Source organism: Mastacembelus armatus, chromosome 12, assembly GCF_900324485.2.
Source record: "Mastacembelus armatus chromosome 12, fMasArm1.2, whole genome shotgun sequence".
Taxonomy (NCBI): domain Eukaryota; kingdom Metazoa; phylum Chordata; class Actinopteri; order Synbranchiformes; family Mastacembelidae; genus Mastacembelus; species Mastacembelus armatus.
Genome location: NC_046644.1, coordinates 7,562,464 through 7,706,642, shown reverse-complemented (window position 1 = coordinate 7,706,642; position 144,179 = coordinate 7,562,464). Strand labels below are relative to the sequence as shown.

Here is a 144,179-nt window from a genome sequence, read left to right as displayed (position 1 = left end):
GTATTAAGTATTTTAGTTCAACAATTTTTCAATTCCACTAGCATGATAGCAAGGCACTCTGGGTCACAGAGGTTAACTTGTAAGTGTCAATGGCTTTACAACTGGAGGCCAACTGGGGATGTTTGCCTTTTAACAGGTTGTTTGGCAAAAGCCAGTGAAAGTTAAAATGTGAAGGAAAAAAAAAAAAAAAAGTAGCCACAAAGAAATAAGACAGTTTTGGTGGGGTTATTTTTTGCTGGGTTTTGTGGGAATACTGACTTGTCTTTACTGTGATAGTATCAAGCTTACGGTTCTGATGAGCAACATGCATATACACGGAGAACATGTGATGCCGACTGCAGGACCTAGACCCACACATGGACTATGATCCAAAGCATAAAGCACAGTTCAGTTTATTCATAGGAAAAAAAAAAACAAAAACCAAAAGCACAAACAAAACCTCATGCTGTTTTTCAGTTTCTCCCATTGTAGACAGTGATTCAGATACTGTACATAAGGGGACAAATTTGATTCAACTACATACTTTGTGTATATACACTGTATAACAGGGTAGTTACCAAAATAAACTCACTTAGGGCTTGGCTGGCAACACCCTGTTTATTCTATGGCAAATTCAATGAAAGACCAGTCTTTTTCTGCTGTCATTCAACTCTTTCAACTCCATCTCTGCCAAAATCTCCTCTTTGTTTCATTCTACTTTATCCCTCGCTTGCTTTGTCACATTCAGTTATCTTTTTTTCTCTCCACCACTAGCCTTTGTACCCATCAATACTTTATAATCTTTTATCTGATGTTCCTTACTAATGTTTTACTCTCACTCTTATCCTTTCTCTCTGTTGTGGTCGTGTATATGTACATGTGTGCATTTCCCTGGCAGTACAGTTAGTGTGATGCAAGCTGTGGATAGACTGCTTACAGCTTTGAAGTCACGCTGTCCACAGGACCTGTGGATTAAACACTCTCAGTTCTTATGCCAAAGTGGGAACAAGAGGGAGTCAAGTCAAGTGAGAGATAGACAGAAAGAAAGAAAGCAAGGGGTGGAAATATATAAAGAAGTACAAAAAAAAAAAAAAGAGAAATAGATGGAAGAAGTGGGAGAGGGAGGAAGAGGGTGAGGGGGGAGAGGAAATGGTCCCTGCCCATAGAGGTAAAAGAACTCCTTGTCTGCTTCAACAAAGTCACATTTCAGCTCTCTGAAGATCAGTCTCTTTAGTTCAGTTTAGCTTGATTCTCATTTCGTGAGACTTCAGTGAGTGCAGCTCCTTAAATATATACTGTATACCTTAAACTAGAGGTTACTATTCTGTTGTGCTAATTCAAGGTCAGCTTTTTAAATAAAAGTGGATGAGATGGGATGATATGTAGGAAAGAGGACTGCAGCACATGACAAAGCAAAACAGAATCTAAATGGAAACACAAGGGGTTTCAGCATTAAATAGGCTTTGCTGAGGAGTGTTGCTTCGTTTCTGCGCAGCCAACTGGACAAACCCAGTTCTTGAATAAACACTTACAGTAAATGGTGAAAATTAAATCAGAGTGATACAATGCTGTTATTTAATTACGGATTTGTCTCAAAGATACAACACAGAGTTTAATATGACAGACGGACGCTGTGACATGAATGTGTGTGCTTGCTGTGGAAGTGGAGTTATGGGGGTTGCCGAAACATATGGTTGACAAGAGAGGGGGCATGTGTCTGACTGTGTGAGCTGTTTTTTGTGGCATGTAAAGAATGTGTTAGAACACACACAGTCATACACGAGCTGTTCTGCATTTACATCAAAGTGGTGACATTTAGCACCCAGCTTCAATAAGAGGTCAACCACTGCAGATCACCCACCGTCAAAGCAGTGATGAGAATGTCAGTCATTCCTGTGTGTGTGTGTGTGTGTGTGAGTGAGAGAGAGAGAGAGAGAAAAGGAGCAAAAGGGACAGTGTGGCAAAGGGAAAGTGAAAGAAATAGGGACAGGATATATCGGTTTGTTTGTCACCAGGTCAAATGTGCCTTTTAGCTTCATCTGCTAGTGAGTTCTCTAAAACTCTGAGGCGTATGAACAATCAAACCTGCTGCCTTATATACAGCCATATTCAGAAGCAACTGCATTCTTGTCATTGGCCATCAAATCATCCAACAGTACCTCATGGGAAAGTTCAAATAGTTTTAACCTTTTGCAAATCTTCACATGCAGAAATAATGAATAGAGCACATTTTCACTGGCTAATACACAAACCATTGCAAACACATCCAAACCAACAGAATGACATGCCAGTCAAGTTTTATCATTATGAGGCATTAATGTACAGTATAACACAGGGTGATTAGAGTCAGAAGAAAGGAGCTAAAGTAAAACACAGAAAAAGACTTTGCAATGAAATTAATAAGAAAAAAAAAAAAGGCACCACTAATACATTGCTTCTGTAGATTTGATGTATGACCCACCATGTTCCTCTAATGGCATATCTTTATCTTAAACATTGTCCAAGGTAGAACTTAAATTAGCAAAATTGTGGAGTTGAAGGCAAAGATGGGCTATAAGGTAAACCCTCTTTTTCTACTTATAGAAATAACTTCGGTTTAGATTACTTGCAGTGTCGTAAAATATTATCTATACTCATCTGTCAGATATCTTGCTCTGAAGAAAAGCTCTGTTTCACATCAGTGCTCCAAAGCCTCAGTGGGAAAAGCTCATACCATAGTTTTGAAATCCCCTTTGAAAAGGGTTAATCTAGCAAATCTAACAGGACTGTCAATTGAAGCAGTCCAGAAATTGAATCCTGTTGTGCAGTTACACTTATATGTCGGGAACAGCTCCAGCTACACAACCGTATTTGTCCCTGAGCTACTCAGTTCCATCAATTAGTTCCGGTTTATTAAATTAGAACAAAAGTGTTTTTAGGTCAGTGAAGCTCAGTGTTTGGGAGCAGTATTTGGCATGAATGTCTGTCTGACCCAAACAATTTCTGATGGCTACAATAATAGATTTATGCATCGCTAATGTAATTATTTACAGAGGGAAATCCTTGTTTACTGCCCTGTTTTAGTTTCTGCTTGGACATTTGTTTAAGTTGTAAATGTTTTTGTCTAGCCTTCTGGCTGTCTTTATGTGTGTGCGCTATATATATTTGTTGCTGAGCATGTGAATAAGTGTTTATAGAACTTTTTCTGAATCCATTCACGAGCTGCCAGAATAGTGAACCAGTTTTGTCTTAAATTTAAAAAAAAAAAAAACCTCTAATCAATAGGAGAATGATATTACCCAAAGACTCTTTATAGTAACTATAATACAATTAAACACTATTCTGTAGTACAAATTTAGATCACACTTTGTGAAAATATAATGCAGGGTATACTATTGATATATTGTGTATTGAAATGTGTTCAGAATGTCAGTAGTGACATGATATGTGAATACTGTACATTACACTTAAAATAAATCTATATTTCAAGGGTCACAGAAAGGAGGAAAACAAAGAACTAAAGGTGATAGGGTCTATTAAAAAAAAAAAAAAAATGTGACAAAGATTAACCGAAAAAATGTGAGAGACGAGTATTCCCAGATTTATCCACACAGGATGATAGCTGAGTCAAGCTAAGAGAGCCTATAAAAATATATATTTTGGCCAAGTCAAACACAGATATTGAACAGGGAGGGTGAGAGTAAGGCAACATTCCCTCTCACTAACAAGACCAGTGCACTGATAACAACCCTCACTGCACACACAGGCCTAGAGCCAGATCCTCTCTATTCCTTGTGTGCATTATTGCTCCACAATATGATACTGGATATTTATCCATCAGCCACCAAACAGAAAAATAGTAAATAAGCTAAAAAACACAACCTGGTAGTCATTATATCAGGTGCGAACATTTACCATGTGACTCATATCGCTCTTGTGTTTAATTACAGACGTGAGCCTCCTGTTCTTATTTTTTTTAATCTTCCAATGTAAAAGCTTGATGTTAGTTACAAAAGTCAAATATTTCATGCTGTGTTGCTTCTTGAATTATTATTTCACTTATAGCACTTTTTTTCTTTTACAATAGATATTGTTAACCATAGTCTACATTAATTACACTCTTCATATATGGGGTCCCTAAAGTAAGTCGCACATCTTGTGTATGTGGACTCTTTGCTCTGGCTCACAGATCTGTGGTTACTAGACATTAAGTTCAATACTGCCAGCCAAAGGTTATAATGAGCTGCTCTTTGCAGCTAGCTAGCACAGCTAATATAATAATCCATACGGTTTGACTGAACCCTAAACAGCCTACCCTAGCTTTAACAGGACTGTGAAAAGTCTTAACAGACACTATAAAAAAAAAAAAAAAAAAAAAACACAAGTCACTTTGATCATTGTGTCACCCTTAAAGGAAGAGCTGTGCTATAGAAAAAAAAAAAAAAATTAACTGCTTTCAGACTACCCTGTAACTATTTGTTTAACACCAGAATCTCGGTTTGTGTTTATATAACTCCTCTAAGGACAAAGCTCAAAAGTTAAGTCAACGGAAAAGATGAGTGTAATCACTAGATCTAGATTATAGGTTACAAGACTGTACTGTATTAAACTTATCAAGCCCTAAGTTACCATTCCAGATCAAGTTTCAAAGAATGGAAACTTACTGAAAGACACTGTTTACTTCGTCTACATCCCTCTCGCACACTCATCACATTTTTAAATGTGAAAGCCAAGTGAGGGGAAAAAGTTAGAATAAAATACTAAACTGCATGTCCACTATAACATCAATCTTGTTGTTTTACAACATGGATATTATTATTTGGATTCATGGAAGGAAAAGATTTTCTAACATATAAACATATTCCAATAGCAACAACAGCCCTGAAAGATCACGTTTGCTAAAATCATTGTTTTGATGCAAAAGACATAGTCATGTTTTGACACTCAGGCCTTCATCACTTTCATCAGTGGTTCAATCCGAGTTCAGAGGGAAAACACACTGTTCCCTTCTGTCAAAGTCATCTCTCACTGCCCCCCCCCCCCCATGTGTAACCTTCTCTCTCCCTCCATGTCCGAGCATTATCTGTATTGAAGATCTCTGTCCTGAAAAGGTCGACTGGATTTTTGCACAGATTTTCATGGAATAAAATCCATCCTTATGTTAGTAATACATGTAGAGGATTAGGGGATGGCTGGAGCCAATCACAGCCTTTACAGGGGAGAAAAGCTGGGCACATTGTAGACAGGCTTCAGGGGTTAATTTCATTGTGTTTGTGACATACACAAAACTAACATTTTCGGCTTGCAGACAAATAGCATGAGGAAGTCATGTGAGATATCGAGGCATTGAAGTTGTACAACAGAAACTACACTGTAATTAGTCACCTTGTCTTATGATTAAAGTGAGAGAAGCTCCAAATCAACTCATACCACCACTCAAAAGGCAAAGCAGGTTAGTTTGGTATTTAACTAAACTTCCACTCTTCCAGGTTGGAACAGAGCTAAGCCTGATTTGCATGTAACCTGGGAAAAGCAATACAGATGCAAAGCAGTCATCCAGCTGGAAAGATGAACTTGCTACTGAGCCAACAGAGAATCATCACCATCTGGTAAAACTATTTTGCAGATATTCCACCAGTATGTCACGTTTGCTCTAAGAGGTGAAAAGACACTGGATCTTTTTAACATCCAAGTAGCTGGGATGTGGGAGTGCTCATTTTTGTTTGAAACAGTTAGAGGGGCTTCAAGGAGCAGGAGGGATGATGTGAGGAAGGATAAGCAGCTGCATAGAAATCAACCTTCTTCCCTGGTTTCCTTTCTTCTCTTTCATGTCCTGCTGCCATCGGCCCCCTCTCACTCACAGCCCTTCTCTCACAGAGAAAGCAACCTTTCTGTTTGAATCAGCTGTATGACACAGTAACCAGATATTACCCAAGTCCTGCCATGATAAACTAGCCACCCATTAAACAGTGCTGCAACTACAAGCCTGGGTAAGCTCTGCCTTGATTTCACGTCAACTTTACACACATCACAGAGATACAGGATTTTTTCCATCTGAAAATGATTGGATCTGTATGTTTGTGCAGTATCTTCTATCACAGCAGAGTGACTGCATGTCTGAGTGCCTGCAGTGTGCATGTGACTCATGAAACAACTACACCACTGCAGTAGGTTTATGCCTTTTTTTTTTTTGTGAGTGTGCCAACAAGACCAGAATTGGCTGAGATGTGTGCTTTTGCCTAGGCAGATTCCCATTCTGTGCCTCAAGCTGCAATCTGTATTAATCATTATCATAATCATATCAGCAAATGATTTTCCATCCGAATCTGAAGCAAGATGACATAATTAAAAGTCATGGAAATATGGAATGAGTGGATGTTTTCGTCCCTGTTGTGGAACACTGGACCAGCTCTATACCCTCTTCAGGGTGCTCAAGGTTTCATGGGAGTTTGCCCGACCAGTTCACATGTGCTTTGTGGATTTGGCAAAGGCATTCGGCCACGTTCCTCATGATACCGTGTGGGAGGTGCTCCAGGAGTATGGGGTCCGGGGCCCTCTGCTAAGGCCTATCCAGTCTCTGTACAGCCAGAACAGGGGTTTGGTTCGCATTGCCGGTAGTAAGTCAGACCTGTTTCCGGTGCATGTTGGACTCCGGCAGGGTTGCCCTTCGTCACCTGTTCAGTTTATTATTTTTATGGACAGAATTTCTTGGAGCAACCAGGGGCCGAAGGGAGTCCAGTTCAGGGACCACAAGATTTCTTCCCTGCTTTTTATCGTCCTGTTGGCTTCATCGAGCCAGGACGTTCGCTGTGCACTGGAGAGGTTTGCAACAGAGTGTGAAGTGGCTGGGTTGAGAATCAGAACCTCCAAATCCGAGGCCATTGTTCTCAGACGGAAGAAGGTGGCTTGCCATCTCCAGGTCAGGGGAGAGACCATGCCACAGGTGGAGGAGTTTAAGTATCTCAGGGTCTTGTTCACAAGTGAGGGAAGGACGGAGTGTGAGATTGACATATGGATTGGTGGAAGCTCTCAATTTACCAGTCAATCCACATTCCTACTCTCACCTATGGTCATGAGCTTTGGGTCAAGATCTCGGATATAAGTGGCCAAAATGAGTTTCCTTCACAGGGTGGCTGGGCGCTCCCTTAGAGATAGGGTGAGGGGTGCGGTCACCCGGGAGGAGCTCGGAGTAGAGCTGCTGCTCCTCCACATTGAGAGGAACCAGCTGAGGTGGCTCGGGCATCTGTTCCGGATGTCTCCTGGACGCCTCCTGGAGGTGTTCCCGGCATGTCCCACTGGGAGGAGGCCCCGGGGAAGACCCAGGACACGCTGGAGGGACTATGTCTCTCAGCTGTCTTGGGAACATCTCAGTGTCCCCCGGATGAGCTAGAGGAAGTGTCCAGGGAAAAGGAAGTCTGGGCATCCCTGCTTAGGCTACTGCCCATGCAACCTGGCCCCAGATAAGCTGAAGAAGATGGATGTTTATTTCATTCCTAACTGATTTGTTTCTATCACTGTTTGAAGTGGAAGTCATATGGTTTGGATATCATGAAATATTTCCATGGAGGTTTTATCACAAACAGTAAATGTTAATAAAGCTGGATAGAAACCCAACCATTTATTCTACATGAAACATTTATCTCTTCCCTTGCCTTCTTTAGTCCCTCACTCTTACTGTCTTCATCTGTTTCTTCACTCCCTGTCCCTTTTTTCCTGAAGAGACCATTAAGCCCTAACAGACTTGTTAGAATTAGATGATTACTTTATGTTTAGCTCTGGTCCTTTCCAAAATAATATAATTTCAGTCAGTTATACACACTGTAATGCAAGTTGTTAAAATTGTTTTCTTTAAATCACCAGACAGACGTGTAAAATGATATGACATCATCATTTTTTGCTGCAGTGAACTATAATGCTGGGAGGGATGTAATCAAATTTACTCAGTTCACTTTTGCCACTACACAGTATCATATGTTGGACAGAGACACAGAAACACTTGGTGAGGGAAATGAGTTGTGTATGGGACTACATAGTGGAAAACCAAGATTTTTGGAAACATGATTTCCTGTGGAAACAGTGATGTCATGATGGTCTGTCACCGTCACGCAGGCATTGTGTGCGTGCGCGCATGTACAAACCAGGTTTTCTCTGCAAATCACTCTGTTAATGTCATTAACATAGCTGCTATAAACTGATGTATACTGCATCATCTTATTCATCATGTTTTTTTACTGACATTACTACATCAGTTGTGCACCAACTCATCTGTGACTGGTAAACCATTGGAGAAAACTCACTGGGTTTCTCATTATTTGCTTATTTCCTTTCCTCTGTTTTGCTGTGTGGTGAGCCAGTTTAATCATTTTAACTAAATGATGTTGGCACTCTTAATTACACAAACCAGGTCATCAGCAGAAAGAGGTGTGTACTGTAATCCTCCATCATCATGCTGGTACAGGTAGAGACAGAAACAGTACTGTAGTGACTACTTACTAAGTTACTGTAGCTGACTGACTCCTGTCTCGTACTGGACAGCAAACAAAAGGTTAATCTCCAAAATTCTCATGATATTCAGTGGTACATCACAACCAACCACCATAGACATAAGTATTATAGAAAACCATCAGGAACATTTGTATTACTTCAAAATGAGGGGAAAAACATTGAGAGACTAAGACATGGGGGTTTAACATGAGAGAAAGAAAGATACTCATGGATTTGGCTCCTATGCCTATTACACAGGCATTCCCGCTGGTCGGTGCAAGTAAAGGAGAGCCAATGTGAAAACAAACAACTTATTCTCTCTGCTGTCTTTAAGCAACCTCTCAATCCAGTGCAGAGGGAGACAAAACAACAATAAACTTTGAATGTTCCCTCTGATATTGACATCAGTAATACCCAAGATTTAGGAAGAATCACTTGGCAGAATTGAAAACAAATTGACATCAGATGGTTAGACCTCCAGGGCAACTGAAAACACTGTGAACCCAAGCTCAGTATTACAAATGCAACCTGGGCATAAGAGCCTCACAGCTACCAAAGCTGTGACAGAACCAGATCCAAGTCAAATACCAGATCCAAAGACAACGTGCAAAACATTGTGAGCACCGCTGAAGTAACTGGACTGGAGCCATAGTCTAGAGGATTTGTGCCTGTTTTCAGCCAGGAAGGCAGTCTCACTCAACCCAGGTATCCTGCCACTAGGAGAGGCTTGGAAACATGTTGACATTTGCCCATGAGAGCCCAACAGCTGTTTATGTAGGAACAATTGTAATTATTATAGAGGAATGCTGCTACGCATTCACGTTTATTACCGTTTTGGTCTTTTTGTGATATTTGCCGAACGATAAATCATAGAAGTCCAGCCTTATCCTTTAAGATGTACTATGTCACTGAACTCTCAGTTTAGGTATAGTATAATAATATCTGCCCCAGCCTTACTAAACTATTCCTGCCTGCCCATGTGTCCTGCATTTGAGTCTTGTTGCCTTGTACACCTAATGTGATAAGTACGCTCTAAAGCAAACCACTCCTTCGGTCAGCCTAGCCCTTTCACATGTTCATTGACAGCTGGGACCATTTGGCATTTTCTAACCGATTAGAATAACAAGGGTCACTCAAATTTTAGAAATTAATATCTCTGCACTTCTGCCAGGCTGTTGAACAAGTCTGGGTCACGTCACCCTTTAACAGCCCCTTATCACAGTATGATATATTTAGGGGCATATTTCTACTGCACTTTCTGTAGCTATAATGTAGACAAAAGGTGATAAACATGATTTACTAATCAGAAGAAGAGTTGTGTATCCTGTACTACAAGCCTGTACAGGACCAGGGGGTATAGATGATGAATTGATGGACTGACTGTTCAGTGAGGCTGTTTTTAGAACTTGAATTTATTTCTGAGTCGTTTGCATTTCAGGGGCATTATCAAGTTTTGGAGAACTTCAAATGCTTACTTGTTAGTGGGTATCTCAACGCCAGTGGGTACATAAAGACCAAGCAACCTGGTTAGTGGATATGGTACTTTACCAAGTCTGAACCATTTCAGCACCTTCACTGAGCGTTCCAACATCTCTCATCTGGGGTTTGGTTCTAGCCGTAGTGAACACACAGGACTGTCAGCTCCATGGTCACCTGGTTTTCCTCAGCATCCTTAAAAACAGAACAAACATTCAGACAAAAAGAATATTTTCCCTCAGGCAGGACTTCTAAGAGAATAGAAACATCAATGTGACTATTTGGAAGATTTTTTTTTTTTTTTTACATGAAAAAGTCTTGTACCAGTTAGACAATATCTTCAGTATTGTAGGAAACAAAAGTCAGTCAAGTAAACAATAAGAGTAAATAAAACAAATACATATTCCTGACAGACATCTGTTAGGAAATATAAAAACCTTGTCTGTTTGCCATAATATCTCATATGCATGCAATAATTTTTAAATACAGTTTTCTTGTGCTTACAAAATAAAATAAGTTCTTTAAAAAGTCAGTTCCAATGAAAGTTTAAACTGACCTGGATGCCTTTGAACTGTGGGGGGAAGCTGGAGTGCCTGGAGAAAATCCATGGAGTCACAGCAAGCACATGCAGACTCCACACAGCAGGGCCCCAGCCAGGTGCAGGTTTGAACCAAGAACCTTTGAATTTACCACCCATTGCTAAAAACTGGTCCATTTTTTAAGGTCCAGGAATGAGCTGGAATGAAATGTAAGATAGTCAGACAGGGTAAAAAATTGCAAACATTAATTGCAGGGAATTTGGGGTGGAAGCAGAGCCAGGTGAGATGAGTCACTGACCAAGAGTCGACAGGAGGTTTGGGCTGAGGTAAGCAGATTAGCTGAGTCACAAGAGCTGGCAGGGAACATGTGGCTGAGACAGACTGATCCAAGTCCAGAAAAGCAGAGTGGTTGGCAGGAGACCCCACAGAGTAAACAATAAACTTGATCCTGAGTAGGCAAACACAGGTGCATGAGTACATACATGTTCTGGTGACTTCAAAACCTCAGAAAAGTGATGACAGACAATCTCACACTGAGAAGGAAGTGATTGGGGTTTATATAGTGGAGAGATAGGAGCTAATAAGGCACAGGTGAATCTGAAGAAGGCCTGATGGTTATAGTGAAGCTGGGGTAGTGGGGAGACACTGAACAGGAAGTCCTGCCAAAATAAAAGTCACTGACATGAAGTCACAATTAGGATCATGACATCCTACTACTTTCACTCCTCTCCAGCCTTCTACTGCTGGAAATATTTTCACTTTTTGTGTGTGAGAAGATTCGCTCATGAGAACAGCTTTTATGAGCTTCGTATAGCTTTCTGACAAAAGATCCCCCCTCTGCTTCAAGACTAAAGAAGATCATTGGCTACAGATGGCCCATGGACAGCTGTCTGTGGCCACATTTTGTTGATACCTTGTATCAAACCCTCAGCTCATTGACTTAAATTTGAAACTGAATTATGTGTTTGAGTTTCCCTCGAACTTCTGCAACTTGAATCTGAATACTTCCACATTTTATTGCAGTCGTAGTAATTGTAGTTTTCCTTTACTATCTTGCCAACCGTTCACCAGTGAAACCACATTACTATTTTTAAATCTCACATCATTTATTTATGCCTGATGGGTAGTTATTCAGATCAGATTTCAAAAAGAGATGGATGAAAGCTCCTACCCTGTAGTATTTACCCAAACTGGCTTCGGTTTTCCATTCTGCCTCACTGGCACAAAGTCAGCTCACAGTCCATGACCTCTTCGTCTGTTTTTTCCCCTGCTTTTCCTCTGAGTTTGGCTGTTTCTGAAATTTTTTTTCCCATACAATTCTGAAACCTCTTTTCTCCCTCAAATTCGTTTATCTTGCTTTGTCTCCGTCTCTTATTCTTAATTTATAATACAGTTTTCTACACATTGTTCTGTCTTTCAGTGTAGTTCTCCAATTTCCTCTCTACTATTTCATATTTTCTCTTTTTCTCTGGCCCATCTCTCTCCTCGGGTTTTGACCTCAGCTATCCTTCTCTGCTTTTATTTTCTTGATGTCTCACTGTTCCCAAAACACACACACACACACACACATTTGGAAAGTTTTGCTGACTGACTTTATCGCATTCATGCAGAGTTCACACTGTTATATTTCAGTTGATCTAACACCTACACACAAATAAAGGAGGATGAATACACTTTCAACCTATAGAAACATATGGAGTCTTTGTGGTGTTTAGGTTTTCCAGCGTGCTACACCATCATTCACAGAGACCTAAGACATTTGCACATACAGTACCCCCTACCATGTGAGGTGAATGTCCTGAGAGTGTAACACTAGTTCGTTCTCACTTCCACATCATCTGATTAAAAAAAAAAAAAAAAAAAACACACACACACACACTGTTTCATAAGAGTGTGTGTTTGGGAGCATATGTTTTTATATGTGTTTATGCCTCGAATTCTGACCTTAAATGTGACTCTGACTGTGTGTTTGTGCACAGCATGTGTGTGTGTGTGTGCATGTGTTAAGGAGGTACAGACTACGATTGTTCTCTCTGGGTGTTAGCTTTCGCAGCAGGAAGTGCACATTTGGGTCAGGGAGGGATATAGGCACGCTCAGTCTGCCCACATCTGTTCAAATACCAGAGACCTTTGGTGTTTCTCAGGAAATGTGTGTGAATATGCGCGCGTGTGTGTGTCTATAGAAATTGTTCTTTGTGAGCACAGTTTATAAAAATTTTAGTAACAGAGGCAAATTTCTTATGTACTTGCTGTGATGTTAATGCATAAGGGCACTGCAGGACGCTGCATAAACACATCAGTTATATATCAAAAATTTATTTGATGATTATTATTTTCTGGCCTGTGCATATAGAGTTTTTGCAGCAAGTGGTCAATATTTGCAACAAATCTTTCAAACCAAGCAGGAAAGGCTGTATGATTATCATTTCCTTCCAGGAAACCCATCTGACGTACTCATGGTAAGGCAAATAATTTGTCAGTGATTCCCAAATGCACAGCGCTGTAAAACAAGTGCTATGTAATCTGCAGCTGCTATGGTTGTGTTTTTAATGGGGAATAGATTGAGGTCAAGTTTAAAAGAAAACAATGTGAACTCTTGGTTGGTGAGTAATTGCAATAATCTCTATCAAAGTCAGGCCCTCTATATGACAAAATAACATTATAACTGATATTATTAAGAAAAACTGCACTGTTGCACCACAAGATTGTAAATACTGAAGAGCTTTATTTCCATTCTACAATATTTGTACTTGGCAGCTGCAATGTGTTTTTTTTTTTGCATCAGCACTGAGCAATAACAATATCCCAGTTTTCCTTTAATATACACCTCATAGTATAGATAGATAATGTATAGATTGGATTTGAGTATACGGAGTATAATGTTACATTAAATGACTCACCATTAAATACAATAGCACAAACTACTATAAACACTGGTACTCACTTCATATTACAATAAGATCTTTACATGGTCTGTAACACATCCAGACTGACCGTTTTATTAGGTGTGATGCTGATTGTCAAATGGGAAAGGGCTGATGTCGGAAACTGGGTGCTTGTGTTTTCCTGCAATCGCCTCTAGCGGGTTTAACTACAGTCCAACCTTTTGTACCGGTATCAGGAAAACACAGTTTTACTCAAATTTGGTATATTCCTAAACAAAACATTATGAAAGTAAGCTGAATGTATGTGTTGGATTGATACCCGTTTTTAATATTTGACAAAGTATTCATTGATACTACATGGCATCTTTTCACCATCACATTTAACACACACAGAAGTAGGCAGCCACACACATATGGACACACACACAAGACTGACTCATTGTTTTTTTGTAATGGCAATAAAAGCTGTCTGCTTCAAACACACCCTGTTGATTAAAAGTCAATTAAAGTGTCTGGGCGATGGGGGAATGAGTGGAGGGGTTAGGAGTGAATGTGACGAAGAGAAGTGAAGAGAGAAAGTAAAGAAGGGGATTTTAGTAAAGAAGGATGATAGGAGGATTGTGGGGGGGTGAGAGGGAAATGGGCCTTGATGAAAGAAGATATCATAGTCGGTAAATGTTTCCATGTGTTGCTGGCATTAAAATAAAACTCCACCTCTAAAAGTGAGGAGATGAAAGCAAAGGATATTGAGTAAAGAGGATGTCACAGCAATGCTCGACTTATCTGCCAAAGAGAGAGTGAGGAGGATGGAGAGGAGAGGAAAGGAGGAGACACGATAGGATGGGAGGGACAGTGGGCTCAGGGAGGTAAAGACTGAAGACGGCTGACAAGGAGAGGAGAAAATGATAGGAAAAAAGATGAAACAAGAATTCCCAAGCAAACAGGGAGACATGGAGGGACGAAGTGGAGAAGTGGTGAACACCCTATGATATTTAAAGATCGAGTAAATAGGCATTCTTTCAACACTGCCCTGAAAAATAAAGAGCAGCTCCATAAATAGAAATAAAACAAAAGCAAAGTGAGTCCCTAAAGCAAATTTCTCTCCTCCTCCACCCCTGTGCTTGCCACGTTTACAAGACAATTCATCTATTCTTGGGAAAGGAAAGCCCTGGCAGCCAGATGGGAGCCAGGGAGAGACCAAACAGTGTCTATAATAGCTGACATTTACTTGTAAACAACATAGGGAAAGAAAAGAAAATATAGCAGGTGGGCAAGGGCATTAATTCTGCTTCATTGTGTAATACTATTACTTCAAATAATATTGTTTTTTATGTTTTTTATTTGGCTACGACAGTGATTGGTGTCCCAGGAGAGGTTACTTTTATTTAATCATTCATTAGTCATTTATACTACCCAGAGAGACTGATTCAAGTCATTTTAAAGGCTGGATGGAAAACTTGTGTACTGCACCTGGTACCCAGGGGATTTTTATGACATCACAAAATACATCATCATCATTAGTAGTTGTAGTTGTAGTTGTTTGCTCATGTTAAAAAGCATGTTTTCAACTTTTTTAACTTGAAAATACAGGCTATAGACTACTGTTTCTGTAGATTACCAGCATCATCACAAGTACTTTTTGGATTTTCTTTTTGTATGTATTTATTACAATCCCTAAAACAGAAAATATATTGATAAATAGTCTCATAATAGATGCATAATATATTCTTTTGAGAGACATATTGTCACTGAGTAGATGATTTAGTTCCGATCTTCATCGCACACATGTAAAAATGAACTGCTCTGCCATAATCTGAAAATCATACAAAAGCTGCCAGAGGAGAAACTGGGCAATAATTTCTGCTTTATGCTGGCCACATTATGACATCTAGAGGACATTATTTGCTACTGCACATTTTACTATGACCCTCAAATCTGTCACTCATTCCTAATTAGGCTTTGTAAAAGGTAAATATGCAATGTATCATTCTACTACTACTACTAATCACTGGAGTACCTACTGACCTATGTCAGCCATGAATTTTCTATTGCTTCAAGTTCTGCTTTTTGACCCACAAACCTAATTTTCAGGTCAAGACAATCAAAATATTAATAAAAAGACAGAAAAATTTAAGTTTTAAACATCTGTTTATTATGCCAAAGTACAAATATACAAATATAAACAATGAGCATTCAACTTTTTATAAAAACATTGGCACAACAACATAGTGATCAGTCCACGTGTTCAGGGTTGTCCTGTGCTGCCTGTATCTGTGCTGTTGTCTTCTGTGTGTGGACACACACTCTGCTGTGGTTTCTCCTCCAAGCTCCTCTTGATAGTCAGCTCTCTCTCAGCCTCCTCAACACACGGAGCTTTGGCTGCCTGGATGTGGAGCTTCCCGTCTGGAGCCAGGCAGCAGGTGACGGCTTCAGGGTTGAGTCCTTCAGGCAGATCAAACTCCTGTCTGAACTCCTGGAGTCTGTAAGAGTAGGAGCCTTTCCCGTCCTCCTGCTTCTTCTCTGTCTTCCCACTGACCCTCAGCTTCCTGCCCACCTGCCTGACAGACAGCTCCTCTGGGGAAAAGCCACGAGTGTCCAGGGTCAGGCCAAAGTGCTGTCCCTCTTTGTCCAGCTGGAAGGAGAGCGGCTGCACGGTCCCACTGCTTTGGAAAGGCTCAGTCTCCTCCAGGATCTTGTGCTGAAGTTTGTGCATCAGCTCCAGACTGCTGCACAGCTCCTGTAGGTTTCTCTGCAGTAGATCCTGCTGACAGAACAGAGGTCTGACCTCTGGCCACAGGCTGCGTACAGGCCAGCTGAAGCCCATGAATGGCCTGAGGGCAGACTGGAATCCATGAGAGCACAGCATCTTCAGTGTGTGTTTAGAGTTGAGTCCTCTGGTTGTGAGATGAAACACTGTCAAAGTGTCTGTTCTCTTCTGTCTTGCTGGTCTTGCTTTCTGTCTCAGCGCTGGGACTGTCCCAGCTTTTATATTCTAAGTGGAGGAGCTCCAGAGTCTTCAGGAACTTTCCAGTCATTACCACAGCTCTCCTCTGGGTGGAGCTGTTACCCAGGAGGCCTGATGTCACTGGATCCTTCCTGTGTGTGCAGGAATGTACAACAGATGACAGTGGAGACTTGCGATACAAAGTGGTTTTAATAAATAGCTCAGTATTTTTAATGCTTTAATAAAAAAATCAACATTTTTTCTTTTATCATGTTCATTTGAATGTACTGATTAAAACGTCCACCCTCGTTAGGTTACTTGGAAATGGACAACATCAAATCCTGCCGCTTTAGTAAAACACATAAACATGAGTGTTGCTAGAATTTTATATTATAAATAAACCACAGCTGCATTTTGGTTGAAAAAGCTGCAAAAACTATTTCCCTTTCCCTTTTTTTATGAATGAATGCGGTGTCCACGTGATCCAATCAGCCAATTAGCAGCTCGCACCTGCAGCTCTTTGCAGCTGTGCAGCAACAAGAGCTCACTACACCTCAAAAACGTGGAGCAGAGAGCGGAGGCCACAGCAGCGGGTTCAGTCCGACCAGTCAGGCCTTCATGCGCACGGAAACACAGAAACGCCAGTAGGGCTCGTTATTGTTGTCACAGCGGACCGCAATGCTGAAAAACGGCGACACGGTGGCTCTGGAGAAACGCATGGATCTGGCCTCGCTGCTCTGCATGATCGCGCGACACGGTCCCGCCGTGGCCCTGGCTGTAATAGCGATGGTGTCCGCGCTGGCGGGTTTCATTATCTACCGGACCGTGCGGGGGAAACGGAGGAAGGCCACAGCCGCGGACCGTGACAGCAAGAGCCCCGGAGTGGAGACGGACGCATCGGTGACGCGTCCGGGACAAGAACCGAGCCCGGAGGAGCCGCACGGCTCTGCGGAGTCAACAGGTAAAAAAAAAAGACAAAAAAAAAAAAAAAACGCCGTCACAGGCGGGAGGCTGCGGCAGGTCACAGGTGTCGGTATTTACATGTCACTGTAGGAACAAAAAGGTGTTGGCGAGTCTGTTCATCCGCCTTCATCCCAGGAATACCACGAAAATACGACGAAAATACCACGAAAATACGACTGTTCTCTTGCTACTGCAGATAATGTTAGTATTTATATCGGCCCTGGGGATAGTGATACTGTAGCAGATATAAATAGGCTGTCATTAACTAGTCTAATACTAAACAGCTATTGAGTCAGGACATGGGTAAGATATAATGTGGCCATAGTACTACATATATTGGCACACACTGTAGGCTGAAGAGCTCAGATATTATACACTGTTATAAATGAAACTATCCAAATTACTCAGCACATTATTACCCACTATGATAAATCAATGTGATCCAACTATAAGAGTAGAAATAAAGTATAAGCTACAGGCACACACAGGTAAAACCACTAAGGGTACAACTGAAAGATATTAAGCCAACAAATCATTGCTGCCTGCACTGATCACTAGTGCTGTGATTATCTGCTGTCCTGCCCTTTCACATCAAAGAAGGTAGATGACAAAGTACAAAGTTTATCAAACAGCCTTTTTCTGTTTCCTCCCCTCATTTGGAAATGAACTAAAAGCTACACGTTATAAGAAAGTTAAAATATTAAATTAGAGCTGATGTAAATTATATACAGGGGACAGACAATAAATTGTTTGTAGCCTTGTAAATTAACTCTAAAATTAAACCATTTATAAAACCATTTTATTTCTCTTTTGCAGATGCAAGCGATGAAGGTCTGTCAGAAGTAAGGGAAGACACTGATTTAATTCAGAGTCAACTCAAAATCAGGCAGCGCCGTGCTGCTGCTGAAAGGAAACCTTCACCATGTTCTCCTCCGAAGAAAGACATCCCAGCACCAGACAACAAGCTCGCCGCTTCACATGTCACTGAGAACGCAGCGGAGACGTATGCAGAGGAGGCCAACCAAAGTCTGCAGAGTGACGCTAACAAAGTGGCTGACACCGAAGTGGAGGACGTGGTCACCTTCCACCAGGGATCAACAGATGATACTACTAAGGATGTGAAAGAAGAGGTCAGTGAAAATGATGCCAAACAGCAAACATGGTAAAAAAAAAGTGGCACATACAGGAGTTAAGGGAGAGGCTTTTCTCAAGAGATCACACATGGTCACACAGCACCTCTAAAAGCTTACAAATAAACATTTTTGTTGGATTAATCTTCATGAAGCATATGACAAGTTGCAGTTTTACATGCACGTTAGTGAGTTTGAGATCTGGTAGGCAAATTTTCTTACCTTTGAACAGAGCTGGGTTAGTTGTTTCTTTCTGCTTTTTGCATTCATGCTAAGTTTAAAATGGCTGTTGCTTTATATTTAGATATGAGAATGGTGTTGATCTTTCCATCCAATTTGCATTTTCTTCCCATTATTTCAAACTATTCCTTTAAGAATTTGAAGCACCATCCCAATGGGAATTCTTTCTTACCCATTTCTTTTTGACCTCATTTCCTCTTCAGTGTTTGACTGGCATAAACTGAGAAATGCAGTAGCTGTAGGAAGTTTGTTCAGTGTGACCTTATTTTACTTTTTGTGTTGCATGTTTTTCCATGTACTGGCTGACAGGCAAAGTTAGTCCAGAAGATATTAACTTTGTTCATGTCTTTTCAGGTGTTTAAAGCAGCTTGCCATGAAGATGAGGATGTGATCACAGTGAAAGATGTTTTGGATGAGAAAATTAGACAAGATAAAGGAATGTTTCAGTGGGCTTCAAACAACCCAGTGCACTTCAAACAGACCTCTCAAATAAGTGAAAATGTTGAAAACAGAGTTCAAGCCAATGAAGCCACACCAAACAGTGGGGAGTCCAAGTTGAAAGAACCTGTCATTCATATGGAAGATGTACCTGTCCCTTGTTTCTGTCCTGGCAAAGACGAGGAGTTTGAGAAAGAAAGTCACCATCTAGGCAGTACTGATTACAGTGACTATTCCAGCAATAAAGAAATTGCTCCAGAAGAAGAAAAGAAAAAAGAGGGTGAGGAGGCTGAAGATGATCAGCTAATCACTCAACAAACTAAGACCCATTCCTCAACGTTTGACCGAGAAGCAAATATACCATCATCACACCAAAAGCAGTCTGGTCATGTGATGGACAAGGTCACGCTGCCAGCTCTGGATAGTGCTTGGGATGGTGATGGTGGTCTAGCTGGAGAAGTGACTGAAAAAGACCACATGAACCAAATTACAGATGTCAAATTTGATGCCCACTTTCCACCGTTAGATGATCAAAAAGTGGAGACTGAGCAAAAGGATAGTCTTACATTCCACAAAGAGGATGGTGTTCTTCCTATTGTGGTTGATCACGTGAAAGAGAAAATGCCGACAAGTGACAATGTTGCTGCCCCTGCTGAAGACAGAGAATGTCCAAGTGTGGTCCTCAAGCCCATAAAGGTTGATGATGATCACAGTCTATCAGGTGTCACCACTGATGCAAAGGCTCAAATCTCAGCCATCATAGATTTCCCTCACTTGCCACTGGGTTGTCAACAACCACAAAGTGAAGTGGAAGAAGATCAAATTGTTCCACCTTTGGATAAAAACACAAATGTTAATGTTCTTGGCTCTGACTTGACATCTCCTGAGAAAGGCCAAATGCAAAATAATGAAGATTCTTCTGAAGTTACAGCTGGTGCTTCTCCTGTGATGGCTGAGAACATTTTCCATCCCATGTGTCAAATTCACTTGCAGTCTCTCAAGCAAAATGAGTTAAAGGACAATGACACAGACAGCATATCACTTCCTGGTGTTGAAGAGAATGGGATTTCAAGCATGACTGCCTGCCCTGATTTACAGGATGCTGGTAATGGGTTTGGCACAACCACTGAAAATTTGGAGCATCCTGTAATAGGTTCTGAGCCCCAGCCTGAAGAAAGGACAGGGGCTCAAAACAGCCTCTTTGCTGACGATATCGCTATATATGTTGGTAATGAAGATACAGCAGGTATGACCTTTGGTCCTTACCCATCAGATCTGTCCCAGCAGTCCCACAGTGAGCACACTGACTGGGCCAAGTATGAGTCATTTGCAGCCAATGAAGACAAGTTTGGCCATGAGATTGAGGACAGTTACCATAGAATGTTGAACCACTTTGTGATGAAGATTACGAGTGATACTAGCTTCACCAGTGAGCTGAAAAAGCAGCCAGACATAAACGATGTTTCTCAGGTTGTAAAGATTACAGAGAAGAAGGACAAATTAAGTGTTCAAAAGAAAGTGGAAACGGAAGCAGAAAAGGAGAAAGAAGAGGAGGGTGAAAAGACTGAAATCAGTATCATGGAAGCGACTATGGACAATAACGAATGGATCACAGATAGTAACTACCAAGTTCTTCCCTGGATGAAACTTTCTGTCCCATCTTTTGTCCAAGATAACACAAAAGTCAACCATGCCCCCACTGAAGAATGCCAGCACAGCCCTACTCTCACAGATATTGCAGATCCTTTAACTTCCACTGAAGTCAGACAAACCAACACTGTCTCTCTTGTTGATGAAAACACAGAAAATATCAAAAAGGTTTTGGCAGTACAACCTATGCCTCAAAATGTCAATGTGACCTTCCGCATACACTATCTCACTCATTCACCATACCAGACGGTGGCTGTCACAGGGAACCAGCAGGAGCTCGGGAACTGGAAGGGATTCATCCCACTAGAGAGGGACAAGAACGGGCACTGGGCCACTGTGGTCACCCTGCCTGCAGAGAGCCATGTGGAGTGGAAGTTTGTGGTGTTGGACAAGGGTGAGGTGTGTCGCTGGGAGGAGTGCGGCAACCGCCTCCTTGATACAGGCTATGGAGATGACTTGGTTGTGCACAAATGGTGGGGATTCTTGTAGGGAGGAAAAAGCTGCAGAGTTGAGAGGGAGATTGAAATTGTTATGTATAGTAAGTTTTGGTACTGAATACTGGACCAGATTTAAAATTTTGAGTTTACTGAACCCATTGAAATAAAGTGTAAAACAATAAATTATGATTTTATTCTATTAAGCAGATATAATATATATAATCTACAGATTAATAGGCTAAATTAGTTGAGGCAAGAAAACACATCTAAATTAATCAAGAATTTTAATAATTGATTTATCATTCAAGGTTTTTTGGTTTTTTTTTGCTTTTCCTTGCTTTATACCATTGTAAATTACTTTTTTAGTTTTGGAGTGTTCATTGCATGAAACAAGCAATCTAAAGATGTCACCATGGGCTTCAAGAAAATTAGTTAAAGCATATTTTTACAGAGATCTGCTCACCAACAGCCAATCATCAAGTTGCTGTGGACTAAAATATCAAAGTGTAGAATTATATAAAATGTATTCCTTTGTTTTCTGTGGCAATATCTTTGATTATGCAAATTGCACTTCTTTGTGGTGGGTAAGGCGTATAATTTAATCATTTAAATGAACTTTAATATACAGTCCTTATGCTGCTTGCAACAATCTGAGAGTAAATGCACATTGTTCACTTTTACTACAGCAATAATCAAAGCAATAACTGCTGTATTACTGGTGTTACATCAGGTATTTAAATGCGCTTACCACTAAACTGTGATATAGTTGTAAGTGATGCTACTTTTCTCATGGGACTCTGCATGCAAAATTGTACAATTGTTAAATCCATGTGCCTTTTAAACTTTTCTATTAATATGCTGTTATGCATCATTGTCTTTGTTGGCCATTTCTGTTACACTACAAACTTGATTGAATTATTCATTGTATTTTATTGTAATTTTTTTCCTCAAATATGCTGTCAGATGTTCTTAACCTGTGTAAAATATCTAAGATCATATCAGAATATACTAATATGCAATATTGTGAAGATAATGTTACTCTTGAATGTTAAGTTTGGTTATGAAATAAAGTCTGTGTTAGTTGAGACGTTGAGATTTTCACTTTTTGTGCATGAGAAAATATCTCTGACTCAATTGGGTTTTGTCAACAGCAAAGTTGTTCAGTTTAACTGTATTTATTTTCTGCTTTGCATGAACAACTCTGAAAGTCTAACAGGATTCTTTTAAAGTATTATGTCTCAGAAAAAAGTGTTTTATAATATCACTAGATAAATGGGATCATATTCCTGTTGTGAAGACACATTATCTCCATATTACATTTGAGCCTGGCACCAACACTGGCAAATAATGTGCTCTGCTGTCTAAATTTCTATGAATCATTTACTGCTGTTGCAACAAATAACCTAACAGAGTCAATTTTGTAAGGCCTAGTGGGGAAACTCAAGAAAAAACAAATTTTGAACTGATACCTAAATGTTCAGTATTTACATGTGTGATTTTTAACGGCCATGACCTTTTTTTCAGTCCAGCTGACTCAGCCACTGCTCACGCAGGGAAAGCATCATTAGCACGTGAATATTCATGTCAAGGTTTGTGCTGAAGGTGACTCTGCTGTATGATGGTCAATACTATACATGCACAATTGTATGTGCAAATTTTCCAGTCTAGTAAATGATTAATGTGCACTGCAGGGAACGGGATGGTTTTACAAGGTTATTTCAGAGGATAAAAGCATGCATAAGCAGTGATGAAGAGGAGAGGAAGGTGAGTTACAGGAGGTTAGAGTGGGTTTTTTAATTTGTAAGTTGAAGTGTAGAAGTCAGATCCATTTGCACACTAATTACTTATAAAAGAAACAATTAGCAGAATAGAAGAGGTGGTCACAACAGGCTGTAAATTAAAAATATATACTGTAAGAAGATTAACAACACACAGCCTAATATACAGTAAATGCCTCTTTGTACCATCTACATGTAAATATGACAGTGACATGTAAGCATTTGAAAGATACCTCCCTCCATCATGACTGACTGGAGTCTCCCCATGGATTGTGAACTCTGATTAACACAATGTGACACAATGTGACCTGAGCCTGGCCAAACAAGAACTTGTGCACTCATTTGACACACTTCAAACAGGGTCAACAGGACTCTGCCCAGATCTATGTCTTTGTGTTTTCTGGTGTCTTTTCTATTTCAAAACAAAGGTTCAGGGAACTTTTGCCTATTTGCCCCAGTGCAGAGGGCCAAATATAATAGAACACAAGGTTATTTAGAGCTTCTGTAAATACTAAAAGCACACTAACCATAAAATTAGGACAGCTGTGATCTTATGGTTCACATGTGTTGGTCTAGCGGACTAGTGGAGTGTAAAGACTACACTCTTCATTACTCCTACACTGCTAAATTGGCAGTAGGGAGTGTGTGTGCAGTTTAAGGTTGAAGGTAGTCCTTTATTTAGACACAGTGCTTAAAACTGACACCACTTAGATTCTACTTATGTCTATCGCTCATGCATGCACACACACACACACACACTATTTGTCAAGCATCTAAACAGTTAAGCCTCTGTAGGACCTATGTTTGATCTCTGTTAAGGCAAACGTCTTAACACTGAGTCATCAGACTAATCTGGATATGCTCTTCTGACAGGCTCTTCACATACAGAATTAACAGAACGAAGTCCTTAAATCAACATCCTAAAGTGGTTATTCAGCTGCTTGAGTCACACCGTGACTGCTAACAATGTGTTATGGTTGGTAAATAGTCTGCAGGTTTTCTCTGATCCAGAGAAAAGAGTAAAATTTGTGCTTTATTGCTCACATAGCAAATACGTTAATCCTATTGTAGGTAAAGGACAGGAAACCTCAAAAAGGTCCTGTCTGTCCAGGCACAGAGGAAGAGCCAGAGGATCAGAGAGAGTCCATCACAACATTTAAAAATCTGAAAATAGTCTAAACAAATGAAGAGGAGGGTCCAAATCCAAGTGGGTAAGAGGCAAAAATCCAAAATTCCAAGCCCAAACAAGAGTTGGGAACGTGAGGAAACACTAGCAACACTACAAAACACAGAGGGCAAGCTCACTACAGAGCCCAGAAAGCATGCCAGTTAGGCTAACAATGAACAAAGGCAACAGTGGAGAAAGGTGTGGTGGATGTGTCACAGGTGTGCAGGGTAGAGCTGAAGGGACAGTTGAAGACTGGATGGGGAATCAGAGCTCACACATCATTCCAGAAAAACAGCACCACAGAAAATACAGAGCAGACGCCAGAACCAAGCAACTAAATCTGAATCCCACTAATGACAGCATAGTGAATTTATTTATTTTCACAATTTAGAAACTAAAATAAAGTAGTGGCTGTAAATCTTTACTCCAATATATTGGCCGCAGGACTCAGTGGCTGCTTGACCCTTACTGCTGGGCCTCCACTGTTAAGCAGCCAAAATATTAAAAAGTTCAGCTAATAAGCAGCAATAATGTCATGTCTGCCACTGAAAATGAGGACTAGAAGGCATCTTAGTTACATTATGTTTTAACATCTGATTTTCTATGTCAAAATGACACTTTTTCGGATCACAGCCGACTGGTGCCTGGCAGACTGAAACAGAGCGATGCTCAATCTAATGTTGGACTGCCAAGTGTGAGATTCTCTTGAAGTTCAGTCTGCTGTCTCCTCTTACAGAAGTTGCCCAGTCAAACCAGGCTGTTTCTTTCCACTTCAACTTTGACCTAGGAGGATTGTACAGTGTGTATATGCTCATTTGTACTTTACTGTTTTGTTTTTTTTTTTTTTATCAGTTCGCCTGTGTGTCACTTACTGGCCTTTCTTTTCCCTGTCCCTGAATAATCCCAGTTTTTATGCTGTGTTATTATTGGTCCTATTTTTTATTTTTTTTTAATTTGTCACTGCTTCATTACTGCTTCCTGCATTTGATTGTCATTTTTCAGTGATGTAGGGCAAAAAGCTGTGGGCAATATTAAATATACGACTAGTTGTTAGGCAGAAATACATTCTTAAGTTGTTACATGAAATCATGAAGAAGCCCAAGGTAATCTGTCAGTATACTATGTCATGGTTGTGGTTAGACCGTGCCACACATACAGGCTATTTATACAGCATGCCAGTCCTCTGTGAGATCATGTACTGACCTTCACTCGAGACTGTTGAGCTGTGCTGACTGTGCTACATGGACATAAAGAGGGAGGAGCAATGAGTAAGAGTTAAAGTGGAGGGGAAGGAAGTTATATGAAGTGACTTTTATTCTTCAAGTCTTATTCTGAGTCTCTTTGGCATCCAGGTGCATCATGTTAAACATATGTAGAGATCTGTCAATTTGTAAGTGAAAAAAATCAGATCAGCAATCTCTTAACACTTGTTAAAAACAACGTTATTTTTCTCTCTTTTATTTATGGATCTCTTTCTGAAGGACACATCACTCTCTGCTTTTTAAGGTACACTGCATATTTCTTCAGCATTAAACCAGACAGATACACCAACCTGTTTCTTTTTTGCGTGGGTAAGAAAGCAAACTGAAAGCTCTTCTGGATCCATGCCATGCTGGGACAGCCCTCCACCGATGATGTCATCATTCACTGTCCCAGACGATACTGCAGTGGTGGGCTGAGTGCAATATCTGTGTGTCTGCAGATATACAGTATGGGAAGCAGGAGCAAAAAGAGAGTGTGAAAGTGCAAATGGCTGCATACATAATGCAAACAAATTCTGAAAGAGAGTTGGGTTGATGCTTCCTAAAGAGGTCAGGTGATAAATAATTGACAATGGTGACAGATTTTTTATTTTTTTTGTACCTCATACAGATTCTGACAACTCTATGTGGGCTGCATTTCCTATGTGTACTTGCATGAACATGCATAGGTAAGTTCGGCTTGGTATAATTGCAATAATGGTCTGATTAATTAAGGAGGCCTCATGAAAAAAAAGCATTGAATCCTCCAGTGTGATGTGTCCATATACTGTACAACTGCACATGGTCTGTTTGTCTTACTACAGCTATATCTGTCTTACTACCTTTGTATGTTCACCTTTGTATGTTATTGTGAAACAATTTCATAAAATAAATAAACAAACAATAAGCAAGCGCAAGTCTGACAAGTTATTCCTTTTATTTACAAATTATCTTGCACGTAGAAATTTGGTTAAAACTATGAACAAACAAATCTCATCAGGTGTGGTTAAGGAGCCCATCATGGTAAAATGAAAGTCGTGATGGCTAAAATATGTGGTATAAATGAAAAAACATTTTATGTGTGATATGTGCTGTCTCTAGTATGACATTTTACCATTACCCTACCTTTATTTTACTGGATCTGGGAAGATGACAACACAGTTTGAAAGACAACACTGACCCCTGGCTGAACTTAAAAAACATTGTGACGATCAAAGTTATACTAAAACAGTTGAATATTAAATGAATAGATTATTAATAAAAAAGTATAACATTAATAACATTTTTAAATGTTGATGTATATAATTATGTAAACACCAGAGTGAAAATGCGGTAGGTTAATCCCAGATTACAACTTTCTCAGAATGACTTCCTGAGTAATGGCCATTCACTTGAGCAAAGCAAAATTTAAAAACACTGTTGCAAAAAATGTTGCAGGAAATGTGCTTATTCAGTTTCTCCAGAGAAAAACAGTGGCAGCTTTAAAAACATTTAAACATTTTGGAGCAAGACACAAAGATAATCTCATTGGAATGTATGGTTTTGCATGGTTCAACCCAATAAGTGCAATCGGCATACATTATATTTGGCTGTAAAGTTTTCCATTAGCATCTGAGTTGGACTGTTTTCCTTCCAGGCTGCTGGGAGCTGTTTCACAACACTATCAAATCATGCCTGTGAAAGGTGTGAAACCCAATCTACTTTAATATGACAACCTATCCCCAAATCAATTCTCTACAGGCTGTTTTTTCTAATGTGATGCCAGTGTCTGTCTGGAAGGTGGCACATGTATCTAAAACCGAAGGCAGGCTTTGAAAAATGCTTGTCAATGTGTTTGTGGAGCAGTGTGGTCCTTCAAGTCTTTGGCAAGTTCAACATTATCACAGTGATCACATTTATCTATTAAAACCTTTAAGTTAAAGATGTAGAGTCAGACTCAGCTGTAAGTGTAAAAGTTCGATCTGGAAATGATCCAGGTAGTGAATTTTACCCTGCGAGTCTCATACAAACCTCTCTGGTCCCATGGATTCTCTTCAGCGTTCATTTCTCAGAGCTCTGTGACTCCTCCAGGTCTTCTGTGATGGTACGGTAGTGCTGGGGCTGGTTCTGAGCCAGAGGAGAGTCTGTCTGAGTAAATAAGGCTGTTCGACTCTTCAGGGGTCGTTTCAGGAGGAACCTTCGGGATGTCACCAGATCACCGTAGCCCTGGGAGTGTGAGAAGGCGTAGCCTGATCGACGTGTGCTGATACGCCTGGCAGGTGGGCGGCGAGGAGCAGGAGCTGGCAGACCCTCCTTTTGTACCTTATGTCTCACCTAGAACAAGGGGAGGAACAAGCCTTTAACATACAGGCAATCCTTTTTAATATGGGTACATTTTTTCACTCAGGACAGTATTTTCCTATTAATTCACATGTTTCTTCAGAGCACATTTTCTATATAATGCTTATTCCAATTAAGAGTTCTTCAGTAGACATATCCTTAAAGTTCTTAATTATATTTTTAGCCAGTGTCACCACAGTGTTGGTCCAGACTGTACTGTAAATCTCTCAGCAATTATTATTAAATTGAATTTAATAACATTTTATACAGACATTTATGGTCCCAAGTCCCCTAGATATAAAATAACTCCCTCTATGTTAACCCTAATTGCAAAGAGAAATTGTGGTCACATATTCAGGCCAATATGGTAATAAATTTTATAATCTCTAAAGCTTTAATTTAGTGCTATTTACTTAGTAAATCTTAGTGAAACCACTTATGTTCAAGCTAATCTACAACTGCTAGTTTTTAGAATAAAAAATGAGGATAAAAATGTTACCACATCCAACATACTGAATATATCAAAAGGCCAAATGCCACGCATTTTATCATTGAGATAACTATAACATTATTTATAGAGGTAACAACAGGGATGCATAGAAGACTGTGATGGCTTTCGAATCTGTCTGTTGTGTCACTCACCTTGTCATTGATGGTGGGCCAGAGCTGAATGAGAATGAAGCGGAAAGCTACCACAGGTAGACTACAGAGGAGGGTGGTCAGGAACATGGTCAGCCACACATTAGGCTGGTTCAGAGTGTTCCTAGCAGTGCCTGGACCCCCCAGAAATATCAGAGCACCAATGAGAAACACATAGTGAAATTGTGTATTGTTGAACAGCCTTATAGTGCAGCATTATATACAAGATGTAGGTGACTCTACACTCTAAAGTTCTTACCTGGTTTGGGTTAATGAAAGTTGATGTGTAAAATTGGAAAAGGATGGTAACATTGCTAAACAAGCAGGTGAATTTCCTGAATGGTAGAACAATAAGAGGGGAGCAGCAACCTGTGCTTCCATAAATGAGTGAAAATCTACTCACCGATGAAGGGGAAAGAGGAGGTGAAGATGAAGAACATGCCATTGCTGTACATGGTGAATGTGATGGCGAAGTACGCAGCGAGGCTGCCCCACACAAAAAACTGGTTCACTGCTGTCCAGTAATGGGTGTCCAGACACAGCTAGAAAATGCCATATTGACTTTTTTATATTTCTGTACATATTCATTAACGCGGGTTTTAAGGTGGGTGGTATAAATAACATCTAGCACAGCATGTCATTTGTTGTGAAAGTACATATCACAATTTGAAATTTACAGAGTAACTAACTAATATCTGTTTTTGGCACATTCAGTGAATTAAATACCTGGATAAAACACTATGATGCTGCTGGTGGCATTAACTGTGTTCCTTACCTGTACATTGACCACAATTAGTAGACAGCTCTGCACTAGTAAAGCGAAAGACTGATGGTCAGCGACATCTTTGCCATCATCACGGACTGTGTCGCACATGGCAGCCCAGGGGATAAAGAAGAGAATGAGGGAGCTGTAGCAGCTGTGCATCATACAGCGCACAAAGACCTTCTTATTGAAGTACAGGTTCTGCTGGCCCGGAGAGTAGAGCTGAGGATACTGGAAACTCCAGCGGTCATTCACATCCTGCAGAAATAGAGGATTGGAGAGAGCAGAGAAAGAACATGTTTTTAAGGACATGGAAGCCACAAAGTGAACTATGTATATTTCATGCTAACATCAACATGAACAAAAAGCGGTATTCCTGAACAGTTTCAGAATCATGAATAGTTTTCCTCTTGGTGAGTACCTGGTCAAAGAGGCTCAGGCCAAGCACAGGAAGAGCTGTGTAAACCAGGTTGTAGAGGGTGATGAACCACTCGTCATACACAGTCTATGAACAACAACAATTAAACATGTAAAATGCTGTGATAGTGCTGTGGGTATTTATGAATATACAGCAGCTCTCTCCTAGAACATTTAGAGGAGTAAAGTAATTGCTATTTGGTTTTTTAAACTGTGTCCATACAGGACAAGGTTTTTATTTGAAGTCATACATGGCATTTCAATACTGTGAAGACCATAGTATTCATTCTTTTTCTGAAACTGCACCTGTTGAGACTGTATTATATGGTATGACACTAAAGTTATACTGTGCACCCCCTGAACATACTCAATACATGTAATTTTCTTTGCTGTGTGAATATACAGATATCTGTTTTCATCTTAATCAACCTTTGACTCACATCATGTCTGGGGAATTACTCTGTATCATAGCATAGCATTATATAGTCAACAAGTCAATCTGCAGTACTCTTAGAATTACTTACTTAGCTTACAAGATTCTTATTCATTTTTAACCTTGCATGTAACCCACTGAATTATTTTATAGTACTGTAATTCCAATATCTGTCCCCTTACCTGTGCAGAGAAGCCACAGTAGAAGGCGTACCAGAAATGCACAAAGGTGAAGGTGAAGTTCTTGTAAAAGAAGTATCGTAAGAACTTGCACATGCGTAAATAGGACCAGCGACCGTGCACCAGCAGGAGGCGCTGAAGGTAACGGAACTGGGCAAAGGAGTAATCACTTGAGAGAACTGCCTGCATGCCCTCCTGACCACTGATACCTACACCAATATGAGCAGCTAAAAGAAAGACAAGAGGGAAAGAAACAGAAATCACATCATGAGTAACAGTAAATATGCTCCTGGTGGTTGGTTCTACTGAAAGTACAGCTCTGAGTGTCAGTGTCTGGGATTAATGAGTTTACCTTTGATCATGCTGACATCATTGGCACCATCCCCAATGGCCAGAGTGACAGCCTTCTTGTATTTCTTGACCAGCTGAACTACCTGGGCCTTCTGCAGAGGAGTGACCCTGCAGCAAATTACTGTCTGACACATGCAGGCTGTCCTCAGAAGCTCCCACTCTAAGTTATTCTCCAGTGCAAAGGCCTGGGGATAAAATGGAGAGTGGGATTACTGGTTTATACTAAAGTCAAGAGCCATATCATCCCAAATCCTAATCCCACCAAATAGAAAGTCACAACCTTGTTATAAATAAAATTGCTGAAAGGAAGATCAAAGATTTTTTTATATTAAATTTTTTGAGGTCTTGAGACCAGGTTGATTTGGAATTTGGCCTTAAAATCAACCCAATTTACTGAAGAAAAAGCAGAAGGGAACATTTCTTGTTAATTAAGCAGCTACTTGAAATAGCAATGCGTCTAGAAAAGCCTCCTTACCAGACTGTGTCCATTTATAACTAGGCCATATTCTCCATCCACCTTCTCATCCTGCATAGTCTCTGTCTTCTGGAGCCAGAACAGGCCTGCCCGAGACCTGACCAGAGATGGCTCCTCTGCTGCATCTGGACACATTTTCCTTCTTGCATTCCTGAGAACAGCAGGACATGGATTTGGTTGAATATTAACAAAGCTCTTAATGACCTGTATTCCATCCAGAATAATATATTTCACATTAATTCATTATTACCTACAATAAGTCTGAAATTTGCAAACAACAATTAACAGTTTCTTATAATCCATTCTGCCTTTTAGTGACAGTGAACATAATTACCCGAAACATTAAACATACTGCTAACACTGGCCTTCCAAAAGACCTTTAATTATCAAGTAAATAACTAAATTGGTAAAGATGCTTTTTGTTGTGTGTTAATTAACCAACTTTATTTCTGGATATTCAGGTTTTCTAAAACAATAGCAAACCTATAATCAGTGGATTGAACTGGAAATCAGTATGTTAACATGTCCTGCTAAATAGCTTATTACCAAATGTTTCTTTTAAAGCTTTATTTATTTTTATTACTTCAAGGTCAGTATAACTGAGTGGTATTATTACAGGAACATTCACCTTGTTTAAGGGCACTACAGGGTGTTTAGCACTGCTGTGTTATAAATACACTATGCTGGTCTTTTATGACTGTCTTAATTCACATGCTAAAGGAAGTGTTGGGTCAGGATCATGCATATAGTAGACTTTTATTCACAAGGCTCTCATTTGGTGATAGTAACATTTCAAACTGTTTTGAGGCTTGAAAAGCGACATACTAAATGAAGTCTTTCAGCCTCTTATCTGCAGTCATGATACCCTCCAGTCATTTGTTTCTGACTGACTTACTGTAGCTCCTCTTTGACGCCTTCAGTTGTACTGGCAGCCACAATGAAAACCTCCTTCATCTCTTCTCTCAGCATATTGCAGGAGTATCCAATATTCTCTGCCGTCTCTATTTCAAAAACATCAATATTTATGTAAGTGGTGCAATCAAACTGTCAAACATGCCAAATATCCAGTAATGCATGTGGACCCTTGGAAACACGACATCCCAGGTTCCTGACACACTGAGATTAACAACAGGACAATGACAATGTAGGTATAGTATAGTTATAGTATAATCATTACGTGACTAACCCTGTTTATCCCCAGTCAACACCCAGATTTTGATGTCAGCCTTAGCCAGTTGCTCTATGGTCTGTGGAACTCCGTCCTGCAGCTTGTCCTCCACCGCTGTTGCTCCCAGCAGCTACAAGTTTAGTATTGGGTGGTAATATGAAGATGATATTTTTTTTCCAATCATTTTATTATAATGAAAAAAGCCTATTTTGAAGCTCTCCTTAAATATCTTAAAGATCTTTTTGTTAGTATGAGCCAGTATATGATCATTTCTTGGTGTTTCATGATTATTTGTTTCCGCTGGAAAAGATTTAGTGCAATAGATTCTTCTTCCAAGTAGAGGTCAGACTAGTCTGTGTTGAAATATTCAGTAGGTGAGGGTGGACTAACCTGCAGGTCTTTTTCTATCTCTTCATAAAGTTCATCAAGCTTCTCCTCTCGTTCCTCAATGGCAGTGCTGGCCTCATGGTGGCGCTGTGTCCACAGATCCATGTAGTCCTCATCCAAGTCCTTGTAAGCCAGAACCAGCGTGCGGAGGCCATCACCTGCGTACTCCTATGGACAGTTTGGACAGTTTAAAGCAGTTATGAACACAAAGCTTTTGAATACAGTTTATACATCTGCATAGACATCACATGAAAATCCAATGGCCGTCACTCACATTGAGATGTCCGGTGGTAACTTCCATCAGTTTTTTACAGGATGGGTGCAGTTTTTCATAGATTATGGTGTCTGCTCCTTTGCAGTACAGAGTCAACTTGCCCTTGGGGCTACGCACTGAAAATCAGAGACAGTTAGTTATCAAGAGATTTTCCATAAAAACCTTTGCTATAAACTTCATCCTGACAGTTAGTCACTCAGAAAGGATACTATGAATTTACTCGCAGGCATTTTCTCACCTATGACTGACATTCTCTTGCGCACATTGTTGAAGTCAAGAACAGCCAGAAGTTCATAGGTGACTTGATTTCCCATCTCCATGACCGTGATGGTCTCGGGTGTGCGTGAGCGGAACACAAACCCGAAGTTTCTGGCTGCTGTCACCAAAGCGCCTTCATCAGGAGACTGAGCCTGATAGAAGAGCTCCCCTGGCAGGAGAAAAAGATGAAGGGAGGTGGATAAAAAACAGGAAATGGAGACAGAAAGGTTCAAATGTAAAAAAAATATATCTTTAATGGGACATTTATTAATCTTACACGTAATGGCTTTGGTTTTTCTTGCAAACACAATTAGACATGTAATCTCACAGAATTTTGCCAAGCAGTAAACAATAGAGGAGACTCACCCTCTCTCTTTTCCTCAGGCATGACTGTGTGGCACAGAGCCAGCAAGCGGAAGAAGGCCTGAGCCTCTGGGTTTCCCTCCCTCACCATCTCCATCAGACTGTGGTCATGAAAGACGAACTTTGGATCAGCCAGCTGGTTCCAGGAGAAGTTCACTCTCTCTGTCTTCTGCAGAGAAAAAGAAGCAGACAAGAGAAACAAAGAAGTTGGAGTAATGAAAACTTCACACTAAATTCACAAAAATATAAACTCATCTGTTCATTTTTGCCTCTTACCTCAGTTATTTCCACTCGTTGTCCTGAAAAGTCAAACAGCTCCCCTGGAAAACAAAAGAAACAAGCTCAAACATCAGTTATTGAGTCTACTGTGGTCTGTCCATTTAACTCTTTAATCTCTATTCAAGCAGCACTGCTCACCATAACCTTTCCCATTGATGGAGCACTTGTTGAAAGTCATGATGTTCTGCGTCAGGGTGCCGGTCTTGTCACTGAAGATGTATTTGATCTGTCCAAGCTCCTCGTTCAGCGTGGTGGTCCTCGCCTGGGCAGGAGTATCGCTCTTTGGGTAATACATCTTCCTGTCCCAGTCTATGTAGAAGCTGTTCCCCAGGCGGATGATCTCCACACTGGCACAGGGGTAATAAATCAGTGCATAAACACACAGAGAAAGAGCATTTGATCCTTAACATGTGATGTGCTAGAACCTACCTGACATAGAGAGAAATGGGCACCACCGTGTTGAGGACGATGATGTAGGACCAGAAGGAGAGGAAGGATGACAGTGCAGCATCAACCCCTGCTTCACGAGGGAGGAATGCTGTGAACACAGAGCCCACCCTCACCTCCCAGATCGCATTGCCGATGGCCAGGACGGAGCACATGGAAGCCAGGAAACCAAAGATCTGATAGATTAAACATAGCACACATCACAATGGATGGAGTCCTGTATGATCAGGATTCAATCATATGTGTGTTTAAAAGACACAGCAATGAAATGAAAGCAACAAATGTGATGTGATGTGATAACATGGATGGTAAACTCACACACAACACCAGGACGTTCATCAGGTGATCAATGCTCGTCCGTTTGAATGTTGTCTTTCCACTGTTCTGCATCAGTTTAGTGTCAGGACCTGGCAAGAGAAAAAAAAGTGCCTTAATCTCTCACTGATAGCCAGAGTTCAGTGTAATGTGCCTTTACTGCATATAACATCAGGATTTATTTGGTATAGAAATTGCACGTTCTTACTTTGAGACTGACCTCTTACTGAAATCTTTTTTAAAATCTTGAACTTCAGCTGTTTAAATAATCTTGTTTTTTTTAAAATTAAATATTAATTATTTATAATAATAATTAATTGATATATGTTCATTAAATGCTGCTTGGTCATTCGCCAAAGTGGTAACAAAAACACTAGCAGCCTGAAGCTAATAGCTGCCCAATACATTTCATTTATTAATAGTCACAGTTTTGTTTTGCTGTATTAGTCTAGCATCATGCTAGCAGTTACTCCAGTGAGAGTTTACCTCCGAAGACGACCAGTCCAAAGCACCACTCAGTGTTTCTCAGAGTACATCCTCTGAGCAGCACCTTGTCGTTGTCCAGGGCGTAGGTCTGTTCGTTCACTGTCAGCACCCCTTTGAACTTGTCTAGACGGTTGTTGGGAGGCTCACATCGCACCTCACCTGAGACAGAGTGTTTTTTTTATGTCACAATGCTCGTCTTATCACTCTGTAGGAAAGATCTGGATCTGGATAATCTACGTAAACATATTATCAGTGGGGTGTTTTATTTTGGATGTCTGGTTTTGTGTTGTACAGAAAAGGCTCATCACTTACTAAAGAAACCAGGGTGTAATTCTAAAAATCTGGGTGTCAGTTTCTTAGCAATAGATCACAAGTGGGATGGGGGGTAAACATCATCTGTACGCTGCAAGGCTGTGTGCTCAGCTTGGCTCTCTTCATTCTTTTCATGCACGATTGTACTCCCATTTGTGCCTTCAACACTACTGTGAAATTTGCAGATGATACCACTGTAGTGGGTCTCATACAGCATGTGCTAATCGCCTCCAGAGGAAAGCCAGCTGCATTGCTGCAGATCTCACCCACCCAGGTCACAGACTGTTCCTTCTTTTACTTTATTCCACTACTTCAATGTTCGTATTATATGTCATATGTTTATTACGTCTGGTTTTTAAATCTGAGTCGTACTAAAAGAAACAGAAACAGACAATCAAGCGTCTTATGTTGTTTTCTCCGGCCTCTCACCTTTGAAGGTGGCCAGCACGTCAATGTTGTCTCCCATCTCTCCAGTTACAGTCAGAGCCTGTTTCACCTTCAGATTGGTTTCACTGGGGGAGACGAAGCGGACATGAGAAGGATGTGAGTGGAGGGAAATCTGACTCAGTGTGAAATGGTAGTGCCTATGCACAGACACACGTGCAGAACTGCACGCTCACCCGTCTAATTCAGCTGTTTCTATGTAGACCAGGTTAAGAGGTTCGCTGCTGGACAGCAACAGAAGATCTGCCTAGGAGATGACAGTGTTAAATAAAATACACACAGCATAGAGTATAAAAGATATAATCATAAGATAAACTCTGCTATCATTTGTAGGAACTTTGTCTAGGCCTCAGTATGAAAAAACATTAATATACAGCAGCAAAGATGTAACATGTACCGAACGTTGCATATAGCTTTGCCATACTTACTGTGACAAACTGATTATTCTCAAGTTTGATTATGTCTCCAACTTGAACATTCATCCATTTTTCATTTCTCAGTCTGTCAGAACGAAATAAATAATTATTGGCAACAATTCACCCAAAACAATATTTTTTTTACAACTCAAAGCTGGTTAACAGCTGTGTATTTGTAGTTTTATTACATATCATTCAAAAATATAATGTAAATGCGAAATCTGATTCTCAAATGACTCACTCTCCTTCGATGAGGACGTCCACCTTGCGGTTATTCACTTGATTATCGCTTCTGTGTCTGTTCTACTCAGTTGATGCAAGAGACAACAATGTTTGTATCTTTAATTTTAGTTCCCTGTCATGCATCTTAGTATTAACTGGGATTCAACTTTAGTTACTTAATTACTTAATAGAATTTTTTAAAGTTTGGTATCAATTGATTGTGATAATTACAACTTACTATGTCATCACTGGCGTCTTTGACTGCTGTCATAGCCAGCACCAGAATCAGAGGGACGGCCGTTGTGAACCATGGGAGAGAGGAGATTTGTGGGATTAGCTGCCAACAGAACACACACACGCACGCACACGCACGCACACGCACGCACGCACGCACACACACGCACACAGACAGACATTTTAATTGCTTCAAAACCTTGCATTTGTTGGATTAAGTGATGCATAGAAATCTGGAAGCTAAATAATATCGAAGGTCAACTTCCTTCTCTGAATCTTTTGTATAAACATTTGCAAAAATGTACATTTCTTCCAGTATTAATGACAAAATGTATTTATCAACAATTCCTGTGACAAAGATAAGTCACAGGCTCAAAACTGATGTCATGAAGAAACCTTTTAAAAATCTCTATATTTTCTTTGATATATAGACAAAACTCCAATGACTGAGGTTGGCCTTTTGATCACAGAACTAAGACTTCATCTAAAATTAGCTGACTAGTTAACACTAGGATCAACATCCTAAATTTGTGTGATACTGACAGTTTTAAACAGACAATGCACAATATGGATACAGACTGAGTTGTGATCCGTGAGTTGTGGTCCAGAAGACATGAGCCTTCAGGTCAACAAAATCTATGCAACTGGCTATGTGTAAAACCTCAAGGCTCCATACAAACCATGATAACATGCCTGACAGCATTAAAAAAAAAAAAGCAGAGAAAAAACATTCTACCTGAAGGAAAAAGAGGAAGAGGAAGTAGGCATTGGCGAGCCTCCTGAACTGCTCATACAGGTTCAGTGGTAGGAAGGTGAAAATGTTGTACTTGGAGGTCTTGATAGCATTGTTCTGAAGTAGAGGGGGAAAAAAATCAATCAATTACAGAGCTGTGTTTTCTAATATGAAGCAAATTTGAAATAAAGCTATTTACAAAGTTAAGCATTATGAGGAAAATGTTAGAGTATAACCCATTCCTGACACTTGCTGAATGAAAATAAAGTTTTCTTTATACACTTACTGCATAGTGGTAAGACAGGTTGAAAGGTCTGTCATTAGCTCGCAAATGTCTCTCCTCCTCTATGGAAAAACAAAATATTCAAAGCAAGATATGGATGAAGGTATATTATTGCAGAAAAGTAAAACAAATAATATAATAATAATATTACTGTATGGAAAAGTGAAGCTGTATATCACAAAACAAAAACTAAGTTCAAGACAGATTCATCAAGTCACTGGATGCCAGATCTCACCTTGCTTTTGGTGTTTTCCACACAACTGACCCAAATATGACACTACAGATCCCATCCTTAGATCTGTTTCTCCATATTTCACACCTAGAGAAAAAGCATGTTTATACATATCACAGTGCAGATTGTTCATCAGTCTGACTATACTAGGAGGAAAACTGAAAGGGGAAACTGTGGCGAAAGTGAGGAACCAATGTATTTATAGATATCTGGGGTTTAGTGTAAAATCTATCTACATTAGGCATTAAAGGAAATCAGCGACTGCCTAAATTTAGAGGTGCCAGACATATGAAACACCTGCTGACATACAGTCGTGAGGAAGAAATACAAATGAACTAAGTGAAATGAGCTCAGGATAAAAGCTGTGCAGAAGGAAAATATTTGTCTGCTTAAATAGGAGAAGTGTTGCTGGGATACGTTGTGCACTCACTGACTAGGAAATGGAACGTCACATAAACAACATTGTTAGGTATGATAAGGAAATATAAATGGCTAGCCACCAGTTTACAGCTAACTGCAAACTAAGAAAAGCACCACTGCAGATATAATGTGCTTCCAGATATTTTTCTGAACAAACAGCTGTAGGGAGAACCATTTTCAAATGAAACATAAGCACAAATCTCTCAATTATCAGGTTCAAAAAGCCAAAAAGAAGAAAAGAGTGTATATTTCTGTAAACACTAATGTAATACTTCATCCAGGAAACATGTCAGGAGAATGCAAAGAAAAACACAGAGAATTAGCATTTTTCTTTGAAGTAACATCAAGCAACATTTACAAAATCCTTTTATCTGTGCTGCAGAGCTGTAAATACATCCAGCCACTCCTTTCTCAAACCTTTGTACACTGTGTACAGTAATCTATGACAGATAGGACATAACTACAATGATTAAGATAGTGATATGGTCATGAATATTTCACTAATCTACAGCACAATATAAAACTTAAATTAGAAGAGGATCAGACAAGAATTCAAAGTTGAAAACAGAACATAAAATCAAGTTCCTTGTATTAGTCTTCCTGTATTTAGCCAGGAAGAATATAAAATGTCCAAATATGACCTGAAATCAGTAGCCGATCTTTGCCTTGAATATAGCAAACAATCAAAGCCACTCTCAAAACTAGCTCCAAAATAAAAGGACACCCAAAGCTGTGGTTAAGCACGTTGTTCTGCTAATGCTCTACTAGCACTCACATAGCTATGAAATCAGTCAGCATTATTGTGAATCTGAAGTGCTTGAACCGTGAGGCCTGAACTTTTATTAGTCTGGTTCATAATATGAACTGCTGTGCATCAAATGTGTTGTGCATTCCAGTGTCTGAAAAATCAATGAAATCAACCACATACCTTAAACAGAATTGTGACGTATTGTTTCCTTCAAGTCCTGCACACACACGGCAAAATAAAAGAAATGGAAAAAGATTCAGTCCTTTCTTTGCTTCCGTCTCAGATAACGTAAATCCCTCATCTGGGCTCTGTTTGGACGCTCAGGCACAAAACCTAGGCCCAGACAGAGAAAGAGGGTTTGAAAGGGGCCTCCAAGCTGGTTGAAAGACAGGCAGGCTGGACAACAGGTGAAGTGTTGTGGTGAGAGAGGCACCTACAATACAGGTTTCAGGTTCATGCAGGAAGAACTGGGTTCCCCTTGTGCCTAACAGCTCAGGGCTTGAGCAAACAGTGCAGCGATCTTTGGACCTGCATAGTGAGATGGGGCAGGAGTGGAAACGCTGTAAAACAACAGCACCTGTGAAAGGCTCCAGCCAATCAGGGCCATCATAAAGGCTGCGATCTCAGCAGTCAGGTATGAAGCACACCCTGCGATGGGTGCGCATGCTATATCCTTCAAGCCAATTTATATTTTGCCCCATTTTCACAGGGCAAGTCGAGAAAAGTATGTATTGTTGAAGTAAAAACATATGACAACTTAAAATGACAGCAATCATAGCTGACATCGACATCCAGGTGCTTTCAGAAATGGAATATAATACCTGTGCAGCAAACAAAAAGGAACACTACCATCCCGGAGACCTCAACATGACCCATCTGCTAAATTAATTATTGTGTGTGTGTGTATGTAGGACAGACACATAAACACATATTTGCATGTGTGTAGAGGAAAAACATAATCATGTTTTCAAAGTGTTAAAACTGAAGAGTTGCATCTAAGCATGCCAAGAGCATCAGTCACCTGTTAATAAAAGCAGAATGACATTCAAAAGAATAAGATTATTAAAAAGGATCATGTTAATTGAGATTTCTGACTTGGAGAAAAATTCTGCAGGATTTTGGTATGAACTCAAAAGAATTTCAGTTTGTGTCAGGATGTTTACAAATAATCCCAATGTGTGTGTTCATTTAAAAAACATCTCAAAATCTTATTCACCCTTACATGAGCCCATATCTTCCAGTCTCATACATTTTGACAAGACAGGATCTGATGTTTTCCACTGGAGAACACCTAATTGCAGTTGGTTAGAGTAACTAAAACAGATTAATATAAATAAAAACATGACACATTGGTGATTTAAATATTCAAAGACATCCAGGTTTTTAGCTTTATATTTTAGACTGAACTTCTGAAGCCAAATATGGCTAAAATATGGACAAATAACATACCTTACCTACAGAGGTATGTTACAGGTCCATTACTGTGTGAGCAAATTGATTCTATTGATATTGAGTGAGAAGATGAAATTTGATTAATTTACTTCTATTTAATTTGCCACAGCCTGACTTTGTGGTGGTGAGACAATAAATCTCCACAGTGCAATACAGGCCTCATCAATCCTAATGTAAAAGGAATACACTCATAGAAAAGTTTTCACATGGCTGAAATTACCTGGCTCATGGGTTACACGATAAAGTTAAAATAAATAAAATCAGTTTTCAAATCAAACTGAAAAGACAAAATGTCATATTGAAATAAAAAAATATATTTAGACACGTTTATAGATATTTCTCAAATACTTTATATAAAAATTATGAATCAATGTTTACATTATGACAACATTTCAGTGACAAAAAAAAAACACCACAAAAATGCAGGTACTGCAGCTGATGAATTGTACTTGTTAACTGTTGCAGTGCTTTAGTGACAGCACAAGGGTTAACAGATTTAGAAAATATAGAAATAAAAGAAGATGGCACAAGGAACATATATATTACAGAATGGCTATGAAACATCTGCCCTCATAAAACAATAACAGAAAATACTTACAAGAGTTAGTGCACAATAACAAAGAGGAGTCTGATTATGTAGTTTCTACAGCATGTGATCGGTTTAGAAATGTGCACACACTGAGGTTCTCATATTATAGTATCTTTCACTAAGTGTAACATTTGATTGCTTTTCTAAAAGATATGGACAAATATACTGGCACACATCTCACTGCTTACTATTTCTATCCATAACACTCAAACATATCTCACAATACAGGGACTGAGATCATTCCAAACCATAAAGGAGGATTAGGAGAAACATTTATAAAACATGAAATCTAACAAAGAAACGCCAGCTTAGGTACAGTTTGTATATATAGATTAAAAAATCCAAAACAGTAAGGGGCATCACTTTGAAAACTCATTTGACATCATTGTGGGTAAAGAAGTGCTCAATCCTCATTGCTGAGAGCCAAAGACATTACAAAAAAAAAATAAATAAAAAGATACACATTTTAGTTTGTTTTTTCATCAAAGTAAGGCCACTCAGAAGAGTAGAATAAAGCAGAGCAGGAAGATTTTTGTAAACCATAAACAGTTCTAGCCTGAAGTCAGCAACTGAGGAGCAAATGTCTAAATGTTCAGGTCACTTTTTTAAATGTTTGTTAAAAATATAGTTACCTGAAAGTTCAACTTGTAATCCTATACTTCTATAAAGAAACAATTCTAAAAGACAATTATCTTGTTAGTCATTGACACAAGTCAAATTCTAGGTGGTCACTTTATTCTGAAGGTGTATTTCTTATATTGCACAGAAGCTGCTGTTTAGGTGGACAGAGCTAGATAAGCAACTCATTCAGACTGTGCAAAATGTCAAACAATGTTCTGGTAAACATGTCTGTTTTAAGCAGTAAACAACATGTTAAATTTCGGGCTTTGAAAAGCACAGGCAACAATAAAATGTATAAAAAATAAATAAAATTGCCACATGAGCCGAGGATTATTGGAGCTTATAAATAAATATGGCCAAAGCAGGATCCTATAAGCAACACAGTCAAATGTCCACACAGTTTTCATTTTCAAAAGGTTTTGATTTAAGTCATATTGTTGATTTGACCACTCTGCTGTTGTCTTTCCTGGGAAAAAAAAAAGAATGGAAATTTGCTATGTAAAGGCACACTGATCAATCCTTTCAATACTAGTGGGTAAGATTAATGGTTATTACTTTAAGTACCTTCTCTTGAAACATTAGCTATACTATACATGAATAACTTGTAAAATATTTCCTCACCTTCTCCTCCAATCCATTCAACAACTGCTCATCAGTCAGTGATACATCAAACAAAGCCATACAGTAGTTTCACATTTAGTCAGACCATCACAGTGGAGCTACAGGAACAGGGCATTCAAACAACTTCTTTAGGTCACATTCACAGTTTGCAGAGTGTAAGGCATCGAACACATGGCCATGTTTAACGGGATTAGTTGGGGTTATTGCACAACGACTTTGGGAAGGTCTGGGAGCGTGTGTGGCCCTCCAGCAGGGCTTGGCATCATCCCTTGAAGCTATGGCATGTGCCCTTTCAACTGATGAGGGGGGGGGGGTTAAAAAATAAGTTAGGGGTCACTGTCTAGCGAAAGAGCTGGTGAGGGTGAAGGCTGAAGGAACAGGTGTCTATAAGGTTGTGTGCTTAACAGTAGCTCTGTAAATAATGCAAATGAGAAACAGTGAGTGTCTGAAATACCCAGAGGGTGAACATGACAAGATGTTGGTGAGCTTAACAAGGTGCCACCAAACAGTCAACAGCAGCTAAGACACATCAGAGGTCTAAGAAAGAGTCCACATGGCCATCTACAGAAAATATACTCTGCAGACTGTCAAAGAATATGCTTCATGTATTCTGAAATTAGAATACCTTTCATTCTTGCTTTCTCTCTCTGCAGTTCTCATCTCCCCTCCTCGGCTGATCGTGTTTCTGATTTCAGCCTCACAAACTCCTTGGCCACATCATCGCTGGAGCGCTGGGAGAGGATCCGCATGGCGGTGAGGCCAGTGTCGTCCATGTGGATGCGCTGACCCAGGGGGCACCAGCAGGCACAGTTACCTTTCTCCATAATGTCTCTTAATTGTATCACAGCCAAGCCCACCACTCGGTCGGCGCGGCCAAAGCAGTAGTCTTTGACGCAGACTTGCAGCTCGTAGCACTCAAAACCATCCTGGTTTCCCAGAGCGCTATGTTCAGAGAACACAGGGGTTTGTACTTTCAGTTATTCAAGGTTAATAAACGTAAGGCTGCCCTACCCACTTATTTTCTTTCACAGCACATCCTTTAGGTTTGAGCAGCAGCAACACAGAACAGCCGCCCAATAAAAACCAGATTATTGGCTCTAGATTTACTTAAATGTATAAGAGACTAACAGTGAGCCACAATGGAAGCATTACAGATTAACCAGGATGGTAACACTGATAATGTCACAAATGTTTCACAAATGTGTTTTTTCTTTCTTAATGTATAAACAAATACAAAAGTAGGTACAACAGCTGCAGTACTTACAAGTGGAAGGTCTCATTGAACTTGGGAGACCAGCTGTTGTTCTTGGACTTGGTCTGGAATTTGCGTTTCTTATCGCTGAGGTGAGGACCGATCATGGTGATCTCCACAAAGGGCCGGAACATGCCGGATGTCTGCCATTTTAAATCACTGGCTCCCACAACTGAAGTAAGACGTGCAAACACATACACAGAGGTGATGGATCATGTAATAAGATAAGTAAATGTTGCTGACAATGCAAAATTTTCTCAAAACCTAAACCAACCTTTGACAGTAACTTTCCGCTCGCCACTCCCAGGATGAGTGTACAGCTCAATCTGGATAGACACCTCACCTATGGGCTTGTCCACACCTGAACCTAAATGGATGCACACCCAGACACATCAGTGAGCTTTCATTTGGCACAATAATTAAATGAAAAATACATTAAAAAAAAGAAATTTTACTTCACAATGCAATTAGTACGGATAAAAGATGGTTTGGAAAGCTGTGCTGAATTTTCCACTTTAAGGGCTCACAGGGACAAAATGTGCAAAGGAAGAGTGGGTACGGAAGGAGAGGAAGGCTGGCAGATGATTTCAATGAAACCTACCCCTGCTGGGCTGTATTTTTTCATTGGGAGTTAACCTAATACCCTTTCCATTGTTCACTGGCACAAAGGCAGCACAGGAGATAAAGAGAAGACAGCAATAACAGGTCAACAAATTCCAGCATCAAGAACATTTTAAATACACAAAATACAGGTGCAAATCTGGTAGAAAATATCCAGTGTGCCACTGGTCAGTTGGTGCCCTCTCCTGGTCTATTACAAGAAGAGCTTTATTCCTCTGCACTTAATGCAGTAGTCTGAACTACCTTGTGCGTGTTGGGTGGTCACAAAGGTCTTGATGAGTGTGTCTGTGGTCTGCGTGTAGAGGGACAGAGCGTGGCGTAGCGAGGACAGCTCAGGACTCTTCTCCAGGAACGCCTTCTTCAGCCCGTTCCCTCCTGCATGGAAGTATTGCTGTGAAGGAAACAACAAAAGACGATTTTGGAAGTGGGTGTTTCACTTGGTAAAGCAGTGTTCGTTGTCATATAAACACATTCATGCAGGAGCCAGAAACTAGTCAGGAAAATAAGGCTCGTGGCCTAGAGAATTTTTGCCGAGCTTTTCAGTGACGTTTATCATTATGATAATAAAAACTGTCAAGGTATCCATAAGATTCAGGTTGAAAACATCTAGAGTCATTCTTGAATTTTTACAGAATTATCTGGCTAATTTGCTTACTCATATAATTCCTTTATAAGAGGTGCTTTGTGAAGTTCAACCCTAATTTTATCCATTTTAACCTCTCCATAAATACTTGCTTACATAGTGTTTCAGAATACCTGTTTAATGAATGAATAGCTCATTTGACCCATCTGCCCTCCACCCTAATGAAACCATACCCACAGTATAAACTGACCTTGATAGTGTCCAGTGCCACATCCATGACAGCACACTGCCTGGGAGACAGGCTTTTAGCCTCCCCTGCCATGTGATCCTGTACAACCAAGATGACGAGATAGAATAGACACAGTTGCTCTCAGTAAGTCATTTTATTAGTCACTTCTTCAGTCTGGTAACACTGAGCTCCAGCAGAGCATTTAACATGGAGGACATTATGATACCTTAAGTTTGGAGAGCTGACCCAGTTCTTTGGCAGCTGAAAGGATATGTGCTCCCTGAAAAAAGAAAAAAAAAACTGAGCTGCTGCTTTGTTTTGCTTTTCTGCATTTAAAAGGCAAATCAATCTGTAGTATCAACAAATGCTGAAGCAAACAAGCATTAGACTTACAAAGGTATCGTTGCCCTGTGGCAGGACAATGGTCTTCTCCAGGCTACTCATTACGATCCTCCACAGTTCCTTGAGCACACGCTTTAATACAGTCTTCTCACATACAGTCGCAAACAGTGTAAGCCTGAAAACGCAAACAACAAATTAATTCACATGTTAATGAGATGCTTGGACCATAGAAAGTGGGTGTGTTAGAGTGTGTTAACCCCCAATTGGAGATGGTACTGTTGAAAAATAGCTAGTAAGATTTGTACCAAATAATTTCTGCCAGATGATTCAGTCTTTGTGTGACCTTAATTTGGTGTGTAAACGCACATTACATTGAAGAAAACTTGTTTAATAAACAGCGCTGTAGTTAGATTGTGAAAGGGAAGAACAACCTCATCCTCAGATATTAATTAATGCACTTACTTTCCATCCAGGAAATCCATTAGCGGCCGTAACATGTTGTCAGAGTCAGCCTCCACCTGGTTTTTGGTGTTATCATTGAGCGGCCCTTTGATCTGGTACAACAGAGATGCCATCTGTCGCATGCATTCATTGATATGGCTCTGAAAACTGGAAAGAAACAAAAAGATCAGTCATCATGAAAGCACATGAGGTCCCTAAATGAACTTTATTTGTGTGTGTGTGTGTGTGTGTATGTGTGTGTGTGTGTGTGCTCTACATCTGTACCTGTTTCCAAATGTACTGCTGAGCTCATCCAGCACATTGTTCAGCTTCACCTGCAGGTCATTTAATAAGTCACTGGCCTCAGTATCCATCTGCAGAAAGACAGGCAGAGAGAAGCCCAGGAGGGTTTTAGTCTGAATTTGAGGCCCACTTATTGCACATACAGCAGCAGAAAAGAACATTGCAGACATAAAAAAAAAAAAAAAAACTTTCTAAAAGCTTTCACAAAGTTGCAAAATGCAAAGTGTGTGCCAACCTTTTCTTCAAAAATGGAGAACATTTAAATCTTTAACAGGAGTTTCATTTTATATTTTCAGCTTTTGGTTAAAATATTCTAAAAATACACCTGAACCTCTTAAAGTTGCATTTCACTGCAAAAACCAGAAGCTAAAATGACTAGAAGTCGGGTTACATCATGCTATTACGAAAAAAGCACATCAGTCAAGTCTGTCTGTCAAGCTTCATATCTTGTCCTAATACGTCAAAGGGATGAAAACATGTATATCAGGTTGATTGGTGACTCTAAATTGCCCATAGGAGTGAGTGTGAGTGTGTGAGGTTGTTTGTCTCTATGTGGCCCTGTGATGGACTGGTGACCTGTCCAGGGTGGACCCCTGCCTTTCACCCAAAGAGAGCTGGGACAGGCTCCAGCAGATCCCTGTGACCCTGGTTAGGGATAAGGGGGTAGAGATGATGGATGGATGGATGAGAGTCAGACATTGTAATTCAGGCTTCATTCTCATAATTAAAATTCAAACATTCAAAGGGACCACAGTGGGAAAGAATGTATATAAAAGAAAGTATATATTTATCGCAATAGATGTGTGGTGAGTCTCACACGCACAGGATGAGGTAACAAACAGGAGCGATCTGTGATTTACATCCAGTAAACTTAACCCAGGTATACTGTGGTATCATCTGAATAAGCAGTGCCTGGAGGGGAGCTGTATGGATGAAGCCATGGTGTGGCTCATTAAGTCAATGATCCAGTGGCCTTTTGATTCATGGCCTGTGAGGGCACCATTAGTGAGGACAGAAGTTTCTGCTATACAGCACAAAGGGAAGGCTTGAGGGGAAGAAAAGGCAGCTAGAGATGGATTGTGCTGTGTTTGTAATGTATATGTTTTGTTTTGCCTGCAAGTATTTCTGTGTGCATGGGGATATTGATATAAATGTGTCTGTATGCCTTGTTTTCTTCAAAACCTTTTTCACCAACATTTGTAACATGGTACAACCCCAGTGAACTCTTTCTGCCCACTAGGAATGTATTTTTTATATTAAGTAGAAAACTACAGACAATGAATGGCCATTACACAAAGTACCGTGGCAGTATGTAACAACGGGAGCATCCATCTTTGTGTGGTAGGATTGATTGGAGATATTTTAAAAATACTGATTAAAAATGAAACTGTCCTATTCTGTTCACCCACTTAATGATCAGGCTAAAATAAAGGCTAGAAAATGTTCCAACACCAGGTTTCACTGTAAAAGACTTTTAAATTAAAAATTTCAAGAATACCAAAAATACTCTGCATTTTTAACAACATACCCACCTTCTCCTTGTCAGTCTATTGCAAACAAAAGAAATGAAAAAGAAAATAGTAATTAAATAAACGGTAAAACAGAAAATTCAGAAATAAGAGTTGGTTAAGGGAAAACGAGTGACCATTCAAGGAGAATTCCACTGAATGAAGGTGAAAGTTCGAGGTGGAAACCAGGTGACAATAACAACTAACAACTGCACACAAACTCCACTCCGACTGTGATGTTGCTGGGAGTAGGTAGGTAAACAACACACAAGTGACTTGGACTCCAAGCACAATGTGACAGGATCAAATCATTTCAGACTACAACAAACCTCAGCAACAGTTTTCTCCCATTCCTCCCCTACTTCCTCCTCATCCTCCTCACTCTCCTCAAACTAGCAGTGACAATGAAAAGATGACAATTAGTTTAGGTCTCCCTGCCACTCTTACCACAGCTACATTCAACAAGACTCTTTAAGCTCTTTGTAGTGAGCTCACTAGTGTTATTTCTAAAACCATATAAGCAATAAATTACTTTAAAAAGCAGTGAGATGAACACATGAGTATATGCAGTCATGTATCACAAAACATGTATGCATATACAGTGAACTTGCCTGCCATGCTGGCATTCTGTTGTTGTGCTAGAAGAGAAGGGAAAAACATGACTGGGACACCCTTCTTCCCAAAAAATATTTTTTTGTTGTCGATCATGGCATGCAGAGGCAAAACACAGTAACTGCATATTTGGTCAAATCTGAGTTACAACTTGATTTAGATTTATTGAGACCTGTTTTAAGAGATCTACACATATATAGTCACTGATTTCTGCTTTTGCAGTGCAGAATTTCTCTCTTACTGACATGGTATTACCTCAACTGGAAGAGACTGCTTGAGGAGGAAATTCTACAAACTTTGACTAAAAAAAAAAAAACTCGATAATTATAATGTAGAAAAACTCCAAAATATATACATACCACAGTGTTACCCAATCCTTCATCATTAAATCCCATTTTTTTGCTTTCTTTTGCCTTCTCTCTATTTTGAGAAGCAACACACTCTACACACATTTAACTAATCTGCTAAGATGTATATAGAATATATTGTTTGCAAACCATAAACCTCAACAATAAAGGGTCAGATCATCCAGGTTCAAGCATTCCAAGAGAAAAGAAAAGGTATGAACTCCAACTCAAATGTTGTTGCATGTGCAACTGGCAACAGAAGGAAAATTCCACCATGAATTGCTCTTACACTGCTGTTGATCATCAATCCATAGTGTTTCTGAGGGCATTTGTGTCACAGTGTTTTCAAAGATCTTGGCATACTATTGATAGAGTTGCATTATGTGATGGAGTGCAATGAAAGTAAGTACGACTTGCTCTTACACACAAAATGTGATTACTTGTCAATGCAGTGTACTCAGGTGCAGTGCAGCTAGTCTCTGGGGCCATTAATGTACTTGCAAAAATAAAGACTGAGACGCTCTTTGATATATCTGCTGTTTCTTTTTTAAGACATAATGATGGATGCCTAATTATCCATAAGCATAGCACTCAATAATATTGGGCCACAATGTGAATAATACACAAACTAATAGCAAAACATTACACCGGGTTTTACTGCCAGCTAGTTACATTCTACACTGCTACAATGAACAGGACCCACCGGAGCCTTTGCTTCCTCATCCTCAGTTATGACCTGCTGTCCAAACCAGAGGAAGAGGAAACTTATCAATATAGTGGAATACTATAAGTATTTAAAGATATAGGTTCACATGCACAAACGTGTGCCTGTTTTGGCCTTGATCCAGCTTTGATGGAGACCTACCTCATTCCTTCCTGCCTCTTCCTCCTCATCGTCTTCCAACAATTCATTTTGCTTTAATTGTAAAGCGACACAGTGGTTGAGACTTTAGCTGCAGTGATCAACAGCTACAGTATAGTCCTACAACCAATCAAACACCACTACAACTACTTCACCACAGCTACAATAAATGATAAAGCATTAAAGCATAGCAGGGGTTCAAGGGAGAGTGAGCTCAGAGCTGACAGAGAAGCTATTGACCGTTAACTGTAACTATAGTTAGGACACAAACACAGAGGACATAAATAATTTCTCTGTCTCAAAATTCACTAGTCTATTAGTGAGTGGACTAATTTCAGTGTTAGGCAGTACTAATCTACTTTAGCTGACAGCATCACATCAGACAGTGGAATAGCGTATAGACCTTTCTAAAAAACCTTGTGGAAATATAGCATAAAAGAATAGCAAATATAAATAGCATAATATATGCAGTACATTATATGCAATACAGAATAAAGTATTAAAGTAAGCATTCAAATCTGACACTACCACTCATCTACTTTACAAGGTCTCCCCACTACAACTGCTGGACATACCCGTGCTTCCTCTGTTGCAATCTGATACACAGGAAACACACAAATACAACTGAAGAATGTGAACATCTAGTTGTCTAGTCTGTTTTTCTCAGTGACATTAACAGTATCATACTTGACATTTTCCCCATTCATTATGACAACATGGGACATTAAATACATTTTCCTTCCTTCGCATCCACACATTAATTTTCCAACTTACCTGCTTGGCGCCCATTGACTCAAACATCTTCTCCAGCTGGATTCGTAACTGCTGCACATTATTCATCAGAACACAGGGCTACAAGAGGACACAGAAAGAGGAGATAAAGTATTTGTTTCACACACAAAATACACATATTAGTTATGATATAGTTAATTATTCATCTAAACATTACAAAGCAATTAAAGTGCAGTTAACCTTGTAATAATGGACCCATTGGTAGTGCTGTATTAATCATTTTGTATGGTCCACAGCAGAGAACAATCATACATTTTCAACATCATGGTTTTGATTTTAAAATGATCTAACATTAAACACAATTGACAACTTACAATCTTCTCCTTCTCAATGTATGATGGAAAATTCTTGGTCAGAATGGAACTGTACTGCAAAAGGACTTTAGCAATAGTCTGTAAAAATGAAGATGAACAGAGACATTAAAACATGGAACAAGGGATATAGTTATTCCAGACAGTTTAAAATCCAATTATTTATTTCCAATAAAACTATTCCAAGCATTTACAGAGTGGAATATATTACACCATAGGGGAGCATGTCTGAAATATAATCTTGAATGAATATTAGAAACATTCCCAGTTGTCAAATAATATATTCTCTGCCTTGCAGGAAAACAAATCCCAAAACATAAAAATCTGCAGTCCTTCTGTCCCCAAGGAGGAGGGTATTAAACCCAATTCAATATTTCTTTTTAATGAGAAAGTATCAAACGTCCTGCACAAAGACTTCTAGGCAATGCTGTAGCTGTCCTGTCTCCCTCATATGTGTTATCTGGCATTAGAATAAAATACATATAGTCAAAATGAGCACTGAGTTTTAGTCCCATATCCAGACCGGGTTTCATATAGTCTGTTACTCATCAAACACAGTAACAACATGAGAGCAGGTTTAATTTCATCATTCATTGTGCGTTACCTTGGAGAACCGGCGACTGTACTGAGCCATGACGTTAGGGTCAGGACATTCTAGTTTCTTAATGATCTCAAAGCTCTGGTTCAGCTGGGTGAAAATGTCCACCACAGAGCAGGAGAACAGAGCATGCTCAGATGTTTGTTGGAACTGGGATGACATAGGAGGCAAGTAGAAAAAAAACACACGCACACAAAAAAAACATAAACACGCCTTTGTTATTCACATTCATAATGCATGTATTTAAAATGTGTGTGGCTATAAAGGTGGGCTGGAGTCATTTTTATTTCAAGTGTCTACCAAAACAATACTATGTTGGCAGAAGTTACACTTCATCAAATGTCCTCTTAATTTGCTTACTCCATCTTTTTTGTCTCTCTCCAGTGCTCCATGCATGAACTCCATAGATACATCCTCATTTTCATCCAACCATTGCAGCACAAACTGTAGGAACCATCTACAAGGAAAATAAAGATTAGCAGTTTTAAGCATGTTAAAAAAATATATTTTTTTGAGTTTTATAAAGTTTTACTGGCATTGTATCTTAAACCAATTTTAATATTGCCATACCCATGACTGAACACATCACATGCACTTACGATGGGTAGTCAGGAACAACACCCTTAAAGTTTGGTAGCTCCTTGACATATTCATTGTAGAGCCACTTGACCTTAAAGTGCAGGTTCATGTAGTCGGTGCTCTTACAAAGTCTGTGCTTCTCATGCTCTGCAGATACAAAGACATGAAGAGTCTGTGACGTTTCTGATGACTTTGTGTCATCGAGGTGGAAAGGATCTTAACCCCCACTGACATCTTTGTTACTTGTCTTGCCCCCTCCTTCCAATAAATGAAGACCAGGCAAGACACACACATACTATAATAGGATTAATCAAAGCTTGAGAGTTAAGGGACAGTACAAGTCAGGGGATCATCGATCATCGATTACACAAGTTTAGATATAATTGTAAGCTCATATACAAGAACAATAACTGCAATGAGATCATGTAATAACAGTGAAGTATAACATGATATAAATACATGTAATCATGCACTTTGAATATACCCTTCTTTGCTTACTGAACACCTAATACCTAACATCATCTTAAGATAAATGGGCTCAAGTTACGTAAAAATGTTTGAAAGTAGAATAATATAATTCACCTCAAAACTAGGTAGTTCAACATGACCTACTAAAAACTATTACAACTACTCTCAAGGTGCACTGATAGAGCAAAATCTGCTAGGACTCGATGCATGTCTGACATGTTTTCCATCATTTTTTATGTTAATGCAAAATTAAAATGAAGAGGCAGCTACTTTCTTCTGCGAAAGATATATTTCACAGTTATAGTCTGTGTATAACATCTTGAGGATCAGGGTTGGCATTAAAGCTGTCTGCCACTGGGGACGGGAAGTGCTGTAGTGCAGCTGAGAAAAAAAGCTGTGGAAGAAGCTAAATAGAAACACCTTTCTCTTGAAGAGATCATTTTTTAAAATTTCTCTTTTATTTATACAGCAAAGCAAGATATCTGGAAAACAGGTACATGAAGACTTACCTTCCAGAGCATATTTCATGTCTTGGGCAAACAGCGTCCACATGACATCTGCTGACACCTTTCCTACATTCAGTTCTTGAGGAAACCTGGTGGAAAGAGTGATTATTTTTTACAAACCTATGAATAATTAAAATAAAAATGTGAATTCTACTAAATTATGAGACCAACAGGAAGAGGAAAAATATGCCAGCCTATCATGACTGACTTAGTTAGTTCAACTAGTTTAGTTGAACTAAATAATTAAACTCCTCTGACTCTCAGAGTCCAAGCCGTATATATGTTCCCACTGATTAAACAGATAAAGACAGAAGTTTTTTCCAATCACTAACTGGTTGAGCACAGGTGTGTAGGAGTTTCTGTCCTCTTCGATGATGGAGACGATAAGCATGATGAGCTTAGGCCAGAAGTCTAAGTTCTTAATACTTGGACCCTGTTCCTCTAAAGGAAGCTCTTCCTTGGTCTGGATTAGAAGAGAAAACAGTCAGTTAGCTTTATGTTTCTTATAGTGGACACAGAATCACAGTAATGCCTCGCAGTCAGGCTAGAGGAAGTTGTTTGTACAGCTAACTAGACACCACCACGGATATTCCCCCCCGTCTCAGTTTGCTTACACAGGTTCAAGCTGGTTTGTACAGTTGGATAATTATGTGACTCACTGTGTCCACAGGCTGGTACTGTCTGCTGTACAGCTCATGGCAGTTATTGAAGATGTAGTCGTATGTAGAGTTGAGACATGCCTTGACACAGTCCCTCACAACTTGGCTGGCTCTAGGCGGAGACTGTAATTCCTGGACCTGAACACCACATGGCAGTAGATAATATCAAAGCAGAAATTGGCATATTCCAGTCATAAACAAGATGAAAAAATGAATTCTCTTAATACTCAGGTGGGGACAACACATGAAACACTGTGAGCTACCTTCATCCTGAAGAAGGTGATGCTGGTGAGAAGGTCGACAGTGGATTTCAAGTCCTGTAGGCGATCCTTGCTGCTGGCAGGGAAGTTGTTCTAAAGACATGAAAAGTCATGGCTGTTATCATCTCAAACATTTTGTGTTTGCTGATATTTGTGACTTTGGTGAAGATCAAGTCACATGTTGTGACCAATTTATGCAGAAAACCACAAAACTGCAAACAGTGCCATTACGTTTTCTTGCAATTGCATAGGGCCAGTCTGTTTGTATAGGGCAAGTCAGACATATGAGAAAGAAAGTCACTGTGGATCTGACAAATATTTGACATCAACAGGTTTCTGCTTGTAAAAATTGATTAACATGACTTAAATTTATGAAAACAAGCTATAAATAAACATTATCAGCACTGCAGAAGCAGTATGGCAGTGTGCAGGCAACAATACATAACCTTTGAGAACACAAATTCATGGCAGTAATAGTTTTAAGTACAATCACAAACTTACCCTGTAAGTTGAAAGGTCAATGCGCAAGGAGTTGTGGAGCTGGTCTAACAGCTTAACAAAGCGCTCTTTCTGTATGGTGAAGAAAATTAAAAAATAAGGAAATATTTAGATGTGCAGTACTGTAAATGGAAGAGACAAGACATATAATACAGTAATACAAACCCCAAAATTGGAGGCAGCAAAGCGGTCGGAGGCGGACACATTGGTGGAGGCGGTTGTGTGGGCGTAGAAGGCATTGATATTGGCCAACAGGGTGCTCATCACTGCAGGAACCCCAGGGCACATGTACTTTGATGACAGACAGGCAAAATGCCTGTAAAAAAGCAGCACAAACAAAGCTTGGTAAAGATCTGTGCAGCAGAGTCTCTCTTCCTCCTTTTGTACCTGATCAAACTTAGAAAGCATTTTATTTTCATAGGGAAGGAGTGTGCAAAGTAATCTGGGTGTACAGAATGAATTAGCTGTGCCTTTATATGGTCAGCCAGTGTCCTCTCAAGGGTCTAATATTCACCTAATGATCCTTTTCAGGAATGGTCTTTTGATCTGACCATCAGAAAGCTTGCATGTTTAGACTAAAGAATGGCCCACTGTAGTGTGCTTTCTGTAAATGATGGGCCGAACTAACAGGCATCTGTATGAAGCATGACATTTCATGGACACAAATCAATCTTTTGCCCATTTAAAATTGATTTTCCTTCATTTTGAGGCCAGCAGGGAATGACAACAGTGCTGAGAAGCACTTTGGTATGAGAAGCAAAAGGCTAAAACAGAGGCCACAGAAGAGAAGGGATGAAGAGATGACAAACAAGAAAAGGAGTGATAGAAAGACAGTGTTTATGTCCATATGACATTTCAGACTCACGTCATGGCTTGGTAGATTGACTCAATCCCATATCGCATGGCAAACTCATCCACTACTTCCTGTGCCACATCATCAAAGTAGACTTTCCACCCATCGTCTCCTCGAGCCTCTGGAATTTTCACCACACCTTGGCCAAGCACATCGGTGGAATGGTGAAACAGGTTCTGTAATGGACAGAAATCTTAAGTGTTAATACCATCTGTGGGAAGGAACAGGGAAAACAAGAGAGAAAAATATGTCAAAGTGACAGTGGCTTATATAGATACAAACCAGTTGTCTACACGTCTGTTGAGGATAATGAAGGGTTAAAACCTTTGGGCAAACACAACTAATGTTTTCTGTAGAATCAGTTACCTCATGCAAACAGGTGTACTGCACATGATATGGAGCCACTTTCTCCTCTCCCTTGATCTCCACATTGATTTGGAGGCGAATGGCACCTGACACGGCCGACTTGTCTGTTCTCTTCTCTGTAATTTAACACGAATACAGTCATGCAGTTACACAGCCACATAAATGCTTACATCCGCAAATTATTGATTCATAACTCTAACCCAAATCTGTGACACAGAAGCACATGAAAGCAAGCCTGTTAACACAACTCTAATTACAGACCATAACAGTAACATGGCAGTTCTATTGTAGGGGGTCTGTTTTTCCAGTTTGAAGGCAGCACAGCGCCAACCATGCTAATAGAAGTCCTCCAGCGGATAGTGAGGGAGACAATGGCAGTGGGCTGTGTGGATCTGTGCCTGATCACTGAAGACACTTGAGCCAGAGTTTCTCTAAAGGTTGAGTGCTTGGTGGCTCACCCCTGTTATTTGCACTGACAGGCACATTATTAGGGGTAATTTGTACATGTCAGCAGAGTGGTCGATTTCCGACTGGAGTGCTGCTATTTGATAATCACACATCAGTAGGAGAAAGAGAGAGAGTGAGGAGGGCTAGGGAGAGGTGCTTTGAAGAAGATAGAGAGAATAAAATGCTGGTTAAAATGATTGGAGCATATTACATTGCTTATCATTCATTTAATTTCTAATTCCTGATGAACCTGCTAACTAAAGGAAAAGCTGATGATATTTAAATGCCATTATAAGAAGGATCTTAAACTGAGCATTTCATGTCTCCCAGTGAAAGAGAAACAACAGCAGATTTATAGACACATTCATATTCAGTGCCATGCTGTTCCAGTGTAAGACTTAACACTGATCAGCCACACCATCAAAATCATCTGCCTAATCTTGTCTAGGTCCTTCTGGTGTGACCAAAACAGCTCTGATCCTTTAAAAGACCTCTGCAAATGTTCTCTGGTATCTAACACTAAGACATTAGCTGCAGAGCCTTGGAGTCATGTTGTGAGGTGGAGCCTGCATGAATTGGACATGTTGTTCTAGCACATCCCATCTCTTAGCCAGGCACATGCCACAAAGGTCCTTGGCCTTCCATATAACATAAAGGAAAACAAAATGCATCAGACCTGCCCACCTTCTTCATTTTCCCCTTAAATAAATCATAAGGAGAGTTATTTATATTTTTGAGATCAAAGTCCTAACATATCTTCATACTAAAGGGAATACGTCTGGGGATTATCATGAAAAACATTTTTTTATTTTTTCCTGAAATAGGCACAACAATGGAAATCATTTAAAATTTCATAGAATAGGCTTGCCAGGAAAAGCCAGTGCTGTCATGCAGGTTTGGGGGTTGCACATTACCTGTGTTAAAAAACAAATAAAACAACTCCAGGCAAAACAGATGCAGGTAATGAGGTTCAAACAAGCCACTGACTGAAATGCCTGAAGATAGAACTCCAAACAGAAAATACAAATGCACAGATATGGTGAGACTGTACGACTCATGAGACATAGATCAGTCTTTCATTAAGACAAGAGCACTGCAAACAAATCCATTAACAGGACTATATAAATGAAAAAAAGGAAAAATAAGAAAAAAGAGAAAAAATAACAGACATAGCAGCTCTGTGCCTACCAAATCTGAATAACTGGGTTTGTAAATTTGTGTGTGAGTTACAATCATTTTATTAGGTGTTTAGCACCTAGAATACACAAATAAAACATGTTTTATGTCTCTCTTCATATCCTGTAAAGTCTATACATAGGACAAGACAGCATACTGACCCAGGTTGTACCAGACATCCATCTCTCCACTCAAGGTTCGAACTTCAATAATACTCTGGCCCAGGAAATCATCAGATTCCCTCTTCAGACGCTGCTTCACCCTTGACTTGATGTCATCATCCTCATCCCACACACGCACCTTGATTCGGTCTGAGGAATTGTGGCACTCACTAAAAAATGTATTAAACATAAAAGAATAAGAGTTCTGAGTTGTTGTTTTTTTTAACTTACTTGCCTTAACCTTAAAAAACTGAGTAATTAATCCTACTGATTTACTTTTTTACAGGATACAGGCACTGACACTATTAAACAACAAAATTTTCACATTTACACACATTTTATAACCAAAAATATGTGGAGACTTACAAGTGGAATTTCTCTTCCCAGACAGGATTGAGGTTGCCATAAATGGTCTTAGTTCTCTTCTTGGTCTTGCCCACCTGAACAGTGACATATGGATCACTTGATCCTGTCTTGTCCTTTGCTTGAAGTCCTTGGGCACAGACAACTAACACATTGTTGAGAAAAAACAAAAACACACATCATCACATAGAAGAATCACAAGTTGATACAGCTGATACTGAGGATGAAACTTGTGTCAATTAAATTTTTGTTTTGTTTTTTTGTCAGAGGGATACCTGTGATGGTGATCTTGGCTGACCACTTTGATGTCCCATCCAGAACACTCTGTTTGATAGTCTTCATCTGCTGTGCATGGATAGCTTTGCTGATGACAAACACTTCCCTGATAAGTTCGAAGATTTCTGGTTTGTTCCTTTCCCTGATCTTCATTCTGTCCTTCATGGCCATGATTATATTTTGAGTTCGGTCTTCAGCTCCATGCTTAGAGCTCTTTTCCGCAGCACCTATATGTTTAGCAAAAATGTATACAGATGCAAAATCAACTGAAAAGTAGTAGCAGTGGATACAAGTTGGTAAAGCTATCTGAAATCCACTGTATTCAACAAACTGTTCACGAACTTTAGTGTCTTTCTAGTCTACACCATTTGTGACAACCCATTTTAGATTACTCATGAGCACTTCCTGTAAAAGTTGTCTGGGCAGTACTCACGCTGGAGACAATCAGCATTCAGCAGTTCTTGGCACTTCTCATGGCATTTGACCCCACACTCGGAACAACGCATGCCTTGCCGTGCAATTCCCCACAGCAACCCCTCACACTCATAGCAGTATGTGGGTGTAGTGGCAGTCCACACTTCAAACTTATGTGGTGTAGTGCAGGATATAGGGTAGATGAGGGCCTGCAGTGTTTTCTTGTACACGTGATTTTTCTAAAGAAGGGGAGATTTTTCTCAGTGAAAAGACACTTGGATATCATAAGGGACTTTAGGAATTGCAATCTTTGTTGTGAAAATGATGATATTATCAATCCATAATCTGATGATGTAATCAATCTATAGCATAGAAACGTTATATTCACCAGTTCCTCATCCTTGATTGAGGACCGAGCAGCCATAGCAGATGCAATCCCTGCCTTCCTGGCTTGAATGAGGGACTAAACAGGTGACAAATGAAAGTTACTATTTATTAATCTCATAAACAACCCACAACCAACCACACCCCCAACATATTACTGTGACTATGATGGTCAAAATGGTTAAAAAGGTGACCAGAGTAGTTAAAAGGGTGGTGAGTAGGGTTAATTCTTTTCCCCTTAATGAATTCTTACCAGATTACCAGAAAACCTATGTGAGTATTATTAGTGACACACAACGAGTGAGGAGGAGTTTACTGAAAAGGAAAATGTTACACTAGTCAACAACATAAAACAATAACAGGACAAAGTTACTGTGTCAGTAGTGTATACTACCCATGTGTTTGTGTGATTGCAATGACTTAGCAGATAAAGAAAAATAAACCAAAAGGTGGAGAAGGATTTTTTTTGGATTATTTATTTTATTGATAATATCAAGTAGGAAGAAAAACTACCCATGACCAGAAGGATGCATGCAAATATGTTTGTTAGACAAGAGGTCTGCGATCAAAGAGATCGGCATGCTACAGTTATATATGTTTAAGGCAACTACTGTTTTATTTGTCCTACTTGATATTCTGTACTATTCTATTAACTTACCATAGCCTGACCAAGGAGAGTGAATGCATTCAAGAGAGTTGTGGGGGAATAGTTTTGGGTTTAAGAGAGGAGGAAGAAAAAAATTAGCAATCTGACTTCATATTTGTGTCCATTTGTTGATAACAATGTCATCCAAGCTCAAAGATAAAGTAATAGCTGCAACGTCTGTGGTGCTCTCACAGATATAAAGACACACACCCACAAAGAAAGAACACCACAAACAGGGTGCTATATGATACAGACTGTATTTATATCTATATAGACATGTAGCTGGAAGGAAAAACAGGTTAGTACTGACCACCTCGCTGACCAAGGGGATAGGCTTCTTTTTACGCAAGTCTGGCATGCTGTCAATCCCATACAGACCGGATCCACCACTATGCACAGACAAAAATAGTATAAAAGTGAATAAAGAAGACCATGATCATGTCACAAAAAACACATTAGTAATAACTCATTAAAAAAAATTTAAATAGTGTTTACAGGTGTTATCAATCTGTGACTTACCCTGGTTTGACCCAGGCCTGTCTAGCATTAGGTTCTTCATCTCGAACCTAAAAGGTTTCCAGTGTGAAAATTTAGGCTGACAGATTACCAAAACTAACACAATATAGTATCTTATGAGAAGACAGAAGTAATGGAAAGTTAAATTTGGTTGAGCATCACCTCTCTGTTGTTACAGAACATGCAAAGCCAAACAAAACTGATGATATTTTCAAAACACATTCTAAAATAAATGTTGCTGGACTCATCAAAGTGCACAAGATGTGTAATAGTGTACAACCCCCCAGAAAGCAATTGAAGCTGTTACTGTGGGACTACGAGAGACCACAAGTTCTTTTACTTCTTCCTGTAAGGTCCTTTATCAATACCTGTACATCTGTCCCAAATGACAGGAGTTGAGAGTAGGGATCCCTTTGGAGCTTGATGTCACAATATGAGTATTTGATTTAGTGTTAAGAATACATCTAGAGAAGACATAAACCAGCTGCACTACCATTAACAACCGAAAACAAACTAGGGAATCTTGCTTTATAGCTACAGCAGGAATCAAGACAATAATTAATATATTATTAAACAAAATACCTTAAGCAATGAGAAAAATGTCATGTGTTGAATGACAAAATGAAGGTTTAAATATATATTACATATTTACCCATTTTAGAATCTGGATTATTTGCATGTAGCGCATAATGATTTGGAGTGTACACAGACATTATTTACAGAGAATAAGCAAGACAGGTAATGGGGAAATTTTAACAATTATCCAACAGCAATCACATTCAACAGAAAAATTATAGCTTTAATATGGAGCAATTGATATATAAGTAACCTGGTTATCGTCTCTCCCAAACTCTGCAAAGGGGGAAAAAAAAAATCACAAGCATTAGAAACCCTTTGGAGTAGCTGGAGCAGCAAACTAACTTGAGCATATTTGTAAGTGATTTATAGAAAGGGAACATAATTAATGATTTAATGATGATTAATTACTGACAATTAAAGATCAAGAAGTATTTATAAATTATAATAATTCTATATTTATTTAGTTCTAATGCTACAGACATACATTTACTTAGATCATTCTCTAATTCAGGATTACTTAATTATTATTATTGCAATTGCATGTAATTAAAGAGAAATATTCTAAAAAAATACCTATGATGAACTCATCTTGAGACTGAGACCCTTGAGAGCCATGGGACCCCAGGGACCCCTGAGAAGACTTGGAGTGCCTATGACGGGATTGCCTCTTTTCCCTCAGAATGCGCTGGAAATTAGCAATGCGTTCTCTGTGACTGGGATCAGTAGGCTTCGTTTGGCCAACCTCATCCAGTATGTGGTTCTCCCTAATTGGACTTAACCACCCCTCATCTGTATTAAGAACTGGAACCAGTGGGCTTTCACCCTGTGTTGCTGGAGAAGGGTCTAGTGATTGGTCAAAGTTGGACAGCTGTTCATCAGTTGGACCTTCTTTATCACTTGAAATCTCTATAGAGTGATACTCAGTAGAAGTGCAGGAAGAGTGATTTGTTTCATGGGGGGATGCTTGAAGATGGCATGACAAGTTCTCAGAGGTCTCATCAGAAGCCATGAAGACCGAAGCCTCACTTTTCTCTTTTGGAGTGCCAGATTGAGTGTGACTCTCCATTAGACTAACTTCAGCCTCTGCAGTCTCTGTACTACTGTGCTCTTCTGTGGGTTCAATGCCTTGCCTAATAGGGGATGGAGATGCCTCAGAAGCACTATCATCTTTCACATCTTCAGGGTTGGACACTTCCAAAACTTTTAAAGCCCCTTTCAAAGCTGACCCAAAAGAGATCACAGCCTTGCCAAAATTTGTTGCATCGAAACCTACTTTGGGGGTATTGGGTGTGCCCTGAGAATTATTTTCAGAAACGTCTTCTGCTTCATCTCTGGAGATGCTGTGATCTGTCCACTCCTTGTCCAAACTCTCAGCAGACCCCAGATCAAGAGTGTCACCAGATGATGGACAATCATCACAGGGTGAATGTGGCTCCATGTAGCTATCCTCACAGTCTGTCAACAACACTGTGGAGCAACTCAGGCTCCTGGAGGGCCCACTGTCCAGTTCATTGGCACAGACATCCATGGTGTGATAACCTGAACTACGGGAGTATGGGCAGTTTGCAGCACAGTCACATTCCAGGTTTTCTTCATCAGTTTGTTTAGTGGGGGGACTCCAATCCACCATGCTGCAAGAACTGGAAGGAGAGTTGTAATGGAGTCCAAACAGCAGTGAGAGATGCTCAGAGCTATTGTGTAAAGAATGACCCGGTGTGCTGCTTTGCGTCTCCTCTGTGGCATACCTATCCCACACATCTGGACAGTTCTCTAATTCTTCTCCACCATTTGCACAAGAGCACATGTCCTCCTCACTCCAACCTTCTTCTCTGCTTATACTGTGCTTCATATGAACAGAAGGCCACCTGTTATACTCTGTGTCACCAGAAAGAAAGCCTGTTTCTGGACAGTTGGAACTGTGACAAGATGACAACGAACTGTTGCTTTGGTAGTCTTGGCCACAATGAAGCTCCAGGTAGCAGAGGTCAGTGTTTGTAGTATGTAACATCTGCATGCTTGAATTCTGCTCTTGGTTCTCTCGGTCTGTTTGCTGGTCTGACTGAAGAGCGACTCCCTCATCATGCCACTGATGGGTTGATCTGTTAGATGGTACACATCTTGAATCTTTTCCACAATCTCTGAAATTCAACAATGGACTGGTGTCTCTCCCATGCACAGATGTGATGGCGTTTTGTCTACCCAGGCTTCGTTGCCGTTTTGGGGGTGTTTGAGAACCAGGCCTATGGTGAGGTGCAGCTGAAGCTTCAGAGTACAGCTCACCTATTTCACTAAGCACTGCATCAACACAAGAGGACACTTCATCCACTGAGCCTCTTACAGACGTTAGATACTGCCTCAAGTCAGAAATTTCCTCCTGAATTTTGTTGATGCCTTTCAGCTCTTTCAGGATATGTTCCACTATGTTACTAGAGCTTTGTTCTGCATCTTCATCCTCCACCTTCTTCTTCTCTCCTTCATCGTTGGTCCTTTCAGTGATACTGTGCATAACATCCTCCAGAACCCCAATGCCATCCTGGCAATCAGAACTGCTGTTTTCCCCAGATGTTGTGAGGTCAGCTTTGCTGCTAGCAGCATCTAATGATGACAGATCATGAACAGAGGTATCCTCTGGCCCCTGTAGGCATTTCTGTAATGTTCTGCACAAGCCTTGCCCCACTTTGGGGCTGTGTGATCTCTTCTGCTGGTCTCCCCTCTTGGATGAGAGGGAATGTAGCTCTGAATTGTATGGTTCATCCTGTCCACTGAGGTGTCCTCTGGGGAACATCCCTGAGAAGTGGAACTTTTGTTCAGCTGCTCCTACTCATGGATAAACCACTGCCTAAGTAGCTATCCTTAGGGTTACGTATGTATAAGACAGTATCCTCAGCTTCAAATGCCTGAATGCCTGCACCATGGCAAGAGAAAACTGTAGAATAAGTTATTTTGGTTACCAATCAGCAAATATACCACACACTGATCTGTCTTTGTCATGAAAAGCAACCAAAATTAAACATTAAACCATCACAAAGTGTAGAAATCTCATCTAATCTTTCCTCCTCATGTACATGGCTTTATCTTTTATCAAAAATTAAGGCACTAGACAGTAAGAAAAATGGCGTTTATTCAGAACTAAAAGCGAGAACTGTCTTTGATCAACTGTCAAATTAGTTCACATTTAATTAAAGGAAGTAGTAAACACTAATAAATTTTGACTTATTCTTCTTTAAATGTATTTAAATTCTATTTTTATGAAGGTCCAGAAAGCTTCTTTTATTCAACAAAATATTGCTATAATAGCAGTGCAAGAAAACAGTGAGTTTAGAATACTTCAGCACCCACTAAATCCTATACTTCTATCTGAGGTTACTAAAAAAGTACACTTCTCTGCAACATGCAGAAGTGTGAGAGTGTTGTTTTAACTGACCTTCTCTGAGTGGCAACTTGCAGAATTAACACCATGCTGTTGCTAAGATTTCTGTAATTAGGATTCTTTGGAAAGACAGCACAGTAATTAGATGACAGGTCAATTCTGTCCTCTAAGGCCATGTCATTCTTTCACACCCATACCAGCTGCACAACTTGATAGCTCTGACCCATTGCCTACAGTGTACACATTATTAAATACTTCAAAAATGCAAAAGAAACTCTGATCACATTACTGCATCCAAAATATGTAGCCTGAATATTTGTCAGTGATTACTGCATGTCAACCACAGAAATTCTAATTACAGTGTTTACAATACCGAAAGAGAAGTTAAATTGATAGTTATACTGATGTCCCTATTGCCACCTTCATTTGGTCATAGCATATAAAAGACAAAGCTCATTTTTATCCACTAAAAAGCATGTAGATAATTACATTATGAATCCAGAAAATTATATTATTGTACAAACAACAGCTCCTGCTGACTGCCACTAAAGCTCAAAGACAGGTAAGAGAATAATACTGCTTAAAACTCAACCTGAATAAAGACCTTAAACTGTCTTGACACAGTAAGATTTATTTGTACTAGATAATATAAACGTATTTTGGAATTTGGAGTGTGCAGCACTAATTTTATCAACTACATGAAGTAGCAAATGCTTCTCACTTGTTTCCTTGCTGTAACTCTCCATCAAATTAGGGGTTTCAGCTTTAGCTTTGGAAGGTCTCCTAAAAATGTTTCCTTTAATTACAGCCTTAAACAAGCCAAATGTTGATTTTTTCCATTCTTTGAATGAACAAACTGACTACAATTATTTTGTAAATTTATTTATGACAAAAATGTTTTTTTAACAATGTGCCTTAAGTAAGTTATTCCTAAGACTACTAATTATATTAACCCATTCTTGCCCTGGAGGTCTCTAATAAACACTTTAAGCAATGAAGGTGTGCGTTAGCCTGATAAGAGTTTTGTAAGAAAAAAAATGATAACTAAGCATATAAGAATAGAAGTTCCCTCCTCATTACTGAATTTGAAACAAAGTTGTCAGCTAAACCGAATCAGCCTATACAAAATTAGCAGTGAATATTTTACTTACAAATCAAATATAAGTTTTAATCTTTTTAATCTTATTTAATCCTCTAAAAGTTCATATGAACAGTAATTTCTGCCTTACATACATTTTTCGTTAAAACATTACATACCAAATAATCCTGAAAAGCCAATTTAGCGACAGTTTTGATGGGGCACTGTTCCTTTCACACGTGCAGTCTAATTCAAAGTCAGGCCCATTTTCCTGGTCAGTCATAGTAATCAATAGTAATTTTCTGTCATTTTTAAATGGTCTGCGGCCTGGATAAAAAAAACAAAGACAGTTTCCCTGTATTTGAAATGTTTAGCTTGACTTTTCATTAAAGAATAACATTTATTATTGGAATGTAGATCAACTGAGTGCTGAAACAAGCTGACGTTCAGTATTGCATGTGCAGTTACTAAGATGTATTCAATGGCCACAGACCGAACAAGTTTCATTTACAATATTAACATTACCAAGTATTACTGTAACTGTACAAACTAGACTAAGTGCATATAACAACAGATATATTTATTAGAATGTATTGTATCAACATGCAAAATGTAATCCTTACCTTATAGGAAAAATATAATCAAGAAAACCCTCTAGATATCATCTTGCAAGATTGAATAAATCCACACACATGATCAGTAACAACTCCCCTATCCTTCTTCAAAATGTATATGTAGATTTACTATAAAATGCCTTGTTTTGTCTCAATAAAACCAACAGATCTTCTTTAACTAGCAGAGATGCAGAAGTGCTAAATCCCTCATTTCTACCACTGGAATGGCAATGGTAAACCACGATCACACAGCAGTTTACCCTCGGTTAAGTAGCCAACACTACTTCCCTCCCACCCTCATGCATGCTTTCTCTGCTCTCTCTCCCTCTGTCCTCTGCCAATGTATTTCAGCACAAAGCTAATCTGAAGCTGTAAGACTGCCAGCTCTCGGTCTCATTCACTCTTTTTTTCTTATATGTCCTATAATGAATGCCACTTCCAGAGCTTTCATCTTGCTATCCATCCACTACTCATGTCATCAGTCAGCCATCATTTGCAGTGCATGCTCTTCCACAACCAGTTCATGCAAACCAATAATTATAATGGAGGCAAGGGTTAGCTGAGCTGATCCATTACTGCTGCGCCCTCAAAAGGCTTAAGCATGATAATGAACCCCAGTTGGGACAGAGATTTGGGTGTTTTCACAGACTGGACAAACTGTCCAGAAACAGTATTTGAGAGTGGATCAATATGAGGAAAAAAGACAGATATGGTGCAAAAGAGAAAGATTATGACTACCTAGGTGCAATTAAAATATCATGTTGGCAGGATATGGACAGCATGCATGAGTGGGGAAAACCAAATCAATACACTCACTCTTAACCTGAAAGTGTTTGTTGTTGATGTGTGTTTTTAGCAAAACACTGAATCCCCAGGAGGTTGTTGCTGCCCAGATATCTATCTGTGTAATTCACAGTCCACAGGAGTTAATGTTTGTAACCACAAAAGTGCAGAGGAGCATAGATTTAGTTGCAAATATTAAGTATCAAAGAAAGTGCAATTACAAAACGGTTATAAAAAGTTTGATGCATTTTCTTAAACAATCAGAGAGGTTCAGCTCAACCACTTTGAATGATCTGTTTATAAATGTATGTGTATGCAATTCTTTGGGTATCTGTTGTGGAGCAAGGAAGAAGAGGGACAGAAAATCCTGGTGTAGGATGTATGGACAGTGCTTACCTCCCGGAGCTGAACCCTGATTTTGTTGATGACCTTCAACCAACGAACTCTGGCTGGCGAAAAGGGTAATGGTGGCCCATCATCATGAAACCTAGTTTACAAGGTTTTAGTGTAAAGCAGCAGAACAACCTGGAGACAGTCTCACAGTTCTCACTAATCTTTATTATAGCAAATACAAAAGTGAAATGAATTCTGAACAGAAATAGTACCTTTGGCGATAAGAGGACCCCCTCTCTGTTAGAATGTCACGTTTCAGGCCTCGTTCTACTTCTGAGGACAGCCTATGTATGTCCTTCTCACTGACCGTAGAGTGTCCAATGGTAGGAAGATGTCCGTTTGCATGTGGCTGCCCATTAGTTGAAGGGTGAAAGCCAGTGCTGTGGTAGGAGTGGAAGGACTCCTCCAGCTCTGACACTCCAGTGCTCTCCTGACCAGTCTCACTAAGTTGGGAGCTGGTCTGGCTTAGATTTCCTGATGACCCAAAGCGACTACTTTCCACCGGACTACAATGGTGAGAAAGGAGTGAGGAAAACATTTACTGTAAGAATACTTTTGTTTTGAAATCAGAACTGCAGGGAAAATAAATATTTATATGTATCATATATTTTTGTATTTTTCTTCTAGTGTGACAAGTGTGGATTATTATATAAAACTAATTTTAACCTCTCATGTTAGAAACAGTATCAACAACTTTCATATTGTTGAAAAGATAAATACGATCAACAGGTTTTTTGGATAGTAATAAACCCTGCCTATCTAACAAGAATTGTGTACTAACTATTTAGCAAAAGTCCACTTAAATATTCTCTCCAGGGGTTTGACACATCATGCCAAAAAGTACCCAACTTCGCAGTTTGGCTGCTGCATGTTGGAAAATAATAAGAACATTAAAAATGTGTCAATATGTTGGCATGTACATTATACAATGCATTTGCTTAGAGTATGCTCAATTTTGTGGTGTGAAGAATAAAATGCCCTATAAGTGCTAGTCCTTATAAAAAGACACACAGAATTGTATCTGCATATTATTATTGTCAATACTTTTCTATTCACAAGACAGAACACACATAAATGGTGTATGATGGTTAGTGTCTCATAAAGGCAGGGATTAAAGTACAGCCTGATGTGAACAATAAAATATGCAGATCTATGATCTGTGGTTTTCTTTTTTTACCTTTTGTAAAGTGCCATACATAACTCATTTCATTATTAGGATCAAGGTGCAAATATTTGGTCAAATAGCAATTGTTTTAAATATGTTCTTTGTCAAAGAAAATAATTTTCACCATATATAAAACAATACACAACACAAATCAGAATTCCAGTTTCAAAATTTACATCAATTACTGTTTATATTTGATACATAAATGCACGCCTTCACCAAATGCAAAGGAAAATAAATGTATCAAACAACCACCACCACATTTGCATTAGCTCAAATTTTAATCTTACTCATTTGAAAGGGCAGAACTACAATGACTACAGTCAAAATGGACATCCTTTAAGTATAGAAGGTCAGGTATCCACTCTCTTAAAAAATGATCATTATTTTTTGTGAATTGTCCATCATTGCATATTGTAAATATGGAAATTTTGTTTTGGAATTCTGTTATGAAATGGTGTGCAAATGATCTAGATGTTAGCCAGAAGGCATACCTATGAAACAATACAGACACACACACATAAACCATAAATATTGAACTATTCTAGTGAGGATGGATCGCAGAGCTGGACAGAGAATGCATTTTGTTTTGTTTTTTTTTTTTGAAAATGTCAATGCATCATGAACAGTGAGGGGAAACACATGTTTTTATGCTTTTACTAGCCTTTTTGCATTCAACAGATCCATCTTGGACTGGTTGTCCAGCTGCACTTCAGAGGCAGAACCTGCAGAGGGGTATGTATCTACAAGCATTTCCTTTTCCTTTGGGCTCAGGGATGCTGAAGGATCTACTTCAGGAGTGGAGATGCAAATCTGAAGGTTTGCTATATCATCTGTAGAACCTACCAATTTAGGTTTTGGGGTATCATCAGGTGGTGCAACTTTTGGTACAGTAGGTGTTACAACACATGTTGCCACATGTTTAGTTTTGGGTTGAGATGTTACAACTGGGACAGACTGTGGTTTGGATGGCTCTGCCTGCCAGGGAAAACTTAACTTTGATCCAAATAATGAGGTCGTGGGTTGCTCTTGCTTTCCAGCAGCAGTTTTGTTGTCTTGAAACAGGCCTTCAGAAAGGGTTTTTAATCCTGAAAACAAACCACTGCCTGCATCTGTTTGAGGTACTGATGGTACTGTTGGTGAAAATAAGGATCCAAGAGACTTTCCTGCATCACTTTGTGCCGATATAAACCCAAACACAGACTTGGCTTGTGGTGACTCTACATTATTGGGCAACTGATTAACTGGAGGAGCTATATGAGTATTTGCATCTTGATGATCAGGTGGTATTGATTTGTCACTTTCTTTACTCTCAGGGTCTCCTTTAATTATCATAGGGTCCTCATGTATCACCTCTTCTTCAGCAGCTGACTTTTCTTTTACAGTGTCATCTTCCTGCTGTGTAAGGTCACATGCAATGCTTATTGAAGTACTAGTAACAGCAGCTGTTTCTGCACAAGCTGCCTCAGATAGCATAACTCCATTGCTTGTTACACTGCACAATTTAATGTGATCAATATCTGATTTGGTTGAGTCTACGATTTCATTTGTATTAGTGGCAGTGCCAGATGGAGCTATTTTTGATGGCACACTTTCATTCTTTATCTGTGGCTTTGGAGTAGTTCCAGGTGTTGATTTGGGCTCAGCTGACATTGGTTCAGATGTCTTCGGTGTTTGTCCCATAACCCCAAATAATGATCCACCTAAACCACCAAGTACTGATGTTCCAGTCTGTGATCCTGCAGTCTGAGCAGTGACTCCTCCAAACATTCCTCCAAGTAAAGAGCCACCAGGCTGTGCTGTTGCTGCAGATCCTCCAAACATCCCACCTAGTATCGATCCAGCAGTCTGGGGACCTGCAGACTTGGCAGTGGATCCTCCTCCAAATATTCCACCTAATATCGAGCCTCCACTGGGGGAAGCAGTGGTTTGAGGACCAGACTGAGGAGCTGACCCTTTAAATAAACCTCCTAATAATGACCCCCCGGTTTGGGGAGTTACTGTCGGGGTGCTGGACCCCAAAATATCTCCCAATAGTGATGCTCCAGTCTGACCAGCAGCTGCTTGTGGTGTAGAGATTTTCTGCTGTTGCTGAGGGCTTTCAGTAAGAGATGATGCTGACTTAAAAAGTGAAGACATAAAGCCTGTAACTGTTTCTGCTGATGAGTCACCAACAGATTTCTCTGACTGTGGAGAGTTCTGTTGTCCCTGGACCACAGGACTTGAATGAGTGGGTTGTGTTTCCTCTTTGACTTTGGGTGACATTGTATCTTGACTTGAATGACCACCCAAAAGCTCTGGCTGTTTAACTGCCGCACAGATTTCAGATTGTTTAGTTTGAACATTATCAGCTAATGCAGTTGGCTTGCAATTAACTTCTTCCCTTACATCGCCATCTGTTTTTGACAAGCCTGTCTGAAGACCCTGAACTGTACTGTCAAGTTGCTGAGGTGTTTCTGTCTGCTCTTTGCTTTTAGTATCAGTATTAAAAACAGAAGGATCAGGAACAGTTGCAGCAGTTTTATTGTCATCAGTGGGTTTCTGTAAAATAGTTACACCTGAGGTAGTTTTGGTAAGAGCTGTAGTTGTCTTGTCATCATTAGATGCTGGTGTACCTGTGGGTGTTGTAGGTGGACCAGATCCTCCAAACATAGAAAGTAAACTTTTACCAGGCATCTCATTAGGAGCAGTTGCTCCAGGGAAAATGCCACCCAGAAATGATGCACCAGTCTGTACAGTAGCTCTTTGAGAAGATGACCCACCCAAAATACTTCCCAGTATAGAGCTACTATTTTGAGGCGTTGAGGTCTGGGTGGCAGTCCCTCCTAATATTCCACCAAAGGGCCGAGAAGTCTGAGGTTCTTGAGATGCTGATCCTCCAAAAATTCCACCTAAAATAGACCCTCCAGTATGAGATCCAGCAGCTTGGGGAGAAGAACTACCAAATAAGCTTCCTAGTAAGGATGTGCCTCCCTGAGGTACTGCTGCCTGAGGAGCAGAGTCTTCAGTCTTGTTTGGACTAACTTGAGGTACAGCCTGAGGTGCCGAACCTCCTATTAAACCACAGGGTAATGATCCATCTATTTGAGAAGTTGGTGTTTGCTGTGAAGGGCCTCCCAACACTGAGGAATCCTGGGGGCCTGATGATCCAGATGCAGACCCTGTAGATAAATGGCCTGACTGGCAAACACTAGGCTCAGTGCTGGTTCCAGAAATTAATCCTGGACCATCTGAAGTTTCACCTTGGGAGGATGGAGTCTGTGGGCCTGATCCACTGATCACAGACAAAAGGCCAGAAGGTGACTGTTTAGGGAGAGAACAATGTAGGGGAACATTTTCTGTACTTGTTTTGTTTTGCACAGTGACACATTTAGAATTTGTTTTCATGCATACACTATAACTGCTGTCTGAGAGTTCACTTGATATTTCACTAGAAGTTGCTGCTGCCAGGACATGGCTACTGGAAACAGATGACATCTGTGAAGAAGCATGTTGTACATGAGTAGCTGGTTGCTCTTTGGTAGCAGTAACAATATCAGATGATAAATTTGAAGTCTGTTGTGGAGATGAAATAGCATCATTAAAAACAGAGAGCATACTCTTCACAGGGTCTTTGGGAACTGCGGTCCCTGCTGTGGAATACATATTTGAACTTTTGCCAGCTTGTGGTGTTTGAGGAGTACTGGGACTACTAAACATGGAGAACAAAGGTTTTCTTGGACTTTCATTAGTATTTGACAAGCCCCCCAGTATTCCACCAAGTACAGAGGAAGCTGGCTGACCTTGTGCTTGAGGTGGTACTTGTGGTTTAGGTTGTTTGTGATGTTCTCCTTCTTGAGTTTGTGACTGAGTTACTCTTGACTGAGGTGAGCTTGTTGTTGGCTGAGATTGTGCAGGAGTGGGATTACTAAACATTGACAACAGTCCCTTCATGGGGCTTTCAGATGAACTTGATGACCCAGGCAGAATTCCCCCTAGAAGAGATCCTGTTTGGGCTTGAGACTGTTGGGTTTTGGGAGCACCAAACATGGAAAGGAATCCTGTAGATGCGGGGTCTTTTGGAAGAGCAGTTCCCTGATTTGGTGCCTCAGTAGCAGGCTTGGATTGAGGAGGTGGCTGAGGAGAACTTGATCCTCCAAACATTGATAATAAACTCTTACCAAGTGATTCCTGTTGAGGAGGTTGTGGAGCTGTACTTGGTGCATGTGCTTGAGGCAAGGGACCAGTTTTAGGGTCAGCATGCTGATGACTGGGCCCACTAAACACTGATAATATACTTTTACCAAGTGACTCTTCTTGTGGAGCTGTAGCTGTTGCAGGTTTTTGAGGTGTGGGTCCAGATTGTGAAGCTATTGTTGACCCTGCTAGCATTTCTCCAATTGAAAATCCAGACAGTCCAGTAGATGGTTTAGTTCCACCTTCCTGTTTCATCTGTTCTGTAGATGGCATAGTGGAAGAATTGGGAGAAAGTACTTGAGATACAATTTTGTTTGGGGACTGGCTCTGCATGGGCTGAGAGCTACCACTGTGGTCCATTGTTTGTTGTCTCTGTATACCTTTTGGTCTAGCTGCTGATGTCAGTGAACTCTCTGTAACACTAGTTTTCATTTGTGGTTTTTGTGGTGGAGGGGGTTCGGTATTAAAGAGGGTACTAATTGATCCAAACAGATTTGACACTCCTGTAGCCTCTGTAATTTTAGAAGTACTGCCTTGTAAAGTAGTGCTGCCAGTTCTGCTCTGCTGACTGGAAGATGTTTGAGACAATTTCTGGGCATCTGGCTTGGTTTCCTCCATTCCTACTGCAGATTTCAGAAAGCTCATAAAGCCTGCCTGTGGTTGTTCAGATGGTTTCTCCACTGGTATATCCAGTGACTTATCAACTGCAGAATGTACAAGTGGCACAGGTTTAGAAATCTGTTCTTTTGATCCTGATTGTACTGTGACATGGGGCTGTGTTGGTGTAGCTGCTTGTTGTACCATAGTAGTCTGACGTGAAAGTCTAGGTTTCAATGAAGTTGTATGTGATTGTGTTGTGGTGTGAGTCACTTCAGCAGTTGCTGGTATTACGGGCAAAATTCTTCCCTGTGTGGTAGCTGGCTTGTGCATCTGTTGTTTAACACTCTCCGGCTGAGTGGCAACTGGAGTTGATTCTTCTTTGATGATCTTTGATTTCAGACTTTGGAAACCTGATGAAAGAATGTTCATAGAATGTCTCTCAGGAGTTTGATCACAGGAGAGGTTACTAGATTTATCAAAATTCACCTGTGATGGTTTGCCTACAACAGAGGATATCATGGATGAAACCCTATTGACCTGACGATTAGGTTGTTCTGCTCCTGGAGACACTCTTTTCCTCCATTCTTCCTCTGATACATCATCTACATGTTTCACTGTAACACCAGTGGACAAACGCCGCCTTTGGCTAGGTTGGTAACAGCTGTAAAATAGATGCTCATTGGAATCTGCAGTTGGAGTCAAGTTCAGGGAAACTGCAACCTTTTGAGCAAGAAGTGTCTTCATTTGCTGGTTGTTCCAATAAGGGCCAGTACGGTCTTTATTATGACAAGAAAGGTCAATAACATCTTTGCACTGGTCTTCATAGACATAACTGGGCTCTCTTGGATCCATTCTGACTTTGTTTAATGTGTATGATGTGAAATCTATACTTTGTTGCCCTTGTGACAGAAACGAATTTTCAAACAGTTCAGAGAATTGCTCCAGATTTAAATTCATTATCTGATTACCTTTTCTATAGGCAGCAGACAAATCTAGTGGGGCATTGAGAAGCTGAGAATCACTGTGTTCTTGACCAGGTAGCCAAAGAAGCTCATCCTCATTATATAGTGGAATTTTAAAGCCACAGACTAAAACCATTTCATTGTGTAGCCAAGCACTGGGAAAAGTATCCAATTCCTGCGCATTTCCCCAAGCCTCGCCTTCAGGGGCACATGCATAGACATATTCACCTGCTGCATCTGTAAGCAGAGCATAGATATACTCATGATCTGTGTAAACAAAGTAGCCACAGTCACCATCATCTGCTGCCCACCACATTCCTTGCTCCATAAGTGCCAGCCACTGCTGATACCATTCAGTGTCTTCAAGGTACAGGGAGTCTTCCGTTTCAACATTACCATCTGAAGCACAATGTGAATTCATTGGTAGGTTCAAATTAAACTGACTCTTATGGATCATGCCATCAGTATGATAATTTTGTAGGACTGCATTATTTATTCCATATTGCCAGTTAGGTGAGTAAGACAAACTTGGTGCAGTCTCCTCATAATAGCCTTCATGAAACGAAACACCATTCAAGCTGTAAGTGCTACCATCGCTAAATAAGTACTCACACTTCGCATTGCTCTGTTTAGTAGTTAAGTTCAATGCACCCTCATCATTAGCTGAATATTCTGTCTTTCTTAGATCTTCATAACTGTTCCATAATTTCCTATTGAGGCATGAATTATCATATCTTTGTCCCTCAATGTGATATGGTCCAATTTGATCTGAGTGACAAACCGTATCTTGCCATGGTGCAGGGAGGTTCAATAACTGATTGATATTTGCAGTGCTACAGGGAAGAGTGGTACAGCTCTGGCTATATCTTTGGTCATTCTCTTGAACCCTCAGTGAATCATTCTGAAACTGCTGCCAGAGAGCACTTTCACGGATCCACTGGTTTTCTTCATAAAAGGGACTTTTCTCATATGGGGATAACTGGCCACAGTACAGACTTTGGCCTTCAGCTCCACACAAGGAGGGTGAGCTTCCTCCAACATATGGCTTCATGGTCATACCTGAAGAAGTTTTATGGCTTTGTAAAATGGAATGAATATTTCCTGTACTATATGCCATTGGGTGAACTGACTGAATTGAGCCAGAATAATACAAATGAGATAAATTATCTGTGCTAATTGAGGAGTATGCAGCTTGACTCTGAAGAGATCTTGCAAAAGTACTTGATGTTCTTAAGTCTAAACTCTCAATGTCTATTGAAACAGGTGCACTGATTAAAGCATGTCTGCTCTGTGCTGCATTAAATGAATCTGGAAGCATACTTGGACAGCTGTCCTTTCCTAAGTATGTGCTTGCATTTTTTAATATGTGTGAATTTATCGTTGTGGATTTATTTGAAGAGGTCTGTTGTTCTGTAATGTTAGCTGATGTTTCAACTTGTTTATGACTACATGGCTCTTCAGTTACATTTTTGCTAAACAGTCCAGCTAAAAACCTTTGCTGAGAAGTTTGTGGAACCCTTTTCTCCTTCTCCAGATGTTCTTGTGATAATTGCTGGGTTGCATCTGTGCATGACTGTGGTTGCAGTGAGGTCTTCATTGTGACTGTACAATTATTATCGTTCTGATTAAGTGTCTGGCATGTTGTGTCAATGTTTTCAGATGATTTTGTTAATTTGTTAAACAACCCTGAAAACACTCCAGATTGATTTACTGACTCCTTCTGTTGTTGTGGCTCATGGATAATTTCAGGCTGCTGTTGTTGAGCCTTATTTTCTAAGGAGGATTTGAACAATCCAGAAAGTAAACCACTTGACTGAGATGTTTTTTGTGTTGAGCCATTTTGTGATTGGTTTTTGTCAGAATTGTGGCTGAGCCTGCTTGAACTAATTCCATGCTGTTGTGCTAATGGGTGCTGCTGTGTGCTTATGTTGTCTGCTGAAGCAAATTTAAAAAGACCAGATAAAAGACCGCCTTGCTGGGATCTTGGTTGCTGGAGTGGTACAGTCTGTTGTCGTGTAAAACACCATGCACTGTTGTCCTCTCGAACCACTTGCTGACTCGATGCTCTATTCCTGAGATGAACCCCTCGATTTGGACCTTGACTATTTGGTGGGTTCAAAGTTTCTTGATCCTGATGAACACTGCGTTGTTCCTGCAGAACTGTTTGGCTCCCTGGAATATTCTCAGATGATGCAAGCTTAAATAGACTAGAAAACAGTCCCTTTTGCTGAGGACGTGTTTGCTGTGTGTCATCTGAAGTCTGCTGTTGACTGACAGAGTGATTTTCGGGGATGTTCCTCTGCTTTTCAGTTTCAGAATGCTGTACATTTTGTGGTCTCTTTTCAGCTGAAGAAAATTTCAATAGACCTGAGAGAACGCCTCCCATCTGTATAGCTGAAGAATTTTGTTGTGGTGGAGGGTTATATGGAAATTGTTGGGGATCAGTATTCCCAGGTTGTTGATTACTATGGGAAGCCTGCTGCTGTAAACTCCCAGAGAGGTCACTGGTAGAGCCAAATTTAAGAAGTCCTGACAGCAATCCTCCTTGTTTGGGTTGATTATGATCCAAATGCGAGATGTCCTCGGTCGAGCTACCTTTAAATAAGCCTGTCAAAAAACTTTGTGATTCAGGCTGAACAGGAGTGTGATGCTGCATTCCATGAGGGGTTGCTGTTGGTTTCTGATTCGATGTATTTTGAGCATGTGAGGCAGATGATAATTTGCTCTTTTGAGATTGCTGCTCACTGGTAAACAGCTGATTTGAAGCAGAAGGATATGTAGGGTTAAACAGGGTAGATAACCGTCCTTTCTCAGTGTTTTCCTGAGGTACAGCAGAATTTTGTGTAAAGGTAGTGGAGGTTTTTGAAGTTAATTCATGATATGACTGCACAGGATTCTGCATGTTTGTGCTGTAACTGACATCTTCACTAGATGCAAACTTTAAAAAACCAGAGATTATGCCTCCCTCTGCTTTGGGACAATGCTGAGTGGAAACATTTTCAGAGGACAAGAAAGGAGGTTTAGACTTACTATTTATTGACAGCCCTTCCACTGGTTTCTCTAGGTTGAGATCCTGAGTGGATCTAAACACTGGATAAACTGCCACAGGTGGTGCACCCTGAGGTGGAACAGGGACAGCAGTTGTGATTAACGAACTTAATGACTTCTTCAAAGGGCTAAAAAATCCAGTGCTTACTGATTGTGTTTGGTCAGTCAGCTTTGTTGGCTTCGGAACAGACACATTTTGTGCTTGGTACATCTTAAGATTTTCTCTCCCATTTTGATTTTGCCCCAGCTGTTTCACTTCCACTGAACTTCTTATGCTTTCTATGTTCCTACCATCTTCTGTCACCACTGACTGTTTAGCTTGATAAACACATTTCTCTTCCCATTGTACATGGCCTTGAGAACATGTAGACTCTGGTGCATGTTTGTATTCAGCTGAGCTCTCATTATCTCCTGATGAAAAAAGCTTTAAAGGATTTAATTTCCCTAAGACTGAGTTTCTTGAAGCACCTTGAGGTTTGGTCACAAACTCAGGTAAATGTTCTTTTGTACTTGTTTGAGTCTGAATTTTTTTTTCTTCAACACAACCGTTTGTTGTTGCATCACATGGTTGCTGAAAATGCAAAGAATTGAATGATTTTTCAGGAGAGGTTTCTACTGGAGATACAACAGCTACAGGAGCTGAGCTGTTTGATTTAGGAATTAAGGACAACAGTTTTGTTAGTCCAGATTTTGAGGGTTGTGCAGATGGCGGTTGTAGAGATGAAACAGGCTGTTTGGGGAGCCCTCCAACTCTGTCAGTGAGAGAACTAAATAATGAGCTCATGGCATTTTTCATTCCTGACATGCCCGGGTCAGAAGAAGTGTTTGGCTGGGTTTCTAATCTTAGGTCTTTTGACGAACTATTTTGGTCCTCTCCAAAAGAATCAGTTCTATTGCTACCCTGAGATGACAGCCTAGATTTGCTTGATTTAGGAAGGGAACCATACCTGCTAATTTCCTCCTCTTTTTCAGCAAGATATTCAGAAACTGTTTCAACTAGACACTGCAGCTCATCCATAGGGTCTACATATTCATCACTTGGTTCCTCTACAGGAGACAGCATTGCCTCCCGAGCCCGTCCTCCAATTTTAGCTTTCCCACACTTTTTCTCCCAAAGAACCTGAGAATTTTCCATGTGGCCCTTATAGGAGAATGAATATCTATCTATGTAATGTCTTGTATTCTCTGGAAAGTCTTCAAAGTCAGTATCCTCCTCTGTTTCGACAGAGTAGGGCAGATCCTCAGAATTCTCTAAATTAAAATCAAAGCGTGCCCTCAATCTCATGTCTTGTTCTTTTTTGTATGCCACATAACTCTCCAAAGTGCTGTCTAGCTCATTTTTAGTGCACATTCTTGTCTTGTAGAGAAGTCCATTTTTGTATGGCCTGAGGCATGATGTCATATGCTCCTCCTCTTCCAGCGCTTTTGTTACCTGCTCCATAGACAACTCCCCTCTCTTTTCACAGAGCAGTGCAGGGGGAAAAGCATCTTCCCTCAATTTGTCTGTCTCTGTACTGAGCAACCCTCCTGAGTCCCTTATCTTTTTCTTTCGCCGCCGATCAATGGTGTCATATCCTTCAGGATAGGTGGCAGGCAGAAAACCACTACGTTGAATATTTTGATGGATAGAGGTGCGTGATAGCTCAGGGTCAGGTCTTGTCATTCGAAGGATAACGGTATCTTCCTCATCATCTAAGAAGTCACTCAGCTGAGGCTTGCCCCGCCCTTTGTATTTGTTTTCCCAATCTTCAACCCCCATGCCAGAATCTACAGGTATAATTCTGACCCTTCCTTTCTGGTGTACTGAGCTAATTTAGGTTAAAGAACAGATTTAATAGGATGGGAAAGGAAGCAGGGACAGAAAAGAAGATGCAAACAAACAAGAAGGAAAATGCAAACAGAATACAAGTTAAGCAAAACAATAAATGGAGAAATTAAGACAAGAAACAGTTTCATGCAAATGTAAAGCCACAAATACGCTCTTTAACTTAGTAATAACTAAGCTGTAATACATTTTTACCAGAGATTATAGGCTACATACACATTTAGCAGTTTTCAGTGTTCTTGAAACATGACAACAGCTTTATTACACTGTCATCAAAAAGCTACACTACCATGAAAACAATACAGGAATTACCTAGCAATACACTGATATACAATTTATTGTGCACAGGTAATAAAACTATGTGAGTGTGTGTATGTGTGCGCTTGTGAATTGATATCTTAGTTTCCCACAGTAACAGCAACGCTAATCAGCACTTCAAATATCAGCCTAAACTACAAAGGACAATAAATAACCATGATATGGTGTGCATTAAAATGTTTTTCCATCACCAAAGACAGGCGTGTTTATGTCACTGATCAACTCCCTACATGCGTGAGAGAGGGATTTCTGAAGCATTATGGCTAAGCCAAATTCAGTCTTTCAAACTACCAGGAACTTTAACTGATACAACAGACCCACAAGACAAAGACATAAACATGAGCACCAACATGAACAATGAGATTTTCTTGGCTATAATGCAATTTTGGTTCTGATGCAGAATTATCTCAATCAACGCCCTATCAGTTCACACAGGCAGATTTGCAGCAATCTCACTGATACACATGTATTCCATGATAATCCATGAATGGACAAAAGTAGACTCCATGCACCATAAGACAATATGCCTTATGAACTAATTCTGACATCTAAACAGCCGTGTGTTGATTTTTATAACAGTAGTGTAACAAGAACTGTAATATTCAATAATAATATAATAATTAGAATAACAATCACCACACATGCCATTTCAACTATAGCCTGATTTCATCCAAAGCAAAGAAATAGTCTTGATATGTCTCCTGATGTGGACCACCACAGTATGAATTAAAAAACTAGAGATCTGAATCCACTCTAGCACTCTAGCACCAAAGATGCAAGCCAACTCCATCTCTAGAGTATATCCCCCTCTATGTCTACTGAAGCAGCTGAATGAACTATGGTATAAAGAAAAAGCAGCTCACACAAAAGACTACATTAGATTCTTGGTCAAACTGAGTTTTTTGCCACTGTAAATCACACCGTATGGCTAACTGACTGTTTGAGTTTGAGTAAAAAGGGGGTCAGAAATAAGCTCTAAAGTGAGATTCCAAAATCCTGGCTAAGTGTATGCAGCTAGGTGAGAAAGTCGGTGTTTCATCTTGAGTACTAGAGGGAGTGAAGGTGACTGAAGGAGTCAGTGTGTGTATCTGTGTGGTATCTGTCTACCTAGTTCCTCTCTGATCCCTGTAGTCCAGGTCAAAACTGTGAACAGAGTCTGTGCAGGAGTCTGGGTGGTGCTGCGGCCGAGGCCCAATTGGATACTGATGCATGGAGGAGTTGGGCTGTGCCGTTGTGTGGTAACGTGGAGGCAGACTGTTACTCGTTTCACTGCGGTAGTCACTATCCCGGTCATCTACAGCACTGTCCTGATCATCCAGAGCTGAAACAAGATGAGCTGAATAAATTATTGTTTCCTGAAACTTTCCTGAAATTGTTTCACGTAACAAGCAATTTAAAAAATCCTTATTATTACTCACAAGAAAGCAGATCGTACATACTAATTTAAATGTTACTTATCTAGAAAATACAGTTTGTTGATCAGCAGATACAAGGTTAACAGAGGGGTACAGTTGCCAAAGGTCATGGACTTTTAAAAGATTGTTATCAACTGCATTGTTCATACTGTATGTATTGTATGCATTTTACAAAACAATTATATCTTGTTTTTTAATAAGAAAAGATAATTAAATGCAGTTGTTGCCAGAGTGCTTCAGCATTACAAAATTTCATGCAAATTGACATTCAGTCTTGAGCATTGGCTAGAGAAGAACATGTTAAGAAATGACAATTCAAATAAATAAAATGTACATTAATATTAACAAAAGGCTGCATTCAAACAATTTTCACAAAAACAAAAACAGCCTTTATTGTCATTTGCATGTGGGAATTGCACACACCATGCAGGGCTCTGCTAAATGATGTACTGCAAAAAATTAATTAATTAAAAAAAAAATAAAATTGGAAGTTTAAGGTTTCTTGCTCACTGGACTCCAACTGGACTACTCAGATTCTATTTTGTTTTCCTGCCTATACATGAAAAAAAACACACCAACCAACATAGCCCCTAATGTTAGGCAAATGTCTGTGTGAACACAGTCTTACATATTACAAAAAATGGTAACTCTTAATGTGTCTCTTTCTAATAAATATGGTTGCTTATAAACAAGTGCATCAACATAAACCACTTCTTGAATGTGACCTTGACAGTTCCCAGAGTGACCCCAGAAAACGTCTGTGTGGAGGGGACTGCTGAGCTGGAGTTTATCTTTTCAAGCGATAAAGTGAGGACGTGAAAGATATACTGATTTTGCTGATATTTCTTAGAGTAAACTTGAAGGACAACAAAATGTCATAGTGACATATAGTGTCACTATATGATCAATCAGTTTAGTGATGCAACTACAATTTACAATTCAAACACAATTTCAAATTTCTTTTCTGTAAATAGATAATTATATTCAGTGTTGTGGATCCCAGTATTATTAGTGAATTCAAGCAAAATCTACAAAACGTGTGCTATTCCAAAGAGAGGGGATGAAAGAAAAAAGTTTTTGATATGAGTTTTTTTGGATAAAGTATACGTGTGTTATTACAATTATATGACATGAACACAAAGCACTGAAAAATGGCAGGAGAAGTAAACAAACAAGAAGAGGCCAAAGGGACTAAGGAAAATGAGAAAAACAAATGTGAAATAGTGAGAATAAAAGCATAGATTACATTGTAATAGGGGATACTGGGGCATTAGGACATGCAGGGATCACTGAGGATTTGTCGGGGGGATAATTTCATCAAAGTTTGTGTTACATACTCAGTGGGTCAGCCCATCCGAAATAGTTGCCTGGTGAAATGAGGTATAGGTTGTTCAAACACAAAACAAATATTTGTAGGGTAAGACTTAAACATAATGGGGGTTTATTGTTATGTTTTCAAAAATATGGGTAGACTGATAATGAAACACAGTCTTAAGTTTCCTCTCTGATTAAAATGATTCCACTATTACTGTATTAGGCACTAAATCAGGGACAAGAAAGTGAAGAAAAATATTGTTAAAGCCTGGTGGCTAGAGAAGGGTGGAGAGTTGGCTCCATCTAGAGATGGAGAATAATATGGGCAGGAACACTCACAGCACTGGGAAGCTGCAAATGGCAGTGGGCGACTTTGAACATCATCCTGAAGAGGATACTAAAGAAGAGAAGGAGAGAGAGAAAGAAGCAGGCATCATGCTATGTTTTTTTATGGTGTCATGTTATAAGTACTGCAGTAGTTTACCAGGACAACTCCACCAGCATTAACAACATCAAATATAGCAGTTCTGCATTTTTAGCACAAGAAGTAGTAAAGAGAAACCTACTGTATGTTATGTTTAGACATAACTTATAACTTAACATACAGATGCATTTTTTGGCTTCAGTTTTAGTAAAATTAGTGAAAGTAGTAAAATCTTGTTAAAATTGCACTTTACCTCATCATGGATTCTCATTGTATTGATTTGTTCCAGCTTGCCTGTCCAGTATTGTGCCTCATCATCTGGGATGTCTGGTACCAAAACATGAATAAAACAACAAACACAGATGTGAACGTGTGTTTAAAGAATACTTCCTGCTCTCTCTGACTTCAAGCAATATATTCCAGGAGTCAATCATAATACAATATATGCCTGTTTAATTTCTATGAGACTCTTAGTAGTGAGGAAATGAAAATAACTAGAAATTGCCAGAAACTTTTACAGGAGGAGGACGACAGGAACATTTTACACTGCGACAGAAATCCAATGTCCAAAGATGCTACAGTCTCGGCAGCATAGCAAACCAAATCTAGGATGAAATAAGTTAAAGTTTCTAAAGCAACATACCACATACATGTAATGATGTAGCCATAAATAGGACATGACTAATTTTCACTTAACCCAGTCTCTCCAACCAATATCTATTACCTGAGATAAGATACTGTTCTGTATAAATTCAAGTGCTCTCACCATTCCCACTTTTCAGGGGGATTTGCACTCTACTGTAGACAGATGCACATTAAAGGCCACACACTCAAAGGCCAGGGCTTCAAAGACACACCGTTCCACAGCTTTAATGAACAGCTCTGGTGGCACAGAGAGTCATGATGCCCTCCTGCAACTTTGAAAGGTCTCCTTTTAAACCACAGAATGAGGCTGTCTCCCACTCAGCAGACAGATACTCTGTTTTAACTTTGATGTCTTCTGATCACAAGGTTTGAGGTGTTTATGTAAGACCAGCAACAGAAACAATACAAGGAAATCGGTGGTCAAGGACACAGAGAGCAAGGAACATACAGAAGATATTTTACCCCCCAGTCTGTGAGAGCACTGATTTGCACTATGGAAAAATTAAATTAAATTCATAGCATAAATTAGCTCGTACTTTAATCATCATTGGCACCTGGCGCTGATGACTAAAGCTAAGTATAATGAGTGTGTTGTGGCTGACCCAAGCATCAAGGCTTGAAAGACAATGAATCTGTATATATTGTGAAAGGGGTTCTTGATATATATCGTATATAAAAGCATTTTTACTGGTTCCTTAATCCTGTTGGCCACAATGGAACAACCTGTGCAAGATTAAGTTATATTTAGTGAACCTAAGTTAATAAAGAAAGATCTGCCAGTGATGAGTCAGTGCCCTCAGTTTATGTAAGACAAACCAGGCTGGAACCAGACAGAGAAGATTAGAAGGTAAGACAAATATTAAAGGGTTCCCTGTTTCTACTGTTGAACATCTGTGCCCTTCTTCACATCACATAAGAAAGAAAATGTTAGGGATGTTATGATTTAACTTAATTCAGGAAAATGAATAAATATCACCTCACAGTTACTACTTGTAGAGTATGTTTTCCTATTAGCTTTATATTTTGTAGTTAAAAGAAATCAATGGTTGCATAAGACCACACCACACCAGGTTACTCTAGGTCATCAATTTGTTACACAGTGCCCCAGGCTGGATAGTTTTTCCTGTGGATTCTGAAACTGACTGCTGACCTTTCAACATGAAACATTTGTTCCCTTTGTGCAACTCAGTGGATCATGGTTTAACTTGCCATAAAGTAACCAGAATCACTAATGTGATATCTACATCACTTGTTCACCCTCTGCAGTCACAGCAGGTACATGAGACGAAAGTCAATGTTTTCAGAAGTGTGGTTTGTTTAGTTGAAATGTGCCTCATGTTCAGCAAACAACCAGCTAAAAAAAAGAAAACAACCACAAAAAGGACTGGCACTTCTGATATCTCACCAAAAGGCAGTTCGAAGCGACTATCCAGAAGGACTCGATGAGGTGTTGGGTTCTTGGTGCCATATATCTCATCCTCCTTCATCAGAACCTCTGCATCCAGGAAGATCCACTCACCTGAGCCCTCCTGCAATTACATATGTATATCGATTTTTACCTAGATAGACAATTGAACATTTACTATTCTATTATTTTTACATACTCTATGTCCTTATTATTAATTATTAAGTAATGCATTTCTGCTACATTTATTGCTGTAACTGCAAAACTCCAACCACACTGCATGTGAATGTCTATGGAGGCAAAAGTCAAATACTATATATTGTACTACTGACAAATCTTGCCAGTAGGGAAATGCAAAAAAACACTGTGCTGTAATTTTACCCTTGGATGGATATTAGGTATTTGATATTATGTATTAGGAATTTGTAATTTGTTATGCCATTATGCACTGGTGTGTATTCTAACCTCCTCCGATTGTCGGATACTCTTAAGAGGAATCCAGGCAGTCCCAACCATGGTGTCCCAGATTAGGCCTTTGTTCCACACCTCCACAATGAGGCCGAGGTCTAGCCTATTGATCTCACTGTTGCAAAAGGAAAATAAAGTGTCAAGTATCAAACAATGTCAGGCTTTGATAATAAAAAAAAAAAAATTTCCTGATAACCAGCGCGGGAAATGTCAGCAGATAAAAGAACCAAACAATAGCTGTATAATTTCAGGCTCCGTTAAAAAAAAAAAAAAAAAAAAGAAAACTTTCCAATTATGTTATTCAATTCACAAATCAACGAACCAGAAATTTCTACATAATTACTCCCAATCCCTACCACTGTCTGAGAAACAAAGGCTGCTTCCCCTTTCCTGCTGTGTATTTGCTGTCATAATCCATTCCAGCCTTATTTGGTCATTCAACACGTTATTCAAAGGACTCAAAAACAGCTTGACAACAGCATTAAAATAGCATATCATTTCAGAAAAGAGCTCTGTGACAACAGCATTTGCATTTTCTCATCTGTGGCAGTTTACAACTATCGACAGCCCAAACAAAAGAAAGATGAGAGAAGAGATAAATCAAAGAGAACAGCTAATTGAGAGAACTGGAGGGGAGGGAGCTGAGTATCCAGGTGTCCAGACACACATAAAAGCTTTACAAATTATTTGCTCATACAAAATGACGCAAGGCATTTAAAATCCAACTGTTGCTAATTTTAACTAAGAGACATCTTTTGTTTAGGATTTCATTAAGATTTTGTATGTCATTCAAGCCCCTTTTATTAAAACACAAATAAGGTTATAAATCCCATTTTGTTCTCTAACTGACTGGAATCAGCTTGCAAATGCTCACGTCTCCCTGATTACTTATCACAAAGATCACTAACTATATCTGTTTCATTTATCTTAAAAAAAACGTAAAAAAAGTAAAAAAAAAAAAAACAAGCTATGGGCTAACGACCTATAATTTTAAACCGTGTGTTTTGGTGAGTGAAACTGATCGGAAACTTGTTTGTGTACAAGAAAAGTCTACGGGATACTTTTTCTTTTTTTAAGTTAATGGCGTATATTCAGTGGGATGGTGACACAAATTTTTCAAATGGTGAATCAGGTTTGTTTCATTTCCCATCGTTGTTAGCACAGGTCACCAGGGATAAAAAGTGTTGTATTAGAGCCGCTGATAGGTGACTGAACCCACTGTTTTCACCAGCTGTCTGGTAATCTTACTTTCCAGTAGCAGTAGCTTCATATTTATGCTATGGCCACAATGTTTTGGCTCATCAGTTTTGCAGACAACACATTGTATTTTTTTTTTAGCATATGTAAAAATCCAGTGGTATTTGATACAGGTTAGATAATGAGGATACAGTTTACAGTAGATTTTACTTGTTTTGAGTCATCATCCATTAGAGTCTTTTAAAACATATTTGGTTGTAACAGGTGGTGTTAAATATTAGCTGGAAACACTGATGAATGATTATGTTTTATGCTGAATTACACCTAGCTGACACTTCATTAATGGACAGTAGAAGGATGAAGGTCTGGAAAAACAAACAGTTGCAAAAGACAAACAATGACACACATGCGACAAGGTGCCGGCTCTCTCGTCACCATAGATACCTTTCACAGTGAACGTAAAATGAGGAAATTAAACCAATGAATTACAAGGAGGAAATGAACAGCAGCTGTTTAACAAGAGATTTTATTGTGTAGGAGCTGCACAACTTCCATCCATCCATCTTCTGTACCCGCTTTTTCCTGAAAGCCAGGGTCACGGGGGCTGCACAACTTGAAAAAAAAAAAAAACAAAACAAAAAAACAGGCCTGTTTCCTGTAGTTCCAGCACTAGTTTTACATTTCCACTGTTTCCATTAAACCACTGTTAGATTTGTTTAAACAGTTTTGACAGCAGAGTAACAGGAAATGTGATTCCATAGATCCCAAATGAAAATGACTCATTTCTCATACATTACGTGTTTTAAGTTAAAAAGTAAATGTTTAGTGAAAAGAATTACATCAGGGATTGGAATTTCACTAAAATTTTTCTACATTTACATTGTGCGATGCTTTCACCGAAGTTTTACCTATACATATATATATTTAACACCAGTATTGTCAGGACCTGTATTGTATCTACAACAACTTACAACATGAAATCCTGTTCCCAGCAGGGCTGGTCCCCCCGCACAGTGATTGTTGTGCTTTTGACATTCTGTACCTTCAGTGTCACATAGCTGTTGAACTTGTCTGAAACAAAGAAAAGGGTGATTATAGGCTGGGTTAAATTACAGTGACATGGTGGCAATATGCTGAGAGCATATTGTATTAATACAATAGTATTACTTTTGAGTAAGTATTAATACAATATTGACATATGTGCTGTTGCTGCGTTATGAAGTGACATGTAGCTTGTAAAACAAATCAGACCTGATAGAAACCAGGACAATTCTAATATGGCTATGTGTGGGATAGAAAGACAGGAGCTCTAGTGTGAGCGAAAGCAGATAAGACTCCTCCCCCCAACTATGTCAAACGAAGCCAAACTAAGCCAGGCCAGGACAGCAAGCTGACCCCATTAATCCCTAATGACAGCCAACACCACGCAGCAGATATGACTACACAATCCAACTGCTTGGTATGACTCTCCTGCAACTTACAACAGCATCTTTTGGACCTATACTTAATGACTGCCCTCTAATCATTTAGAGGAAAGGTCTGATAATGATGCAAATGTTGCTTAAGTCACTCCAGACCTGTAACTATTACAGAAAAGCCCTAATACCATTAAACTTTAAACTGAAATTCAGTTGGGTCACAGGTGATATTGAAGTTAAGTTACGGTTCCTGTTTGAAGCATCCGCTACAACACGAATTGAAGTCTCATTCTGTTATTTACTGCAGACAACTTTCACACCGTTGATCTCCATCAGCCTCCTCTCAGTCAGTAGTGCCAGAGAGCGGCGCCACAACAACTGTCTGCAGCAGCAGTCAGCACTAGGCAGAATAAGGAGTGAGGGGGTGGAGAGGGATTAAATGGCTCGTGACCCAACCACCACATTTCATTTCCCACAGCAGGATGAGGAAAGCATCAACACGTGCCTGTTTGCCTGGTTAGTTTTGCACTACTGGTGGTCCTGCATGTAATTCCCCAGTCTAAATGCATATATGCAATCTCCATAACAGGGGCTGACAAAGCACCAATTACCAAGGGGCTAAGCCAGTACCACTCATAAATGGACTAATTTGAAACCTATAGTATGTGCACTCTACAAGATTACAAACTGCTATGGTATCACTGCTAACCTCCAAACTACTGCAGAAACTAATGCAGCAAGTAATGATTATTTTCTTTCTTAATTGACCTTCAAATTATTTTCTTGAATATTTAGTCTATATAAAGGGACTAATCCATTACCCAAATTGTTATAACAAATGGCATATTAGATGGAAATGCCCATTCCTGTGTCATACTTGTACTCATATCATGTACACTCATACACCACAGCACCCACAACCCACCTTTTTGTCTATGGGAAATAAAAGCAAGAGTTCAGCTGTTCCTTTGTAGTGTGATCACCTGACTGCACTAAACAAAGATTTTGCTGGTTACCCAAGCAACACACTGAAACATTTACTCTGCACATAACCTTTAACACAGCAGCTGGATAAGTAAACACACCTCTTGACACAATGAGACAGCAAACAGTTGACACAGATGGATGCTTACAGATTCCACAGAGCATAAACAAAGATTTAATTAGGCTACAAAACAAAAAGCCGTACTTAAAGCAACTAGAGATCCCTTGACATGACTGTCTGGAATTATTGGCAAGCTTGCAAGAACCATGAGTGATGGGATGCAAATCTAATTAGCATCCTGAAGAACAGAACAGTAGAAACAAAACATAGGCATGATTACAAAGGAGCCCCGGGGGATGATGAAGCCTTTACCTAAGATGACAACATTCCCAGGTTTTTTAAGAACATAATATTAACACAACTGGTAGAACCACCAGAACAGTAGTAACGTAGATTTGTCACCTATACAATGTTGAACTCAGTATCGTACTTTTGGTCACAATTTCAATGCTTTGTGTGTCAAAAGATAGGTAGCCTACAAACTGCAACTGTCAACTCTACAACTTGTGTCCTTTATCATTGACACACACAGTGACATTGCAAAAACTGTTTGTGTGTTAAGAAGAGGAATCCTTTGAGGTGAACTGTGGGATGAATCCCTCTACATGTACTTGTGCCATCACTCCTGAGCCCTCAGTCAAGTTGTCTTCATCCATTATTGATTGATGACTTTTCAATGAATTAGTCAGGAAAATGCAGGCAGTTGGAAGGCTGACATTTCAGATTCAGACCACATACCAATGCTGTAGAGAAAAGTTGTGGGCAATCATGCCTGCAGAGACTGAACACACAAAGACACAACTCCAGCAACACACAGCCCTTATCATGCCCCAGTTTCCTTCGGCAACCAGTGAAAAGTAAGACAGCTTGCCTCTAGCCCATTCAAGGTGACCTTCAGGTCGACATGCAAAGTACTCACCAGAAACAAAAAGTTCTCAGGAAGGCAGAAAAGCTATTGATGTCAAGGTGTGGTGAAAGCATACTGCAAACACACATCCCAGACCAGCCTTATGTAAACTTAGGATTCTTCCTGTAAGTCACACGTCCTTCTATTCAGAACATGTCGGAGTTATCACAAGGATAGAGGAATGATAATCTTGACATGTTATTTAATTAAACCTCAATAAACATACAAAGAGCCTGTTACTTTAAAGATTTCTTACAGGTATGAAAAGTACAATGACAAAATGGCTAAAGAAATGACCCAGAATCCAGGAACCTCACCTCAAGATGCTATTAAAGTAATGACATGATCAGTGGCATATTTACACAGCAGATTATGCGGCTTTGATGCCTAGCCGACTACTGAAGTTGCAGCAAAACAAGTTAGATGTATCTTTTCAATACCCATAGGCCCACTTTAATAAGATCACAATCTGTAACCTCCAGACTTTAAGTTGCCTAAGGAACATAAACAATCAGAGTGAAAACATACAGGCAACACATGATAAAGCAATGTTTTAATGTGTATTTAAAGTGTTTCATTAATTATTTTGAAAAAATGTGCTCTAATAAATCCAACTACTGCAGCAAGGGCAAAACACCTTTATATTTACACCCATCTGCACTATCAACATAACATTTGATGTTTTAAATCTCGTACTGCACTGTGCCTGACAAATCCTTCTTAGCCCTGGAGAAAAAACTAACTGATGTTTACATTTCACCTACGGGAGATGACAAGCTTAACTGAATTATCCCTGATGTTTGCTTTGGGCAGGTGTCTCGTGTGTTGTACAGAGGAAGGAAGAGGGCACAGACAAACAGACACATCCAGCAAAGATTAACAATCTAAAACAAATATCTCAGTGTAACAGAGCAGCTTGTGACGTGATGCTAATGCCTCACAAAGTTATTATGTTTCCCCTAAGGTGAAAAGGGAGTGACTGAGAAAAATACACAGTGAAAAAAACATAAAGACCTGTTGGACAATTTACTTTGCAGTGGTACATAAATGACAGAGAGTGACAGTAAAATGTCACTTGCAAATATAATGCCATGGTGACTTTCTGTCAATGCTGCTGCCTGAACTGTGACAGCGCTTTAAGGCAGGTGTGAGGCTGAACACTAGAAGGATTTTCTTAGATGGAGAGCATGGGGATTTGGACTTAGCAGTCACTGATCTAAGCTCACCTGTTCATGGCCTGGCCGTGGAAGGACACAGAGGTTACATAACAGAAAATCATGCCTAGCTTTCAGTGAGTTGCCAGAATTTGAGTGATTAGTCTACATGAGGAAAGACCTGCATATCTAAACTATATACTGCAGAGCATAAATGCATCAATGTGACATCAATACAGAAATGATCTGCGTATATGTCTGGGTTTATATGTTGTAAAGATGTTGTAGCTACATTATTGAAGAGGTCTAGGTTAATTTTTCTAAAGCTGAATTAAGGTGATTTACATTATTTCACTGAATACAATACATTTGAAAACTTTCATATCTCCACAATTATTGAACATAAACTTGCTCTGAATTCTCAAAAAACAAAGCGCTATCTGCAACCACATTTTTTTATGATTGTGCAGTATGTAAATGGACAGAGTAAATGGACGAATACAAAATGTCTGAATACAAAACTACTCACCTGGAGGTCCTTTAAGCTTGGCCTTTTTCACTGTAAAACAAAACAAAACAAAAATAATTGAAAAACAGTCATTTTATTTGTAAGAGGTTTGTCATTGGTGATTTAATATTCACTCAGCAGGACTGTATAAGAAAAAAAAAAAACAATTAGCGTCTATAACAGAAATGCAAACATATGTAGCCATGAGTAAAGACACAATCTCATGTTGCTGACACCTGACAAATTCATTGATATGCAGACAAGTAAGCTGTGAGTTGACAGCTTGTGACACCTGAATCACAACTTACAACAACTTAAAAAAAACAATGCATGCAATGTTTTTGTTGAATTCATGTGTCACCCTGTCTGACTGGGTTGTTTGAAGATGCAACAAAGAACACATTATGATGTAAATTTACTAATCTCCATTAGCAAACTTTTTTTTTTCTTTTATTCTCATTCGAACAAACATTGCAGAATCAGTCTCTTTAGTTACCTTCATAAACAAATGCAACCTTAGGGAAAAAAAGATATTCCTGAACTTCTTTTCTCCTCACATTTCTTCACTTGTTCTGACATCTAAATCTAAAAAAAATCCTGATTCCCAGAACAGTTACACTGTGAGCACTTTTGTAATTCCCTCTTATTCACAGTCACTACAGAATAACCTGTCATCTGTTAATCTCGATCACATTGTACAGACATACCCCATGAACATCAAGAAAAATGATGTGAGTGGAAACTAATACACTAAGTACTAAATAGACACCTACAGCAGAGCTGACAAACACTTACACATTTTATTTGGTTGCAAAACACTAACTTTCTATCAGGAAGTATAAGGTCTAGACAGTTCTAATGCAAAAACAACATTTGGTAAACAAAAAAAACAAAAACAGGGCAACGGTGAACTGAGGAGGATGGGTATAAGATAACAAAATAAATAAATATAAAAAATAAAATACAATAATTATTTATTTAATGCTTGTTGAATGTATTTTAGTTTATTTTTAGCCCTGTAATCTTTAGCCCCTTGATGCATCTATACAATAAAGTTCATGGGATTGTGAAGGGCTTTGGAGGGGATTAATTGTGATTGCTGTGGCAGGGCTATGTACTCAGGCATGTAACCTACTAAACCTCTGGAGCCTGTGATAGCAGATGGGCAGGACTGGATGATGAAGACACAAATGACACTTTCATATTTTCATGTACCCTTCCCTGTATTCTCAAAGTAAAATAACTAACCAGGAGGAAAAAAAGTTATTTGTTTTGCTTACTGAAACATCAGCCTTAATTTAAAACCATGACAAGCAATAATTCCTTACTGTTACAATTTCAGGCGTAACTGATCTACAAAAAATAGGAAGCACAGTTCAGAAACCCTAAAGAGATTTTTAAAGTGTAGGATAACAATGGGGGGTCTGTTATCACAAAGTAGAAACAAATGAATTCCTCTGTTCTTCCAAAGCATTTCCCGTCTTGTTCATACCTCAGTGTGAAGCGGAAAGAAAGCAGTGGAAATGTTGAGGAAAACCAGAAGTTCTTTTTTTCCCCCTCCCATTGACGTTTTTCAGCCATGGGCCTATCTCTTCACCAGTGGAGCAAATGAGCTGGCACACTGTCCTTATGTTCTAATTTGCATGATGATGTTATTTAGGGCTGCAGTACACAGAGAAGAGAGCAATAAACCGTCGGGCCTTTATAGTGGAAACTGATGCTTATCATTTTCCACAGCTTTAGAGGCTACGTAGTACTATTTACAGTACTATTTGGCCATGTCAGTTGCATGAACCCTATCAACCTAATGTTCTGAATGTGACTACATATTGATTGATGGAATCTCTCACTAATACAACAAGACTGGCCCATTTACTTTAAAAAAATCAGGCTATAATACAAGACCAATATATATATTTCCTATTTCTTTTTGCATTTAATAAGCCACTGTAGTAAATAACTACTCCGGTTCATAAACCATTAGTAGTCTGATGACTGTGACTCCTTTACAGCTGCTGAGAACATCGGTTCAGCTCTTCTGGATAAGACACACTGAAACTGATATGCATATTTGTGTAAATTAACAAAAAAATGAATAAGTGATTCTGGAAATTAAGAAAAAGTGAAAAGGTTTTCACAGCTTTTAAGGAAACTGGGCAGAAGGTTGTATGTTTCACACAGAAGGATGATATCATCGTCATCAGGAAGAAAGCACACCAGAAACTACTACTGCCTCAGGCTGTAGTGCACTTCCTCTTTGCACTGGCTTTCGGATCTGATCAGGCAGAGAGGAAGAGAGGGAGAGAGCAACAGATGGCCAAGGGATTACTCCTACAATCTCTAAGCGCTCTCCCCCTGTACACTCAACCACTCTGCCTGCAGTTCTAGCATTTTTCAGTCCTGCAGGGCGTCTGGTTTTTATCTTTGATAAAATTATTTTCTTGTAAAAACCTCTTAAACTAGTCAGTGTGCTGCAGACTGATGAAGAATTGCTGTCACTGTTTTTTATTGTGAAGTAAATTAAATTTGCCCATGTTTACATAAGTAAGAGCATACAAAAGGTACAGTGTATCAGAAAACAAGCTCAGTTGGCAATAGAAGTGAGATACCAACATTGGAAGCACAGAGGCAATTCACTTCAGCACCAAACAATTTCATCTTCATCTTGTGCAGGTGAGAAGATTTTAACATAATTTCTCTGCCTTCTTATATTCCAGAAACATCCTCCAGGTGCTGCCCAGTATGAGCAGAACATCATCTGTCATCTGCCTTCCATCAAAGCACTACATGACACAAAGTGTGTTGGACTACAAAGGACATGTTGCTATTAACCCTGTCCACAATCGCTTTCCTCTGAAACCTGCGGGAGAACATGAGTCTCTCAAAACAAAGTCCAAGTGTTACCACAAAAGCTTCTTTCTATTTTATTGGTGTAAAAGCTCTTATTTAAGTCTTGTAAGCTAAATGAACCAGATTTTTTTTCTCAAACCAATGAAACTTTACACCTAGTACCACACTACTGTCAGAAATTACCAGGTAAACTGTTACTCAAGTGATAACATGTCGGAATCGGTACACCTCCAGTACTGCAGCATCATGGGTTCCACGTGAGCTGTGTCCACTCAGCCCTTCCCTGAACCCAAGGCAGGCGTGTCCCCCCACATGTCCACTTGTAAAGGGCAATCACTTATCTGTCGTCTAAAGACATTGCCATGGAGATGAAGCTTCTCAACTAGCAATAAATAAAAGCAGCATTGTCAGGGGGTGAGTCACATTAGCTAATCACACGAACCACTGCCCAAGCACCCTTTCCTCTGTTATCAATGTAAACGGCTGCATAAACCAACATCCATTTGCCATAACGCTAATCAATAATGGACAATGGACAATGTGCAAGCTCTTTAGTGAAAGGCCTCTTTTAGTACAAAAACCCTTGATTGTCCAAGTCATTGGGTTCAACTACCTGACCTAAGTGTGACAAAACTGATTTCTGTCTTTATGACCTTTTCTCTGCTGGGAGCTTTTCTCTGTCAAGGCTTGGTGTATTGATTATTTCACACCAAATCAATTACAGGGTTGGTACAGAGACATTCCTCGATGTTCTTCAGAAAGAACAGACTGATTTTCTGTTGGATTTCATGTAGCCCATACTTCTAAAAACTGCGATATGTGGTCAGCCCTGTGATTGGCAACCTGTCCAGGGTGTGGCCCATCTCTCACCAAATAATATCATAAATATAATCACTTTATGCCTTTTCTAGGTAATCTATTAGTTACATGACCACTTCCTAGCTGATTCTCTAAATTAGGGAGCAAGGTTAGCAATTTAACATATGTTCAAGCAGCAGGGTGGTCAGACTAAGGTTTTGCAAAGTCACACATCGACTGCCAAAAGTCGGCTGTACAAAGACAACCTGAACACTAAGAAATCAAACATGCGCAGAAGCCATGTGTATACACATACCCACAACCCAGATGGTTCATGACTGAGCAGAATCAGTTTTGCATGAGTTTATGCTAATCTATCAGGGAGCATTCCTGCTCTATCTTTATCAGAAAATGAGAGTGAGTTGCACAACATTTGGAAATGCATTTTAAAACCATAAGATTACGACAGAAGGTGTTTGTTTAATTTTGCAATCCTGTATTAATAATCTGAAATAAATTTAAAGAGAATCAGTCATATGTGTCTACCAAGAGACAAGAGTGCTGACATTTCAGTGCGATGTATTTATTTTTATAGTCAGCGTATCTCAGCAATAAACAGCTGAATGGATAACTGTTGATACTTCAACTAAGTGCACAAAAGAAAATCATTGTGAGATTTAATTTCTTCTTTATAGTATCACATACAAGAATGTCTTAAAATGTCTTAGGTTTTCAATGTTAAAAACTTTGTTGAGGGCAGCTCTGTCACACACACCGATGCCAGCAGTTCTGGTTTGAAGTTATGACATACTTTTCTCTTTTTTATTGCATTGGACCTAATTGTGCTGTTTGTCTTGTAGGCACAGAGATGGATATTGCATGATGTGCTATATTTGCTGCTGTAGAGGATGCTAAAGCAGGCTGGAATTTCCCAACATAGGTGTGTGTGTGTGTGTGTGTGTGTGTGTTAATCCAACATCAGTTTGTTTTTCTTTTGTCTCATTTAAGCCTTTTAATGAAATGTGTCTATATAAATAAGACTGTAACCTTATTTTGAAAGGTATTTAAAGTGTTCAATCAGGCCACTAAAAACTTACTTCTATGTCATTTTAGAATTTTTAAATTTACTTACACTTTGATTCCATTAACATTACTCTACTTTTACATTATGGGCTACTCATGGCTGCTGTTTGTTCATATTGTGAAATCTCAAAGTCAACATGACACACAGCTTGGCTCTGTTTTACTGAAACAGCTGGTGCCTTGCTCCAATAAAACAGAGGCACCTTGTCATATTATAGTTCCTGAAACATCCTCAAATAGCATTCTTTTTTTTTTTTTCAATAACTATATTAATTTCTAAATCCAAAACCGCGACAGGTTAAAATATGTTACCAGTCACTGAGGAGAGATGCCTCTTGTGATAAACCTGCTCTGTATTGTGGTTGAATTCCACAAAAGTAAACTTTTACGTGCACACTTAGTGTTGTTTCTAACGCTATAAACATATAAATATAGTTGGTTAATAAATAAAGTCCAAACTTACCTCTGACACACAGTAAGGACATGGCAAAGCGCTCCCAGGGAAAATCCGGTGACGTTTTCACACAGTTTGCAGAGCTGCCTCTCAACGGTGATTTACTCTGTCCGGTAACATTGTCATGTCCGTTCAATCGGATATTTTATTTAACCGCTGTTAAACTGCTCTTCGACGTTTACAGGAAGTTTTCTGAAGCAGAACTTGCACACAGAGCCAGTGCCACGCCATAATAAAAACTCTAGCCTTAGGTTTTCAGACTGACGGATAACCTGCGGGCACAAAGAGATGGCAAAAGCGGGGTCGAGGCACCTGTTATTGGCGTCTGTTGGGTCCAATCAGAATGCAGTACCGTGCTGGAGGGCGGGGCCAAGTGAAGAAATCTGACCAATCGTTCATAAGCACAGGTTGGAGGAAAAAACAGGTGACGCAGACAGATGCTAAAGAGACGAAAGAGATAAAACTGTTTTTAAAAGTGACATTTGCTTTATTTGAAGCTTTAAAACTAATTTCTTGTGTTATCGCGTTTTATTCTCACTTTCATCCCAGTTCATGGCAGAAAAACATAATATGTAATGGATTTGCGACTACCTGTTTGTGTCCGTTTTATTTTCTGTGCAGCCAACGAGCATCCCTACAACCCCCATTCATCTGGGCAGCCATAATAAAAGGGTCCCCGAACAATAATAAGATTTAGAGTTTGCAGTTGAGTATGGATCCAGAAGGACTAAAACAAAAATCAACAGTACCACCCTGAGTATGAAGTGAGTCATTACATTGGGTCCTGCTGGGGCATTTACTCATCATCACAAGAAAAGCTAAATAACAATTAAAAAGTTATACCGTGGCCCCAGGAAGCATTACAAAAGTCTAACGATAATTTACTGGGCTTCATCACTACGTGTTTTTCATTTACAAACAGCGGGGATTGTGGGTCTTTTATACACTTTTACCTTTCTAAACTATGTCTAATTCATTCCATTGTTCCTAACGTGTCATATCAAGGATAATTAAAACTAAATAGATACACCTGACCACAGTCTGCAATGCAACTGCGAAGGGTCTGGGTACTTGTGTTAAATTTTTATTTCAGTTTTTCCCTCCTTTCTAATGAAGCATAGTTACTAACTAGTTATACATCCGAATACATTGCATTTTACTGCAGGAATTAGTCGCCAGTCACCGTGCTCGTACCGGGGCTGTCTTTCTTCATCTGACTGTAAAAAGTGTGTGAGCGGGAACCATAGTCGTTCAGTCCGTGTTGCTCGCACAGGCGGAAGTTTGTCGGCCTTGCACCAATGATGCAACTTCTATTTCCTGCTCGGTAAGGGTCACTCACATGAGTGTGGAGTTTCAGTAGAGTTCAGTTTCACAAGCTGGAGATAGTTTGTTGAACCGTTTTTCCATATTGAAATGATGCTGCGGACGCTGTGTCGGGCCGGCGGAGCCATTCTGCAGGTGAACAAAAGTATTATTATATTAAACCTGTGGGTGTCATTCAGCCTGTGACGGCGTGTTCATAATCCATGAAATGTCAGTCTGCTTCCTCAGTAAACTATCAGCACTAAGCTTAGATCTGCATCCTGTCGAATTTTCTAGTTTTCCTTATTCTAAATGAGTTATTTTTATTTTGTAGAACTAAGGATTGCATTTGAAGATGTCAGCTTGTTGGAGGCATTTTCGATTTATGGACTAAACTGATTGCGAATCCAAAAGGAATAATCATTAATCATAAATATCATCTTTAGCTGCATCCCTATCTTCATTATTTGTAAACAAGTGACACTGTTTTTGTTGCCAGGACTTAAGTTTGAAAAGCATCTTTTAACAATAGATTTTAAAAGATGAACTATAAATAATGTCCTCTTGCTGTTACTGTGCATCTCTATAGCAAAGCCAGCGGACCGTGCCGAGGCTGTGGGTGACACCAGCCCAGCAGCGATGGGCGTCCAGCCTGCCCATGAACACCGTGATCTTGTTTGTGCCCCAACAGGAAGCCTGGGTGGTGGAGAGGATGGGTCGCTTCCACCGGATCTTAGAGCCGGTATCAGCCTTTACTTTTAATAGACTCCAGGTTGAATTCCAAACTGTACGCCCTAACATTTCCCCCTTTCACTTCTTCTAGGGTTTAAATTTCCTCATACCTGTACTTGATCGAATTCGATACGTGCAGAGTCTCAAAGAGATTGTGATTGATGTGCCAGAGCAATCAGCAGTATCTCTAGGTAAGCAGCCACAGTGCTTCCTTTTTCATAACTCATGGAGAATGAAAATGGAGGCTCTTTTTCTTGTTGGGAATCATGTGTCATTTGCTTAATAAAGTATAAAGTTCAGCTTGAGGGACACAATTTAAAAGTGTGATCTAATTTTAATGTATGTATTTTTAATTTCCTTGTTTTTACAGATAATGTTACACTACAGATTGATGGAGTGCTTTACTTAAGGATCCTAGACCCTTTCAAGGTAAAATAACTGTATAATAATATACTGGTCAGTTTGCCTTCACCATTGTTGTTCTATGATTATTGACGAATGCGATTCTTAGCTCTTAATCACTGTTTTGGTCCCAGGCCAGTTATGGTGTTGAGGATCCAGAATACGCTGTCACACAGCTCGCACAGACCACCATGCGTTCAGAACTGGGGAAACTTACACTGGACAAAGTGTTCAGAGTAACAAACATACTGCTGTATCTCACAATGTTCCATATTCTTGTGTTAACAAGTGTGGCAGGCATCTTTTGATTTTTTTTTTTTTGTAATCTACAAGGAAAGGGAATCCCTTAATTCCAACATCGTCCACTCCATCAATCAAGCTGCAGATGACTGGGGAATCCGTTGCCTCCGTTATGAAATCAAAGACATACATGTTCCTCCTCGTGTCAAAGAATCCATGCAGATGCAGGTGAGGTTTTTTTTTTTAAAAGAATGAAAAGGGGTCAAATTAACTTAAATTAAAAGAATATAATGTTTTCTGTTAGTGTGGGTAATAAGTTTTGAACTCATTAGATGTCCTCAGAAACACAGAAATGTGTAAATCCTCAGTCTGGCAGACTTGTTTTACTGTTGTGCAGATGACCCAAAGCTGCTCAATGTTTTAACTGCAGGAGTAAGACTAAAACCAAAATTTAGCACTTTATTGGTGAAACTCTGGGCAGTTTTATTAATCACAGAAAAGTTTGAACATTTTTAACACTTTTACTCTGTGCAGGTGGAGGCTGAGCGTAAAAAGAGGGCCACAGTGCTGGAGTCTGAGGGGACAAGGGAAGCAGCCATTAATGTCGCAGAGGGTCATAAACAAGCTCAGATCCTGGCCTCGGAGGGTGAAAAAGCAGAGCAGATCAATAAAGCCGCAGGTAGGTGCATTTAAAGACCTCATTTAATTTCATCTCCGTTGTTTTTTTTTAATTGGAGGAATGGCTCGTTTCCTCCCATACCTGCTGCTCTTGGTTATGTTTTAAGTTGATGTTGTATGGCAAAAATTTGTTAAGAGTTATATTTTCCAGACAGTTACAAAATGTTTTCATTAATGGATTACTGTGCTCTCACCAGGTGAGGCCCAAGCAATTTTAGCCAAAGCAGAGGCAAAGGCCAAGGCCATTCGTCTGCTGTCAGGGGCTCTGACTGAGCAGGTGAATGAGTACATTCTTTTTTTAAAGGGGTAATCATGATCCCAGTCTTGTTTATTAGTTAGGGGGTTTTTTGCATCATTTTGATTACTTTATTCTGTCTTGTACAGAATGGAAATGCGGCAGCGTCACTCAGTGTGGCCGAGCAATACGTGTCTGCTTTCTCCAACCTTGCCAAAGAGTCCAACACCATCCTTCTGCCCTCAAATACGGGTGACATTAGTGGAATGGTCACACAGGTTTGTATACTTGCATCATTGCTTGTATTTTTGATCAGCATACAGTCACTTGTCTGAAATTGTAGATTAACATCTAGATAAATTATTGTCATTTCTTCTTTTGCTTGAATTATGTCAATAGTAGTTTTTGTCCTGTTTTGCTGCTCCTCAGGCCATGACCATTTACGGCACCCTGTCAAAGACGAGCCCAAAAGTAGTGACAGAAGATGTGGAAGAGAAGAGCGAAGAGCCCGTGAACCAGTTAGCATCATCCCAATAGCAGAGGAGTCAAAGCATGAACTCAAAGCAGCAAATAACACAGAAACAGAAGAAACACTTTAAGTTATGGTGTCTCTGAGGCATCACTATATGACTAAAGGTGACATACTTTCCACTGGTAAAAGGAAACACTTCAATGATACCGATGTCTTGCCTTGGAGTCCTTAGAAAACCACATCTTTTATAAGAGGATTTCTAATCTTTACTGACTGTTTGTCAGATACCGCTCCAGACACACCAGTGACTTTGATAGGCTGGTTTTGTGGTTTATCAGCTAATATGGCCAATGGATGCAAAAACGCCCTGACTGTTGTGCAGTATATGATGTGTTAGGAATTTGCCCAAAGTATGTAAACCCCAGTAGAAATGGATGTAAATGTTTTGAATGTGAGAGCTCAACTTCAGAGGTTAGGTGAAATATATTTTTGTTTTGTTTTTTCATTTGCAACCTGTTTGCAATGGCTGGCAAAATAAGTTTTCAGTTCCTGTGTGTTTAGTGTGAGCCATCAGCTCTGATATGGCTTGTTTACAGAAAGCACTGACAGTTCTTCAGCTCTCTTGAGCATTGGGACCAACAACTTGATGGGATGTGTAGTCGATCTGTCCTGTGTTTAAATAAAACATCTCTCCGAAAAAGCTAACCTACTATGGTAGTTTTCATGAGAACTAGTCTTGAGAAGGTATAGTGTTTGGAAATGATTCAGAAATTATTCCTTAATTATACTTTAGTATACAAAGTCAGCCCAACAAACAAACGCTCTTGTTCTCATCGTATTTGTATCTTTCATGGGATATATTTATTAACTGTCATGGGTCTCTGCAAAGGACAGTAGGTTTCTTTTTTTAAATGTTTTTTAGTTTTTTTAAAATTCAATGATACCGAACAGGTTTGTGAAGAATAATGCTTAATTAAATTTGGCACAGAATTGGTGTCCTTTCAGATTCTCAAGAAGTAGAGACTTTACAACAAGGAGGTTTATGATGGTGTGGAATTGAATGTTGTGAAGCTTGTTTAAAAATATACATTTATGTTAGAAGAAGTTGGTGGAGGAATGATTAGAGTGGGTAAAAATGAAAGAATAACTCCCAGGATGACAAAGTGGATGTTGAAGTTGAGCTTCATGTTTTGGGTCACAGTTTGGGTTCAGTAACATTAATAATCATGAAAATTTCAGTTGGTTAATGGCTTGTGTTTCAATAAAAACATGTCAAACATTATGGTTGTGAAGTAATACAGGTAAGGTAAAGATCCCACACTTTTATGCCAAGCAGTTTTAAAATCAAATAGGTCTACAAGATTCACAGTTAAGATATCTGCAATGGTATTTTGACTAGTCACTATTCTAATTACTAGTCAGAATTGCTAATTGACTTGAATGAGGAAAATAATTTGCTATATCTACAATTGAATTTCGACTATCCACAATGTGAATACCAAAATTATTCCGTGTGTCAAGTTACAGATAACTTTAATTATAATTGTAACTAGTCAAAAGCCCATTAAAGCTATCTATAACTCCACGTTTGACTAGTCACAGCTTAATTCCAGATATTTTAAATTACAGCTGGGACTAGTCATAAATACATCACAGATATCTGTAATGTGAATTGTGTCGGTCGAATAAACGCTAAAACAGCGCAATGACGTCAGTGACGTCAGTTTGAATATCCAAAACGTAATTGTACGTCTCTTGAATTTGAATCGTGACTAGTCACGTTGTGGTTTACTGTGATAAGGCTGACAGGCTGAGCACAAGCGCTTCCTAAAATACCGATGTTACCGAGATAATCGTCCGCCACGGATTTCCGCCGGTGGTCCGTGCGCACAGAAGTTCCTAGCAGCCACAAGCCATCTAATCTGACTGTACCGGAGTCCCAATGAAGGTGAGGGCGGTGTTGCGCTGTTCTGTGTTTACCTGAGACACCTGCGCCCTTGTGTTGTGAACACACACACGTTGACGTCCGCCCTCCAGCCGAGAGGACGAAAATCCGACTGTTACAAGGTCAGTGAGAAGAGCGGGGCGAGCTAGCAGCAGCTAACAGCCTGAACTTAGTAACGTTAACCATCTCCTCCTGTTAACTACGCTAGCTGTTTGATATTAGATGACACTTTCAGCTGAGCTTCCTGTCAAACTACGCACCAGCACATTGTCGTCTTATGAAGCAGATGTCAGCCATAGCAGTTTTTTGACTTTGGTGTGGAACAAGTGTGTCAGCTGTCACCTGTGCTTTTAGAATGAAGGGGCTCCCGCTGCTGTCTCTGCTCACCTGGATGTGTGCTGTGTACTTTGTGGGCATCTACCTGTTCGTGAGCGGCTTCCTGCTGGTGAGGCTGGAAGTGAACAGGACCAGCACCTGCGGAGACGTGTTGGAGCCCGGAGAGGAGCCAGTAGACTTCTGCCGCGTCCAGCCCCGTTTCCGTAGGGTAGTCCTCCTCATAATCGACGCCCTGAAGATTGACTTCGCCCGGTTCGACCCCAGCAACACGACGCCACGACAATTTGAGAACAAACTGCCTGTGCTGGAGGAGACGGTCTCGTCCTGGCCTTCTCACAGCCGCCTGTACCCCTTCCGCGCTGACCCGCCTACGACCACCATGCAGAGAATCAAGGGCTTCACCACTGGATCCCTGCCTACCTTTGTGGATGTAGGTAATAACTTTGCGTCCAGTGCCATCTTGGAGGACAATCTCATCCACCAGTTTGGACAAGTAGGTGAGTAGTTACCAAGTCATACTGCAAAACATTTGTAACAATTCACAATAGTGGTGGAGAAGAAAATATGGTTTTCAATGGAGTTTCAAAGAGATGAACAGTGACTATCACATTCAAGCAGTGTCGACCTTTACTCGTACTTCTTATTACTTTTGCTACAAGATTACCTGAATTCACCTTTTGGGATGAACAAATCAAAGTTTATCTTATGTTATAGACCACAATCGACTGAATAGCTTTAGGACAGGTAGATACAGATTGGGGTGGGGACAGAACAGATATTGTATAAAGTCTTGGATTTTGGCTGAAACGCCAAAGCACATAGCAGTCCATTGTTTCAGATAAGTAGTCATTTCAGTGAGCCCCTGTTGGTTGCACAGTTGTAACAGATTCACCAATGGTACTTGTGTATTACTGTATCAAGGAAGATAAAACAAGACAAACGTCATAATTTGCAGGATTTGGTCTATGGTTTAAATACCACCTAAAACATTAAAGCCAATTTTAAAACAAAGGTCAACATGTGTTTGTATAAACTAATGACATTGTTTGACTTTATTTTAAATGTGTGTATACTGTTGTAGGAAAACGGGTGGTGTTCATGGGTGATGACACTTGGGAGAGTCTTTTTCCTAAGAAGTTCTACCGATCTCTGCCCTTCCCTTCTTTCAATGTCAAGGATCTCCACACTGTGGACAATGGGATCCTTCAGCACCTCTACACCACCAGTATGTATTTGCTTAATGTGGTACTGGATTACACGTCTGTGAAAGACAGCAGAAAGACTTAAAAGCCTTCAATAGACAATAGACAAGGTTCAATATGAGTGTTTTTTTTTTTTTGACTACCACATGGATATAGTGCTTCTGTTGTACTTGGGCTTCATATCTCTTTCTCTCCCTTTCTATTGGTTTTCACAGTGGTGGGGAATGACTGGGATGTCCTGGTTGCTCACTTCCTTGGTGTGGATCACTGTGGTCACAGGTTTGGACCCGACCATCCAGCCATGGCTGACAAGCTCACTCAGATGGATGGAGTCATCAGGTCAGACAATAGTACAGCAGCTACAAGTTTGCAAAAACAAATTAACATTCAATCATCAGGTCTGGATATGAGAAGTCTTGGGATTTTTTTTCTTTGTTTAGTACCATAGTCCATATCTACCCTTTTCCTCCAGGTCTGTAATTGACCGTTTGCAGAATGACACCCTATTGGTGGTGATGGGAGACCACGGGATGACGGACACCGGAGATCATGGTGGTGAAAGTCAGAAGGAGACTGATGCTGCCATCTTCCTCTACAGTCCTGTCCCTCTGTTTCTTGGATCCATGTCACAGGTCGGTAGAGTAGCTGACTTTTTTACAGACAGTTTTACTTTAACTTTTGTGATCAAGTACTCAGTGGGAAGAACTCACTCAACCACTCAAGAACTCAACCTTTGCTTGAGTGGAACACAGATCTACAGCCTTTGCAGTTTATTAGTCCTTACTTACAGCACATATTTAAGAGGACTTTCCATAACATCTATTAAAGCTTTTATACAATTGAAACAATTTAGCAAGAGTTAAAGCAAAAATTGAGATAAAAATTATGTAATTACAGTAAATCTAAAATGTTAAAATCTAAAAGGTCCAGTTTAATTTTTAATTCTGATTATCACTAACGTCAGATTCCCTGTTACAAAACACAGTCCAGCAACCAGTTAACTAAATGTAAATGCAGCACAGAGGGAGAGATAAGCACTGTTTCAGACTGCAGAACGTTTTCAGAACAAGCTCATTATATTCCCTTCACGCATAGTCACAACTGCCAAGTTATGGCTCCAAGACATTTACGGAGAACAGAACTTGCTGTTGAGCAGCAGTTACATATCAGTTTCAGCCACAAATAAAAAAGGAAAGTAGAAAACAGAAGGTCTCAAAACAATTTCCTTCTATCTCTCTGTGTGTGTGTGTGTGTGTGCATGCATAGTCATTGCTGTTTTGTTTTTTTTTAGCAAATAAGCACTTACATCATGTTTATCTCTTGAAATCACCAGAACGTTGGCTGTCTTTATAAATATGAAACAGACTATTCCTTGCTCATTTCTGTTCATGGTTGGCTGTGCAGTTCCATGAGTCTGTTAAATTGATGCTGGCAGGTGGTCTCAGCCTTTTCTGGGATGAAAGTGGATCTCACACTAGCAAAGTGAACTCCACTGTTGATTTCCATAATTGCAGTGCAACTGGAGTGTTACATAATAGATTGTGGAAAATCGTAGGTTACATGAGTACACAGAAAATACCACTACAATAAGGAAAAGGCATGATTAGACTGAGACTTTCCAATAATCTTATTTTTCATGAGAGAACAAATCCACCAATCTTGGTGATAAATACGACTGCAGAGGCAACCGGCTGCTTGAGTTAAGAGACATTTATTCATAATCTTCTTACAGTTAAGGTATTATATGAGCCATTTGTTGCTCAAAATCACTTGTCTGCCTTTGCCTGTCTGAGAACAGCTTCTCAATTTCCTTTATGATTTCCATATATATATATATATTTATTTAATTAATTTTTTTTTTTTTTTTTCTCTCTTATGTTTTTAGAGCGAACCAGATGTGGTCCCCCAGACAGACCTGGTGCCCACCCTGGCTCTGCTGCTGGGAGTTCCCATCCCATACAGCAGTGTGGGGCAGATTCTCTTGCCTTTATTCCCACCTCATGGGCAGACAGAAGGTGCAGTTGGAGGTCTGAGCCAGCTGGAGGCACTGTGGATCAATGCAAAGCAGGTAGGCTGCTCAGTGAGGAGCTGTCAACAGTTTTTTTTTAAATGTCTTCACAAGGAAAAAGCCTTAGACTTCACATATCCCAGAATATGATCAGTATTTCTGTTTGTCTGTATTTAATTTCAAAATGATCTTTACCTGAAGGTAAACCGTTTCCTGGAGACTTACTCCAGCATGGCCAAAGACATCCCACCAGACAGCCTTTCTCAGCTGAAGGATGAATTCTCTCGCCTCTCTTCTGAGTACCTCACAACAGTCAGAGAGGGACAGTTGCCCTCCCCAGAGCTGGCTGCCTCTCTACAGGCCTACCTCACCTCTGTCAGAGACACCTGCCGAGCCACCTGGGCTCGATTCAACCCCTTTAAGATGGGAGCAGGTTTAGCCATCCTGGCATTTGCTTGCCTCATGTGTTTCATCCTGTCTGAGCTGTCCACTGTGCTGATTGGCCAGAATGGGCCCGGAATGAAGGCCCTGGTTGTCATGGGACTAACTGTGGTGGTTACTGTGGCCGCTGGTCAGCTCCTCATCCAGGGCTACGTCGAGGTAGCATGGTGCCTGGCTGCTGCTGCCTTCAGCTCTGAACTTCACTTTCTCTGGAGGGCTCATCGATCCAGAATGTCTGCTGTAGCTAAGAACGGATCAAAAGCTCCAAAGTGGGTTAGCTGGCTGACTCCACGTCGCCTCCTCATTCCCCCTCTCTTGGTGCCCCTCCTCCGCTGTGCCTCCCTGCTCTCAGATAGCTATGTGATCGCTGAAGGCCGGGTAGTGACCTTTCTGGTGTTCTCTCTGGCTCTTTACATCCCCATTCATCTCAACTGGAATGGCCTGCTTTTACCCCCAAGCCATGACCCCCTAAAGTCTGCAGGGCTACTGCCATCCTCAGCCCTGTCCCCATCGACTGTGAGGAAAGAAAGCAGTACCCTGCTAGCCTGTTTGGGACTCCTCATTAGCAGCCTCTACCTCTCCCTCTCCTTTCACAGCTGCCGGGAAGAGCAGGGCTCCTGCCAGCCATCACCGTTCATTTCTCCTCTTTCCCGCCTGCAGGACAGCCAGCTTAAGAACCTCCACTACATCCTCTCTGTCGTCTCCCTGGCCATATGGACATATCTGCTGAGACGCTGCCTCCGCCACTATGGTAACCTCAATTCCTCAAGTGGTACAGTGTTCACAGCCCGCTGGATCCTTCCACTGCTGTCTGTGTGCCTGGGTCTCCACTGGGCTGTTAGTGCCACTCCAGAGGACAGCTTCAGGAATCTGACTGAGCTCATCAGCCTGGCTCAGCTGGCCCTCCCCAGGGCCGCCTTCTGTCTGTTGGGACTGGGTTTGTTCCTAATCTGGCTAGACCCTCTTACTGTGTTTGTGAAAACAAAGACCGGAGCTTCAGCCAGAAGTTCATTGCCGCCTCGATACCGAGCCAGCACCGGTATCAGCCCACAAGCCGAATTGCACCACCTCATCCCCCAGATCTACCAGCGCATGTGTCGCTCCTTGGACGACGGAGAGCTGAGCGTGGGCAGCGAGGTAGATGGCAGGCCTGCTGTGGAGGCCTATGGACTGGGAACTGTCTACTCTGCCCCCCTACTGCTGTTCTGTGGCCTGCTGGGAATTGGTCTGCTGCTGCTTCACCCAGAGGGGATGGCTCTGTCTTTCCTTCTGCTTCTGCTTGAAATGGGAGCTCTGCTGCACATTCACTCTTCCTCTATTACTCTCAGTCGTCTGCATGGAACGTTTTCTGGTAAGACGCTGAGAATCACACAACTTTTGTGTTTTTTGAGATATGTCAGTAATTAGAAAAAGCAAGCCCTATATCTTTTAAAAAGTTCTGTACACTGCTCATATACTCACATTTAGTGTTACCCTCAGGAGGGTTTAATGTGCCCTGGACTCCAATAGTGCTGTGGTCCCTGGCTGCCACCCAGTTCTTCCATGCCACAGGACACCTTCCCACCTTCCCATCCATCCAGTGGGGAGCTGCCTTTGTTGGATTCCCTGATGGGCACATAGGCACCATACTGCCCGGCTCACTGGTTACCCTCAACACCTTTGCTGCACAAATCATGTTTGCAGGTAGTTAGAGGGAAAAAAAAAATGCTGTTAGTAAATTTAATATATTTTTAAAATGGCAGTCCTTCAGGGAAATTAGACTTACAAAGGTGCCAAGGTGATTTAGTTGTGACAAAAAGCAAGGCACAATACAACTAGACCTTAAAATGAATTAGACATAGAAATAGACATAAAATAGTATTGTAAAACAAACCAAAAAGCAAGTTTATATAGGGTGCTGTCAATTCAGTGCCGGAAATGAAACTATGAACCTGTTACTTATTCATATATGAGTTATTGTCTCATTGTCTTCAGTGGGTTGCCCACTGCTACTGTTCTGGCCTCTGGTGTGTGAGGTTCGAGGGAGCAGGGGTGGAAAAGCTTTCAGGGAAGAGGGAGAGGACGCTGTGATGGAGATGAGGTTGAGAGAAAACCCTCAGCAGTTCAGTTCTGCTCTCCTACAACTCTCAACACGCTACCTTTTTATCCATGGAGCACAGGTACATTCGTCACACATTTATTTTTTTTATTTCTTTGGCTCAGTTACACTTTTTGAATGTGCTTCACATCACACCACTCTGTATCCCTTCACTTTTGGCAGGTGTTTGCATCAGTCTGTGCAGCTGCTATCCTCAGAAGACACCTAATGGTGTGGAAGGTTTTCGCACCCAAGTAAGGGATTGAATGGTTTTTCCAGCTCATGTAAACTAACAGAAACCTTAGACATACAGAGTTCTAAGGTTGAGCAAGTCAGAATAGTTTTGAGTATTTATATCTCCTGTTTCTTTTTTTTTTCCCCCCTTCCAGGTTAATGTTTGAGGCCTCAGGGTTTCTGGTGAGCAGCATGTCTGTGTTGATCGGGGTAACATTAGTGTTGAGAGTAGACCAAGCAGTGGGCTGCTGGTTTAAGAGACTCATCCCCGATATATCCAGGTAACGATGGCATGGCTGCTGCTGTTTTACCATAGAAGCCCACCAGAGCTCACTGTGCCATAGAGAAAACGGACATGGAGGTCACTGTAAATTTTTTGTATCTGTGCCATCGCTGTCTGGCATAACGATCCCCACAAACATGTCATGCGAGGCAGCCTCTTACTAACTTCAGACCTTCTGAGCAACTGGACATTTTTTATACAGTGTTTTTGGTTAAATATTGTAAACCACGTCACAAAGGTGAAGTGGTTAAAAGCCTTTGAGGTTGAAAGCTGTGTGTAGTCAGAGAGAACAGCAATTTCTGAATGTTACTCCAAAAACTCTTGTTTTCTAATTTACAGTGTGGTTGAAACCTTCCAAGCTCAGCAGTCTTGGTTCAAATGGATCACAGTGCAGCAGTCAAAAAACTTCACCAAATAGATACCGTTTACAGTAGCTATATGCCTGCCACACTTGGCCAGTAACTTCAGCATTTAGATATGGCCATTAATATTTGTCTTTTTATGAGTGGCTGAATTGGAAAAAATGGCCATGGAATAAAAGAGGTTTCTGTTTAGAAAACTGAAAATCAGATTTACTCTTCAGCCACTGAGCTGACCGTTCTCACCGGTGATGTACAATTAATGAGCAGTTAGAGGTTCAGTGTCTTTGTGAAGAATCGGCCACAGGACGACCACTTTAACCAGTAAAGCCAGTCTCCCAATGTCTGGACCATTCATTTACCAGCAGGTCTACTCTTTTTGGTAAAATCCATCTAAGTGCTTTACAGCATGCTTATCATTTAAGTGTCTGCTGGAGGAATCTTTTTCTATGTTTTGTATTTTCAACGTGTTATCTGGTTACTGCCAATAGTATTACTGTGCAGTTGTTACTTTTTTTGCAGGGTTTTGGGTTCTTGATGTGTCATGGTCCTTCATTTTTTTAGGGTTTTGATTTCTAACTCGTAATGCCTATTTATAATTAATATTTTTTTTAAAATCAGTCATATGTTTTCTAATCCCTAATTGAACATGTCTTAATTAGATCACAAATGCCTTTTCCTTTGGAATCGGGGCTTAGCTTTAGCAAATGCCTTTTTTTTTTGTCTATAATATTATTTTGACATTGTCATTAAATCCAGGACCTCCAGAAACACTGTCAGTTAATTTATTTCTGCAGGACGTCACAGTCCAACTGTTAAATCTGTTGCTGTTCTGCAGCTAGAGTTCATTAGCTAATGCATGATATCGAAAGGATGTTGAGCTCAGGATGAATTAGCTACAGTGCAATAGTACTGCATTCCTCAGGCTGTTATAAAGGAGCGATTGGTCATTTGAAGTGGCTGCTGTAGTGACGTCAGCCCAAGTGATGGTTTGGCTTGGTTGTGTGATAATGAGCCACATTGTTTTCTGTTAAAATATTTAATATATAAATAACTGATTAATTATAATGATTTTACATTCTGTGAACATTGTAATAAAACATTTTTATATGATTGGTTGGCCTGTCATTTAAATGTTAAGAATGAAAAATACCCACATTACTTTCAGTCTATTCCCTGTTGCCATTCATTATCCGTTATCTCTGTCTTAACTTTAAGATTATTTATTGTTGCAGTGAAAACTATTTATATAGTACATAAAAGTAGTATTTAATCTTTTGTTTATTGATCGGGTGACTTGATGACGGAGATGGCCGCTGCAATACGTTTTTACTACCCATCAGTCAAGGTGATTCATTCATTATTCAGAGAGGCTTTTCACATTTCCAGTTCCCATAACTGTGAGCTGATGAAAGTCTCACCCGTGCACTTAACCTAGAGGCATAATGTGATAGTTACGTGCAGAAATTTGAAGGAAATGTTTCACTTACGGTCAGACGAGGTCATCCACCCTCATATCTGTAATAAAATGTGGACCATTATTTCAGCTGCACATTTTTATTTGTCTCCTTAGGGAGAAAAAAAACAACAAAAAAAACATAAAGACACTTTTTGATCACGGTCATAGAGAACACAGGGGAACAACTGTAATTTTTTCCAGGCAAACCACATCTCATATTAAAGACCTCTTTAAATGAAACCTCATAAACTGACTGAGATGACATTTGTCCCTGATGACATAAGATCATGGCGACAGTAATGAATGTTCCACAATGTCGGATTGTGCACCCAGTGTGCAAATGGACAGGATACAAGTCATTTATGACTTAATTGAACTTCACAAGTGATCAAGGAATTGCAGCAGTACCCACAGACATACCTGCTTATGTTCACATTGAAAGACAGAAATGGAAGAAAAGTGGAAAATTGAAAATTACATTCTCAACGCAGGAAATCTTAATACCTGCCAAAAGTAATAACTAAGTCAAAGGTACTGACCAAGAGCCACCACAGATATATTATGGTTATTTGATGCCACAGGGCAGTGAAAACCCACTTATATTTCATATTTACTTTCCTCATATCTCTTCCCCATTGGAATGAAACCAACTGCGGTTAAGTGTTCATTTGGTTAGAGAACAGGATGGATGGATATATGGGTGGCACTCAAATTTTTACAGAAACACTTAAATCTCTTAAAAATGTATTTAAAAATATTGTGATATACAAATACCTTTTTTTTCATAACTTGCATTTGTAATTTATGTAGGGTGTGGATCTAAAATCTACATTCCTAAAACCTGGGAAAACTTTTTAAAAACAGATTTGTTCTTGAAAATAAATGATTAAATTTAATAATTACTCTGTTGCTGACAAATATAAAATAGTGGACTTGGTTTTCAAAAGTTAGAAGAGGATTTCAACTTCAACTTCTGTTGAAGTCGATGCAGAAGTTTGATTGCGAAGCAATACATACATAAACTGCTGCTGGCTGACGACTGCATAAAAATGCATTGTTCAGTAAAGTATACTACCACATCTTATTTGCTACTGGTTACAGGCCTTACAAAGTGCTGTGATAATGGAAGTACTCAATCCCCTGTAATAACTCACCAAGACAAAAGCTTCAGAAATTGAAATGTAAGAAGAAACTAACTCAGTAATTACAGCTGCGTTCACCACATGAATTCCACGGACTGTATTTCAAAGGAAGAAAGACGAGCATGGCATGCAACAGTGGCTCCCACACCCAGAATCAAACCACAGACATTGTGTGTTGATGTGCCTTAACCATTTGGCCATCAGATACTTAGTAGCAAGCTTTCTTATATCTTCAGTTATGTTAAAAGTGATGTCAGTGGTTGACTGGGTACATTGTGTGTGCATTGCATGTTGTTTGGAGTACAAAAAAGTGCATTGCATTTGGAGATGTCAATGCCATTACAGTTACTGTTAAACTGACATACTGTTCTAGCCATATAAACAACATCCAGAAAAACATCACTGTTGCTGTTTGAAGCTTTAGATTTCTTATTATTTTAGATGCTGCACCATAATGATTGAAGCTGCCTTGCCTAGCTTTCATTCAAAGCATCTCTAATTGCTCATTATCATCAGATGTGCAACCCTTTGGACAATAATCCCCACATCTCAGACCAATTTGTATTATAGGAATGGAAAATCTTCCTCTGTTTGTGCTCAGAGATCAGTGAAATAGGCTTGATCTTTCCACAGGGGGATCTGACTTGAAATTGTTTTTATGATATCCATCATCCTTTTGTGCTCCTCAGATGAGGTTGAATAGGATGCAGACTTTCTGCACTACAGTGTGGTGGTTAATGTTCAACACAAAGTATTACATTAATAAAAAAACAACAAAAAAAAAAAAAAATCAATTTTGCTTTTACTGTTGCATTATGTTTCACCATCAAATGTTAGCTCAAGTAATGGAGAATTGTGCTTTTAGTTTTCAGTAATATTTAAGTCCTGGTTGACTTAGCAACACAAAGTTACTGGTGTTAACGAGTTGAAGGTGTAAGTCCCATAATTGTGGGTGCAGCAAATGCCTTGCCTACTTTGTCACCTGGTTCATCCATCTACAGTGCAGCTAAACAAAATTCTAACCAGTTTCACCAGTTGAACACTTTGAACATGAAGCCATGACAAAAGCCTCATTGGCAGTAATTTAATACAACTCTCATACTGCATTAGGAGGGAGAGCAGTGAACAGTGAGGCTGATATCTGTGAGATATAATTACAAGCAGTAATGCTACATTACATGCCTTGTTTCCTGTGAAACCCTTGTGTGAAGGAAATCCAGAGAGGTACTGTACAATGTAAATATTTTCTTTGGCTATTGCTCAAAGCATACAGATCATAAATGATATCAAAAACATAGTTTAATTTTTCTTTTGTATATATCAGTAAACATTGATTTGGTTTTATAAAAAGAGAGCAGAAATGCTGGAGAATCACATTTTGCACATCTAAACATCTGACTTCATGATTGTAACAGTATTAACTGGGATGTGCTGGGTATTGGTTGCTTTGATGTATTCTTTTGTGCTATTTTGAGTAATTATTGTGTGTGAATTTAGCATCAGATCGTTTGGAGCCCAGTTTTCAGGAGCCCACTTTTCAGTAGCACTATCAGCCAAGCAGCCTCTCTCACACTCACAGTGATTTCGCCTTGAAACGACAAATGTAATTTGAACTTTGCGCAACAGAATTACACAAAGATTCATATTCAAATGGCACATAAAGGTATGAGTGCTCCTACACTGTGAGGGCAGCAGTTTAGAGACTGCACAGTATATACACTTGATTTTATTTTATTTGTGAGGAGATATTGACTATATTTCATATCCAAAACGTCAACTGCATATACATTTTGACATCACAGCCCATTACCCCAGCCCTAACCTCCGTTTAAACATAATTCTAACCTTTACCGTTAAAACCAAATCTGAATCCTGAAAGCACCAGTTAACCTTTTGGAGATAAATCTTTGTCCTCTGATGGGAAGTGAGCCCACAGCATGAACACACAAACAGGTTGCTGTGTTGATAACGTTTTAGCTGTAAGGCAAGATTAATACACACACCCTAACCCTTGCATCTCTGTACTGACTGACAAAGTGTTCTTTAACCTCAACCTTAACTTCAACGTAATTCTACTCTAAAACATAAAATCAAGCATTAGCCCTCAAGCAGTCATTTGGAGACGTAAAACAAGTCAAAATGCCCCTAATCTCAAGTAGTACCTTCAACTATTATCATGGATTTTAGCACTCCACATTGAAGAAGTGAAATAAGATTTCTTATACTGGGGCAGCACAATGGCTTGGTGATTAGCACTATTACTTCACAGCAAGAAGGTTCCAGGTTAGAAACCTGGCAGGGGCCTCTGTGTGTGGAGATTGCATGCTCTCCCTTTTCTTGCGTTGGTTTTCTCTGGGTACATATTATCTTTCTTTTTAGTCTATTTTTTTTTCTTTCCATTAATTTTTTTCTATAAGGTCTAATTTTAACCACAAATATGTTCACATTGATCATGCTTTGGACCTACAGTTATAATACTTTGCTATAAATAGATTTTCCCAGGAGGATGGCACGATCTTGAAGTGGAAGAAACAAAAACATAACAAAAACAGACAAAAGGTTTAAGATTGTGTGAGTGGTTATATTTCAGTACTTGAAGCGGAAAATGCTTGTAGGCGTTTGAAGTGTGAAAGAAGTACTGGTTGTGATGAGAATGGCAATGTAATACAACATCTTTGTATAAATATGGAAGAGGATTTCATTGCTACTTTCAAAAAGCTTGTGAAAGTCTCTGTACTTGCAGGGGATCTCAGCTTGTCTCAAGTTCATGCCCTGTTTTTAAAGGTTGCAGAGCTGAGAAAATCCTAAACAGAGCTCACAAACAGCTACTAGGGAAATGATTTAACTTTTCACTAGTGATGATCTGAAGTAGACAGAAAAACCAGAGATCACATTCTGGCTTTACAATGACAATGACTTTCTCTGGATGCTACTGAGGATTAAATGAGGGGATTTTAACCCTTAAGAGTTGGCGATCACACTAGCATGCTCAAATTACCTCACCGATACAAAATAAAAACAAAGCTACACTGAGCTTTGCTATCGAGTTCTGTCAAAAGTGCTTGTACTGAATAAAAGGATACCAAACATTTTTAAACATGATATATAAAGGTAAAATCATTTTTTCCAAAACAGTGCAAAATAACCAAGAGAAGTCCTGAGCCACTTGTTTATTTCCTTTAGGGCATACAGAAATGTTTAAATTTGGAAAAGCTCTGACCAACAGGATTACATCGAAGCTGGATGTGGTTTTATGGAAATAAATTATCAGTACTTCTGTGCTTTAAGTCAACGAGTGCTTATCTCTGAGTGTGCAGAGATGTATTTTTTCATACTGAAAGCTTGACATAAATATGAAAATCACAATGATCTTTCAAAGCAAGCCTTCATTAGAAAAAAAATATATTTTTATATAAAAAAAAAATGCTTTTAAAAGGATAAGTAGTTTGCATTTGAAAGGGACTGAAGAAATATACCTTTTTAAAAATGAGTTATCAATGTTCCACTGTCTTAGTTTCCAGAGTCACCCCTGACACTTCAGTAACACAAGCTGTGGACTCAGCTCACAACTCTCAAGTAATCAGGTAAAAGCAAGGCAGAGGTCTGCAACAGGGCATGCAGTCCCAACGGCCAATCAAACCTAAAGGGGCATAAATAAACAGAAAAAAACCCCATAAAGGCCAACAAGGTTCAAAAGACAACTGATGCATGACAACAGGAGAGGAAAGCTGCAATACAGCTTAGATGACACAGCAGATGATAGGACAAAGAGCTGCAGCTACAGGGCACATGTACTGATCCGACTAGCAAAATGAGAGCAGGTGGGTACAAAGATGAGGTGACAGTGACAGGTGAGAGGAGTGACTGGCACATTCAGAAATAGACCTTTTTTACATGATATATTCCAACAAGCACATTGTATAAAATATATCACAGTTCCAGGGAAGTGGTATTGTACATGGTGTCTCACTGTCTTGGTTTACTGGGACACGTTATTAGAAATCAGTACTTTTCCTGCTATGGCAAGTCAACATGACAGAAGAGATGTGGGAATGAACAATGAAAATAAGACTAACGTGTATCAAAGAGTTACTGCATATGATTTTCAACATTATGTCGAACATATCACTTATTAATCCGTTCCCCTATGCCCCTCGTTCGGTCATAAACACTATTTTTACACTAGATAGAGCCATGACTAAATTTCCTTTAATGTGAGTGGATGACTTGATGGTGGGATTTGGTGATTATATTTGGATCTGCCTGTGGGTAACAACTCTAGTTCTTCCAAAAACATTCTGGTTGTGTGAAATATCTCTGGGATCACTGACAGTGATATAGTGTTACATTTATAATGGTACTGCACTCTTGCTTGCATAGGATGACAACTGGGCTTGCTTGAAAGGAATCATATTAGATTACTAATCTTAAGATTGATTGATGAAAGCTCACAGTAATACTGACCATATGGACAGACTGTTATAGCCCTCTTTATGCTTTAAGTACTCAGATTAAAACATCCCCCAACATGTACATACATCCATACATAAATAGATATGGATATATACACACACAGGTGCAATATTTTGTTCTCACTGTGTATTTACTATGTATATTTATCTTTACATCACACTACCTACATTTTTTTTCAACTTTGAACAGACTGATCAGACTGAAGGGGTAAATTACCTTTACAGTTTTAGGTGTGAGAGGAGAAACTTGTCAGTATCCATGGTGTAATCATGGGAAATTTGTCTGTCTTTTGAAGTGCTCTATACTCTGGCTGTTGGACACAGTTGCACCACCAACTTACTTTCTTCACCCAATAATGCAGCAAACACCATGAGACAAGCAGACAAACAGGAAGATGAAAAAAGTAAAAGCAATCTGATCTGTAGTCTCACACACTAACAAAAAAAAAAAAAAAAAAAATCTATATCCTACCGTACAGCACAACATGATACAGTGCATATAGGGCAAGAGAACAGTCTTATCCACTACACAAACTGACATTATTACATGATCCAATTATGCTAGAAGATAATTGACAGCCAATACTTCCTGCAGTTAGACTGTGACCAAGCATAACAACTGTGAAGGAGGACAATGAGTCAATCGGTGTTATAGTGGATTAAACCTCATTGGTCTTTTCTATCACGCTTCCCTTTCACATGGGGTCTGCTTTTATATTAGCTGATTTAATGTTAACAATATGCCCAAATTATACAAAGTCCCTAAAAGCTTTTCTTTAAATTCTGTCAGTGAAGATTATGATGCACACTTTGGATAAACAGCTACACAAATGTCCGGCTGCATACTGAAATTGGCTGCAGAACATACTGTTTAACTTACGCATATTTTTATTGCTGTGTATAAATTCACAGGGAGCAAAATTAGAATAAGCTTAATTGATGGTGTTGCTGTTCATCATGCTGGAGGCATAAAACTAAGTTTTAACATATTTCCATAGAAAGTAACATCAGATTCCCACATTGTTACCTCCCAATAAAAGAAATTACAGAAATTCAACCATGAAAAAATTAGCTTCCGATAACACCGAATAAACCCTTCAAATATCTCAAGAGAACCCAATTTCTATACAAATTGTTGTATGCCTAATTTTTTAAATCCAATTTTAATGTTTCAGGGAAATTGCTTTTGAGTTTAAGAGTTCACTCAGTCCACGAAAGCCGGTGAAAGAAATCTCACCATTCAAGTGGTCCTGGTGCTGTTTTTTGTCTTTCAGCAAAAACAGAATTTCAACTCATTCTGATATGTGTTCATTTGCTGGATTAGACTGTCTGCCTATCACAATTACAGGAAGAAAACTAAATCGTGATAAAGTTGAGAGACGGGCAGTAAAAAAGGAGCAGCAAATTGGAGTAACGAGACCTGTGAAACTAACAGCCCCACAACTGCGCACACAAATATGAACTCTAAATAAAAGCAATTATACTGCAAAACTCTTGGGTTATTTGGACTGCAGAATTTCCCCCAGCTGCTAGGTAATCTGAAGAATGAGTCTCAGCTAGTCCTCCTTCATCTCTGGGGAAATATTTTTCTTCCTCAGTAAGATTCGAGACTTCCTACAGTGTTGATTCATACACATGCACAAACATACCCAAGATGCCTCTCCACTGCCTGGAGCATATAAGGTGCTAATATGGCCACTAAATTCAAGTTTAACAAACACGTTTTTCACACCAAATAAAAACTATTCTATAGATTTTGATGTAACAAATAGTGCATGGTCCCATGTGGAGAACTCAGGCAGTAGGTTTAATTAAATCTAGAGCATGATACGCAACAGAATTGATAGGGGGAAGTTTTCCATCTTAAAACAGCAGGAGAGCTGTTCTGATCCCACTACACATCTGCCCATAACTGTACACTAATCTTATGCTCAGCCAAAGAAAAGAAAAAAAAGTGGGGTTTGTGAAGATCCCGAATGTTCAGAGCCAGGTTATTGGCCACTTAGACAACTGTAAAGTTTTATTAAAGTAGATGAGGTAAACACCCCCACTGGTGTACATTTTTATGGGGGCTGCAGGTTTTTTTTCTATGCTTACAAAGTAATTGTCTAGTTTTGTAGTGGAAGGGGATGTCTTAGAATGAAACACACTTTATGCTTTTCTCCAGAAAAGCAGATGAATAAATGAATGAATGAATGAATGAATGAATAAGTGACTGCAGATGTTACAGAAGCTGGAAAACCCTGTCTCCAAGTAAGCTTGTTTATATTTATTGCAACAGCAGATTTTTATTTTATTTTTAATTTTTTTTTTTCAGGAATGGAGCTGCAAACGGATTTTATATTAACATAATCAGGCATTTTAGCAGAAACATATACACAGATTGAATGTGGGATGTCTCTGCCTGACTACGCATCACATGCTTATGTATTTACAGCATGTAGCAGTGAGCTCTGGACCTTTCAGCTGTACTGACAACTGTGAGGCAAAATGCAACCACAGGGGGGCACAATCCAGTATCTTCATGTGCTGGTCCGAAGTCCAGGTAAATGCAGAGGGTTGTGTCAGGAAGGGCATCCGACGTAAAATTTAAGCCAAATCAAACATGCGAATCACAAATATGGCTTCCATACTGGATCAGTCGCGGCCCGGGTTAACAACGACTGCTACTGGTGCTGTTGACTTACAGGGTGCCAGTGGAAATTGGACAACTGGACTTAGAGTAGGGACTTTGAATGTAGGAACTTTGTCAGGGAAAACTAGAGTGTTGGCTGATATGATGAAGAGAAGAAAGGTGGATATCTTGTGTGTTCAGGAGACCAGGTGGAAAGGTAGCAAGGCCTATAGATTAGGAGCAGGGTTTAAGCTGTTTTATCATGGTGTGGATGGAAAGAGGAATGGAGTAGGAGTTATCCTGAAGGAGGATTTTGCTAGGAATGATCTGGAGGTGAAGAGAGTGTCAGATAGGGTGATGACTCTGAAGCTGGAAGTTGAAGGTGTGATGTTGAATGTTGTCAGTGGTTATGCCCCACAGGTAGGATGTGAGTTAAAAGAGGAGGAGAAATTCTAGCGAGATGGATGAGGTGATCCAGGGTATTCCTAGTGGTGAGAGAGTGGTGATTGGGACAGACTTCAACGTTCATGTTGGTGAGGGAAACAGAGGTGATGAGGAAGTGATGGGTAAGTTTGGTATGCAGGACAGGAATGCAGAAGGACAGATGGTGGTAGACTTTTCAAAAAGGATGGAAATGGCTGTAGTGAACACATTTTTCCAGAAAAGGGAGGAGCATATGTGACATATAAGAGTGGAGGTTGGAGCATACAAGTTGATTACATCTTGTGCAGATGTTACAACCTGAAAGAGATCAGTGACTGCAAAGTAGTGGCTGGGGAGAGTGTAGCCAGACAGCATAGGATGGTGGTGTGTAGGATGAATGGTGGTAAGGAAGATGAAGAGGACAAGGGCAGAGCAGAGGACCAAGTGGTGGAAGTTGAAAAAAGGAAGAGTGTTGTGTGGCTTTCAGGGAGGAGCTGAAACAGGCTCTGGGAGTTCAGGGGGTTCTGGACAGATGACTGGACAGCTACAGCTAAAGTGATCAGGGAGACAGGTAGGAGGGTACTTGGTGTGTCATCTGGAAAGAGGAAAGCAGATAAGGAGACTTGGTGGTGGAATGAGGAAGTTCAGGAGTGTGTTAAGAGGAAAAGGTTAGCTAAGAAGAAGTGGGACACTGAGAGGACAGAAGAGAACAGACAGGAGTACAGGGAGATGCAGCATAAAGTGAAGGTATAGGTGGCAAAGGCCAAACAAAGGGCGTATGAGGATTTGTATGATAGGTTGGACTCTAAGGAGGGAGAGATGGATTTGTACAGGTTGGCGAGGCAGAGAGAGAGATGGGAAGGAAGTGCAGCAGGTTAGGGTGATGGAAGGATGGAAATGTGTTGACAGGTGCCACAAGTGTGATGGAAAGATGGAAGGAATACTTTGAAGAGTTGATGAATAAGGAACATGTTAGAGAGCACAGAGTAGAAGAGGTGACTGTGGTGGAGCAGGAAGTAGCAAAGATCAATAAGGATGAAGTGAGGAAGGTTTTGAAGAGGATGAAGAGTGGAAAGGCAGTTGGTCCTGATGACATACCTGTGGAGGTATGGAAGTGTTTAGGAGAGGTGGCAGTAGAGTTTTTGACTGGGCTACTTAACAAGATCTTGGAGAGTGAGAGGATGCCTGAGGAATGGAGGAGAAGTGTACTGGTGCCCATCTTTAAGAACAAGGGAGACGTGCAGAGTTGTGGAAACTACAGACGAATAAAGCTGATGAGTCACACAATGAATTTATGGAAAAGAGTAGTGGAGGCTAGGCTGAGGTCAGAAGTGAGCATTTGTGAGCAGCAGTATGGTTTCATGCCAAGAAAGAGAACCACAAATGCAATATTTGCTTTGAGAATGCTGATGGAGAAGTACAGAGAAGGCCAGAAGGAGCTGCACTGTGTATTTGTAGATTTGGAAAAAGTGTATGACAGGGTGCCGAGAGAGGAGCTGTGGTTTTGTATGAGGAAGTCTGAAGTGGCAGAGAAGTATGTTCGAGTGGTGCTGGACATGTATGAGAGCTGTAAGACAGTGGTGAGGTGTGCTGTAGGGGTGACAGAGGAGTTCAAGGTGGAGGTGGGCTGCACCAAGTATCGGCTTTGAGCTCCTTCTTGTTTGCTGTGGTGATGGACAGGCTGACAGATGAGGTTAGGCAGGAATCTCCCTGGACCATGATGTTTGCAGATGACATTGTCATCTGTAGTGAGAGCAGGGAGCAGGTGGAGGAAAATCTAGAGAGGTGGAGGTTTGCTCTGGAAAGGAGAGGAATGAAGCTGAGCCACAGTAAAACAGAGTACATGTGTGTAAATGAGAAAGGACTCAAGTAGAACAGTGAGGTTACAGGGAGTAGAAGTGAAGAAGGTGGAGGATTTTAAGTACCTAGGGTCGACAGTCCAGAGCAACGGAGAGTGTGGAAAAGAAGTGAAGAGACGTGTGCAAGCAGGTTGGAACGGGTGGAGGAAAGTGTCAGGTGTGATGTGTGACAAAAGAGTGTCAGCAAGAATGAGAGGAAAGGTGGACAAGACAGTGGTGAGACCAGCAATGTTGTCTGGTTTAGAGACAGTGGCACTGAGAAAAAGACAGGAGGCAGAGCTGGAGGTAGCAGAGCTGAAGATGTTGAGGTTCTCTCTGGGAGTGACGAGGATGGACAGGATCAGGAATGAGGACATCAGAGGGACAGCTCATGTTAGATGTTTTGGAGAAAAAGCCAGGGAAGCCAGATTGAGATGGTTTGGACATGTTCAGAGGAGGGACAGTGAATACATAAAAAGGATACGTAAAAGGATGCTGAGGTTAGAGCTGCCAGGAAGGAGGCCGAGAGGAAGACCAAAGAGGAGGTTCTTGGATGTAGTGAAGGAGGACATGAGGATAGTTGGTGTGGATGAGGAGGATACAGAGGATAGGGTTGAATGGAGGCGGATGATTCGCTGTGGCGACCCCTGAAGGGAGCAGCCGAATGGAAAAGAATACAGCTGTGAGTCATACGCTGCTCTGGCTCCACTGGATTTCAATAGATGGTGAAAATGCGGGCAATGGCTTAGAAACAGATCAGGGCCATTATTTTGTTTTAGTTAAGGACTTAGCTATAGGATTGGGACACTTACATTACTCATAAAACAGTTTAAAATTAGGGTTGTTTTTTTCTGTCACATTAGATTCTTAAGCCAAATTTAGATTCTTTCATTTTTAGCTGGAGAGGTCCTGACTGGCAACTGACGGCAACTATTTTTAACTCATTTAATGTGTTACACAGTATTACCTGATTCATTTATACTCACATAGTGCCCATCACTGAATTTATTTTTACAATTATAAAACCTGTGTTTGAGAATGCAAGGAAATATGCCTATATAGGTCCCTAATGAAGCACAATAGTTTGTTTCAAGTCCCAAACACAACAGAGGTGAAAAAGAAAGAGCCCATGACAAAGCAGCAGAGAGATTGGTTGTTGAGTAGAAAAGAACACATTAAGCTAATGGATGAAGCCAATGCACTGCTCTTCAACCCCCCACAGTCTCCAAACTCCATTTAAAACCTCTACGCACTAATGTATCATCCATCCAAGGCGTGCAGGACAATTGCTATCCTCTAAGAGATAATAGGGGATGCTTTTTTCCTGTCCTGAAGAAGCCTGAGTCTAATAAAGGTTCATATCAACCACAGACTGAAACATTAGAAGAAAACCACATTCTTACATGTCTCAATCATAGCACAAGAACGTTGTCAGATAGCACAAAGGAATGTACTGTATGTCAAAAAAGACAGTATGAAGTCTTTGGATCATATTGTCTTAAGTTTATGTTTGGATATCAGAAAGAAGCCTCAGATGTTCTGAAAAACACAGGTTTACTGCTGTTCTGAAGGTACAGTAGAAAGTATTTTAATTACCTGTATAAAGTCACTTCTAATGCTGATGCAAGTGCTAATTCTCCCCCCCCCCCCACACTTTTGGGTCACCATTATAATACACTGCAACTGTTGTGAAACCATGTGACTCAAAAAGAGGCAATTTTTAAACTTGCCGGAGCCACCACACGCCCTACATGTGGTGATAATGACGTTTAAAAGACAGACCCTCTTATTGCAGACAAGGACAGAGATGGCATCATGATATATTGTAGCGCTGAAGTGTGACAGCAGAGGCCCTATGGGATTCTGTGAAACGAGCAGAATTATTGATATCTGGTTGGTTTTGGTGACATACCCATGGGGAACTTAGATTCACCTTGATATAAGACTTGCAGACAAGTTGTGCAACAGATATTCTACTGAAGCAGTTTTTCTAACAAGCTGTATATTTGTCCATGAAGGTGAATTGTGAGTTCATGGAAGGCAAACAACGTTTGCAGCCAGACTTTGATGTGAGTTTATGAGCTGATTCTATCCCATACCATCCCCTGGTTTTGCTTCAAGTGTTTAACCCGTTTGGGCAGCGGATGCTAAAAGGATAACATCCACAGTGACATACTGAAACAGGATTCTGAATCAATGATAATGCTCGTCAGTGTTTAATGATGATAGGTCCCATGATTTGATGTGAATAATTAGCAAAGTTCCAGTTAGACAGAATCACCAGGATTGTTGTCCACTGTGTGATTAAGGACAGGTTTTTGTCAACCTTTCAAGTGTACTTTCCTCATCTAGTTGGCATACTGTTATTCAGGCTCATTGGCATTTAGAGTGATGCTCACCCTCCAAGAACCACTGAAAGCCTTACACTTAAGAGTCAAAGGTTATGGGGGCAGTGGACCATAGGAAATTCCTTATCTTATTGCCAGTCAGTAAATTGAAGGTCTGGGTTGAGAAGAAAATGGGTACTTAATTAGTCACTTATTTCCTCCTACCTCCTTTAAGTGCACTTGAAAAGTCGTGACCCAGGTATTGGCAGAGCTGATCTAAGTCTCACGCGCCCTCAGGGGACTATAATCATAATAAAGTCCATGCATTGGGGAATAGGGCCAACATGGCCAGGAGTGGTCTATCATTCACATTATTACTGCAGCTGTAAGCAGCCAAAAGACAACACAGATGGATGTGAGAGCAAAAACAACACACTGGAGGCTCTCTCACCTCAGCTACTCATTTCCAGATGGGAAGAAGATCAATACAGTTAGTGAGATTGACTACAGCAAGGAGAAGAAAGATCATTTGTATTGAGGTCAGAGTTTTTAGCGTTTATTTCTACTGTTAAAAATATCTGGATTATTGTAAGCTGCTGAAATGTTCTTTCAGAGCCAAAGTGTTTGATTTCATCTTGAGATCACAGAGTATATTTATTAATTATATTTTTTATAATAAAACTATAAATCTAATTATAGATTTGAGGCTTAACATGAGATGATTTTGAGAGAACTGAAAGGTGATCTAATGACTTAAAATTTGTTTTTATATTTTACCTAAACATTTGAGCTTACTTTTTTCTTTTCTCTTACTTTTAGCCTTATTCATGCATATTTATGTTTTAATCATAGTGTGTTTAGACAGAATGCAAAATTAACTTGCAATTGCTCATGTTTTTACAACTTCTACATACAATGGTGTAAAACTCCTATGAATACATTACAATGTATGTCTAATGTTTTTGACCACTCATTTATACCGGACTCTGTATGGACTGTGATTAATTTAGCTATATCTGTGATATGTTAACACCTCGCATTAGCATTTAGCCTTTCCTTCACCAGGTTATCATTATCTTCTTCTCATCAACTTTTGAGGTTAACACCACATCTTCCCTCTTCCATTAAAAAACATCCCAAAAAACACATTAGGAACTGTTACTGTCTGAAGCACCTGTTTAACTTGCTCTAGTCTGCAGGCTGGAGAAACAGCCTTTTAAATTTTTATTATTAACATGGTCAAATATGTCCCTGACCACCTCTGGAGGTGGACTGGTCAGACAGATTAGCCTCAGTCCTGAGTGCATTTACACCTTTTGGTTAAGTGCTTTGTGGTTACAATCCAGTCAACTAAGGCACATGTTAGTATTGTGAGGGAAATTTACACCTTGATAGACAGTGTGTCTGCTACCTGCCTGTGTGACCTGTGTTAATTCAACAAAGACTTTTGACACGGCTTTGTATTCATTAGGAAGCAAACAAAAAGTCATAGAGACGCTAATTATATTACGTATGCCATCCTGCCAGCATGATTTACATGTGAGTGACTGATGTGTAAATTAATGCTGTTCAACTGATATAAAAGCTGATCATTTTCTGTGTTCGTGGTCAATCGTACTGACCCGTTCTGCAGACCGTATGCTCTGTTGTAACTCTGTTGCTTTGCCTATTAAATTTGCCATCCTTTAACCTGAGATTTGCCTCCAAGTGCTTTTTCCCATGACAAGTATCAGGTAAATGGGGTAACAAAGTGCACCATAACACTCACTGGTTAATGGTTTCTACCAGATATTAATTTCCAACCCACCACCCACCCAACCCCCACAGCACTGAAAAGTTGATGGGATGTGGTGATGCTTTTATTTTATAACTGCTATTTGGAAGCAAATTAAATAAAATTTCATCTGATAAGAAAACTTAATGCCATGTGGTACCCTTCATGCTCCGACACTGTATATCCAGAGGTTATTTCATCAATAGGCTGTTTCATAATATAACAGTTTCTAAACTTAGGCATTTTCCTTACCACTGGAAAAGAAACAAGAGAAGAAAAAAAAAACAAATTTTACTATTATTTGAAAAACTAAAAAAAAAAAATAGAAATAAATAAATGTCACCCAAATAGCATCTGCAAAATATACTAGATATATGAAACTAAAACTGATACAAAATCATGTAAATACTGCACATCTGAGAGCCGAGTCAGGTTTGTTTTTGTTTGTTTGTCTTCAGTGCATTGTGCCTGTTTTCGACCTGAGTGTGCCCATGGCTCCAAGTGTCTGCCAGGTCTTATTTCCATTCACTCAGAGCTTTGATAGCCAAATCTGGCCTTAATGGATTCAACAGACCCACAGTTTTCAAAAGAATAGGTGAGTCTACACAAAATGCTAAACTGCGTAAACTGAAGATGACAAAAACAGCAGCTCTCTATAGAGCAGTGTGTCCTCAGTGCCCTGGTTTGTAGAGGGCAAACAGACGTTTTTGTTGTCCATCAGCTGAATTATGTGGCGCATCAGTCTGCACTCCAGATCCTGAGTCTCCTGGGACTGGACTGTTGATGGTTGGTATAACACAATAAAATGCCAGCAGCTATTGCTGTGCACATTCTAGGACTATTGTGTTACAAGGATCTTTCATCTATTTCACCAATGGTTAGAAAAGAAAATATCAGTAGAAAATGTGTGGGTGTCAAATAATTAAACAGAGAAGAAAAAGTGCCCATTCCCCACTGACTGATGGTTTTGGGCATTTGTTGTGAAAATCCCACCACTGTGAATAGGTGAGAAAAGAAACTCGACTCCCTCTGAGACATATGCCTGCCTGCATGTTTGGATGCTTTCTTGGTGCAAACTCAAACTGGGAAAGTGATGTTATACACTTAAGACTTGTGCACACTTGTTTGCAAATAAAGCTAAAATCCAGAGAGCTCAACAAACTCAGCAATAGCCAGAACTATGTCAAAATATTGTCAACTAATGAAACACACTGCAATTAGAAGGCAAAATATGTTTAAAACTCCTGTTCATTCCACTATGTGCACTGTATCTGACCAGTATTTAAAAGGGAAGAAGGGGAGATCCACTGTGGCTCATAATCTTCCCCAAGATCACATAACAGCGGAATCTGGCTCCAGATGTGAAGAGATGTACTGCAATAGTGCTATAACAAAATCTAGACTTTTTTTTCCTACATGTTTGCTGTCAAATGATAGTCAGAAACAGGGAGTAGTCAATAACAATCAAAACATCATTGCTGTGAACAGAAATCATACAATGACTTCAAACTTTTCTTTTAGCCCTAACTTTCAGTTAATTTTGTTAGATGGGCTATTGCTGTTCTCTAAGGATGGACAAGTTCTTTTGGAACATAATTTTCCATTGCTACTGTTATCAGTGATTAAACATGCAACACAACCATTTCAGGGGGAAAATAAAAACTACTAAAATAAAAATGGAAAAAAACTATAGCTCAGTCTTGACTTTTTGATGCTATCAAGAGTTTTATTCAAGTAGCTGTCTAACCTGCCTCCACAATCTATTTTGCAACATTATACAGACAGACTACATAGAGCTGGTGGGAGCAAAATATGGCAGATTACCTAGAATAGCATTAAAGCAGCTTTTCAAATAAAATATCAAATGAAACTTTTAGGATGAAGCAGAAACAGATGAGCAGTTCTGTACTGCTTTACTGACCTCAAAAACACAAATGTTCTCAGAGGTCCAAAAGATCAGAGCCATAGGTGGATACAAGGGTGTGTAGTCCATAAATGCCTTAAAAGAAAATAAAAAAAAATTATGGAAGACCTTCATCAATACAAGTAATATAACAATTTCTGGGTGTAAGGAACAGAAATGTTTCTGGATCATTTAAAAAGTTATCACTGGGTATATTGTGGAAAACAGCCACAATTGTTTCACTTTTTCCACCAAAGCATAAAGTAAACCACACAGAAACAAAGATGGCATGCAGAACTTCTAAAGCACTCTGTTCATCCTTGATGCCTTTTTAATGCCTGGCATTTAAAAGTCAGATGATGTAGAACAAAATGAGCAAAAACATTCAGGCAAATTCAAATTGAAGACATCATACATACATGCTGGAGCCACATGAGAAGTCTTCATAATCAAATAAGTGCTCTAATCTTCTGCTTATGTATACAGCCCTATTTATAAAACCTCCATCTTAACCTTTTGACCATTGTGTATCCACTTTGGAAAGAGCCAGGGCCGCTTCATCTAAGAAACGACATCCATAACAGTGCATCTGCAATAAGTGGCAGTCCATTTCCTTTCACATTAGGGCCTGGCCAAAAGGAAACTTTTTTTTTTTTTTTTTCCACCTCTCATTGTGCACACCAGTACACCCGTCTTTCATCTAATCCAGTGACTCGATCAATTATGCATGCAAGCTAAGAACGCCTTTCTAACACAAGAGCATGAGAGCATCATGGATAGAGTGTGGCGCCAAGGTGTTTGTGCATAATGCCATGGTGTCATCTTCATCACTGATTTATCTCTTGCTTGTGAGCAGCACCTTCAACACTTAGGCTGTGTCACGTTGACGGCCTTCGCAAGTTATTCAATCATTGGATATTTTTGACTGTGTGGCATTCAGTTTAGAGTCTTAATACATTTTAGTGATCCTGCCATAGTTTGGTATTTATGCCACAGTACACACATGCTCCATTAAAACCTGTTACTTCAATCTAATTCATGCTGCAAGGAACAGAATTTCTTAAATATGTTCTGTCAAAGTGTGATTCATTTTATTAATTTCACATGACTGATTATTTGTGTTTGTGTATTTTATTCACGATTGGCCAAGTAGGAAGGATTTGATTATTGATTTGATTACGGCAGACACACACTCCTGATAAAGATTGCCTCAAGGATTTTGATATTTCTTTTAAAGGTTTATTTATTCATTTATTTTGTTTGTTTTTTTTCCCCCCCAGACTCTTTCACTTACATAGACACCTCTTTGGACCTCATGTTGAGTGTTTCAGTGAACAGCTACCAAATGCAAATGTAACAGAACCAACTCTAGACCTTTTATCTGCTTGATTTATCCTGCACTGACGACAGAAGAGGCCATAGCTGCTCATAAAACTGTTTTCAGCCATTTGGCCAATCATTTATGAGCCACCAAAAATGTGGGTGGGAATATAAAAACAGCTATAATTCCTAAAGGATTAATACCACACTTTTGTCAAACCCCTTGAATTAAAGCTGAAAGTCTTCACTTCACTCGAGTATTTTATTTCAATTTTAATGCGGTGGCATACAAAGGCCAAAGGGCAAAAAGCTGTACATCTGATTGTTGAAGATCTCATTCGGAAACTATGGATATTAAAATGCGATAACAGCCTCCGCTTTTCTGGGAAAACTTTCCATAAGAGGATGGAAACTGACTTGAGTTTTTTTTTTTTTCCCCCCTCCATTACAGCCCTAAAGCATGTTATTGAGGTCAGGCATTTGCAGGCAAAAGGCTACTGTATTTCTTCCACACCGAACTGAGAATAGCATTTCTTTATAGACACAACTAGAAGTGCACTATTACCAAAAACACAGCTTCATCTAATTTCCTTTAGTGGGAACTGACTACAGTTTGATCACATAGCCATACTGGTATTTTTCATTGTGTATACTTTAATTTAAAGTGCCTTGTATTTTCTTCATCTTCATTTATTGTTATCTGCAAACATGTAGTACTGTCTAATTAGAACACATTCAAAAAAATACTGTCTCTAAACAAAATAACTGACAGACTGAAGGCTTTACATGGAACTCCAATTCACCAGCCTCCTCAGTTATGGACTCCTTTGTTTGTTTCAGTGTAATAGAGTTGTAGCATTAGATAGTTTACTTATTAACATACCCAGTGATTTGGGAAGGCAGCTGTACTGTAATTGTGGAGGATGTGCGGAAGAAAGTAATTAGATCATTGTGATGCTGTGTTTTGCCTGCAGCTGTCTGTTTTTCATAAATTTTTCTAAATAGTTTGTGAGATCCCTCCTCCATCCGTACAGATGTCAAATTACACTTTTATTTGTGTAAGATAATTCAGTGAGCAATAAATGATGGTTATTGACTCTTTCATACATGGCAATAGATCTACACATTGCACTGGACATCTTTGTTTGTAATATATAAAATTGTGTTCCAATTGATGAGATGATTTCAGGTGATGGAATATTTCTTGTTGCTTTTTGTGCTTTGAAACAAACTGTAAGCTGCTGCTTACTTGATTCTACCAAAGCGCTGAACTTCACCCACCAACACACTCCAGAAATGTGTGTTGACTCCTGGTTACTCTGTTTTCTTTGTTTTTTGTAGCTAATATCCAGACTCATGACCACATCCTGTCTTGTTGTGATCTTCTCACATCAGGTGCATCTGAAACACAAGGTTTCCATTACAGGAAGAGGTCCTATCAAATATTAAATTCTGCTAAAATGCTCTGTTGGGTAGCTGCCATGGAAATATGGACTGTCATTTGTACTCTAAACATCATCTGCTGCTGATTTCTGGATGATTGTCTACTCGCAAAAGAGGCGGGCGGGTGGTTCTTATGTGAACAGCTAATGGCTTTTCCTTTCATTACTGCCTTCCTTGGAGTGCACAGAAATTAACCTTCATATATATTAAAAGATGAGGATGTTATGAGGAAGTGATTCTCATAGTTTGGCTAAATACAGAGAAAGAAACCTTTCTAAAAACTTCCTGAGGTGCTGCACTTGTAGTAGAAGAAGACTCTACCTGTCTGTCTAGTGGTTGCAGATGCTCTTTCTGTTACTGTTACTTCATGTCTAATTAATTAACCCTGCCAGGTCCTGTCAGAGCCCTCAGCAGCAAAAGTAGGGCACCTTGTTAGCACTGATCACATTATATCTCTATATGTGGTGGCGCAATGTGACAGTAGGTAAGTATCTCTTCTTTATTGAGGTATTTATAACTCCAACGAAAAAAAGGATGCAGTGACAAGCTGCTCGGAATTACTTTTCAGTTTGTACTTAACGTAAATACATGTATTTCAGTTTCAGTTTTGATATATAACGTGCCTAGTCACATCTTCACAAATCCAGATATCAGCACTTCAATGCCATTCTTACTGTTTCCACTTACAGATGCCATCCTTGTTCATATTTCTGGTTAATGGACAAATTTACATCAAAAAGTTGATTTTGGCTTAGTTTAGCACAAAACCTAAGCACAGCAGTCTCCGCTAGACCCAACTTATAAAACCACTGAAATCTACAACTCACAATTTTGGTCTTGTATAGGTTAAACTAATTAGGTACAATTTTTTTTTTTTTTTTTTTTTGGAATTTTCGATAAGTTAGTCAAGTCAGCTGTCAATGTTTAACTAGGCAAGACAATAAGAAACAACAGTATATCTATAATTATAATAATATATATAATATCTAACATACCAAAACAATTTTATTTACCTTCTACCATAACACCAGCCCATTCCACTAGGGCTAGACTTCTAAGGGTTAAATGTGATTATGCATTGTTATAAGCCATATAAACCATCTGTAGCCTTCCACAAAAAATATGATTTTTTTATTTTTAAATTAATCTTTTCCAATACTAGTTTTGCATCTGACCTAAAGTTGCCATCTAAAATGGCCATTATGGATAAATGGAAAGGGATCTGCAACCGAGTCAACATGCACACTGGTTGTTTACATATATAAGGTTCTGGATAGATTTCCATTTAGCGTGTGTTTGTGCAAGAGAAAATGCAGCAAATGAGCATTTTCTAATTGCAAAAATAAAATGACAAGATTCATCAACTCACTACTTCTTGATGAGACAGACTGCAGCTGTGGCTAATTGCTCTGCTCTGAAATACTCAGATGTTGCATTCTTTTCAAGGTGAATATTTATATATTAGGGCTGTCAAAATTAACGCAAATTCATTTTAACGGCACTAATTTTGTAACGATTAACACAGCGTGCATTTCCTGTTTGACCCCTGGCCTAGCCCATAGTAGGAAAATTTGAAAATGCAGCCATAGACAGTAAAGAGTATGGCAGCAAACAGAAACGGAGAAAGAAAAAGGTAATCTGAACAGTAAATTCATTTACAAAACAATGTCTGATGGTTCTGTCGACAAGACAAAAGAGAAATAATGGGAACTTGTGTTTTTTCTGTTCTCTTTTTCCATGTGTTTAATAGACATGAACAAGTTCTTTGAAAAACACCTACTGCCTTTGAAACATGTCTGTTCTTTATGCAGTATGTTTAGGGTGTATTCACTAATAATAAACATGCATTTGCATAAAGCATCCATGTTTGTCCATGCCCATGTTGATTAGAGTAAAGTATTCATTTAATTATTTAGAACAGATAAAAATGTGCGATTAAGATTAATCACGAGTTCACTCATGACAATCGTGCGTTTAAATATTTGATTTGATTTACAGCCCTATTGCAATTTGTTATTTCAGATCCTAGTTGACCCTATAAAATGAATAACCAGAATTAGGTGTATTGGCTGGTGGGTGACCTGTCCAGGGTGTATCCCTGACTTCAGGATACGTGCTGACTTTCCCCCGAAGAAAGCTGGGCTAGGTTCCAGCAGATCCCAGAGTGCCTAAGTAGGTAAAAGTGGGTATAGATAATGGATGTATGGATGGTTGTTGGGTCACACCTACTGAAGAGGTGTGAGGAAGGCCCTGTCCTGTTTCAATATAACAATGCCAGTGCACACAGGTTCATAAAAATACTTTTCCCAATTGAGTGTGAAAGAACATACCTGTACTGAGCACTGACTTCAACCCCATGTGGGATGAAGTAGTGCACAGACTTAGAGCCAGGCCTTATCTCCCTACGTTAGTATTGGTGCTCTTGTGGCAGCCAGTTTTAGCATCCAAGAATCAGGTCGTTGAGGCCACTGCCTTCAACTACTGCCTGATCCACAATGCACCGGCCCCTTACGGAGCCTGCTGCGAGTGGTGGGTCCACATTAGGGTGGCCCCACGCCACCATTTTGGGCTTTGCCTGACTGGGCCCCAGGGGTAGACCCAGCCACCAGGCATTCGCCTTCGAGTCCCAACCCTGGGCCTGGCTCCAGGGTGGGGCCCTGGCTTCGCCATACCAGGGGACGTCACAGTCCATGCAAGCTGGATGGGCACTCCCTTAGAGATAGGGTGAGGAGCTCAGTCACCCAGGAGAAGCTTGGAGTAGAGCCGCTGCTCTTCCACATCGAGAGGAACCAGCTGAGGTGGCTTAGGCATCTGTTCCGGATGTCTTCTGGGTGCCTCCTTGGGGAGGTGTTCCGAACATGTCCTATCAGGAGGAGGCACCACGGAAGATCGAGGACGCGCTGGAGGGACTATGTCCCTCAGCTGGCCTGGGAACGACTTGTGTCCCCCAGAAGAGCTAGAGGAAGTGACCAGGGAGAAGGAAGTCTGGGTATCCCTGTTTAGGCTACTGACCCCACGACCCGGTCCCAGATAAGCAAATGGATAAATGAATGGATGGATGGATGGATGAGTGAATAGGAGTAAATTCTTGCAGCCAGCGTCCAATCTTGTACAAAGCCTTCTGGTAAGGGTGAAGACTGTCACAGTAGCATATTAATGACGTTGATATTGGAATAAGATGTTCAACTTTTGCAAGACTGCATGTTCAGGCCCCCCTACACTTTATTTGAGAGTCTTGTGCCATCTTTACATGGTTCTAAAAGATTAAAGTTTTGTCTTGAAACCCTTCAAAATACCAACTATTGCATTTTAATTATCTTGGGATGAGCCTTCGAAATCTACAGAGCAGGTTTCCTTTCATGGAGGCAGCTATGTGGTGCTGACATGTTTCTACAGTATCCCAGGATGGACAAACAAAACATTGGGTCCAGACAGGCAATCACGTTTTAGGTGATGGCCACAGTACCCTCTCTTGCATGATGGGAGCTCAAAAGGTTGCATTCTGCAATCTCTTCACTGGATACTACTAAATCATTCACATTTCACCCATTTAAATGTAGTGGATTCACTACAATCACAACTACAGAATGCTGATTCAGTGTGTTAAATTTATTAATCCCTATTTATTAGGGCTGCATAATATTGAAAAACTTTCTGCGATATATAGAAATACAGGAATGTTAATCAGATGTCTTAAATGAAAAAAAAAGAAAATCAAATAATTCTAGAATAATTCGGGTGATGTTGTAGGCATCTTCATGGAAAATAAATAGAATATAAAACCCTGAAAAATGACTTTTTACTTGGTCCACTTGTTAAGGGTGGCAGCCTTTACCATGTTCGCCACATTATTTGTTGTTATACAGACAAGATGTCTCTCATCCAGGTCCCAAGCAGCCAATGCTTCTCTCATCCCTGTTGCGATGTTTGTATGCTCCTCCAGGAAAAATGCTGTTTGTAAACAGCGACTTTTAAGCTGGAAGTGCTCATCGATAAAGTGTATGGTTAAACTTATGTAGGGCTCAGTTGTTCAGTTGGACCACAAGTCTGTTGTTGCTGCATATTATTACACTCATGATAGCTTAGTTTCCACTGGTGCCTTGCATTTGTTGTGCAGCTCTGGGATGGCAACTTGAGAAAAATAAGTGCGTGATGGTATAACATAATGCTTCTCAAGTGACTGGATCATGTTTCTAAAACCCACGTTGGTAACCATGGTATTTGGTACCATGTCTTTCGCAAAGTGAAATGTTATCACATAGGTGATAACTTTATGCCGCTTGGAACCCTTTTCATATGGTGTAACGCTGGCAAATTCATCTGAAATAGCTTTTTGCTTTGGATGGCAATGAGATTTGGCTTTGCACTCGTCATACAGAGCTCTGTGGTGTTGACTTAAATGATCAAACAAATTAGTTGTGTTCAGCGTGTTGTGGCAACAACTGCACGGCACTGCCGACAAAGTACCTGTATTTGGTCAACATCATCCTTTCTGTTGCCCAAATATTTCCAAATAACTGACGATGCGTTTCTTTTTTTGACCAAATCATCCATTTCGGTGCTTTTCTCCCGTTCCTCGCTCATTTCGCCCTGCGCACGCCTAGACTGTGTGACAAAAACATGAAGCAACAAATGTGTGCTTTGTAAATTGTTTTTTTATGAACCAATAAATCAGAATTAATTATTTAATATCAGGCAAATACAGACCCGAGCGAGATTAGAATAAGTAATCACTGCAGGAAAATAGAAAGGCTTAAGTGTGTATAGTGCAAATGTAAACATTTGGATTAAAACACACAAATGAAAAATGCACCCAAAATGGTTTCTGTGTAAACTTGCCAAAATCATGACTAACATCTCAAGGGAAATTTTTATCTACCTATGTTTCAACTTTGAACCACAGCAGAATTTAACAAAAATAGATAAAGCACAGCATGTCACTATCCAATCACACTACTTAGTATTGCATAACATAAAAATGATTCAGCCTTTATGCTTTACAACAGGTTATTTTCAGGAATGAAAGTTTATTTTGCTGCTGAATGTGCTAAGATACTGTGCATTTTTTCCAGCATAGATTGATTATTGTATTTTTCATTTTATTGCAAGTGCTCAGACAAATCCAATATGGAGCCATAAAGTCTCCCTCTAATAAATTATTTCCTGAGCAGCTTTCCAGTGCAGTGTGAGGACATCACAAATATGTGACTTGGATTTGTGGATTGTAGTTTTTCTTCACAAATATTGGCTCCAGATGTGTTGCTTAAAGGAACATATTATATTAAGGCATTTTCATTTAAAGGACTACAGTACTGTTGTTAAAAGCTGGCAGGTAATCGCTTTCCCTAAAAACCTGTTTTTATATCACCATTATCTTCTCTCACACAATTCACTTCGCTAATCTGGCATCTTGTTAAAAATATAGCTCCAAGTGCTTACATTTTGAAAATATGTAGCTCTCTGTTCATAGTGGGGGATAAATTACATAAATTGTCTTGTAGTGTTCACAGGAGTTACAGCCTGTCCCTATTATTCCATCCAGGCCATAAATAGGCAGAAACCTGTGACACATTTGATTAAATTCAAAGGCTGAAACTAACAGACATTCTGTTTGGCTCTCCTGTCTTTTGGACCTAATGGATGCTTGTGCTCCATAATGCCTCGGTGCCAGATCCACTATGTCAGCTCAGGGGAGTGATGCTGAATAATGGGACTTTGTCAGATTTGGTAATAAATCTACATCGCCAGCTGAAGACGTCAAATTGTCTGAGGAAAAATAACACATTTCCAAATCATTAATGAGCCTCAAGGATTCAGGAAATGACCATGTACTTTCACATTTTAAACTCAATTAAGAAAATGCCAGGATTGTGTAACACATGATAGGTAATTTGCTGAACCCAGAAGTAAACAATGGTTGGATGATGAGGAGAAGGGACAGTGTTTTGATAAAGACTTGATTTAATGGCAGATCTAGAGCAGTATCAGTTGGCAGATAGCATCTGGATAAAATCATAAAGCAACTGTGCTTACTCAGGAAGTTAGCCACATGTTTGCTGAATGGGCTCCATAATGTGACAAAGAGCAGCCGTGCTCCAGAAGTAGTACCAGTGCAAGATTAGTCAGTGTTCTTCATCTCTGCTTTGTCATACTGTTATGCTGTGATGGACAGGTAGATAAGAGATTAGCATTTGGCAGCAGTCTATCGGATTTCAGCGTGAGGATGGAAATCCAATTACCACTTCATCCTATCATATCATGCAGGGGTGTGTGAGTGTTGGATAAGCCAGTCCAGGAAAAAAACATTAGGAGTACTCAAAGGGGAAGAAACATTTTCAATCTACAATTACTAGCTTTAAACCCCATCATTCCTACATTTAAATAGCAATGAATAAAAGTGACACATTGTCTGATCAAGCTGAAATATTGTTTTCCTAGGTTGGCTTTTCATCAGTCTTGCCAGTGTGAAGACAGACATGAGCATAGTTTCAGGAGGGGTCTGATCAAATTGTACAGGGATTTGATTTGACTGTACAACATTGGAGCATCAAGCCCTCAGACGACTGCAGTCATTTCGGAGTTGGATACCAACCTCCTACCTCTCATTAGTTACTGTTGCCATGGAGTCCATTACCATATACATGATCAGGCCTGCAGCTGGCCAACATGGCTAGGCTAAGGTACTTTCTGTGTTTATTTTCAATTTAGGTTTGTCAGCTATTGAGACCTGTTCACCTCCACAGTCATACTAGATGCTGACCAGCTAAGACTAATATCTGATGACAAAAACTGTCAAAATTGATGGCTTTTTTTTTTTTACTTCATTGACAAGATGAGAATGAACTAGAATGTTATGTGCCAGATATCAGACATTCAAATAGGCTACATGGTCAGTCTACACTTAAGTAGTGCATCCATGTCACTGGATTGGATAAAGGGCATATAGCTTGAAGCTGATGATACTGAAAGGTGGAGTTTTAGTTTTTTGGAGTTACACCTGTGGGATATGGTAGGAAGAAAACTGCATTTTGACTAAAAGTAATGACTAAGTTGTTGAAAACATAGCTGTAATCTACTTAAAACTAAAACTATAAAGGATGAAAATGACTTTTTGTGACATACATAATTGGCATATACCAAAAGATAGCAAAACAATTAATGGCAGGGACACATGATGAACTATTGCATTGTGTTTTTAAATATGCATAAACTGATATATTTTGTTTTTTGAGCACTTGGTGGCAGCAGCACAGAAACTTTTTAAGGTGATATGTCAAACTTGTTAGCAAACTGTTACCTGGTTACACAAACCAAATATAGAGCAACAGAGCATTCATTCAGTGGCATTAACTTTGCTGTTTCTGGTCACCTGATGAATGTCTTCAATGATCTTTTAGTTCAGTTTCTGACCAACTCCAGGCAGAAATATCTGGCTCTGAATGCTTCACTATGTTCACAAGTTTGTTGCTACTGGATCTGTTTATTTACTACTAGACAGTGTCCAGCTAATTTATACAATTGTAGTCATTGATGGCTGCAGCAAAACAGGACAGCAACAGTAGAGTTATAAAACTGCAAAGCTAACACCCTGAACTATTATGTTATAAAGCTCTGTAGAGTACAAATGCACATTAAGTCTGTATGAGTTAGTGTAGTATATATGTTACTTAGTTGCTGTTAATGCATTACTAATAGATTTAGTAGTTATGACTATGCTAACTATGGATGTATTATAAATGGCTAGTATTGGTACAGAAGGTTAGGTTCAGGTACTGGAGGTGGAGGCAGCAAATAACACACAGACTGTTCAAGTTTAAATAGTGATGGTACCATGTATTAGGTGAGACAAAGCAAAATAAAATAAATCCAAAATATTTACAGTACTCTAGTATGCTAGTTACAGGTTGTAAGTGGATTAAAGCACACTATTGTATTCACAAAATTGTTGGTTCAGGATAAACAATAACACAATTTGTCAAAGCAAATTACCAAAAAATATTTACCCACAATATTAATAGAGTCCGTGTATTTAGTCCTTAAGCTGGGTGAAATGTCCATAATGCAATTGTCTGTAAAATGAGGGGAATGTGTGGATGCGTATGTTGGTGTAGTGAGATGTTGGGATGGAAAGAGGGCAGACTGCAATAGCCTCCTACCAGACCTGTAGGATTAAGTTGTTTGATGTTGCAAAAGGTCTTCAGGCTCCTGGCCGTTTGCTCAGCAGCTCGCATCAGTTCAAACCCGAAAAACGGTCACCTGGTCTGCATTAAATAAACAGGTCTAGTAAGATTTCATGATAATGCTAATTAGCTAGCTTAAGTTAGCCTTACCTTGTCCTACACAAATATTCAAAAACAAGCAACTATAATATACAAAATAACGTTAACCATATATAACATACATACGTCAGTGAATTAGTGTGCATTATCTGTACACTAGAAAAGGTATTTGCAATCAATATCACATTCAGTGTCAACATTAAGCACTTCATTGACAAAATGAACCATATAGTTCCAGTTTTAAGTGCTAGGTAAATGTTACACTGCGTAAAACTCAGTATATAATCTCTATAGAAGTTTGTCAGGACAACCCAAGAGTTGGAGCCTGCTAATGCCAACGTTAGCCGGCTAGCATTAGCATGCTAACACGAAACAAACAACTATACATTCGGACTTACCGACTCTGTTAATTACTCAGCACACATCGACACAAAACGGCTCCCAGCACAGTGGTAGTGACAGTCGGCATCTAAAGTTTCATAACGATATACTTAGTTTTAAAGTGCATATTAAAGAGAAATGAGCGAGCATAAGCATTGATTTGAAGGTACAGACCTTGAACAGCTGTCCACCAGCTGACGAAGACAAGGTAGCTTGTAAATGCGCTCCACAGCACGCGATTGGCTGAGCGTGATCACACGAGACGCCGCAAGTCACACGAGACTACCGAGGTGCATTCAGGGACTGAGTGTAGAAAAATCTTACCAGTGGCGAATTTTACCTTAGGTTACATTAGTCACTGTGAGAGATCCAAGTACATACAAGTGATTCATTGTTAATACAAACGTAGTGATTACAGATGATTTAAAGCTAGAGGACACAGTGCAGGAAGAAGCAGCAACATAACTAATGACAGAAAACTGCAATGAAATAAAAATTTAGACCAATTAACATTGCTTAAATTCATTACAGTCTTTCAGGGTTTTGCTATCTACTTCCTTTGGCTAGATCTCATATATTGTAGATAATGCAGTATCAACTTGACCTAACTTGACTCCAATCAGATTCTGAAGTCAGAATGTCTCAGCTGGACCTACATCTTCTGTGCAAAACATTAATGTCCAAAAGAAATGAATGTTTGTGCAGCTGTCACCCCAGTCCCGCAACAGTATTAATGTCACCAATTTATGGTAATGTTGTCAGGCTGGTTAGGAGACATCATTAACTGCATGTGCAACGCTGTCCAGTAGTTTGTAAATGGTACACATCAATTTCAAGCCTTAAGAGAAAACAAAGCTTTAAAAAAAAACAGCATAATTTTAAATAAACTAGGGAGATCACAGTTCTGCACACTGTTATATCATAATGAGCTGTATCCTTGATCTTTAGCTTTAATGATTTGAACTACTATATGCATATATATACTATATACTATACTAATATGCATGTTAAATACATGTTTGAATCCTGAATCATGCAGCCTGCATTCCCTCCTTGACAGTCACATACCTGCACCAACACTTATTGCTCATACTGAGGTGTTTTTAAAGTAACGGGTCTATGGCTTCACGATGTTTTCTTTCTTCCCCTTTATTGTGCTTACTACCATTGTCAGGGTACACATTTGCAATGGACAAAACTTATACTTGAAGGTTATAATAGAAAAAAAAGGTAAAGTGCATCTTCCTTTCCACTAAAACATCTCGTTACCAAATGTTGATTATTACCATGAAAAAAAAAAGCAGAACTGTGGCACTAAATTTAGCAGGTCTGGAGCCCTGTCAATTGACAGCTGAGATTATTTCTGATTGCAAAGGGATCAAAGGGATGCCAGGCAAAAACAGGAGCATTTATTCTTTGGAGATGACAGCATATAGTAATATATATGGCACACGATTTAAGCCATGCAAACTAAAATATATACGACTAACTGGATGCTGTGACTGTGGCACTGATATTCTTTCTCAGACAAGTTGTTGTCCATAAAGGATTTGCTGTGCAATTTCTAAAAATCCTAAACTCATGCTCTAAACTTTGGAACAGAAAACTGGCTGAATTTTAGTGAATCTAAATCAGCTGCAAGACTGATCAGTTGCCTGGCAACAGTGTTGGTATTGGCATCAACAGCCTACAGCCTTTAAAGCAATGCTTAGGGGAGGCTACATGTGACAACAATAGGTGGACAGCATAGATTTTGCAGGGAAAAGGAAATATTCTCTAGCTCATTGGGTTATTATACACAAAATAATGTAAATTTTGGCCAATGAAAAAAGTATATTATACAAACACAAAAAGCCCCAAAGTGTTAAAAAAAATCAAAGTTATGTTTCCCATCTACAGTGAACTTGCACATCTTTCCATTTTTCTTCCCTAATACACATTGCTGTAAGATGGGAGGCTGAGTCATCATCCGAGTAATCTGATCACACTGGGACATCAAACATCAGTTTTATCCAGAGCCTTCATTCTGGCTGATCCTAGACCACTTTAGTCAAGATCTTTCTCTAAAATGCTGAATAAATGTTTCGATAATGCGACTTAAACGATTCCTGATCATTCCCCGAAGAAAAGCTACTTCACCAAAATGGCTTTGCATTCACAGCAATTTCTTCTTTTGGTCAATGTGCATGTTTAACCTTTGTATCTTTGATTTGCTGTTTCCTGCTTTTTGATTAGGGATGTGAGCTGAATAAAAAAAGGACATTGTGCTGAAATCAATGGCGTACAGACCATACAGACCACAGAGCAGAATCCACATTATGGTCTAAAAAAGTATGATATGAAAACACCAGGAATGAAGAGGAGAGGACAAAATACTGTAATGATTTAAGACATAACTAGCTGTTTGTGGAGCTCTGTCCAAGTATCTTGGGCACTAGCCTGATTCTCTATAAGTGCCTGACAAAAAAGATTAAAATAATGTTTGTTCCTTCAGTGTTCAGTAACATATTCAGCCGCTTTCATGTCAAAGCACATGATCAAAGTGCGAGCATCAGCAAAATGCAACACGTTCTGTAGAAAATATATTCACGTCTCCAGCACATCCCTGCGACCCTAGATAGGAATAAGTGGGTATGGATAATGGATGGATGCATAGATGGATATTCACTGGTCATCAGATTAGCAGCAAGCATCATAATGAATTGAAGGTTTTGTGTCTAAAGGTGGATTCCTGAATGCAGCAAGAAACCAGTAATGCTATGAAGACATACAACTGCAATCTGTGTGAAGTATAACCTACATGGTGTATGTACAAACCCACAATATTTCACAAATAATTAATGAGGTAACGGCATGAAACAGGGGCATTTGGAATGAAATATGAGAACAGTGCATACAAACCCATACTGGATCCAAGACTGAGCTCACAGGAAGAAACCTGAGCACAGTAAGTGAAACATGAGGCATGTAGAATGAGAAAGAATAAATGACTGTAAGAAAAGAGTGAAAAAATAAATTTGTAATTAAAATTGTCATATTTCATTTAGATTAAGCCAAGATAATCCTGTATTTAAGGGAAAAATAATGTTGCTTTGAGCACCACAAACTAAAGATGAAAATTACAAATCCACTTACTGGTTTGAATTAGAAGTCAATCAAAATGGCATTCTACCAGACCTCAGTGGACGTTGTCAAGAGGACGCTAACTAACTTTCTAAAGAATCAAAAGAAGAATGTCGTGGGAGTAAAAACCAAGGTTTAAGTTCTAATTTAAAAACCCTATAGATTTAATTAGTTAGATATGAAATGTAGGGCAGGATGGTGGATGAGTGGTTAGCACTGTTGCCTCACAGCAAGAAGGTCCTGGCAACCCAGCCTTTCTGTGTGGAGTTTGCATGTTCTCCCTGTGCTTGTGTGGGTTTTCTCCAGGTACTCTGGTTTCCTCCCACAGTCCAAAAACATGTATGTCAGGTTGATTGGTGACTCTAAATTGCCCATAGGAGTGAGTGTGAGTGTGTGAGGTTGTTTGTCTCTATGTGGCCCTGTGATGGACTGGTGACCTGTCCAGGGTGTACCCCTGCCTTTCACCCAGAGAGAGCTGGGATAGGCTCCAGCTGATCCCTGTGAGCCTAATTATGGAGTAAGTGGGTATAGATAATGGATGGATGGATAGATGGATATGAAATGTTGCTCTTAGACAGAAAATATGAATAAATCTTAAACGTGCAGCTGATGGAAACCAAAACCCAGTAAAAAAAAAACTTGACCCAACATAACAGCCAAAATAATAAAATAAAATAAAAATTAAAAAATGATATATTAGCCAATAGAGGCCCTGATTTCTAAAGATCTCAATCAGCATCAGCCACAGAGTATGTTGGTTTGGTATGTTTTTCTCATGGTTCAGTGCCAAACTAGGCCCTGCACTGTAGCTGAAACTGTTGATAAAAGATTATTTCTTTTAGTGCATGCTTAAACATAAAAAACATTAGACATGTTCACAATGTGAGAATTTAAAAAGCCTCTCTTTACTAAATTATACAAATTATCCAATCATTTATGTGTGTATGTAAGTCTTGGCACTGACTACCTCAGCATAGCAGGCAGTGGTGCTTTCAGAAACCATGATGACTTCACTGAAACTACGTCATTGCTTTGTCTGTATGCTGTATCTCCAACACATGCCGCCACCATATTAGACTGAAGAGATTAACAACATGACAGCTACTGCATGAGACTGATAAACTGGTTCTTGCAGTGAAATTCTTTCACCACAGAAAGTGACTGGATATGAAGTGAAAGGTACAATTACTGCTCACTTGAACAGACCAATCAGGTGCCATCAGATCCATTATTCTCATCCCAAAGGGAAAGTAATCAGTGGTGAAAAGGCAGTGATTGCAGTGCTCCAGAATCCAACTCCAAATCCATGGGAATGCTACTAAGAATGCAACTGGACTGTGAGTAGACTGTTAATAATGACCGACTGCTCCAATGACATCATTGCAGCTATTCTGAAAGAGGAACTAAGCTCATTCCCATTTACTTTCCCAGCTTATTTCTTCTTGTCATGTTTAAACCTTCCATGTTTAAACCTTCCTTGGCTCCTTGGCTTCCTCTTCCTCTCATTTCTCTTTATTTAGAACCAAATTGAACTTTGACATATTCTTCTCTCCTCTTATAGACTTTGATCCATTTTCACGTCAAAGTCCATTTTGATTATACAAAAGGACAAAATTCAGAACCAATATACAGCTAGTATGTATATAATACACCTTCAGAAAACATAAAATTAACATAGAGAAACATAGAGTTTTATTAAAATATTTCCTGTTGTTTTCAAGACGATAAAACTAAGAAAAAAAAACCACATCCTATTTATCTTGCTGAGCGCTGAAGTGACAACGAGGAAAAGATTCAGAGGCAGGTAGGTGAGGCGGTCAGGTTACCCCTGTAACATGGCATAGCTTACCATTAATTTCTGTTCCCTCCTGCTGCGAAAAGAGGCCGAGCACCTCAAGAGCAATGGGTTAGTGTTAGTGTGCACTTACCTCTTCATTAATAATGCATGGCCTTCCATTTAAACTGACTGGCTGTGGAACAACACAGTGGGACACGGTGTATACAGTTGTTCATACATTATCCATATATCCTGCTGTGGTTAGACAGAAAACCTGTCTTTCAAACTGATCAATACTGACTCAGCATTTAACTGAGTGACCCGTCACCTCATGTACACATGCATTTCTTCTATGAACATGTAGATTGGTGCTTGGATTTTTATATATTACACAGTGTAGCTATTGTTTAACACTATTCCTAAGTAATTAAATCAGCAGTGGAAAAAATATTAGAATCCTTTCTTTAAGTTAAAGTTTTATAAATCCCTAATTTATACATCAAACCAAGTATTTGGGTTATGTCTGTGGAGATTCTTGTGTTAATAAAGTTTATCTATCTATTAATATTATTGAAAAAAATTTTTTTATAGAAGCTTAGATGTTTTAATGTTCTCCTTTTATTTTGCTGCTTATCCAATTGAGTTTTTGGTACCATTTTTTTTTTTTTTTTTGGCCAGTATTTTCTCGAGTTCTTCCAGCTGGGATATAATAGACAGCTGTGTCATCTTCCACTCCTGCTCAGCTTTCTTCAGCGTGTCAACATGAGCCACAGAGAAAGCCCTGAATTGGTCAATCTCCTCTTGCCATTGGAGACGCTTGCTCTCCAGCTGGTTCTTGACTGCCTTTAAAGCAGCTTCAAATCAGATTTTCTCTATTTTTTTGTACCCTTAATTTGTCCTGATAACAGCTGTTGGAGTTCTCCAGTTCTACCACAAATACCTTTCCTCCTGCCACTGGAGCTGTGCAGATTTCACAATTCTTAGATTTGTCCAGGTCTTCTTCAAATAAAGACCTTTCCTCTTCCCACTCTAGCTGTTCAGACTTTAACTAGTGCACTGCCTTCTTCAAAGCAGCCATTAGCTTAATTTTCTCCTCCAGAAGAGGCAGATTGGAGGCTTTGCATTTCTGCATCTCATCCTGCAGGGAGGTCTTCTCCTGCTGCCAGTGGGGACATGGATTTTTTTGCTTTTCCCCCCCATTTCCTTTAGTGCTGCTAGGTGTCAGATGTTTTCTATCTTGAGATTGTAAAATTCATCCATATTGGGTGTTCCAGATTTCTTTCAGTCTTCCAGGACCAAGCTTGTTTCGTGGATCAAGAGGTGTTATTCAGTCTCCAGAGCTCCTGCTCTTCTGAGGAGAGCTGAGATTTTGCTGTTT

General features: G+C 39.6%; 6 protein-coding genes and 1 long non-coding RNA gene across 12 annotated transcripts; 3 read left to right on the top strand and 4 right to left on the bottom strand.

Moving 5' to 3' along the window:
- Positions 1-15,477: 15,477 nt before the first annotated feature.
- Positions 15,478-17,350, bottom strand: LOC113124917 (heat shock protein 30-like). Its single transcript, XM_026298089.2, has 2 exons — positions 17,328-17,350; positions 15,478-16,438 (listed from the first exon to the last, which is right to left on the bottom strand). The coding sequence occupies exon 2, from the start codon at positions 16,206-16,208 to the stop codon at positions 15,588-15,590; it is 621 nt and encodes a 206-aa protein (XP_026153874.1). The 5' UTR covers positions 16,209-16,438; positions 17,328-17,350; the 3' UTR covers positions 15,478-15,587.
- stbd1 (starch binding domain 1) lies at positions 16,808-22,229 on the top strand. Its single transcript, XM_026298088.2, has 3 exons — positions 16,808-17,247; positions 18,066-18,379; positions 18,974-22,229. Exons 1-3 carry the CDS (start codon positions 16,965-16,967, stop codon positions 21,194-21,196), a joined length of 2,820 nt encoding a protein of 939 aa, XP_026153873.1. The 5' UTR covers positions 16,808-16,964; the 3' UTR covers positions 21,197-22,229.
- A 4,130-nt stretch (positions 22,230-26,359) lies between these two features.
- LOC113124737 (phospholipid-transporting ATPase ID-like) lies at positions 26,360-39,378 on the bottom strand. 2 transcript variants are annotated; one of them, XM_026297822.1, is made up of 28 exons: positions 39,109-39,378; positions 37,764-37,847; positions 37,532-37,590; positions 37,249-37,362; positions 36,517-36,615; positions 36,298-36,359; positions 36,069-36,141; positions 35,817-35,887; positions 35,626-35,708; positions 34,885-35,043; positions 34,402-34,490; positions 34,066-34,259; positions 33,775-33,983; positions 33,634-33,677; positions 33,361-33,526; positions 32,975-33,163; positions 32,737-32,852; positions 32,466-32,630; positions 32,094-32,205; positions 31,803-31,908; positions 30,908-31,058; positions 30,434-30,617; positions 30,085-30,308; positions 29,474-29,557; positions 29,065-29,310; positions 28,693-28,831; positions 28,293-28,423; positions 26,360-27,644 (listed from the first exon to the last, which is right to left on the bottom strand). In XM_026297822.1, the coding sequence occupies exons 2-28, from the start codon at positions 37,816-37,818 to the stop codon at positions 27,372-27,374; spliced, it is 3,597 nt and encodes a 1,198-aa protein (XP_026153607.1). In that variant the 5' UTR covers positions 37,819-37,847; positions 39,109-39,378; the 3' UTR covers positions 26,360-27,371. The 2 variants fall into 2 exon arrangements, with proteins under 2 accessions (XP_026153607.1, XP_026153608.1); XM_026297823.1 differs by lacking the exons at positions 37,532-37,590; positions 37,764-37,847; positions 39,109-39,378 and having other exon boundaries at positions 36,517-36,542; positions 37,249-37,354.
- Positions 39,379-41,253: 1,875 nt separating this feature from the next.
- Positions 41,254-95,820, bottom strand: LOC113124736 (protein unc-13 homolog B). Of its 5 annotated transcripts, XM_026297818.1 has the most exons (41): positions 95,590-95,820; positions 90,417-90,446; positions 86,335-86,434; positions 84,164-84,281; positions 83,699-83,822; positions 81,902-81,975; positions 81,564-81,621; positions 79,603-79,816; positions 66,614-66,907; positions 66,405-66,495; positions 59,588-59,634; positions 59,379-59,457; positions 59,081-59,086; positions 58,427-58,501; positions 58,058-58,277; positions 57,624-57,851; positions 57,352-57,493; positions 56,986-57,155; positions 55,202-55,317; positions 54,848-55,011; positions 54,148-54,298; positions 53,986-54,054; positions 53,488-53,577; positions 53,225-53,362; positions 52,898-53,028; positions 52,569-52,654; positions 51,612-51,738; positions 51,373-51,469; positions 51,019-51,162; positions 50,418-50,495; positions 50,086-50,163; positions 45,965-46,053; positions 45,701-45,847; positions 45,290-45,413; positions 45,123-45,176; positions 44,918-44,995; positions 44,328-44,475; positions 44,065-44,121; positions 43,738-43,830; positions 43,476-43,635; positions 41,254-43,153 (listed from the first exon to the last, which is right to left on the bottom strand). In XM_026297818.1, exons 1-41 carry the CDS (start codon positions 95,609-95,611, stop codon positions 42,868-42,870), a joined length of 4,797 nt encoding a protein of 1,598 aa, XP_026153603.1. In that variant the 5' UTR covers positions 95,612-95,820; the 3' UTR covers positions 41,254-42,867. The 5 variants fall into 5 exon arrangements, 4 of the variants coding, with proteins under 4 accessions (XP_026153603.1, XP_026153605.1, XP_026153604.1 ...); XM_026297820.1 differs by lacking the exon at positions 44,065-44,121; XM_026297819.1 differs by lacking the exon at positions 59,081-59,086.
- A 1,062-nt stretch (positions 95,821-96,882) lies between these two features.
- On the top strand, positions 96,883-100,923 carry stoml2 (stomatin (EPB72)-like 2). Its single transcript, XM_026298432.1, has 10 exons — positions 96,883-97,038; positions 97,472-97,624; positions 97,706-97,805; positions 97,985-98,043; positions 98,151-98,252; positions 98,350-98,484; positions 98,791-98,935; positions 99,132-99,211; positions 99,319-99,447; positions 99,599-100,923. Exons 1-10 carry the CDS (start codon positions 96,994-96,996, stop codon positions 99,704-99,706), a joined length of 1,056 nt encoding a protein of 351 aa, XP_026154217.1. The 5' UTR covers positions 96,883-96,993; the 3' UTR covers positions 99,707-100,923.
- A 589-nt stretch (positions 100,924-101,512) lies between these two features.
- Positions 101,513-109,639, top strand: pigo (phosphatidylinositol glycan anchor biosynthesis, class O). The gene is made up of 11 exons (XM_026298075.1): positions 101,513-101,708; positions 101,941-102,419; positions 103,004-103,147; positions 103,340-103,463; positions 103,597-103,756; positions 105,010-105,192; positions 105,334-106,924; positions 107,053-107,256; positions 107,548-107,732; positions 107,834-107,904; positions 108,040-109,639. The coding sequence occupies exons 2-11, from the start codon at positions 101,942-101,944 to the stop codon at positions 108,167-108,169; spliced, it is 3,270 nt and encodes a 1,089-aa protein (XP_026153860.1). The 5' UTR covers positions 101,513-101,708; position 101,941; the 3' UTR covers positions 108,170-109,639.
- A 27,552-nt stretch (positions 109,640-137,191) lies between these two features.
- On the bottom strand, positions 137,192-138,098 carry LOC113124906 (uncharacterized). The gene is made up of 3 exons (XR_003295081.1): positions 138,076-138,098; positions 137,919-137,989; positions 137,192-137,502 (listed from the first exon to the last, which is right to left on the bottom strand). It is a non-coding gene; the product is annotated as an uncharacterized LOC113124906 (long non-coding RNA).
- Positions 138,099-144,179: the final 6,081 nt, after the last annotated feature.

What these genes read in the sequence shown, in the direction of transcription:
- LOC113124917 (XM_026298089.2), bottom strand. Translation starts at nt 16,208, where the DNA reads ATGCTGTGCTCTCATGGATTCCAGTCTGCCCTCAGGCCATTCATGGGC.
- stbd1 (XM_026298088.2), top strand. Translation starts at nt 16,965, where the DNA reads ATGCTGAAAAACGGCGACACGGTGGCTCTGGAGAAACGCATGGATCTG. An exon ending in CGGCTCTGCGGAGTCAACAG is followed by an intron (nt 17,248 to 18,065) that starts GTAAAAAAAAAA and finishes TCTCTTTTGCAG; the next exon opens with ATGCAAGCGATGAAGGTCTG. An exon ending in CTAAGGATGTGAAAGAAGAG is followed by an intron (nt 18,380 to 18,973) that starts GTCAGTGAAAAT and finishes ATGTCTTTTCAG; the next exon opens with GTGTTTAAAGCAGCTTGCCA.
- LOC113124737 (XM_026297822.1), bottom strand. Translation starts at nt 37,818, where the DNA reads ATGGGATCTGTAGTGTCATATTTGGGTCAGTTGTGTGGAAAACACCAA. An exon ending in TCTTCCTCTTTTTCCTTCAG is followed by an intron (nt 36,616 to 37,248) that starts GTAGAATGTTTT and finishes TTCTGTTGGCAG; the next exon opens with CTAATCCCACAAATCTCCTC. An exon ending in GAAACAGCTGAATTAGACGG is followed by an intron (nt 35,709 to 35,816) that starts GTGAGCGTGCAG and finishes CGTCTCCCCCAG; the next exon opens with TGAAACCAATCTGAAGGTGA.
- LOC113124736 (XM_026297818.1), bottom strand. Translation starts at nt 95,611, where the DNA reads ATGTCCTTACTGTGTGTCAGAG. An exon ending in ACAGTCGCCGGTTCTCCAAG is followed by an intron (nt 50,496 to 51,018) that starts GTAACGCACAAT and finishes TCATTTTTACAG; the next exon opens with ACTATTGCTAAAGTCCTTTT. An exon ending in ATGGATTTCCTGGATGGAAA is followed by an intron (nt 45,414 to 45,700) that starts GTAAGTGCATTA and finishes TTGCGTTTTCAG; the next exon opens with GCTTACACTGTTTGCGACTG.
- stoml2 (XM_026298432.1), top strand. Translation starts at nt 96,994, where the DNA reads ATGATGCTGCGGACGCTGTGTCGGGCCGGCGGAGCCATTCTGCAG. An exon ending in CCGGCGGAGCCATTCTGCAG is followed by an intron (nt 97,039 to 97,471) that starts GTGAACAAAAGT and finishes GCATCTCTATAG; the next exon opens with CAAAGCCAGCGGACCGTGCC. An exon ending in CAGGGGCTCTGACTGAGCAG is followed by an intron (nt 99,212 to 99,318) that starts GTGAATGAGTAC and finishes TGTCTTGTACAG; the next exon opens with AATGGAAATGCGGCAGCGTC.
- pigo (XM_026298075.1), top strand. Translation starts at nt 101,942, where the DNA reads ATGAAGGGGCTCCCGCTGCTGTCTCTGCTCACCTGGATGTGTGCTGTG. An exon ending in TCAGCACCTCTACACCACCA is followed by an intron (nt 103,148 to 103,339) that starts GTATGTATTTGC and finishes TGGTTTTCACAG; the next exon opens with TGGTGGGGAATGACTGGGAT. An exon ending in TCTGCATGGAACGTTTTCTG is followed by an intron (nt 106,925 to 107,052) that starts GTAAGACGCTGA and finishes TGTTACCCTCAG; the next exon opens with GAGGGTTTAATGTGCCCTGG.